Source organism: Ceratotherium simum, chromosome 34, assembly GCF_057802395.1.
Source record: "Ceratotherium simum simum isolate JZ-2026a chromosome 34, ASM5780239v1, whole genome shotgun sequence".
NCBI classification, from domain to species: domain Eukaryota; kingdom Metazoa; phylum Chordata; class Mammalia; order Perissodactyla; family Rhinocerotidae; genus Ceratotherium; species Ceratotherium simum.
The window spans coordinates 11,503,344-11,617,434 of NC_141933.1; the positions used below are offsets into that span (position 1 = coordinate 11,503,344).

A 114,091-nucleotide genomic window follows, 5' to 3' on the forward strand; every position below is an offset into this window, starting at 1 on the left:
CACCCTCACAGAAACATCCAGAATAATGTTTGACCAAATATCTAGGCACCATGGCACAGCTAAGTTGACACATAAAATTAACCATCCTGCCATCTAAGAATCCCTCAGACAACCACTCTGCGAAGCCTTCCCCCATCCCTAAGAGTATGAGTGAGGGGTTGATCTCACTCATTTCTGTGCCTCCTGAGGGCAGATGTACATGCTTAATGAATGTGTCCTCTCTCTCCTTTACTTCCTCACTCCCTGTTGTGTCTTCCTTCCCCTCTAAGAAGTCTATCCCAGGCCTGAGTGAATGACTGACTTCAGCTCTCTGTACAAGAATGGTGTGTCTTTCTCTTCCATGCTACAGGTCTTCATCCTTGCTTGATGTTTTACATTTATTAATGAAGACAAGGTTGATTATTCTAGTAACCAGTGGGCATTTCCTCTTTCCGCACAAATCCTCTCTCCTGACTGGTCCATCTATACCTGGGTGGGGCTTGTTGACTTGCATGTGTTGCTTTAGGATGAATGGGAAGGAGCTAGAGCTAGTCTTTTTTTTTTTTTTTTTGCATTTTTTTTTATTGATGTTTTAATGGTTTCTAACATTGTGAAATTTTGGGTTGTACATTTTTGTTTGTCCATCACCATATATATGACTCCCTTCACCCCTTGTGCCCACCCCCCACCCCCACTGCCCCTGGTAACCACAGTCCAGTTTTCTCTGTCCATGTGTTGGTTTATATTCCACATATGAGTGAGATCATACAGTGTTTGTCTTTCTCTTTCTGGCTTATTTCACTTAACATAATACACTCCAGGCCCATCCATGTTGTTGCAAATGGGACGATTTTGTCTTTTTTTATGGCTGAGTAGTATTCCATTGTATATATATACCACATTTTCTTAATCCAATCGTCAGTCGAGGGACACTTAGGTTGCTTCCACTTCTTGGCTATGGTGAATAATGCTGCAATGAACATATGGGTGCATAAGCCTCTTTGGATTGTTGATTTCAGGTTCGTTGGATAGATTCCCAGTAGTGGGATGGCTGGATCATAGGGCATCTCTATTTTTAATTCTTTGAGGAATTAGAGCTAGTCTTGAGTTGTGGGAAACCTTATATGGCAGAATGTACCTCTGGGGCACCAACACTCACTTTAGCTGCAGTTCATTCAGTTTCTTTGGAGAATATTCTTCCTGGATTTTTGGCTAGGGCTAAATGACTGGCTGTCTACTGGCACATGGGCGAGGGTGGAGGAAGAGGGTATGGGAGTGTGAGCAGCTGATGGGTGCAGTTGCTCAACAGATGGGCTTTCATTAATTCTTGACATGGCCTTCCTATCTCACTCCCACCCTCTGCCCAGAGGTACTCCACTCTCTGGGATTCTGCTCAGCAGGTTGGCTGTATCCTCCAGTGCTTTTGGCTGTGGTTTCATCCACTCCATTTCACTCATCAAGACATTTCTATCTATCTTATATCTTCCAGAAATTCATTGAAATCCCTTGTCTACTGATGACCCATCCTATTATCCTCAGTATTATGGGCTTAGTTTTCTGTTTCTTTTTCTAATTTTAATGGAGTATCAGGAGGCAGGGAGACAAATACATGCGCTTAGTTTGCTATACTGCAAGGCAAGTCCAGAGTAACCTTATAAAAGGCTAACTTTCTTTCTTTTACAAGCTTTTGATCCACTCCAAAGTTCAAATGTCCCAAGAGAGGTACTACTTGCTCTTATGAACATTTACCCCTTGTGTAAGTGAAGGCTGTGAGCACATCTGATTGACAGCGATGGAGGTCTGTCTAGATTATATGAGGTGTTGTACACACATAATTCGTTTACTCTGCATGGAAATCTAATGAAGGTGGTATTAAGACGGATATTAAGACAGTATAAGACGGATCTCGTCTCCGTCTTAAAGATGAGATCATTGGGACTTAGAAAGATAAATGATGTGGAAATATTCACAATTTTCATGCATTCAATAAATATTTATCAAGGGCCGTATCAATGTGCCAGTCACTGTTCTGGGTGCTGGGGATACGGCAGTAAGCAAGAGAAAGTCTCTACCACCATAGATGATAAACAAATAAACAGATAAATACATTGTATGTCAAGTGGTGATTGCACTATAGGGAAGAATAAAGCTGGAGAGGGGCAGGAGAAAGCCAGGAGTTGAAGTGGGGTACACTTTCATACCGGTTGGGAAGGCCTTCCAGAAAAGGTGACACTTGAGACCTGAAGGGGGACAATACAAGCCCCATTTTGGATAAAAGATAACTGAAAAATGAGCCTTCTTTCAAGAAGAGAATCAGCTCGAATTAAATGGAGACTCCTTGTGCCAAGGAGTCCTTTGATTATTTGGATACTGTGTGGGTACTTCTGTGAGAAGCTGACTTCCTAATCCTAGAGAACTACACTGTATACTGAGACCCTTGATTAGAAGATGAAGCAGCTCGAGCAAAAGTACCAAGTAAAACTGAAGGTAAGTCTGTTCTGTTCTCTACTGTCAAGTACAGGTCCCTCCATTCTATTTTGCTACCATTTGACATAAAGAGATATATTTTATATCTAAAATATAAACTTGTATGTTTTGATACACATCAAGGTTTGTAAAACAGGTTTTAATTATTTACAAAAAGCCATAAAATGGTATCCTACCATTCATGTAAAAACTAGGAAAAAGTATATATACACACACACGCATACATACATACACTCATATTCACAAACATATGCAGTGGCAGACTGCAAAAAATGCCACAAATTCTTCTCAAGCATGCATGTATGCCTTTTTGCAATGTAACTTTACAGCTCTTTCCTTCAAGATGTGGAGTCTACTTCTCTAGGCCCCTTGAATCCGGACTTGGCCATTTGCTTTGATTTAATTTGCTTTGGCCAAAGGTTCATCAGCAAATACGATGAAGGCAGAGGCTTGAAAAGTGCTTGTGCATTAAAGCATACCCTCTTTTCCTGCTGGGAACTCTTCTGTCATCACATAAGTAAGGCTGGGCTAGCCTGCTGCATGACGGAAGGTGTGTGGCTGTCACAGCAGTTGACATTGATCCAACTTCCAGATATAGGAGACTCCTTAGTCTAAACAGCCTGTCAATCACCAGACATGTGACTAAGGCTGTTGGAGACTATCCACCCCGCTGAGCAAACCTGGACGAGAACTGCCCAGCTGGCCCAGAGAGTCTTGAGCGAATATACTGCTCATTGTTTTAAGCCCCCAAGTGTTGGAGTGACTTGTCATGCAGCAAAAGCCAACACATACATGCAAAGAGTATCTCTGTATAGATTTCTTAACTGGTTACACGGGTTGCCTGGGGCGGGGTAGTGAGGCCTGACTGGGTCAGGGGCTGGGATGAGAGGGAGAATTTTCACTGTATTCCTTTTTGGACCTTTTGAATTTTGAACCATATGAATGTGCATAATATGTTCTAAATAATGAGTACAATTGTAAAATGTTAAAGTTACAAAGCATACTGGTGGAGAAGAGAGTTTTAGTTCATAAATGGCACTTTTTGTTGTTACTTCAAAAGTCACTTAACTGAAAATGAACATACAAGGCTTGTTGTTTTGTTTTCCTCCCTCAAACAAATCTAAGACCTTTGTCCTCAGGCATAATAACAGCTTAAATGTACCATCTGGTGTTTGAGACAAAGCCCAGTCTCTTGTCCCCTCTGCGCTGGCTCAATATAAGTGCTCTGACAGTTTCTAAAGCTCTAACACCATGAAGCATTGTTTTGTCCACATCTTGTCAAGGATCTTACTCTGAAGTCCACATTCTTTCCACTATGATGTAGTGTTGCCTCCTTCCTGGAGAAGAAGAATAGGAGCCCTGAGATCTAAGCTATACTGATTGTGTGTGACAAAACCTGAATTGGCTCAGGAAAAAGGAGGAATGTGTTGCCTCACCAAATTTAAGGAAAGGTGGAACAAGCTAACCGTAGGAAGATGGGGGTGAGGGGCCTCGGGAACAAGTGGATCTAGGGATGTAAAAGCTGCCAGCGTTCTCCCTCCTCTGTTTCTCTTTGATGTCACTTCATTCTCTCTCCTTGCAGACCAGTTCCTGGCGGATAGACTGCTGAAAACAACTGAATCTTGGATTTTATGGTTTACTGCATTGGAACATAATGCATTCTAACCTCTCGAGGTATAAGCTCAAATGCATGAGGAAGAACTCCGACTGGCATGCCTCCCTTGCAACAAGTTCCCAGGCCTGGATGAATCAGCTATGGCCTGGAGATTGACCTGGAGTAATCCACATGCTGGAGTGGGGGAAGCAGCCATTTTCAGAAGAGGAGATTATTGCTTCCAGAAGAAGAGAATGCTACATGGAAAACCAGAATCTGAGGGCAGAAACAAAACGGGCTTTGGAGTCAAGACAGGCTAGGGTCTGTGTCCTGGTGTTGCCACACTACAGGAGGACTCTGTGCAGGTTACTTACTCTCTCTTTTATTTTTTTTATAATTTTTATTTATTTTTTTTCCCCCAAAGCCCCAGTAGATAGTTGTATGTCAAAGCTGCACATCCTTCTAGTTGCTGTATGTGGGACGCGGCCTCAGCATGGCTGGAGAAGCGGTGCGTCTGTGCGCACCTGGGATCTGAACCAGGGCCGCCAGCAGCGGAGCGCGCGCACTTAACCGCTAAGCCACAGGGGCGGCCCTACTTACTCTTTCCAAGCCTCAGTTCTATCTCTAATACCTACCCCATAGGGTTAAGTATTAGCAACAATATGCCCAGCATATATAGAAGGGGCTTCAGTGCTGATAATTATTCTTCACTGTTTTGCTTAGGACCAGCACTGAGACTGTGGACCTTTCTGCAGCACAAAAAATACTTGTGCACTGGGCCGGCCTGGTGGCATAGCAGGTAAGTTCACGCGTTCTGCTTCGGTGGCCTGGGGTTCGCTGGTTCAGATCCTGGGTGCAGACCTACTCACCACTCATCAGGACATGCTGAGGTGGCGTCCCATATATAGTTGGTTGCTAGTTGCTACAACTCTGCAACTATGATACACAACTATGTACTGGGGCTTTGGGGAGAAAAAAGAAAAAAGCAAAAGATTGGCAACACACGTTAGTGCAGGACCAAACTCCCTCAAAAAAAATAAAAATACCTGTGCACAAAGTCTCAGGATATTAGGGTTGGAAGATATCATTCAGTCAGTCCAAGTGCTGATCCACAAACTGGTACCAGATATGATAGAGTTTTCAGTAGTTAATGGAAAAATTAGAAAAATAAAGGAAAATGTAGACTCTTCCATAAAACGAATGATATTCAATTTGAATAATTGCCTTTTATTAAAAAATTATGTCCTAATTTTTTTGTACCCAAATGTTTTTTATAATGAAGTGGTGACAGTAGATGGTGGACTTTTAAAAATATGTTTATTTGACAAAATGAAAAGTTGACAACCCTACACTGATTTCTATTTTTAATTTACTTCTTCAAGAAAAACTCAAAACGACTAGATCAGAACGACTGATCTAGCCCAACTTTTCATTTTCAAGTAGAAAATAAATCAAACTCTAGAGTGGTCACATGACTTGTTGAAAGTCCTGGAGTTGGAAAGTAGGTACTACAGAAATCGTCTAGCATTTTGACTCAAGACGGGATTACATCTGACAAAACAGACGGGTTTTTATTTTTAAGGTCTCTCATTATTTTTTTAATAGACTTTATTCTTTTGAGCAGTTTTAGGTTTACAGCAAAATTGAGCAGAAAGTGCAGAGGGTTCCCATATACCCCCTGCCCCTATACACACATAGCCTCCCCCACTATCAACATCTCCTACCAGAGGTACATTTGTTACAACTGATTAACCTATATTGACACATCATTACCACCCAAAGTCCATAGTTTACGTTAGGGTCCACTCTTAGTGTTGTACATTCTATGGGTTGTGACAAATGTATAATGACATGTATCTCCATTACAGTATCTTACAGAATAGTTTCACTACCCTAAAAATCCTCTATGCTCCACCTATTCATCCCTCCCTCTCCAGGAAGCCCTCTCCAGGAACCACTGATCTTTTTACTGTACCCATAATTTTGCCTTTACCAGAATGTCATATAACTGGAATCATACAGTACGCTATGGACTGAATATCTGTGTCTCTCCTGAAATTCATATGTTGAGACTTAATCCCCAATATGATGGTGTTTGGAGATGGGCCTTTGGGAGGTGATTAGGTCTTGACAGTGGAGTCCTCATGATGGGATTAGTGTCCTGATAAAAGAGACCCCACAAAGATCCCTCAACCCTTCCCACATGTGAGGTTAAAGTGAAAGCAACAGCCGTCTAGGAAGTGGACCCTCTCATCAGACACCCAATCTGCCAGTCCCTTGATCTGGATACAATACATAATATTGTATAAGAAATAAATTTCTGTTGTTTATAACAGTCTATGGTATTTCTGTTACAGCAACCCAAATGGATTAAGACACAATACTTTTCAGACTGGCTTCTTTCACTTAGCAATATGCGTTTAAGATTCCTCCATGTCTTTTAGTGGCTTGCTAGCTAATTTCTTTTTCGTGCTGAAAAATAGTCCATTGTCTGGATGTACCAGTTTGTTTGTCCACTCACTTACTGAAGGACATCTTGGTTGCTTCCAGTTTTGGGTGATTACGAATAAAGCCAAATATTGGTTTTAACACTGTAAACATTGGTTGCAGATTTTTGTGTGGACATAAGTTTTCAAGTCGATTGGGTAAATACTTAGGATTGCAATTGCTGGATCTGATGGTAAGACTGTGTTTAGCTTTGTAAGAAACTGCCAAACTGTCTTTCAAAGTGGCTGCACCATTTTGCCTTCCCGCCAGCAACAAATAAGAATTCCTGTTGCTCTGCATCCTTGTCAGCATTTGACATTATCAGTGTTTCGGATTTTTGCCATTCTAATAGGTATTGTGTGGTAGCTTGTTGTTGTTTTAATTTTCAATTTTCTAACTATACATGATGTTGAGCATCTTTTCATATGCTTACTTGCCATCTGAATATCTTCTTTGGTGAGGTGTCTGTTCGAGGTTTTTTTTTTTCCATTTTTTAACTGAGTCGTTCGTTTTCTTATTTTTTTCCAGCTTTAGTGATTTGTCACATAATATTGTATATGTTTAAGGTATACAACATGATGATTTGGTATAAGTATATATTGCAAAAAAATGATTACCACAATTAGGTTAGTTAACACATCCATCACTTCACATGGTTACCTTTATGTGTGTGTGTGTGTGTGTGTGTATGTGTGTGTGTGTGTGGTGGGAACACTTAAGATCTACTTCCTTAGCAACTTTCAAGAGTACAGTACAGTATTGTTAAGTATAGTCACCATGCTGTACATTAGATCCCAGAACTTATTCATCTTATAAGTTTGCACCCTTTGATCACCTTCACCCATTCCCCACCCATCCACCCTCCCTTAACCCCGCCTCTGGCTACCATCAATCTACTCTCTGTTTCTATGAGTTCAGTTTTTTTGAGATTCCACATATAAGTGGGATCATACAGTATTTGTCTTTCTCTGTCTTATTTCACTTAGCATAATGCCCTCAAGGTCTATCTATGTTGCAAATGGCAGGATTTCCTTCTTTTTATGGCTGAATAATATTACATTGTGTACATGTATACCACCTTTTTTTAAGCCATTCATCTGTCAACAGACACTTAGGTTGTTTCCATGTCTTAGCTATTGGGAATAATGCTGTACTGAACATGGGGGGCAGATATCTCTTCAAGATAGTGACTTCATTTCCTTCAGATATATACCCAGAAGTGGGATTGCTGGATCGTACGGTAGTTCTATTTTTAATTTTTTGAGGAACCTCCATACCATTTTCCATAGTGGCTGCACCAATTTACATTCTCTTCAACAGTGCACAAGAGTCCTCTTTTCTTCACATCCTCACCAATATTTGTTATTTCTTGTCTTTTTGATAACAGACATCCTACTAGGTGTGAGGTGATATCCCACTGTGGTTTTGATTTGCATTTTCCCTGATGATTTGTAATGTTGAGCATCTTTTCATGTTGGCCATTTGATTATTCTCTCCGGAAAAATGTCTATTCAGGTCTGTATTAGAAAAACCCAGCAGTCCTTTCTTCCTATGTGTCTCTTTTACTTTTACACAGAACACTTTACTTCTGACACTTCTGGTCACCAAATGCCAGCAGGTTTTCCCCACACCAAGCAGTTCTGGAACACCAGCAATTTAACTCACTTCTGACGCTATCTACCTGGAGATAGCATCAGATCTGACAAGAGATTTTCACGTATTGAGGTACATAGGGTAACTATTCTGGTTCAAAAGTAATTTGGCTTGAACTAAAGAAGCCTGACGTAACGGCCTATCAAACATACTTTGTACATCTGCTTTAACCATTAAAGTAAAGAATGCACTCTTTTAAGATAAGAATGCACACTTCCCCTCCTACACCAGTAGCCAGTATCCATAAAGCCCTATTATTAGTCCCTTTTCTGACATCAGATTCATGTTGACTTGCTAACTTGCAACTGAATACCTCCTTGAAACTTTGATGAATATGTATCCTGGGCATGTTTAATGTATGTTCTTTGTTCTAAAAAGGTCTAAGACTGTACTGAAAACCATGTTTCTCTGGAACGCTTTCTTTCTTTGTGGAAATTGCCTTCCCGGGTTATAATCCTCAGTTTGGCTCAAGTAAAACTCACCTTATCTCTCTTATCTATAGAATGGTTATTGGTTATTTTGCTTTGACAGATCCTACAGGTTAGGGGCTCAGTCCCACAAGACTGTCACCCCACCACCACTTCAGATGCCAATTGAAAGTCCAGGTTGTTACCTGTGCTTCTGACCATCAGCTATAAATCAGAGGTTCCCAGGGCCCCCTTCTTGGGTTCAGTTTATTTGCTAGAGAGGCTCACAGAACTCAGGAAAACAGTTTACTTACCGTTTACCAGTTTATTATAAAAGGGTGAGATAAAGGATACAGATGAACATCCAGATGGAAGGGATGTGTAGGGCAAGTTGTGTGGGAAGGGGTGCAGAGCTTCCATGTCCTCTCCTGGTGCACCACTCTCCCCACACCTCCATGTGTTCACCAACCTGGAAGCTCTCCAAAGCCTGTACTTTGGGGATTTTTACAGAGGCTTCATCACATAGGCATGATCAATCATTAACTCCATTTACAGCCCCTCTCTCCTTTCTGGAGGATGGGGGGTGGGGCTGAAACTTCCAAGCCTCTAATTATAGCTTGGTCTTTCTGGTGACCAGCTCCCATCCAGGAGCCCACCCAGAGTTGCCTCATTAGAACAAAAGACACTCTTCGGGCTGGCCCTGTGGCTTAGCGGTTAAGTGCATGCGCTCCACTGCTGGCGGCCCGGGTTCAGATCCCAGGCGCGCACCGATGCACTGCTTCTCCGGCCATGCTGAGGCCGTGTCCCACATACAGCAACTAGAAGGATGTGCAGCTATGACATACAACTATCTACTGGGGCTTTGGGGGGAAAAATAGGAAATTACAAGGATTTCAGAAACCAGGGGCAGAGACCAATATATACTTTCTATTATCTCACCAGGTCCTTTGCCCATTATTTAATTGGATTTTTTGGTTTTTTGCTATTGAGTTGTATGAGTTCCTTATATATTCTGGATGTTAACCTCTTATGGTTTCAAACATTTTCTCCCATTCATTTTCTTATTTTTGAGTTTTAAGAGTTCTCCGTATATTTTAGATAACAGTCCTATATCAGATATATCTTTTGAAAATATTTTCTCCCAGTCTGTGGCTTGTCTTCTCATTCCCTTGGGAGTGTCTTTCACAGAGCATAAGTTTTCAATTTTAATGAAGTCCAGCTTAACAATTATTTCTTTCATGCATCATGCCTTTGGTGTTGTATATAAAAAACCATCACCAAACCCAAGATCATTTAGATTTTCTCCTATGTTACCTTCTAGGAGTTTTATAGTTTTGTGTTTTACATTTAGGTCTCTAATCCATTTTGAGTTAATTTTTGTGAGGGATCTAAGGTCTGTGTCTAGATTCCTTTTCTTGTATGTGGATGTCCAGTTTTACCAACCGTATCTGTTGAAAACACTATTTCTTCTTTATTAATTGCCTTCGCTCCTCTCTCAATTGACTATATTTGGGTGGGTCTATTTCTAGAGTCTCTATTTTGTTCCATTGATCTATTCGTCTATTCTTTTGCCAATACCACACTGCTATGATTACTGTAGCTTTATAGTAATTCTTGAAATTGCATTACTATTTTTTACTATTAAGAAAACAAGAGATGTTCATTTTGAAAATCAGAAAATACGGATAAGTGTTTTAAAACAAACAAAAAATATATATATATATGCTTATCCTGTCCACCTGGAAACAAACAACTTTACTAGCACTGTGTACATTCTTCAAGATTCATGTGTGTGTGTAAATATATATATATAACTAAATGGAATAGCCCCTGGTCTCATGGAGCTCCCAGTATGGAAAGGACACAGCCAATACATAACACAAGACAATGAGCTAAGTGCTAAGGAGTTAAGGGCTAAGCGTTAAGGAGAGATACAGGTTCTAGAGTGACCTGACAGCCAAGAAGGTTGTGTGGAGTTAGACAGATGAAAAAGGACTGAGAGGTGGGGATGGCAAAAATGTTTCTGGAAGTGAGGAGAGATCCCTGAAGGCACAGAAGTCAGAGAAAATGTGGAAGTTTTGAGGATCTGAAAGTTCAGTAGGTCTGGAGCACAGAGACAGCCAAGGGGTAGAGAAGTAGAAAGGAGAATTTCAGGCAAGAAGAATGAGAGAGAGGGCAAGAGAGGCAAGCAAGCGTAGCTCACAAAGGGCCTTACAACTTATGTTAAGGAGTTAGGCTTTATCTAAGGCCAGTGAGAAGCCAGGAGATCGATTGACTACAGGTGGAAAGAGGATTAGAGAGTGGCAAGACTGGAGGTAGCAGGTAACCACTCATTCATTCAACCAATATTTATTGAATATCTATTATATGCCAAGCACTGTTCTACGTGTTGGAAGTACAGCTGTGTACAAGAAAGAAAAAGGTCTTGCTCTCACGGTCCTTATATTTTAGTGCAGAAGACAGATAACAAACAAATAAATAACTTCAGAGAGTGATAAGTGCTGTGAAGAAACAAAAATAGAGTAACAGAGAGTAACTGACAGAGGGCAGGAGGAGATGGGGTACCATGGGGAGACAGGTTATATGGAGTATTAAAGGGCTATAAGCAAAGATAGGGTTCACTCCCCTAGAGGAGGATGTAGTCTCACTGGTGCTGAGTATGGCTAAGAGCTAGCAGAGCCCAGCATGTATAAAGGTGCCCTTAAATGGAAGCACACAGATTGTGTGATGTAAGCCTGAGTTTAAAAAAGCAGTGATGTAGCAAGAATCTGGTTTCTTTCTCAATTCTGGCAGGACCCTTCTTGTGCAGAGGGATCAGGGAGCAGGGAAACGTTGAGGCAGACACACAGCTCTGCTCTGTAGCCATATCACTTCCTACAAATCCTGTGCCATTGGTTCAATAAATTAAGGACTTAGAGTAGGAGTGTATGTCTCTGTGTTTGTGTGTGTGTGTTCTCTTCCTGCCAATCTCTAATCTAATCTGGAACATTGCAGGAAGGCAAGGAAGGCCTCTCTGAGACAAGCACATTTATTCTAAGAACTGAGTAAGAAAGAGCCAGACTTAGCAAATTTTGAGGGGAAAGCATTCCAAGAAGAGAGAATAAGAGGATGGTGAACTTGGAGTGTCCGAGTTGCAAAATGAAAGACAATGTGGTTGGAGTATATAGTGACTGAGGTGGAACCAGTTGTGAATGAGATTTGAGAGGGAAGTAATAGCCAGATCACTCAAGATCTCAAAGGTCTCGTAAGGTGTTTATATTTTAAGTACATTGAGAAACCATTGGAGGGTTTTAAGCAGAGGAGATAAATGATCTGGCTTTTTAAAAAAGATTACTTTGGCTTATATGTAAAGAATAGATTGTAGGGGCCAGCCCGGTGGCGCAGGCGGTTAAGTGCACACACTCCGCTGCGGCGGCCCGGGGTTCGCCGGTTGGGATCCCGGGTGCGCACCGACGCACCGCTTGTCAAGCCATGCTGTGGTGGCGTCCCGTATAAAGTGGAGGAATATGGGCATGGATGTTAGCCCAGGGCCGGTCTTCCTCACACACACACACAAAAGAACAGATTGTAAAGGGGCAAGAATAGAGACATGGAGCCCAGTTAGGAGACTATTGTAAAGAAAGGCAAAAATAGGAGTGGCTTCAATAAAGGCAGAAGTGATGGAGATGTAGAGAAGTAGATAAATTCAGAATCTTTTGGAGGTAGAATCAAGACGTACTAATGAATCGGATGTACCTGGGCAGGGGTGGTGGTGGTGACGAAGGAATAAGAGAAATCAAAGAAGACTCCTAGCCTTTGGCTTGAGCAACTGGGTAGACAATGATACTATTTCCCAAGACGGGGGAGTGGAGTGGACGTAGGGATGAAAAATCAAAAATTTTATTTTTCACATTAGGTTTGAAATACCTATTAGACATTCACATGAAACTGTCAAAGAGTTTTCAGTATAGAGACTTTGTATATCTTTCATTAAAATATATCCCTAAAGGGCTGGCCTGGTGACATAGTGGTTAAGTTTGCACGCTCTGCGTCAGCAGCCCGGGGTTCGCAGGTTCGGATCCTGGACGCGGACCTATGCACTGCTTATTAAGCCATGCTGTGGCAGGCATCCCACATATAAAGTAGAGGAAGATGGGCATGGATGTTAAGCCAGGGCCAATCTTCCTCAGCAAAAAGAGGAGGATTGGCAACAGATGTTAGCTTGGAGCTAATCTTCCTCACAAAGAAATATAGATATATCCCTAAATATTTCATATATTTGGTGCTAGTATAAATGGTAGTTTTAAATTTCATTTTCTATTTTTTCATTGCTGGTATATAGAAATACAATTGATTTTTATATATTGACTTTGTATCCTGTGACCTTGCTAAATTAACTTGTTAATTCTAGTTGTGGCTTTTTGTTTTCATAGATTCCATAGAGTTTTCTACATACATCACATTGTCTGTGAATAATCAGTTTCATTTTTTCCTTTTCAATCTGTATGTCTTTTATTTCTTTTTCTTACTTATAGAAGTGGCTAGGCTGTCCAGTACAATGTTGAACAGAAGTAGTGAGAACAGACATTCTTGCCTTCTTCTCTATCTTAGAGGGAAACCATTTGGTTGTTCACCATTAAGTAAGATGTTAGCTGTAGGTTTTTCATAGATGCCTTTATCAGATTAAGGGAGTTCCTTTTCATTTCTAGGTTGCTGGGGGTTTTTATCACGAAGGGTGTTGAATTTTCTCATATGCTTTTACTGTATCTATTGTGAAATGATCATATGGTTTTTCTCTATTCTGTTAATATTCAGTTATATATAGGAGTTGCATTTTAAATATACTGACACAGATAAGTAAAAGTAAAAGAATGGAAAAAGATATTGCATTGATTTATTGATGAATTGCATTGATTTTCAAATTTTAAACCAGTCTTGCATTCTTGAGATAAACTCCACTTGTTCATATCCTTTTTATATATTGCTGATTTGCTTTCCTAACATTTTAATAGAAAATTTTATGCCTATGTTCATAAAGGATATTGTCTGTAATTTTTTTTCTTGTAATGCCTCTGTCAGATTTTGGTTAGGGTTATGTGGGCTTCACAAAATAACTTGGAAAGTTTTCCCTTCTCTATTTTTTGAGAGAGTTCACGTAGTATTGCTACTGCTTCTTCCTTAAACATTTGATAGAATTGAACAGTGAATAATCTGGGCTTGGAGTTTTGTGGGAAGATTATGAATTTGATTTCTTTAATAAATTTAGGGATATTTAGATTTTTAAATTTGTTCTTATGTCCATTTTATTAAGTTGTGTTTTTGAAGGAATTTATCCATTTCATCTAAGTTGTTGACTTATTGACAAAGTTTTTCATAGTATTCCCTTATTACTGTTTAAGTCTGTAAGTTCTGTAGTAATGTCTCCTTTTTCTTTTCTAATTTTGGTAATTTGTGTTTTCTTTTTCTCTTCATCATTCTTGCTCGAGATTTATCCATTTTGTTTCATTTTTTTCAAAGAACTAATTTTTTGTTGTATTGATTTTCTCTACTCATATTTTATATTTCATTGATTTTATACCTTATTTTCTAAAATAAGTTTTTAAAGCTATAAATTTCCCTTTAAGCACTGCTTTAGCTGTATCCCACAAATTTTGATATGTTGTGTTTTCATCATCATTCAGTTCAAAATATTTTCTAATCCCTTGTGATTTCTTTGACTTATGGGTTATGTGGTAATATGTTAATTTCCAAATATTTGGGGATTTTCTAGACATTTTATTGTAATCATCTCCTAATTTAACACTGTTGTGGTCAGAGAATATACTGTGTATGATTTCAATCCTTTTATAATTAGTGATATATATTTATTTTATGGCCCAGCATATAGTCTATCTTGAAGAATGTTCAAGGTAGTCTTGAAAAGAATGTGTATTCAGTAGTTGTTGGATGCAATGTTTGATAACTGTCAATAGGTCAAGGTGATTGATGGCATTGTTCAAACATTTTATATTTTTACTGATTTTTTGTGTGTTCTATAAATTACTAAGAGTAGGTATTAAAACCTCCAACTATTATTATGAGTTTGTCTATTTATCCCTTTAGTTCTGTCAATTTTTGCCTCATGTATTTTAAAACTCTGTTATTAGGTGCATATAAATTTTATATTTTTGTGTCTTCTTGATGAATTAATCATTTCCTCATTATGAAAATCCCTCTGATAATCCTTTTATCACAGTCTATTTTATCTGATATTAATTAATATAGCCATTCCAGTTTTCTCATGATTTGCATTTGCATGGTATATCTTTTTCCATTCTTTTACTTTTACTTATCTGTGGCAGTATATTTAAAGTGCAACTCATATATAACTGAGTCTTGCTCTTTTATTCAGTTTGACAATCTGGAATATATGGTCCATTTACATTTAGTGCAATTATCGATATGGTTGATTTAAGTCTATCATTTTGCTATTTGTTTTCTCATCTATATTTTGTTCCTTTATCTCGTTTTTGTTTTTTTTCCCCTCTCTTTTGTGTTTTATTTTATCCACTAGCTTTTTAGATACACATCTTTGTTTTAATGGTTACTCTAGGGAATACAATATTCCATCCATAACTTATCACAGTCTACCATGAGTTAATATACCACTTTGCATGTAATGCAAGAGCCTTACATTATATTATAAACCTCACTATATAGTATTATTATTTCTTCTTTAAACAGTTAATTATCTTTTAAAGAAATTTAATAAATGAGAAAAAAGTATTTTTTATTTACCCACATACACACCATTTCTGGTACTTTACATTCCCTTGTATAAATCCCAGTTTCTGTCTTACATAATTTTTTTTCAACCTGAAGAATTTGCTTTAATATTTCATTTCTTGTAGTGCAGGTCTACTGGTGAATTCTCTCAGCCTTTTTGTCTGAAAATATTTTTATTTTGCCTTCATTGTTTTAATAGACTGTTTTTAGAGCAGTTTTAGGTTCACAGCAAAACTGAGTGAAAAGTACAGTCTCTATACACCCCTTGAACACCCCGCACCACCACCACCATATGCCTTCAGTTTTCAAGAATATTTTCACTAGATATAGATTCCTAGGTTGACAGAATTTTGTCCATTGTCTTCTGGATAGCATTATTTCCCGTGAAAAATCAGTGATAATTCTTATTGTTCTCCCATCTGTAATATATATTTCCTCCTTTAAGTACTTTCATGATTTTCTATTTTTTATTTTTAGCAATTTGACTATGCTGTGCCTAGCTGTGATTTTCTTTGTATTTTCCCTGCTTGGGGTTCATTGAGCTTCTATGAATTAATATTTTATTAATATTTGTGAATTAATATTTTTCCTCAAATTTGGAAACATCTTCGCCATCATTTCTTTAAATACTTTTTCTACCCTAGTCTTTTTCTCCTATTATTCTAGGACTACAATTATACATATATTAGACCATTTGATATTGTCCAATGGTCACTGTTCTTTTTTTATTAGATTGGCCCTGCGCTAACATCTGCAGCCAATCTTCCTCTTTTTTTTCTAGCCAATCTTCCTCTTTTTTTTCTATTTTCTCCCCAAAGCCCCAGTACATAGTTGTATATCAGAGTTGTAGAGTTTTAGCTCTTCTGTATGAGATGCTGCCTCAGCATGGCTTGATGAGCAGTAAGTAGGTCTGTGCCCAGGATCCAAACTGGTGAACCCGGGCCACCAAAGCAGAACATGTGAACTTAACTGCTATGCCACCAGGCTGGCCCCTCACTGTTCTTTTTTCTTTTATTTTTCAGCCTTTTTCCCCCCTCTGTGAGTATCATTCTGGATAATTCCTATGTTCCTATCTTCAATTTCACTGATCTTTCCTTCTGTGGTTTCCAATCTGCCATTAATTCCACCCAGTATTAATTAATATGCTATATTTTTCAGTTCTAGAATTTCCATTTCTTTATTATTGTTTCTATTTCTTTAGTGAGCTTTTCCATCTGTTTATCCAGTAAGTTAATCTTTTCCTTTAAATTCTTATGTATATTTATAATAGCTGTTTAAAAGTTCTTGGCTACTCTTTACACATCTGTCATCTACGTGTCAATTTCTATTGTCTTTTCTTTTTAATCTGGTTATGGGTCACATTTTCCTGATTTTTTTCATGTCTATAAATTTTACATCTTATGCTAGACATTGTGAATAATAAATTTTTTGAGTGTCAGGGTTTCATTGCCTTCCTTTAAAGGATGTTGTGTCTTGTTCTGGCTGACAGTTAATTTACTGACAGATAAGCTTGATTCTTTTGAGGCTCATTTTTAAGCTTTACTGGAAAGGTCTAGAGTGGCACATAGTCTATTTCTAGAGTAGCCCTACTCCTAATGCATGACCTTTCTGGAGTCTCAATTGAATGCTCAGAGTATTTAGTGAGATCTCTTGATTCTGGCTAATATGAACTCCCACATCTCCCAGTGCTATGAGACCTGATAGCTGTTCTCTTCCAGCCTTGTGAAGTCTCACCCTGCACATACTTAAGTCTTTAGTATGTGGCTAAAACCTAAGAAGATCCATATGCAGACTTCTTGAGCTCCTTTTCTATACACCCTTCCCTCTAATACCCTGACTCACAAATCTCAGCTGCCTCAACAGCTTTAAATGCTAAATTAATCTCTGCTGTGTTCTGCCTGGATTCCATCTCAATACAGCAACAGAAAGTGCCATCAGGCAGGAATCCAGGAAGATTGTGGGGTTCACTTTGTATGCCTCCTTTCACTTGGGGATCACAATCTAGCACTGCCTATTGTACAATGTCCAAAAACAGTTGCTTCATATATTTTGTCCAGTTTTATAGTTGTTTATGGTGGGAGGATCACACAGTGTAGAATTTCAAATATCATATTTATGTAACTTATTCCCTACTTTGACAGACATTTAGGTTGTTCTAAATGATAGTGTAGCATAATGATTCAAGCGTGTAGCTCTGGTTAAATTCCTAGCTCTGCCATTTACTGGCTGTGGGTCCTTGGGGAAGTTATCAGCTAATTTCCCCACTTAGAAAATGGGATACAATAACAATCACTTCACAGAGTTGATCTTTGAAGTATATGAGATATTGTATGTGAGATGTGTTCCTGGAAAGGAGTAAGTACACAAAAATGTTAGCTATTATTATTCCATATTCTTACTATTATAAACAGTGCTAAAAGAAACATTCGGGGACCAGCCCGGTGGCTTAGCGGTTAAGTGCGCACGCTCCACTACTGGTGGCCCAGGTTCGGATCCCGGGCGCACACCGACGCACCACTTCTCCGGCCATGCTGAGGCTGTGTCCCACATACAGCAACTAGAAGGATGTGCAACTATGACATACAACTATCTACTGGGGCTTTGGGGAAAAAAAAAGGAGGGGGATTGGCAATAGATGTTAGCTCAGAGCTGGTCTTCCTCAGCAAAAAGAGGAGGATTAGCATGGATGTTAGCTCAGGGCTGATCTTCCTCACAAAAAAAAAAAAAGAAACATTCGGGATCATATTTATTTCCATTCTTGTTTGCCGTCTATCTCTGGAATTCCTGGGTCAATGGATATAAGCCTTTTGTAATTTGGTAGATATTGCCAAATGCTTTCTAAAACACTGCACTAATTTGCCATCCCACTAACTGTTTTTCCAAACTCTTGCCAAGTCTACGAGATGTGGCCAAACCTATCAATTTTGCCAATCTGATACATGAAAAGTGCCACGCCCCCCTTTTTAATTATGGGACAGAGTTTGAGCATCCTCTTATGTTTATTGGCTCTTGTTAAAATTAATAAAGGAAACCTCAATTAAAATTGGAGTCAAGAAAGCTGTAGAGGGAGCTTTCATGCCCTGCCACTTGTCAATTACCCCAAACAGGAAGACATCAATTATGGTAGCAGTTAATTTCAGCATCAGTTAAAGACTCCAACGGGAAGAGAGTACTTTGCACTCCCAAACAGGAAGTACAACTACTTACTGTTCCAGCAGGAGAAACACAGACTTCCTTCTTGCCCAGCAACAAGCCTAGCAGAGGGAAACCCCACAGTTCAGCCAACAACAAGCTATCATCACCTGAACTTTTACTTTTCTCCAATGAACTTTCATTTTTTCCTCATTGATGACTTCTTTCCTTGTCCCACCCTCCTTACTATAAAAGCCTTCCGTGTTGTGTAGCCCCTGGGAGTATCTCTCTGCCTACCAGATGAGATGCTGCTCAATTCATGAATCATTTAATAAAGCCAATTAGATCTTTGAATTTACTCAGTTGAATTTTCTTTTTTAACAGACTAGTGGCAGCAGTGGGATCCGAAGCTAACTTCCGACGACATTCGGGGACAACGAGAAACACAGGCATGGTGCCCATGAACGCTTTTGAGTTCACAGTCTTTCTCATTGTTGCCAGGGGCTGTTGGTAAGTTCCTCTCAGTTCAAGCTCTGCTCTCTCTTTGTGTTCGAGCTCCCAATCTAATTGGCTTTCCTTGACAGGGCCTTCCTTTCAGACCACAATTCCCAGGGCACAGTAACATCTCTTGGTTAATGCTGACTTTTTGAGTGGAAAACCCCAGCCCTTAATTCTGTCCCCTGATTCTGTTTGGAATCAGCCTCCAAATTTCACGCTGGGAACTGCCGGTAGCAGCTGCAGTTCTCCATTTTGTTTGGAATCAGTCCATAGTCCCCATTCTTTGGAGTTTTCTGGTTCAATCCTTTTCCCCAGTCTGAGGTTCCACAGGAATTGTTGGTGGTGCACACAGGGCCTTCTTTTGGCCAGGACATAGTAACATCTCTTGGTTACCATTGATGCATTAAGGTGCACAGGTTTGTTTGTCTTTTTTGGTGGGGATAAAAGCTAGCTAAAGAAAGGAGATCCTTTATATCCAAAGAATTAAATGTGCCACTTTCTGACACACCTGCTTATTTTATGTTTAAGAACTGACAAGAGATTTTCACATATTGAGGTATATACGGGGTATCTATTCAGGTTCAAAACTGATTCAGCTTGAACTAAAGAAGCCTGAATTATGGCCTATCAAACATACATTGTACATCTGCTTTAACCATTAAAGAATGCACTTTTTTTTTTTTTTGTGAGGAGATCAGCCCTGTGCTAACATCCGCCACTCCTCCTCTTTTTTTGCCGAGGAAGACGGCCCTGGGCTAACATCCGTGCCCATCCTCCTCCACTTTTATATGGGACGCCGCCACAGCATGGCTTGCCAAAGCAGTGCATCGGTGCGCGCCCGGGATCCGAACCAGCGAACCCCGGGCCGCCGCAGCAGAGCGCGCGCACCCAACCTCTTGCGCCACTGGGCCGGCCCCAAGAATGCACTTTCTTAAGATAAGAATGCATATGTCCCCTCGTACACCAGTAGCCAGTATCAGTCTATTATTACCCCCTTTCTTGACATCAGGGTCATGTTCACCTGCTAATTTGCAACTGAATACCTCTTTGAAACTGTGATGGACTTATATCCTGGGGGTGTTTAATGTATGTTTGTTCTAAAAAGGTATAAGACTGTACTGTACCATGCTTCTCTGGAATGCTTTCTTCCTTTGTGGAAACTGCCTTCCCAGGTTATAATCTTCGGTTTGGCTCAAGTAAAACTCACCTTATTTCTCTTATCTATAGAATGGTTATTGGTTATTTCATATCGACAGAACTATAGCCCTGGAAGTTGCAGCTATCTAGAAAGATCGCAAGATTTTACTAAAAACAACCTTGAATTACAATGGCCATTATGAGGAATGTTCCAATTAGGTAAAATTGTTCATTTAAGAAGTGCACTTGAGAGCAAGGAATCCCAAGCAGAACAGATAGCACAGGATGTTTACTTTAATTGGCATGCAGAAGCTTACGAAAGGTTTCACAATTCCAAAATTGCTTCATTAAAAGATTCCTTACAAAAAGCTACTGAAAAATCAAAGAGACAGGGGCTAGCCTGGTGGCGCAAGCGGTTAAGTGCGTGCGCTCCGCTGCGGCGGCCCAGGGTTCGCAGGTTCGGATCCCGGGCATGCACCGACACACCGCTTGTTAAGCCATGCTGTGGTGGCATTCCATATAAAGTAGAGGAAGATGGCCACGGATGTTAGCTCAGGGCCAATCTTCCTCAAGAAAAAAGGGGAGGATTGGCATCAGATGTTAGCTCAGGGCTAGTCCTCCTTACAAAAAAAAAAAAAAAAAATCGAAAAGACAAAATGTACCTAAAACAAAAGATGATAGGACTGGCCTGAGTACGGATGTGACTCCAATGGCCCCCCTTCTCCTTTTTCACCTGGGTACCCACGTTTTACTAATTCTCTGTCTGAACTGTCTTTCTCCTCCAGAGAGACTATTAAACAAGTACCAATTAAAATAAAACTACCCGAGGCTGCAGACGAGTTCCCTCAGGTGTCCTTCACCCTTTGGTCAAAGAGTGAACTAAGAGCCATAGTCAAAGAATTTCCTAAACATAGGGAGGCCACAGGCCTGGCTGAACCAGTAACTATAGCTGAGCATTTTGAAAGGACCCTAGAGCAAGATCACAAACAGAAATCCACCAAGCTAATACCTAGATACCTATAACAGCTCCAAGGCAGAAACCCAAAATAACACCAAGCCCTGTCACATTGCACTGCCTAGGAGTCCATCTTCAAAAAACACTGGTCCAAAGATTGATGTCTCAATTGTGATCAACGGGGACACTGGAAAAGAGATTGCCCTGAAAGGTCCTATGCAAATTCTTCTTGAATGCCCCCATATCTACCTCCAGAGGAGGGCCCCCATATGGGCCCCTCCCAAGGTTGACGAGACTCGAAGGAATTCCCTGGTAAACTGAAACATTACTCCTTTAAACAGCCAAGGGGAAACTAAAATTAAAATTAATGGGGTTATTTGATCTGCAAGAAATATTTGCTGTTTGTTCTGGCTGAAACTTGATAAGATATCTAAAAGGATTTAATAACTTTATGATCATAAATTTGGCCAAATAGGAAACTGATATTCAGAGCCTGATAGAAAAAAAAAAATTTTGCCTTCTTTCCTATGCTAAAATAAAACTATGTACCCAGAGGGAAAGAAGGAAATTGGAGGTAAGGTAATTGGAAGGGCAGATCAGCCTCTTTATCATTCAAGCTGCAATCCAGGTCTTCAGGGAACTGGGAAAAAGTATCTTTGTCTTGAAAATCTCTGCAGTGCCAAAGATGTGGCTCTTGAAATTCAAAGTCTACCCACCCTTTTGCCAATCCCCAAAACCTCTCCTATTCCTCTCAAAATGCTTAGAAAGATCAGGACATTGGAAACAGAATTGTCCTGCATTTAATCTGTGCTTTTATGATGTAAATTTTCTATCAGCATCTTCTCTAGGACCTAGGAGCCATTCTTTGAAATGCAAATGTTTCTCATCAGAAAGGGGGGAAATATTTGGAAATTGGGCTTTAAAAATCTTAAATGTCCTTTCCACAAATACTAGCAAAAACAAAAGCTATAAGATCTCTATTTTCATCTGTTTGTGTGTATATACATATATATATATGTTGTAAATGTGAGATATTTTTCTATCTCTGAATGATACTGCTAAAATTGATTTGTAAAAGAGCTCTATTTAGTTGGTTCGAAGGCAAGTGCTTGTAAGGACTGGGCATTCTAAATTTCTCAGAAATATAAAAAAAATAACCCAAATATTCTTTCAAGTTCACATGATCTAAGATAATCTTTAGTAAATAAAAGCTAGTTTAAGTTCATTGGTTTAATTAAAATAGACATGTCTTTAGAGTTATCAGCATTAAATATAATACTTCTATCTATATTTACAAATTTCCCAACAAGAAAAATAGCTCAGTATGATGGAATTTTCATAAGTATTCTAAATGTAATTGTTAAGAGCAAGTGAATTAAACAAATGTAAGTGAAGCTGGGAACCTGAGGGTTACTGTAAATATTCAATAAGAAGATGATTACCCTTTGACCTTGTTCCCAACACAGACACAGGTGAAAAGAAATTAATCTTGTTAATTTGGTGTTTTCTTTTTTAACCTGAGGGATGACTCAAGGGTCATAAGGATTTATGAGCTTGTTTTGCAGAAGAAAAAGAATGCCTTCAGACGTCAGCATCATGGTAGAGTGAGTTGTTCCCTCAGTCTCTCCCCTTTAAATGAGCATTCATTAACCAGCAGAGGATTCCCTGAACAGCACAAAAGTACTTCTGAGAGATCTACACAGCTATACATCTGAAGCTGGGTGGACTGGATCCCTGGGAGGCAGTGGAACTAAGTAAGGGCACCCTTGCCCCTCCCCGGCAGCAGCAAGCCAGTTCACAGATCCTCACACACCAGCTGCATTTGACTGTAATGGGAGGTGGGGAGAGCCCAGCCTGTGTGAACACTTGCAGAGGTGCAGCCCAGCCAACAGGAGCGCCCAACGTGCCATGGAGGCCCTGCACATTGGAACGCTCTACACCAGGTGGCGGCAGCTCAGCCACTGCATGGGCGCCCCTCCCCCCAGTTCACCGCAGGCGAGAAGGCACCCGCCACTGCCTGCAGAAGGTGCCCCTGCCTGCAGAGCACAGCAGCTCGTAGGATCCACCGAGTGGCAGCTCAACCCCTGCGTGGGCAACCCTTGCCCTTATTGCAGTGCAGGTGAGAAGGTGCCACAACCGTGGACACAGCAGCCCACTGGACCCACCTAGTGGCAGCTGAGTCCCTGTGTAGGCACCCCTCCCACCTGGCATGCAGCAGCTAAGCCAGTCCCCTGCCAAGCACAGATGTCCTGCCTACGGTGCATCACTCACCCACCCAGTGCAGAGGACCTGCCCATGTGAGCACAACCTGTAGAGTGGCTGCAGCCAGCCCAGTCAAATGCAGAGTAGCCATACCTGCACCACTTCCAGCAGATGAGGTGGGAGCAGAAAACACAGCTCCTGCCTGCCCCCAGCTTAGCAAGCGGAATCTGGGACCTGAACTCTACCATAAACGTGCCTGCAAAGGATCACTTCATCAAACACCATGAAGAACTACATTAAAACTTCAGAACAGAAAGAAAATGACAAGTCTCCAGAAACCAGTCCTGAACTCACAGAAAGTTATGATCAAAATGACAGGGAATTCAAAAGAGATATCATAAAGAAATTCAACAAGTTACAAGAAAACTCAGAAAGACAGTTCAATGAGCTCAGGAATAAAATTAATGAACAGAAGGAATACTTCACCAAAGAGACTGAAACTCTAAAGAAAAAAACAAACAGAAATTCTGGATATGAAGAACACAATTAATGAAATAAAAAATAATCTAGAATCCATAAAAAATGGAGCTGACAATATGGAGGACAGATTTAGTGATTTAGAGGATAGAAATATAGAAATGCTTCAGGTGAAGGAAGAGACAGAACTAAGATTTAAAAAAAAAAAAAAGAATTTCTTCAAGAAATATCTGACTCAGTTGGGAAAAGCAACATAAGGATTATAGGTATTCCAGAGGGAGAAGAGAGGGAGAAAGGAGCAGAGAGCTTGTTCAAAGAAATAACAGCTGTGAACTATCCAAACCTCGGGAAAGAACTGAACTTATAAGTAAATGAAGCCAATAGAACTCCCAATTACATCAATGCAAAAGGACCTTCTCCAAGGCATATACTATTAAAATTGGCAAAAGTCAATGACAAAGAAAAAATATTAAGGGCAGCAAGGCAGAAGAAAATAACCTACAAAGGAACCACTATCAGGATTTCAGCAGATTTCTCAGCAGAATCTTACAGGCCAAGAGAAAATGGAATGGTATATTCAAAATACTGAAAGACAAAAACTTTCAGCCAAGAATATTCTATCCAGTGAAACTATACTTCAGATACGATGGAGAAATAAAAGCTTTCCCAGATAAACAAAAGCTGAGGGAGTGCATCACCACTAGGCCTGCCCTTTAAGAAATGTTGAAAGGAGCCCTCCCATCTAAAACTAAAAAGCAAAGGTTTACAAAACGTTGAGCAAGGAGATATATAGACAGATAGAATCAGAAAAATTGCAGCTCTAGGGGTTGGCCTGGTGGCATAGTGGTTAAGTTCCCACGTTCCACTTCGGTGGCCCAGGGTTTGCAGGTTTGGATCCCAGGCGCAGACCTATGCACCACTTATCAAGCCATGCTGTGGTGGCATCCCATATAAGGAAGGAAGAGGGACACATCTTCCCATATAAGTAGAGGAAGATGGGCATGGATGGTAGCCCAGGGCCAATCTTCCTCAGCAAAAAGAGGAGGATTGGCAAGAGATGTTACCTCAGAGTGAATCTTCCTCACACACACACACACAAAAATTGCAGTCCTATATCAGAATAGGTCAGTAAATGCTTAATTATAATATAAAAGACAAAGGGAAGGAAAGCATCAAAAATAACTATAAACACTTCAATTTAGTCACAAACTCACAACACAGTAAAGAACAATTTGTGACAACAATAACTCAGAAGGGGAAGAGGAGAGAGATGGAACCTGCTTAGGCTAATGGAGATAAGAAGCTTTCAGAAAATGGACTATCTTATCTGTGGGATCTTTTACACAAACCTCATGGTAACCACTAAACAAAAAGAGGAGAGCCACAAATCATACATAAAGAGAAAACTGAGAAAATCCTCACAGAAAACCACCAACTGAAATGGGAGTCAGAAATACAAGGGAAAAGAAACAATGGAAATACAAAACAACCAGAAAACAAGAGATAAAATGGCAGTACTAAGGCCTTATATATCAATAGTCACTCTAAAAGTAAATGGATTTAATTCTCCAATCAACAGACACAGAGTTGCTGGATGGATTAAAAAACAGGATCCAAGAATACGCTGCCTTCAGGAAGCACATCTCAGCTCTAAAGACAAACAAAGGCTCAGAGTGAAGGGATGGAAGACAATACTCCAAGCAAATGGCAAGCAAAAGAAAGCAGGTGTTTCCATACTTATATCATAAAAAGCAGACTTCAAGATAAAAAAGACCATGAGAGACAACGAGCAGCAGTATATAATGTTAAAAGGGACATTCCACCAAGAGGACAATAACACTTATGAATATATATGCACCTAACACAGGAGCACCAAAGTATATAAAGCAACTATTAACAGACCTAAAGGGAGACATTAACAGCAACACAGTAATAGTAGGGGACAGCAACACCCCACTTACATCAGTGGATAGATCATTCAGACAGAAAGACAACAAGGAAATAGTGGATTTAAATGAAACACTTGAACAGATGGACTGAATACACATGTATACAAGATTCCACCCAAAACAGCAGAATACACATTCTTCTCAAGTGCACATGGAACATTCTCAAAGATAGACCATATGTTGGGAAACAAGGCAAGCCTCAATAAATTTAAGAAAGTTGAAATCATGTCATGTATCTTTTCTGACTACAATGCTAGGAAACTAGAAGTCAACTGCAAGAAAAAAGCTAGGAAACTCACAAATATGTGGAGACTAAACAAGATGCTACTGAACAACAATTGGATCAATGAAGAAGTCAAAGGAGAAATTAAAAAATACCTGGAGACAAATGAAAATGAAAACACAACATAGCAACTCTTATGGGATGCAGCAAAAGCAGTCTTAAGAGGGAAATTTATAGCAATACAGGCCTACTGCAACAAAGAAGAAAAATGTCAAATAAGTAATCCTAAACTACATCTAACAGAACTAGAAAAAGAAGAACAAAGCCCAACATCAGCAGAAGGAGGGAAATAATAAAAATTAGAGCAGAAATAAATGAAATAGAGACTGAAAAAACAATAGAAAGGATCAATGAAACTATGAGCCGGTTCTTTGAGAAGATAAACAAAATTTAAAAACTCTTAGCCAGACTCACTAAGAAAAAAAGAGAGAAGGCTCACATAAATAAAATTAGATATGAAAGACGAGAAAATACAACAGATACCACAGAAATACCAAGGATTATAAGAGAATACTATGAAAAACTATATGCCAATAAATTGGATAACCTAGAAGAAATGGATAAGTTCTTAGACTCATAGAACCTCACAAAACTGAATCAAGAAGAAACAGAGAATCTGAATAGACCAATCACAAGTAAAGAGATTGAAACGGTAATCACAAACCTCCCAAAAAGCAAAAGTCCAGGACCAGATGGCTTCTTTGGAGAATTCTACCAAACATTCAAAGAAGATTTAATGCCTATCTTTCTTAAACTATTCCAAAAAATTGGGGCCGGCCCTGTGGCTTGGTGGTTAAGTGCGCGCGCTGTGATGCTGGCGGCCCGGGTTCGGATCCCGGGTACGCATCGAGGCACCACTTCTCTGTCCATCCTGAGGCCGAGTCCCACATACAGCAACTAGAAGGGTGTGCAGCTGTGACATACAACTATCTACTGGGGCTTTGGGGGCAAAAAATAAATTAAAAAAAAAATTGAAGAAGATAACATGCTTCCTAACTCATTCTATGAGGCCAACATAACCCTGATACCAATAGCAGACAAGGATAACACAAAAAAAGAAAAATTACAGGTCCATATTGCTGATGAACATAGATGCAAAAATCTTCAACAAAATATTGGGAAATCGAATACAGCAACACATTAAAAGGATCATACACCATGATCAAGTGGGATTTATAAAAGGGATGCAGGGATGGTTCAATATCCACAAATCAATCAATGTGATACACCACGTTAACAAAATGAGGAATAAAAATCACATGATCATATCACTAGATGCAGAGAAAGCATTTAAGAAGAACCAACATCCATTTATGATAAAAACTCTCAATAAAATGGGTATAGAAGAAAAATACTTTAACATAATAAAGGCCATGTATGACAAACCCACACTCAACATCATACGTAATGGTGAAAAACTAAAAGCCACTCCTCTGAGAACAGGAATAAGACAAGGGTACCTGCTCTTGCCACTCTTACTCAACACAGTACTCTAGGGTTTGGCCAGAGCAACTAGGAAAGAAAAAGAAATAAAAGGTATCCAAATTGGAAAGGAAGAAGTGAAACTCATGCTGTTTGCAGATGATATGATTCTACATATAGAAAACCCTAAAAAATCCACCAGAAAGCTATTAGAAATAATCAAGAACTACAGCAAAGTAGCAGGGTACAAAATCAACTTACAAAAATCAGTTCCATTTCTATACACAAATAATGAACTAGCAGAAAGAGAAGTCAAGAATACAATCCCACTTACAATCGCAACAAAAGGAATAAAATATCTAGGAATAAATTTAACCAAGGAGGTGAAAGATCTATATACTAAAAACTGTAAGACATTATTGAAAGAAACTGAAGACATAAAGAAATGAAAGATATTCCATGCTCATGGATTGGAAGAATAAACATAGTTTAAAAGTCCATATTACCTAAAGCAATCTACAGATTCAATGCAATCCCAATCAGAATCCCAATGACATTTCTTCATGGAAACAGAACAAAGAATCCTAAAATTTATATGGAACAACAAAAGACCCCAAAGAGCCAAAGCAATCCTGAGGGAAAACAACAAAGCCGGAGGCATCACAATCCCTGACTTCAAAATATACTATAAAGCTATAGTAATCAAAACAGCATGGTCCTGGGCCGGCCCCATGGCTTAGCGGTTAAGTACGCGTGCTCTGCTGCTGGCGGCCCGGGTTCGGATCCCAGGCACGCACTGAAGCACCGCTTCTCCAGCCATGCTGAGGCTGCGTCCCACATACAGCAATTAGAAGGATGTGCAGCTATGACATACAACTATCTACTGGGGCTTTGGGGGAAATAAATAAATAAATAAAAATTATTAAAAAAAACAAACAAAAAAACAGCGTGGTCTTGGCACAAAAACAGACAGACAGATCAATGGAACAGAATTGAAAACCCAGAAATAAAACCACACATCTGTGGACAGCTAATCTTCAACAAAGGAGCCAAGAGCATACCATGGAGAAAGGAAATTCTCTTCAATAAATGGTGTTGGGAAAATTGGACAGCCACATGCAAAAGAATGAAAGTAGACCATTATCTTACACCATACACAAAAATTAACTCAAAATGGATTAAAGACCTGAATATAACACCTGAAACCGTAAGATCCTAGAAGAAAACATAGGCAGTACACTCTTTGACATCAGTCTTAGCAGCATCTTTTTGAGTACCATGTCTACTCAGGCATGGGAAACAAAAGGAAAAAATAAACAAATGGGACTACATCAGACTAAAAAACTTCTGTAAGGCAAAGGAAATCATGAACAAAATGAAAAGACAACCCATCAACTGGGAGAAAATATTTACAAATCATATATCCAACATGGATTTAATTTCCAAAATATATAAAGAACTCTTACAACTCAATAACGAACAAAACAACAATCCAATTAAAAAATGGGCAGAGGGGGGGCTGGTCCGGTGGCGTAGCAGTTAAGAGCTGCACTCCGCTTCGGCAGCGGAGGGTTCACAGGTTCAGATCCCGGGCACGCACCAATGCACCGCTTGTCAAGCCATGCTGTGGCGGCATCCCATATAAAGTAGAGGAAGACGGGCACGGATGTTAGCCCAGGGCCAATCTTCCCCAGCAAAAAAAAAATGAGGAGGATTGGCAACAGGTGTTAGCTCAGGGCTAATCCTCCTCACACATACACACACAAAAGACAAAATCCCCTCCCATTTGCAACAACATGGATGGAACTTGAGGATATTATGTTAAGCAAAATAAGCCTGACAGAGAAAGACAAACATGGTAAGTTCACTCATATGTGGAAGATAAACAAACACATGGATGAAGAGAACAGATTAGTGGTTACCAGAGGGGAAGGGGGTTAGGGAGTGGGTGAAAGGGGTAAAGGGGCACATATGTGTGGTTAGGCATAAAAACTAGACTATTGGTGATGAGCACAATGCAGTCTATACAGAAACTGATATACAATAATGTACACCTGAAATTACACAATGTTATAAACCAATATGACCTCAACAAAATAAAATTTTTAAAAAGAATGCCTTCAAGGAAGTTACAATCACCAGATAACCAGTGCCCCAGCTGCTGTTGATGCCCAGAAGTCTGATTGCCCAAGGGCTTAGCTAGAGTAAAAGAAACAAAGATTTCCCCTTTGTTTCTCCAAAACTCCTCCTCCCAAGCCCCTTAGCTCTATAAAGATCCCCTGCTTTCTTCTTTCGTTAAGGCAGATTTGAGAGAACCTATCTTCCTGCCTTCTTGTTTCTGCCAATTTTTTTTTTGCCGAGGGAGATTCGCCCAGAGCTGGCAACATCTGTTACGAATCTTCCTCTTTTTGCTTGAGTAAGATTTGCCCTGAGCTAACATCTGTGCCAATCTTCCTCTCTTTTATATGTGGGTCACTGCCACAGCATAGCTGCTAATGAGTGGTGTAGGTCTACATCCGGGAACTGAACCTGGGCTGCCAAAGCAGAGAGCGCCAAACTTAACTACTACGTCACAGGGCCGGCCCCATGGCCAATTCTAATATATCTTTCTAATATACCAAGCACCAGTGTCTCAGTGATTGGCTTATTGCACATCGGACACACCAACTTGAGATTAGTATCATAAGTAGAACAAAAGGTTTTGTGTGTGTGTGAGGAAGATCAGCCCTGAGCTAACGTACGTGCTAATCTTCCTCTTTTTGCTGAGGAAGACTGGCTCTGAGCTAACATCTATTGCCAATCATCCTCCTTTTTGTTTTTCCCCAAAGCCCTGGTAGACAGTTGTATGTCATAGTTGCACATCCTTCTAGTTGTTGTATGTGGGATGTGGCCTCAGCATAGCTGGAGAAGCGGTGGTCGGTGCGCACCCAGGATCCGAACCTGGGCCGCCAGGCGGAGCGCAAACACTTAACTGCTAAACCATGGGGCCGGCCCAGAACAAAAGATTTTTAGGTAAACTTTTCAAATAAGTTTACCAAGTTTTTCTGGCAACCTAAAACTTTAGAGTTTTCTAAGTTAAATTTTTTTTTTTTTTTTTTTTTTTGTGAGGAGGATCAGCCCTGAGCTAACATCTGTGCCAATCCTCCTCTTTTTGCTGAGGAAGACCGGCTCTGAGCTAACATCCATTGCCAATCCTCCTCCTTTTTTTTTTTCCCCAAAGCCCCCCAGTAGATAGTTGTACGTCATAGTTGCACAGCCTTCTAGTTGCTGTATGTGGGACGCGGCCTCAGCACGGCCGGAGAAGCGGTGCGTTGGTGTGCGCCCGGGATCCAAACCTGGGCCGCCAGTAGCAGAGCGCGTGCACTTAACCACTAAGCCACGGGGCCGGCCTTTCTAAGTTAAATTAAGTGCTATAGACTTATCTAACATCTAGATCATTCCCTAATAAGATAAAATATTGAAAATTAATTACTGAACATAGGTTTATCTAGTTATTATAGAGAAACTAAAGATAAAATTGGGTCTATTGGTAAACATGTCTTATGTCACACTGAGAATTTTTCTATGAAAAAGCACATATTTCTAGAAATTATAAAAAGTATTTATAACTCTGCCAATCCACAGAATGCTAATGTAAAAGACAGTTCATATTGCTTACTTCTTAGTTTTCACTAGAAATTAAAGGTTTCTAAGGGTTAAAAATTCTAACATATGTAACTAAAACTACTGGAAATAATATGGGAAAGGAATTTTATGTATAGTCAGGGCTGGCTAAGATTGGAATCCTCCTGCATGCTGTGTCTGTGTAGGCATATAAGTGTTCTAGAAATTGTGTGAAATTCCTAAAATCCTGATATGTCCTAGTATAATGTTATCAGTCATAATTCTAGTTATTATCTTAAAATGTTCTTTTTTTTTTTTTTTTAAAGATTTTATTTATTCAGTTTTTTCCCCCCAAAGCCCCAGTAGATAGTTGTACGTCATAGGTTCACATCCTTCTAGTTGCTGTACGTGGGACTCGGCCTCGCGTTGGACGGAGAAGTGGTGCCTCGGGGCGCTCCCGGGATCCGAACCCGGGCCGCCAGCATCAGAGCGCGCGCACTTAACCGCTAAGCCACGGGGCTGGCCCTTAAAATGTTCTGTGTCACAAAAATAACCAAATTTCTTTGTGAGTAGTATTATAAAAAATCTTTTTCTTTTCATCTTTTGTCACTTATAGTTACTCTGATGTCTTTGCAAAGATGCTTCGTCTTCAAGAAGATTCACAGAAAGAAAACTCATAAAACTGAACTAGGTCTCTGTCATCAAAATTGAGACTCACACTAAAAGGACTAAATCTGAGACCCTTTCTCAGGGAAAAGGGATTTCCCATCTGGAAAATGCCCTAGCTGACTTTCATACAAAGGCAGCAACAACAGAATCTATAAAGATCGTAGCACATGTGGATAAAGTCCATTCTGCTTCTGCAAAAAAAAAAAGACCCCTCATTGCCAGACTTTTGCTATTCTAACATCCTTGTAACATGGCAGGAGTCTGCTCCTAAGTCAGAGAAATCAGAATGGGTAAACAATGGCTGTAAATTAAATGAACAGTCGGGGCTATGGGTAACCCAAGGTCCCTGGCAAAGCCCATTTTTTGGTTTTTGTATTCTTTCACCCACCATAGTACATTTAAGATGACTCAAATTATGAATCAACATTGGTGGGGAGACTTCTACAAAATTACAAAAACAGTCTACCAGCAATGTCTGACCTGCCAGGTCCATAGTCCTGGAAAAACTATTTTTGGCCCCAGAGGGCCTCCTCCCTCTGGACCCTTTGAACGCCTGCAGCTGGACTTCATTTGACTGCCACTTAGCATGGGTTATCAATATGTTGTTGTTACCGTATGTATGTTTTCCAAATGGGTTGAAGCCCTTCCCTATCACAAGACTGATGCCCTCAGAGTTGCAAAGAAACTGTTCGAGAATGTGCTTTCCACGTGGGATATACCTTCCACAATCTCCAGTGATCAAGGCACCCACTTCATTGGGCAAATTATATGAGACTTCATGAAAGCTTTGCAAACTACTTGGAGTTATCACTGTCCCTATGAGGTACTGTTGACTAACCCTCGTGCCACCAACTACAGAGAGTGGACTCTTCGATTCACGTGCCACATCTAATGAAGGCACCAATCTCTAACTGGACCTGTATACTGTCTGGTGACCTGAAATTTAAGATTTCCAGAAAGTGAAGCAGACAGCAGCTGAAGGAGACAGCTTTCCTAAGATGACTGGACCAGGGCTGTACACTCTTTTCTCACTGTTGTTTCTTATTTCATTTTCTCCCTCTCTTTCTTGGAAGGACAATGCCCTTGTCCATGTTTCCCAATCTAGTGCAAAAAGAGAAACCTCTCTGATTGTTGGATTTGTCATCAGAAGCCAAGACAGCAATGACCTCTTAGTTCCCCCTAAGTAACCTCACTGGAATTCCAAATGCCACTATATTTAGGTAGTCTTTCAATATGTAATAATACAATATCTGAGTCTGGGTTGAATGATGCTTATGCCTCAACATTCAGGAATATATACCAATGAATAGATACCTGAATGTTGTCTCTTATGCAGAAGCCTTATGCACACCTCCTAGCTACATCTTTCTATGTGAAGGTTTGGTAACGGCCTTTCAGCCTGGGCAACTCATTGCCTTGACAGCTGGAGTATAAAAGGACAGTGTGCCCTTGCTGTATTCACTGTTCTATTCTTTCTCCACAACAAAATGGAAGCCTCTCATTCGTTCATCCCATCAAACCTCTATAACTGCCTTAAATGAGAACTTCCAGGAGGCACACAAGATTCTGGGTTTGCCTCCGCAGAAAGAGCTTTCTCTCTGAAGATCAGAGTAAGTGCCAATGAACAAATGATTGGAAATCTCTCCCTAACATTAGGAGAGTTGGCCGATCTCACAGCAATGATGGCTTGGCTTATTGGCTACAATAGTTTTGGATAATCTCATAACCCTTGATTATCTACTTGCTGAGCAAGGAGGTGTCTGTGCAATAGCAAACACCCTCTGTTGCACATGGATAAATGCCTCTGGAGAAGGAGAGACCCAATTGCATAAAATTAGGGAACAAGGACATTGGCTACACAAATTTCACCTCATGATCCTCAGTCTTTTGATCTATTTAGCTGGTTATCTTCCGGTATGGGCTCCTGGTTCAAAACCATGTTACAAACTGGGTTTGTTAGGTCATTTTTAATTCTGCTCTGTATGCTTGCTGTTAAGTTCTGTACCCGTTGCTTGTGGAGATTTTTATAAATGATGTGCCCAATATGGTGATGCTAACTCAGCACTTCAAGATGATTTCCAAAGCTATGACCTCGACTGAATATAGGACTCTGAGTAAGAAACGCCTGAGAGTTCTCCCTGCTACCTTTCCTTGTTACTCAAATATGGCCTCAAGCAGTTTCCATCCACGCACTTTCCCTCCAACGTTGGACACGACACCCAGGAACGGTCCTTCCTGGCACCAAGGGACAAAGGCTACTGAATTCAGAAAACCTGACTCTTGATCAGCGATGCTTTCAGAGAAAGATCTTGATCAAAAGGGGATCTTTTTGCCAACAGAGACAGGTCTGTAAAGACAAGCAAGTACACTAACAGAAGTTCACCATTAAGTTTCTAAAATGTAAAAAAGAAACCTACAAAGACAACAAAATTTGCATTGTTCATTGTAGCACTATTGGTAATAAGACAACAAATGTTTGTGCATTTTTATGTGAAGATCCTTCTTGTATTTCACTTAGAAAGATGAGCAAGGTCTGCTTCCTTCATTTTACTTCCCCTTCTGTTTTTGTTTTTTTTTTTTCCTTTTGTGAGGAAGATCAGCCCTGAGCTAACATCCGATGCCAATCCTCCTCTTTTTGCGGAGGAAGATTGGCCCTGGGCTAACATCCGTGCCCATCTTCCTCCACTTTATATGGAACGCTGCCACAGCATGGCTTGACAAGCGGTGCCTCGGTGCGCGCGCGCTTAACCGCTACGCCACCAGGCCAGCCCCCCTCCCCTTCTGTTTTTGAAAAGCAGTTTAGCGAAGCTTAACACAAGAATATCTGTTTAGAAAAAAGATAATCCCACAATCTCTTGATGGTTTCCAGGGTTGTGTTATTACCAAGCTTCATCTTTCCAGAATGAGCAAAACACTGTCCAGTCTTTGTTACAATTTTGTAATAAATGCGCACTTAAAAAAATTTTTTTGGACACCACATTCATAAAGGTATGTATATATGTACGAATGTGTATTTGTTACACATATGACATCTATTTGGGAAAATGCTGTACCTCATTTTTAGGAGGTGTGCATGGATGCAATATATGAAAATGGGACATTCTGAAACTGCTCATCAGGGAACTTTGTTGCTCTGTGCACTAAAGGGCAGATTTTCAGCAGCCAAGGACATCCGTACCCAAGTGAATATGATGGGACTTGAAGTGAACTGAGACAATTCACTCTGGCTGTTTGAAAAGCAATGTTTCATAGGAAGAGAAAAAAAGATCAATCTTGTATTTTCTGATCATATAAAGGCTTCTTCTCTTTGTAATAAAGTAGAAAAACTCTCCTCAAAAAAAGATCTTGATCTTCAAATTTACTCAGTTGAATTTAGTTTTTTAACATTCTCTATACATTTTTTCTTATGATCTCCTGTTGGCATCACTCATTTTGGTTTATTTTTTCTTATTGACTTTATTCATTCATCCAACTAATTGTATTGGATAAATATTAGGGATACACAGTGAACAAGACAAAGCCTCTCCTTCATTAAGCTTATCATCCAGTCAAGGAGACAGAAAATTAGCAAAGAAAGCACAGAATGAATAAAAACTTACAAATCCCATGAGAAGAAAGAAGATATTAAAATCATGAGTAAGCAGCACTAGGGAAAATGGGGGAGTATCTTCCTTAGAAAGAGTGGTAGTCATGGACAGAGCATTTGAAGAAATGAAATTTAAGTTGGGGACAGTAATTGAGAAGGAGACAATTATGTGAGGAGCAGGGGATCATGGTTCAGGCAGAAGGAACAGCCGTATGCAAAAGCTCTAATTCAGGAACGAGCTTAGCTTGTTTCCAGAACACAAAAGCCATTGTGGCTGTAGTGTACTTGGTAAGGGGAAGAGAGCCACAGACGAGATTGAGGAGGTAGGCAGGTGCCAGAGGAGTATGAATTTTATTTCAAGTGCTACGGGATACCAATGGCAGATTTTAAGCAGGAAACTGACATAATCTTAAATTCTCAAAGATCATTCTAGCTGTTCCGTGAATGCATAGGAGGGAGTCAAATGTAGATAAAGGCACGAAGGCTGGTCAGGAGACTATTGCAGGAAGTGACGATAGTTTGGGCAGAGTGGAGACACTGGAGATTGAGGAATGGGAGGAGATTTATGATATTTCTAGAGGTATGACTGGCAGGACTTGGTAATGAATCAACTGTGGGAGCTCATGCACAGTGAAGTTTCACAAAAGACTCCCAGGTCTTTAGCTTGTCCCATTGAGTAAACAGAGCATTTATAATGGTGGGGAAGACAACAGAAGAGGAGCAGGTTTAGGAAGTGAAGTTCAGGCTTAGACATGTTAACTTGGATATGATGGTAAGATAGTCCAACGGAAGTGGCAAGAAGGCTTTGGCTATGGGAGTTAGAAGTTCAAAAGAGTGGTCTGGACTAAACATATAAATTTAATGGGAAATGTTCTTCATGTTTTCACCATGAAGGCAGACAGTAATTAAATTTACTGATGTGAACATTTAGAGTTTTATAATCTAAAATTATTTTCTTGTTAACTAGATTTATTGTGGTAATCATTTTGCAATATATCCAAATATCAAATCATTATGTTGTACACCTGAAACTAATATAATGTTGTATGTCAATTATACCTCAATAAAAAAAAAAAGAGCAATGGGTTAGAAATTTTTTAAAAAATTATTTAGCAATGAAAAGTTCTTGCCCTTGTATTAGGCCTTTCTCTCAAAAACACAATGCACATGATGGAGTCAGAATGGCCAATAAGAACGAGGAAGCATTTAGAAGGAAGAGGCTGGAAGGACTAGCTCTTCCATTGTAGAAGAAGGGAATGGTGCAGTCTGGAGCCCTCCCCCCACAGTTAGGTGTCCTTCTCTACCAGGGCACAATCACTTGGCCACATTTTTACAAAAACTCTAATCTCCTCTGTTCTTAAAAAAGATAGTTTAGATGCCATGGTACCTGGGGAAGGGGTTTTTCTTCTCCAGTGTTCCATATTTAGCCTTTCTGGATTGGGACTTTACGTTTTGGTACAATAAGTAAGTGGTATCTTTAGCACACGTCTTGGCACATTGAAAGTGCTCAACAACTACTGCTATTATTAACATTAGAAGAAAGGACCCTGGCCTGAGAGTCAGAGGTTCTGGGTTCATTTCTTGGTTGCAAATAAAAAAAAAAAGAAATTCTAACTAATGTAAGCAAACAAAGAAGTTTGTTGGCTTACCTAGCCTGGAAGACTAGCCAGATAGCTCATAGAACCAACCAGCTTCAGAAACCAGGGCCTCTGAGCAGCAATTCAACATTTTCTACTTGTCTCCACTTTTCTTTTCCTGTTGGCCTGATTCTCTCTTACTGCATAAAGGTCTTCTCCACGTAACAGAAAACATGGCTGTGCCCGCTAAGCAACCCTAGCAGAAAGAATGCTGCCTACCCCCTGCTTCTATGAATTAATCTCAGGGAATGACTCTAATAGGCTTGAGGTCATATGTCTAACCCTTGGGCCAATTACTGTTGTCAGAGGAATGAGACACTCTGTTTGGCTAGGCTAGGTCACAAATCCAGCAGGGGATCTGGGCTTTGGGGAACAGCGTCTGTTCCTTCTTGTGGGAAGTCACAAATCAAAAGCAATCACTTACCACATTAGAATTCCCATTCTATCACTTAACTGTAGAATATTAGGTCTCAGAACGAGCCTCTCTGACTTTTAGTTTCCTCAGGATAGAATAGAAATTTCTGTCCTATCTCATCTAGTGTTTTTTTGTTGTTTTTTTAAATAATGAGGAATAGGGTCCAGCCTTGTGGTGCAGTCGTTAAGTGCGCGCGCTCCCCTGCTGGCAGCTCGGGTTCGGATCCTGGGCGCGCACCGATGCACCGCTTGTCAGGCCATGCTGTGGCGGCGTCCCATATAAAGTAGAGGAAGATGGGCACGGATGTTAGCCCAGGGCCAGTCTTCCTCAGCAAAAAAAAAAAAAAAATAGGAGGATTGGCATGGATGTTAGCTCAGGGCTGATCTTCCTCACAAAAAAAAATAAAATAAAATAATGAGGAATAAAAGACACAAAGTGTGTGAAAATGCCATACACATCTTACCTTAGCTAACAATATTGGTCAGGCCAAACTACTTTAACCAAGCTCACTAGATAACAATTTCTTAATTTGTTGGTGAAAGCTGACAAGAGATTTTCACATATTGAGGTATATTGGGTAACTGTTTGGATTCAAAACTGATTTGACTTGAACAAAAGAAGCCTGACGTATGGCCTATCAAACATACATTGTACATCTGCTTTAACGATTAAAGAATGCACTCTCTTAAGAATGCATACTTCCCCTCCTATGCCCTATTGGTAATGCCCATATTAGACCCTTTCCCAACATCAGGGCCCTGTTGACCTGCTAATTTGCAACTGAATACCTCTTTGAATTTTTGATGAATATGTATCCTGGGCTTTTTAATGTTATGTTTTTTGTTCTAAAAAGATATGACTGCCCTGAAAACCATGCTTCTCCCAAATGCTTTCTTCCTTTCTGGAAAAGGCCTTCCTGGGTTATAATCCTCAGTTTGGCTTAAGTAAGACTCATCTATCTCTCCTATCTATAGAATGGTTGTTGGTTATTTTGCGTCAACATTTCTTGGTGAAGGGGAAGAAGAGTATCCTCTACCCACTCTGAGTCCTTTCTGGCTGGGCTACAAATTAAATTGACATGAGACAGAATAACAGGAGAAAATCAAACAGAGCTTTTTAACATGTATACATGAGAGAGACCCGGAAAAACTGGGTAACTCAACAAAATGGCAGATGTTCTCTTCTTAAATAGATTCAGGTAAAGACAAAGGAGGATGTCAGGTGTGCGGGGAATCAGCTATAGGAGATTACAAGAAAAGCACAATGAATAAGAGTAAGGTTATTATGCAGATTTAAGACCTCGCCTTTCGCATTGACAAGTTTCTAGAGATGAGGTTATCCCTCCCTCTTCCCAGTACAGAGAGGGAGATACCTTTACAAACAGAGATTTCCCTTACAAATGTAAATGTTTGGTAAACAGAACTTTGATAAGAATGGGCTTAGCAAGGGCCTCCCAGGCTATTGATACCCAGAGTTATCTATGGTGATGGCCTTTCCTGGGGACAGGGCTCTTATCTTAACTTCTTTTAGGCGAGTTTGGGGGAAGGTCAAATGTCCTTCATGATTCTTCTGAGCCTTTATTGTCTTCAGCTCGAAATAATTTGCATACCAGAGTGGCACATCTTGGGGCGGCCTGCCCTGAACCTCATCATTGGCGTAGTGCAGCAGAATTTCAGAGAAACCCACAGGAGACCACCTGGAATCTACTTTGAACTGGTGCTTGGTACCACTCTGGCCTATTGAGCCCCTCCAGCTTCATGGCACTCTTCAGGTGCCCCCGGTGAGTTTCTCCTGACACTTGGACCTCCTTGTTTTAGTTCTAGGTCCTGACTCTTACTTGAGCTGTTTCAAGTCTTAAGACTAGGTGTCTTAAGGGGGCACTGGTACATTTCCTAGGTAAGAGAAATGTAGAGGGAATTTCCTGGGCCAGGGGAGCCTAGAGAGAACTTTGGAGTGAATGGGGCAGGCTGACCTTTTTACTTTGGCTTTAAATTGGAAAGGATTGTGTCTATAAAGTCTGAATAAATTGTTTGTCCAGTGCTCTGAGCCCCCACGGTAGTTTTAAACTGCTGGTGAGAGAAAGTCAGACATGTAAGAGAGTGTTCATGACCTTTTTTAGGGAGTGACAGTCATAAATAGCACACTTCTGACCCACTACACTGTCCTTAGATATTGTTCAGACTTTATAGTAAAATGAAACTAAAAGAAAATGGGAAATCATGCTTCTAAGGCCAACCAGCTCCCAGATGGGCACCTTCCCCCTGGAACTCTGGCTGGCTTCATATACAATATGTATGGAGTGGATACTTGCAAGTGCTTAACAAAATGGGGATGACTGTAAGTGGTTGGATCTTTGGATCAAGATAAGATGGGATAATTTAAAATTACAGCAGCCACTTTCGGGCTCCTTTGAGCCTCCAAAACTTGTACATTGGCCATTAGAAGGAATATTCCAATCAGATAAGATCTTTTAAGAATTTCACTTATTAAGTCGTGGCTACCTTCAAAGGAGGACCCAATATGAGCCCCTCCCAGACTCTGAGAGATTTTCTAGGAAAGTGCTACCCTTAAACAGTTGAGGGGAAACTAAAATTTAAAAATTAACGGAGTTGTTTAATGCTGCCAGGAATAGTTACTGTTTGTTCCAGCTAAAATCCGACAAGATATTTGAAAGGACTTAGTAATTTGTGATCAGAAATTTGGCCAAATTGGAAGCTGACATTCAAAGCCTGATCATTTTTTTTAGGCCTTCTTCCCTACTTTAAGATTAAACTATGTACCCAGAGACAAAGAAGCAAATTGAGGAAAATGCAACTGGATGGGCATGTCAGTCCTTTGATAAGAAACTATCCTCCCTCTGTTAATCTCAAAAATTTGTGATGCTCTGGAAGCTATTATCTAGACCATCCCAGATTCCTAAGACTGAAAGAAACAAAAAAAAAATGGGAAAAGAAGCTTTTGGAGATGCAGACTGCTTTGACAGAACCCTTGCCCAAAATTCTAAGGAAAATTTTAAAAACAGAGGCTATAAAATCTTTGTTGCATCTGTCTGTGTGTTTATGTGTGTGTCTACGTATATATTATTTTTGTTATATATGTGATATTTTTCTACCTCTGGATGGTATAATTTCTAAAGGATCTCTACTTAATTGGCTTAAAGTAAGCACTTACATAAATTATTTCTAAGTGTAATAGAAACTAACCTAAATGCCTTTCAAGTTAACGTGATATAGAATAATCTTTGGTAAATGAAAGCTTATTTCAGTTTGTTGGTTTCATTAAAATAAGCATGTCTTCAGAGTTATCAGCACTGGGTATGATGCAGACATGCAACCTTCATTCTACTTGGGTTTATTAGCCAAATAAGCTCATGCTATCTCTGTTACAAAATTTGTTAGCAAAATAGCTTAGAATGATAGCTGATTTTTTCTAATGTCTCATGAAGTTTGTGTAGGCAATCTAAACATAATTATTAGAAACTAAATAGATACGAAAGGATAAAAGTTTGGGGTGAACTTTTTAACAATAATTAAATGTTATGGTGTATGTACTTAAAATAACTTCAAAACCTTGTGGTAACTTGAAATCTTAGAGTTTTGTTAAATTAAGTTAAATGATAGAAATTTATTGAGTATCTAGGTCATTTCCACATTAGATAAAATATTAGACATTAATTACTAAACATAGATTTATCTACCTTTGGCTTCTTATTACAGAGAAACTAGAAAATACTTGAATATATTAATAAGCCTGTTTTGTGCCATGCTGAGAAATTTTCTGAGGAAGCACATGTTTCTAGAAAGTATTTGTGGGTCTGCCACTCCACAAGACGCTAATAAAAAAATAATAGGGAAAACATCTCTGTATACAAGAAAAGTAAGATATATGTTTAGGGATTTGTTTGTTTGTTTTGTTAAGAAAGGTAAATTTGTCCTAAAGTACAAGGAAGGAGGGAAGGCATAGGACAAAATCCGAATGTAAAAAGAAAGTTATAGAAACTTTGTGAAAAAGGAACTTTGAGAAAAGAGTTTTATGCCTGGTCAAGCTGACTAAGATTGGAATAAATTTAATTAAGTTTTAATATCAAAAGTAAGCTGTTACAGAAATTAGAATTTGGTTTTCTCTTTCTTAAAAGGATAATTTTCCTGGACTTTTAGTCTGCTCTTGATAAAGTGATTATAAAAGGTTTTCTTTAATTATGAGTGAGTCTCACTTTGGTTAAATGGATAACTAAGCATTTTTTTCACAGGAACCACTGTTTCACAGCAACACAAGATCAGTAAACACTTGATCTTGTTTGACCAAGTGTTTTAAAACCTTTTGATATTTTTGACAAGCTCCTCCAAATTCAAATCCTAAGTGAAGTCTTTCTTTTGACTTGAAAATTTCTCTGAGAATTTTCAGAGGGCCCCTGGGACTTCTCAAAGAAATCTGGTCTCTCTTCCTACAAAGAGGGAGATATTAAACTAATTACGCTTTTTTGGTATGCTAAATTGCATGGGAAGCACTGTCAAGTAAATGATGATAAACTTTCTTAGGTTATATTGCATAGGTAAATATTATTCACTACCTTAACCCTTATACCTTGCTTCCAGCACCACAGGAGGAAAATGACCACAACTGCATTCTATTATCTAATTTGGTTTACAGATGGGTTTTACTTAAAAGATAAGCAAGGATATTATCAAACTGGATACGCTGTCCAGCCTCAAGAATGCCCCCTTCTTTCTATAGACTCTGCTAAACCAGTGAAAGATTACTTTCTACAGGCTCAAGAAATTGCCACAAAAGAAGAGAAGCAAAGGTGGCAACAAAAAGGGGGAATTTTTGACACCACCATGCAGATGTGGTTCCGGCTCAATAAAAAATAAAAAAACAACACCAATAGTGCCTATTGAAGCACAATTGCCACTGCTCCAGCATATACACCAATTTGCCCATGGGGCACCTAAAAAGATGATTTTGGGGGGAAAAACAATATTTTTGGAAACTCTCCCACAGTGGCTCATAAAGCATATGCTCATTGTACTATGTCTTCTAAATATAATCTAGGGAAAACACTTCATGGGTTACAAGGTCACTTTCCCCTTCCTAAGGGACCCTCCGAGGTATGGCAGTTGAACTTTGTTCAAATGCCACCATCTCAAGGATATAAATATCTTAGTAATGATCTGTGTGTTCTCACATTGGGTTGAGGCCTTTCCTTGCAGAAAAGCAATGGCTTTAGTAGTAGGTAAATTCCTGGAAAGGATAATTCCTGTTTGGGGAATGCCTACTGAGTTATTCAGTGACTAGGGAACTCATTCCACCAGACAAATAATTAAATCTATTTGTGACATTTGGCCAATAATACAACATTTTAACTAATGGTACGATCAAAACTCAATTGGCAAAGCTTTTAGAAGCATTTAATCTCTCACGGCAGACAGTGCTTCTGCTAGTACTTCTCAAGCTTAGATCTACATCTTTTGGTAAACATCAGCTGTCTCCTTTTGAAATAATAACAGGACAGCCTATGCAATTAGATGAGAAAATGTATGAACCAACTTTGCCTAAGGGAGATATATTACACTGTTATCAGGGTGTCATTGAGGTGCTTAAAAGAAATGAAAGGTTGTTAGCTGATTCCTTTCACAGAGAGCTCCCAGGAGATGAAGACTTTAAGGATCATGGACTACAACCTGGAGATTTTATTTATGGGAAAATTTATCAAATAAAAGACTCTTTGCAGCCCAGCTGGAAAGAACCATATCAGGTACTTTTAACCAATCCCTGTGCTGCAAAATTAAAGGCCATAGACTCATGGATTCAGGTTTCTCATTAAAAAGGCTCCTCCACCTGAGTGGATTTCAACTTCTGTTTCTGACACCTGTCTTTGACTGACCAAGACAAATACCTCCAAACCAGGATGAGAAGATGGCATCTATTGTAGACACCTGTCCCAAGACTCCAGACCAGGCCTGTATTCCCAACCTTATCTCTCCTCATTTAAACCCTTGTAAAGCTTAAACCATATACCCATTTTATAATTGTTCCACTTAAGGGTTTCAGAATACTATCATACTTAAAGAAAGTGATTGGTTTGGAACAGACTGGTCTTGAAGGCCAGGCATTTATCAGGTGGTTCCTAATGGAACTCAATGGTTATGTGGAACAAACCTCTGGCCTTGGCTACCACCCGAATGGCTAATACACTGCACCATGGATTTCCCTTGGATGCAGGGAAAGATTCACCCTGAGCTAACATCTGTTGCCAATCTTCCTCTCTTTAAGGCCAGATGGGCTCATTCAGTGTTCCCCTGGTATCACCACCTAGCATCTATATTTGTTCCTTCCTTGGAGCTAAAAGATGTCATATCACATATAGAAGCTCTGACTAAATTTACTCAACAAGCCCTTAATGATAGTCAAGAAGGAATAGCCTTGTTAAATACTGAAATGTCTGTAATGAGAAAGACTGTCCTTCAAAATAGAATGGCCTTAGATATTATAACTGCATCCCAAGGTGGTATGCAGGCAATCATTCAAACTGAATGCTGTGTTTTTATACCTGATGAATCTTTCAATGTGTCATCTCTGCTAAAGTACATGAGAAAGTAGGTGAATGCCCTATGTGATAGTACACCTAGTCTTGATTTGTAGGCTCCCTTCTGGTATTGGCTCCCTTTTGCAATATGGATTGCAATTCCTATTTCTATTACTCTTTGGAATTCTTGTATTAGTCATAATACTCAAACTAATTACCATTTTTTTATTCAGTGCTGTAAGACTGGCATGCATGTTAGAGTAATGATTGCTCAGCAACTTGAGATGGCCAATCAATCTTACAACCCTGAACGAATTTCCTTTTCTGATAAAGACTATGCCTAAGAACTCATTTTGAAACTAATCATTTCAAGTATTAAATTATCTGTTCTATAATTGTTATAAACAATGTAACTATAGGAAGTCATGTAAAAGCACATGTACAATGTTTGTGCAATAATCTAAAAATAATTGACAGATTACATAACTTATGAAACGTTTCCCGTGTTAATTTATACCTTTATGCTTGTCCACTATATCCGACTATTCCCCCCAATGTGGATAACTGGGAAAATCAATGAAAGAAAAGCCTAGCACCGACAGACGTGATGGATCCAGGGCAGGGAGCAACCACCCTGGCACCAAGGGCAATATTTTGATCATCAATACTTTCTATCAAAAGTTTATTGATCAAAAGGGGGAAATGACAAGAGATTTTCACATATTGAGGTACATGGGGTAACGATTCAGGTTTAAAACTGATTTGGCTTGAACTAAAGAAGCCTGACTTATGGCCTATCAAACATACTTTGTACATCTGCTTTAACCATTAAAGTAAAGAATGCACTCTCTTAAGATAAGAATGCACACTTCCCTTCCTACACCAGTAGCCAGTATCCATAAAGCCCTATTATTAGTCCCTTTCCCGACATCAGAGTCATGTTGACCTGCTAATTTGCAACTGAATACCTCTTTGAAACTTTGATGAATATGTATCCTGGGCATGTTTAATGTATGTTCTTTGTTCTAAAAAGATCTAAGACTGTGTTGAAAACCATGCTTCTCCAGAATGCTTTCTTCCTTTGTGGAAACTGCCTTCCCGGGTTATAATCCTCAGTTTGGCTCACATAAAACTCACCTTACCTCTCTTATCTATAAAATGGTTATGGATTATTTTGCACTGACAAAGTCATAACTATGTAAAAAACATTCAATAATTTTCAACAATGAAAATGGCATAAACTTAATGAGGATGTCAGATTTAGTTGCCTTAAAGAACAGGTTGGGTAAACTTATCTGAGAAAGAGAGTTATTATCAAAAGCATTATCTCTAGGTGCTCGCTGACCAGAGGTATGGTATCTTGAGTAAAACATCAAAAAAAGACATAGGCTGCTAGAGCTGGAAGGAATCTGGCCTCTCCGCTTTAGATAAGGAATCTGAGAGCAGAGAGGTTGATAAGGCGTCCAACATGACACGTCAGTAGGTGGAGGAGAAGGAGCAGGTTCCAGGTGTCTCAAATGCCACTCCATTCTCTGTTCTACCACATTGCCTCTCTTCCTTGCTACGTCCTGTTGGAACTCGATGGATCCTTCTCTAACTCTGAAATGCATGTGGAATTGAATTTGACTGTAGTTTGTTATTACAACTATTTGGATAGAATGTGGGGGGATTGGGAGACCCCCAAGAGAGATCTAGAGTGGTTGTGCGCCATTCCTGCATGTGTAGCGCTCACAGTATGGGTGGGGAGGCAGTTGGCCAGGGAGCGGCAGGTCGGCATTCCTTTCTGTTCTGGTGACACCAGCTGCAGCGGAACTAAAGAACACATAGTGAGTGCTCAATAAATGAACGTTGCTGACGAGCAATTCAGCAACAAATAACAAGAGCTTAAAAATGTTCTTATCATTTGATCCACTAATTACACATGTGGAACTTATCCTAATAAGATGCTCATAAATATAAACTAATATCTATGTTTTTGAAAATATAAACTAATATCTACATTTTAAAATATTCATCACTGCAACATTTATACAAGCAAATACTTCTTCTTTTTTGTGTGTGAGAAAGATTAGCCCTGAGCTAACATCTGTTGCCAATCCTCCTCTTTTTGCTGAGGAAGACTGGTCCTGGGCTAACATCTGTGCCCATCTTCCTCTGCTTTATATGGGACGCTGCCACAGCGTGGCTTGACAAGTGGTGCGTCTGTCCGCACCCGGGATCTGAACATGCGAACCCCGGCCGCCGAAGCGGAGCCCGCGAACTTAACCGCTATGCCACCAGGCTGGCCCCTACAAGCAAATACTTCTGAACAAATGTCCAACAATAGGGAAAAAGTTAAATATATTAGGGTATATGTATATGATGACTCGCTACAGTCATCATATACATATACAGTTCTCATTATCAGTATTCTAAGCTTCACCTTTTTGTTTTATTTTCAATAGAGATTCTTTGTACTGTAAAGATGTACTGAAAGGTCAGCAAAAAGCTGACATTGAGGCCTGGGGCACTGCAGACCAATTTCCAGAAGAAATCTGAAGGTCTGGGGCCTATTCAGGTCTGCCTTCTCTCATTTTATGGAGGCAGATCTAAGGGCCTGGGAGGAAGGTGCCCCAGAGAAGCAAGGGCAGCGACACTGACCCTGCCATCTCTTCCTTGAACCAGGGTGGACTTAGAGCAAACACGTTTCTTAGTTAGCAAGTAGCAGAGAGAGAATCTGAATCCAGGCAGTGGCTGCTAGATTGTACAGTCTTAACCTCTATGCAAACACATTTCTTGAACCCACTGTTTAGGAACTCCTGCAGAGACGAACTAAAAGGTACAAATGAATCCTGGAAAAAATTCCAGCCTCAGATCTCCTATTTTTTATGTGTGGCTCCAGCTCTTTAGTTCTCAGTCACCTTATCTATAAAATAGTGGGTTTAATGTACCTGTTTGTAAGGCGTCTATACTCTATACAACAATAAGAAGAAGACTGCATTAAGGAAATTCCATGAGTTCATCCTCCATGAGCCCCTCATCCCCCACCTCCCATGTTCTTAGAATGGGGTAAAATGAAAGAATCCTGTTTCTAGTTCTCCCTTTGCCTCTAACAGAAGTATGATCTCGGGATCCTTTCTCACTGTAGTTTAAGCACCATATGTCATAAACTATTCTGTAATAATATATTACCTGACATTAACCTAGAGAGCTATTATAGATGATTTTTCTTAAAACAAAGACTGATTCAGTTAACTTCATTAGTGCCTACTGTGTGCCAGGCATTGTGCTCACTGCGTCCCCATAGTTACCTAATTTCACAGGAACCTAGGGACTACAAAAATGGCTTTACTCTTTAATGACCCGAAGGGTGCCGATTGAGAGAAGGCTGCAGCAGGAGCTGAGCACCCCCTGCCTCCTACACTTGTGGACTTTGTAAAGGCTCCAGTCCGTTGTCTATTGCATTTGTGATCCCTCGCCAAAACGCATCAAAATCTGAACTCACATCTCAGGTTATCCCAATAGCCATTAGCAGTTATGTTACTTAAATATGGTCTTATTAGAATTGGCATTAGGGTGTTAAGCTGATTTCTTTCTGTTCCCTTAGTAATTTTAGCCTGAAGAATCAGGAGTATTCACAAGTCCCAACCTGGAATTAAGCATGTGACTAATTTCCTGGATGAGGCAAGTTAACTTAGGATCAACAGAGCCCACAAGGCAAATCATTTGTCCAGTTGGCCTCCCACTCTGGCCTGGAAATGGATTTTTTACAATTTGCTTGGCCACGTGTGTAGGAGGATAGGGACCTAAGAGGGCAATGGGACACCTGACTAGTGACCTATACGCTTGCTAACTTGTACTTTTTTCAAGTTGAAACCATGAGTTGGTTCAACAAATTTAGGGTACTTTGGATATCAGGTTGAACTAAACAGAATCCATAGTCCCTGCCCCAGATTACAATCTAGTTCGCAAGGTAGCCAAAATACCTGACACTTGCAAAGCAAAGAAACATGAATGTAAATTCACATCACACAAACAGCTTAAATCTTGAGAATCAGAAAGAGGAGTAATTTCCACCTATCCTACTGACCTATAATCAGTGGTTTGCTGGTCTTCTCCAGTGGACTTAGCTGGGCATGATCCTTATGGTACTAGACTTTCTATTCCCAGCAGATATTGAAGTAACTGACAAAGAGCTGACACTCCGCAAACGTTGAATGAAACACTTAATGGTTTTAGGTAGGTGGGGTTAATAAAAGAATCATCCTAAAGGGGCATGTTTTTTTAAAAATAAACTTTTTTTTCTGACTGTAGAAGTAATAAGTGCTCATAATAGAAAATTCAGAAAATATTGAAGAAAATATAAATTATCTTGCTCCACCTCTCCAGAAACAATCACTGTTATCAATTTCTTCTAGTCTTTTCCTATAGAGTGATTATCTCCTCAGCCATTAAAAGTTTATCACATTGGGGCCAGCCCAGTGGCATAGCAGTTAAGTTCATGCACTCCGCTTTGGCAGTGGCCCGGGGTTCATGGGTTGGCATCCCGGGCACAAACCTACACACTGCTCATCAAGCCATGCTGTGGTGGCATCCCACATACAAAATAAAGGAAGACTGGTACAGATGTTAGCTCAGGGACAATCTTCCTCAAGCAAAAAGAGGAAGATTGGCAACAGATGTTAGCCCAGAGCCAACCTCCCTCACCAAAAAAACAAAAAAGTTCATCACACTATTATTATTATTATTATTTTTGTGTGTGTGTGAGGAAGATCAGCCCTGAGCTAACATCCATGCTAATCCTCCTCTTTTTGCTGAGGAAGACCGGCTCTGAGCTAACATCTATTGCCAATCCTCCTCCTTTTTTTTTCCCCAAAGCCCCAGGAGATAGTTGTATGTCTTAGTTGCACATCCGTCTAGTTGCTGTATGTGGGACGCAGCCTCAGCATGGCCAGAGAAGCAGTGTGTCGGTGCGCACCCGGGATCCGAACCTGGGCCACGAGTAGCGGATCGCGCGCACTTAACCGCTAAGCCACTGGGCCGGCCCTATCACATTATTTTTAATGTCTACATTATCTTCCACTGATGGGCATTTAAAGTGTTGCCATTTTTTTGCTATCATAAATATTGCTTCAATGAGTATTTTCTGTTTATAAATATTTTTCCAAAAAGATTTCCTTAGACTATATCTCTAAACATGGAATTATTGGGAACATTTTTAAGGTTTTAAATAAAGTTGCCAAACTATTTTTCCAGAAAGCTTACCCAATTCACATTCCTACTAGACGTATAAAAGAGCTTCTTATCCCACAGCACCTTCACTACAGGAATAATGGTTGAAGCAAGGTCTTTCTTCTTCTTCTTCTTTAATGAGATTAAGCAACTTTATAGAAAAATAAACAAGAATGTTAAACTATAAAATGTTCTCATCATGGCAGATTCTCCTCTGTTATTTACTATCCATGAGTTTCTAACATAATCCTAATCATACTATATTGGGTTCTACTTTTTTCACTGCAAAGTATTTTCTGCCTATCAATACAGTTCACATCCTGGTCATTTTTAATTACTCAGTATCATTGTGTTAATATACGCCAGTGAGCTTGAAGACTTTATTATCAAGACTTGCAGTGGTTTCCAATTTTTGCTATTAAATTTGCTATAAACATTTTTGCCATCTCCCGCCTCCCACTTTCCCAAGAGTAAAATTACTTAATCAAAGAGTATAAATCATTTTATTTCTCTTGTTACACACCCCCAAGTTGTTGGGCAAGGATTTTTTTTAAAGGAAAATTGGCTGTACATCATTCCTGAGCAAGGTGCATCTTAACTAGAAGCCAGAACACCTGAGCTTCCCCATGGAAACTTGGAAAGTCCCTTCCCCATTCTGAACCCCAACTTTCTTCTCTATAAAATGAGGGATTTGGATTCAATGGATTAAGGTCCTTTTCTACCAGAAACCTAGTATTCCTCCTAGTCTATTCTGTATCACTCTCTCCTGACTCCTAGAGTCTCCGACTCCAGCGCAATGCTTGGGATAAAGCCCTGCTGCCTTTCCCTTGGCTGCAGAGTCCTCTCAAAGTGCCCAAATAGCAGTGTAATCAGAGGAGAGACAGCAGACCTTAGGGGTAAGGAGCACAGGTGGGTTTAAATCTCGGCTCTGCCACATACTAGCTGTGACAAAATACTTAACCTCTCAGTGGCTCAGTTTCTCCATCTGTAACTGAAGTTAATAATAGTTCCTTCCTCATAGGGTCGTTAGGAGTATTAAAAGAGTTAATGTTTGTAAAACACTAAGAACAGTGTCTGGCACATAGTAAGTGCTTTTTAAGTGTTTATTGAATAAATAAATGAAAATTCAGCACATAAACTCTGGGTCTCTTCATACTGCAACAGCTTCTTGACCGGCTCCCCCAGCCTTCCGGTGCTTTCCCACTCCTTCCTAAAGCCCAGAGATCTGAGCCCCAAATCTCTCTACTTAAAGGCCTGCTACAGTTCCCAGGTGCCTCCAGGATGGAGAAGAGATACCTTAGCTTGAAGACCCAGGCTCTTCACCCAACGCCTCCTAGAGGTCAGGAGATGCTGGGCCATTTCCTTTTATTTAAGGATCCCAGTTAATTTAAACACAGAACAAAAATGAAAACAAACAAAAAATGCAAACAGGGCTATAAAAATTGGGGGCATTTTTAACGTCACATTGAGCAAAGTAAAGCATTAACACTCCCGGCCCCCCAACCCAATAAACCATAACTATGCTGTTCACAAGATAACTGCCACGGGTTCTCAGACTGTTACCTGAGGCAGCTCAACGGGTGAAGCGGTGTGGCAAGGAGGTGGAAGTTTTTTTCAGGCGGATCCCTGGAAGGTGAGTGTCCGGAGACTGGCTAGGATGTCCATAGCCTAAAGACGAGCCCCGTAGGAACAGCCTCCGCGCCTGGACGACATCGGCTGCCGGGGACAGCCCCTCTCTACCAGCCTTCACCCCACCCCCAACCCCGCCAGCCCGCAGGCCTCCCTCGCTGCCGCCGGGCCCTCCATCCACCCACTTACCAGTTCGGCCGCCGCCCCCCGGCCCTGGCCCAGCCAATTCCTACCCCAGAACCCTATGGCCGCCCGCGCACTCGGGGCAGCCGCCCCCACGAGCCAGGCCCCCGCGAGCCAGGCCCCCGCACCTGGGAACCTCCACAAGAACCGTTATCCGCCCGCTGCGCCCCCTGGGAGTGAAAGCCGCAGATCCGGGAAGCAGGATCCAGCGGCAACTCCTCCAAGGAGCCCGCGAGGGGGCGCGCCTCGGCGCCCACCCCAGTCCTGCCACGGCCCTGCAGCGTGGCCCACCCACCGCTGGCACCAGGCCCGGCTGGAAGGCAGGCGCTCCCACCCCCGCCGCGGGCTCGACCAATGGGAGCGCGCGCAGAGAGGCTCGGCGGGCCGTGCCGAGAGTGCTGAAAACCCCGCGCGCGGGCGGCCCGCGGCGGACGCACACCAGAGGACCGGCTCCCGGAGTAAGCGAGACCGGCGCGCCCTACCCCGCGGGTCCGGAGCACACGCGTGACAGCCCCTGCCGGGCTGGCGCTCAGTGTCGCCGGCCCGGATGGCCCCCGAGACCCCGGCCCAGGGGCCGACGCCGCGCTACTTCACCTGGGACGAGGTGGCGCAGCGCTCCGGGCGCGAGAAGGAGCGGTGGCTGGTGATCGACCGGAAGGTGTACAACATCAGCGAGTTCACCCGCCGGCACCCCGGGGGCTCCCGGGTCATAAGCCACTACGCCGGGCAGGATGCCACGGTGAGTGCTGCCAGACTGGGATGCGGGACGAGGCCGGGCCGGGCGGCTGCGGCCAGAGGCTCAGTGCGAGAGACCGGAAGTTTGGCACCCACGGCCGAACACCAACTAATTCGGAGGAAAGCCGGTGGCGCCCGAGCATACCTGTTGCCCGGTGACTGGGTGTGCTGCGGGCACGGAAGGGCAGAGAGCGGCTGTTAAAACTGGAGTCTGGGGGATTGGGATGGAGGCCTGCAATGTGCACACACAAACAAAGGGCTGCGCCGCCCATGCATGCATTCCGTCTGTGGCCCTGAGTTTGCGGTCTCCAGCGTGGCTAGCGGGGAGGAAAGCGAGGATGCAGGGCGCCGGGGATGGCGGTGCTGCCGAGGCCGAGGAAGGAGCGGTCGGTGGCAGGGAGAGGGAGTCTCGACCTGTCTCGGTGGCTGGGAGGGGAGCGCAGCCGCGTCTGTACTGAGCGTGCCGGGCTACACTCGCGAGCGGGAGCAGGAGAGGGAGCCACTCTCGGGGATAGGGCTGAGGCGGGAGCCACCTGGCACCTGCTGCCTTGGGAACCCCCGCCCAGCGTAAAGACTGGAGGGTGGGGAAGGAGCCGCACCAGCCGGAGAGGGCTAGCGGCTGCTGGTGCACAGAAGGGAATAGGGGCGGCGTGCTGAAGGTGGGCGGCCTGCATCAGCATGCACTTAGCGAGGACCCCGGGAGCGGTCCTCGAATCCTGCGGGGAAGTCACGCAGCCGCAAGCCAGCGGGGTCTCCAGCTATTCGCCGCAGCAGACCGTTGTTTGCACTCCTGGGCAGTAAGCCCGGTGCGGGGTCGCGTCCCTCCTCCCTCGGGCCTCACTGCGAGGTCAGCGCGCGCCCCAGCCCCAGTAGTGCAGCTTCCTTTTCCAGACAACTTGTTCTCAGAGCGAAGGCACCTGGCGCCTCCCTAACGGGTTGGAGAATCAGGAATCACCCTTTGGGACCCAAAGATTGGAGCGTTCCCTTCGCCGCGTCCCCTCCCCCTACATCCATCTCTCATCCCGCGCCCAGCGGCGTAACTCCTTCTTATGTTCTCATCCTCCGCCCTTGCCATCCAGGAGCGCGCCTCGGGGGTTCCCGTTATGTCGTAAAGGGGTATAGACGCTTCCGGGTGAGGACCTGCCCCTCCCCCTGACGCGGCCGGCCTGGGGCTCCAGGCCAGAGCCTGCGCTGGTCACCCCGAGTGACCAGTGGGGCGTTAAGACGGCGGCCGCAGGCGAAGGCGTGGACCGGCGCATGAGCAGACGGAGCAGGCACAGACGACGGGGCTTCCTGCAGTGTGATTTGGGGCGGGGGCCGGGGCTGGCCGCGGCGGAGACCGCTATTGGTCCGGATGTGTGGTGCCACCGGCCGCCGGCTCCGCCCTCGATCCCGCCTCGCCTGCCGGTTCCCAACAGGGCCTGGGGCCACCGGACCTACAGAGAGGACCCCACCTCGCATAATCAAAATTAGCCTCCTTGGGGGCAGGGAGTGGTCACAGTGCTAGGGGAAATATGGAACCCCACCTGAACAGCAGCAGGGAACGGGGAAGAACGCAAAAGTTCCCCAGTTCGGACATAGGGAGTCTCCCTCATCACATTTTATGGAGAACGCTGACTCAAGAGAGGGGTTTGTTAAAAGTCTCACAAAAAGACAGAGAATTCTCATAGCCCAGCCCATCCCTTCTGGTTGTTGCTCACCCATACCTAAATTCAAGTGCAAAAGCTGTGCCTAGAGACGCCCAAAGGAAGGGCCAGCCCAGGCAGGTCTTTTTGTGGTCCTCACCAACCCGTGCTTCCTATTCCTTAGTGTGGTGCCTTTGTTACTAGAATACAGATGCTGGGTCATCCTGAGCTGTGGACACCTGGGAAAGGTCTGAGCACCCGCAAAGGGCAGCTGGCTGGAAGCAGGTGGTGTCTGTCTGAACTTGGGTACAGCCTCCTTGCTGGATCAGGAGGATGGCCTTTAGTGTGAGCCCTTCAGGTGTCCAGAGGTGGGTGGGCTGGTTTCCTCACTGTTCTGCCTTCTCCCCATCCTTGCAGGATCCTTTTGTGGCGTTCCACATCAACAAGGGCCTTGTGAGGAAGTATATGAACTCTCTCCTGATTGGAGAACTGTCTCCTGAGCAGCCCAGCTTTGAGCCCACTAAGAATGTGAGACCCGGTTTGCTGTTTGGAGACCCTGTGGTTGTTGGGGGGCAAGAGGTAGAAGGAAGGCGTAGGTAGGATCACAGGTGACCACAGTCAGTAGTTCTTGGGAGTCTTGAGGTCCCTGCTTCTCCTGCATAGTTACTGGGTCACAGGCCCAAGGGGAGCAGGGCTTTGGAAGCTATGGTTCTCACAAGGCTGCCACCACCATCACTGCCATCATCAACATGAGACCTATCTATTGAGCACATACTCTGTGCCAAGCATAACCTCATATAATCCTCACACATTTACAAATGGGAAAACCAAGGCTCAGAGAGGTTAAGCAACATGGCCAAGGATCACACCATTAGTAAATGGCAGAGCAGGGACTTGAATCAAGTCTAACTCCAAAGACCACCTGCTCTTAGGTATGGTCCCATAACACCTCCTCCTGTCATCCTTCCTCAGTGTGGTGGCATCTTTACCTAGGACTGTCGGCTTCCCACGGCTACCTCAGCAGGTCTTTGAGACTAACAGGGTCCTGGTCTCCAGCGGTGCTGGGTTCAGCTGGGAAGAATAACAGCCCCACCCCTCCACTCTTCTATGCAGAAAGAGCTAACCAATGAGTTCCGGGAGCTGCGGGCCACAGTGGAGCAGATGGGGCTCATGAAGCCCAACCATGTCTTCTTCCTGCTGTACCTGCTGCACATCCTGCTGCTGGATGTTGCTGCCTGGCTCACTCTTTGGGTCTTTGGGACGTCCTTCGTACCCTTCCTCCTCTGTGCAGTGCTGCTCAGCACAGTTCAGGTGAGAGCCCTTGGCTTGTCAAGAGCACAGCCGTGCTCAGCATCCCTGGGGAAAGCTCTTTATACCCCTGAGGAAGCCAAGGAGCCCTGCTTTCTGACCAAGACAGAGCTGAGGACGTGTGGGAGAGTTAGTGCAGAAAGAGAACACACATTTCATTGTCTGTGGCTTTTATCTGCTCATTAGCCACATGCGCATCTTCATTCTCACTGCCTCTCCAGCTCTCCTCCAAGGGTTCCCTTCTTCTTGTCGAGTTTATCCTCTGAAACTGTGTTTAGGTTCTGCCACAGCCCAAATGTGCCAAGAACCAAGATTCTGGTTTCTCAGCAGAGCTTGGCTTCCTCCCCACCACAATATTGCCCAACATGCTAATATGCTTGGGCCCTAATACTTGGCTGTCAGAATCCATTTGCCCAGCCTTCTGAGTTTGTCCTTCTCTGTCCTTTTCTGTATATTCTGGATGTTCAGTTCTGTAGACATCATCAAGCACAGAGCTCCAGAACTGGGGAAATTGAAGAACAGGGAAGGGAATTCTCATGTGAGTTAAGGGAAGAGCCAGAGTTAGGACCCAGGTGTCCTGACTCCTTTCCTGATGTGCTCAGTTAGGGTGCTGCGGCCATCACAGGCCTAGGTGGCTGAAGGAAGAGGGAGAGGCTGAAGGAGCTGCTGAGGTCGGTGGGAGGGACGCTGGGGTGGTGGCTGCTCTCAGGGCTAACTGTTCTCTTGCAGGCCCAGGCTGGCTGGCTGCAGCATGACTTTGGGCACCTGTCCGTCTTCAGCACCTCTACATGGAACCATGTGCTACATCATTTTGTGATGGGCCAACTGAAGGTCAACGGGATGAGGAGGGGCTCTCTGAAACTCTGGTCAATGAAGGGCTGCCTGTGGGGAGGGGGAACACTAGGTTTTCGTACTCATGTCCCTGCTTTTCTGTAGGGGGCCCCCGCCAGTTGGTGGAACCACTTGCACTTCCAGCATCATGCCAAGCCCAACTGCTTCCGCAAAGACCCAGACATCAACATGCACCCCTTCTTCTTTGCCTTAGGGAAGATCCTCTCTGTGGAGGTGAGTGGAGGTATCAGTAAAAAGGTCTTGGAGAATGGGGACCAGCCAGCACAGAGGGCTTTGGGGGAAATACTCACAATGCTGTCAGTGTGGGTAAGACATGGGGGGGCCGGGCCGGGCTGGCTGGCTGTTTGGAAGTTGTGGGAGGCAAGAGGCAGTAAAGGGGCTGCCCAGGACAGAGTCCCCCTAGTGAACTCAAGTCAGCAAATAGTTATTTCATAAAGGTACCACGTGCTGCTAAGGATCCAAAGGGTGACCAGGAGGTTACTGTGCCAACCCTGCTTGTCCTTAAAGGTGATGGATGGCCCTCCTCGGGGGGTGCTTTTTTGTGTGTGTGTGAGGAAGATCAGCCCTGAGCTAACATCCATGCCAATCCTCCTCTTTTTGCTGAGGAAGACCAGCTCTGAGCTAACATCTATTGCCAGTCCTCCTCCTTTTTCTCCCCAAAGCCCCAGTAGATAGGTGTATGTCATAGTTGCACATCCTTCTAGTTACCGTATGTGGGATGCCACCTCAGCATGGCCGGACGAGCAGTGCGTCGGTGTGTGCCCGGGATCCGAACCCGGGCCGGTAGCCCAGTAGCGGAGCGTGCACACTTAACTGCTAAGCCACGGGGCCGGCCTCAGGGGGGGTGCTTTTTTGACACTCCCACCCCAGGGAATCAACCCCCTTGCACTTTGTATTCCTCTCTCTTACACTTTGATATCCTGCTCTGTCACAGTCTTCCCCATCAGGGGCTGGACTGTCTTACTCTTCTTCGATGCCCAGTGCCTAGAACATTCATTCACTGAGTAATTCTTCCCACCCACCTGATCCCAGTCTGACTTCCTGGGTGGTCAGCATTGGGTTTGAGTTGTCACCTGAGATTGTGAGCAAAAATTGTAATGCAGCTGCTAAAGGAAGAAGGCCTGGGAGTAGAGACCTGGTCTGCTTTTGGTGAGCATAAGGCAATAGGAGACTTTGGCCAGCAGTTCTCCAAAAAGTTAATTTAAAGCCTTTGTCCCAAGCCTCTAGGCTGCAGCCAGAGCTCTGCCAGGTTCCTCTCCCCTACTTTATTACATTTCAGCATGCCAAGAATTAAACTGTTGTTAAACACATTTCAGTTCCAGGCATGAATTCAAGGTAGCCTGGCTCTCCTGTCCCCTCTGGCTATGAGAACTCTGGAAAGGCTTTGGCAGCACTGGCTGTCCTGGCACCAGGAGCCCCTAGCTTGAGGCTTATGCCCTACTTGTGGATAATGTCCTATCCTCCCACCTCCTAGGCAGGGCTTTCTTGGTTTGCTAGACGTCCAACACTGTGTTATGGTCAACAGTGTGCGTTTGGTGAACCAGCCCTGGCCCTACCTGGCTCAGTGGGCTACTTCAAGGGCAGCGTGGGTTATCTATTGGGCAAAGCATGGGGCTCTTGGTAGCACTTCTGTTGTCATTACAGAGGGTTAAAAAAAGGTGGGAGTCTGTGGAAGAGAACCTTCTCACACCACTGCCTTTATTGCTCTTGGTACTAGGGTTTTCAGGAAACCCCTGTCTGTACACACTAAAAATAGAGAATGATCTGGGACCAAAATAGCCTTTTTTTTTTTTGCCTAGTTATGAGGCTGAGGATAGGCTGCCTGTTAGTAAATGCCTACAGGCTGCTTGGCGCTTGGTTCAGCCCCTCGGTACAGTTTAAATGGACCTTGATCCCCATGCTGACCCAGTGGCATCCACTTCAGTGTCTCTCAACTCTCCCGGAGAAAAAGGAAATGCAGGGGACACTTCACGCTCCATACAACCTTTCTGGCCTTCGAGAGTTGAAACACAGCAGGGCAATTATTGGATCATAATGGCATTTGCTTGCCATTTAAGGAGGCAGCAGTGTATGGGGCTCCCTTCCATACAGTTCCAAAATAGGAGGCCAGAGTTCTGCCCAACCACCCTGCCAAACAAGACAGATGCTCCTCTTCCAGTTTTCTCCTCTCAGTTAATGTTGCTTAGGATGGGATGAACTTCACACCCACATCCAGGTCATCAGCAAGCCTTGTTAATACCGCCTCCCAAACGTATCCCAAATCCATCAACTTCTCCATCTCCACTGTTTCCCATCCTCTGGTCTGGTCCAGGTGGGGTCTGGATTACTGTTCCAGCCTCCTCACTGGTCTCCCTGCCACTGTACCTGCCCCCTACAGTTCATTCTCTCCACCTCCAGTCAGAGTGAGCCTTGCAAAGCACAGAGCAGATTATGCTGCACCCATTGAAAGCCCTCCAGTGGCTTCCCATCCACTGGAATAAAACCCAGACGCCAATGGCCTTACCACTGGCCATTAGCGGTGGCCTTAGCAGAGCTTTCTAAGGTCAACATGATTTGGCCATCCTAGTTTTCTGGCTTTATCAACCATTCTCCCCTGTTGCTTACTATTCCCAGCCACACTGGCCTTCTTTCTGTCCCTTGAACATCCCAAGCCTTTGTACTGGTTATTCTGTCTGTTTTCAATGTTCTTCCCTGAATTTTTTGCACTGCTGGCTCCTTCTCATCATTCAGGTGTCAGTTCAGCTGTCAGCACCTCAGAGAAGCCATATCTGACCACCCTAGCCAAAACACTGCCTACCTCACTTTGTCATATTTTCCTGTTTTTAATCTCTAATTACCTTGAGCTCTGTTTGCAAGTTTATCACCAGCAACCTCTCCTCAGATTATAAGCTCCATGAGGGTAGGAACTTTATATTGTTCACCTCTGTATCCTTGGCAGCTAGAACAGTGCCTGGCACAGAGTAGGGGCTCAATACTTGTTGAATTCATCAGTTAATACAGAAAGAATGCTTCACTTAGCAGAAGTGCCTTGCACAGAATAAGCTCTCAATAAATGACGTGTCAAAACAGCAGGTGGATGCATGAAAGAAGGATAAGCCAGCATTCTGCTCTGGGGTCCAGTTCCTCCTGTGCTCTGTGGTGGTCTGGTCATCAGAACTAATTAGGGCAAGAAGAGCAGAAGGAGCCATCAAGTGAGACAGCAGAGCTTTGCTGCCATGTTTCTGTGCACCCACGCTAGGAGGTTCCAGATGACTGGTTGACCTGGTGGCCCAAGCCTGTCTCTTCAGCAGCTAGGCTTACAAATTAACCACCATCCACTGGGAAAAACTGCCAGAATCTTCCAAGTGTTAAGTTCTTGGTATCCTTTCCTCAAATACTTGCCAAACTTTGCTTAGCTTTCAAGAAATTTTATAAAGCTCATATTGAAGTCAAGAGACCAAAAGATTTTGATGGAGAGGATCAGGGGCTGGATGTACAAAGAATATTGACCTGTGTTAGGGGTAATGTTGTTTTGTTGACACAAAAATGTTGTCCATGGAGACTCTGAGGTCAGAAAAGTACCAGATAGGAGAAAGGAAGGGCAGGAGGTGGAGGAGCCTCGAAACCTTAGGATGAAGGTGTCTTTGGATGAACATGAAGAGTCCTGAGGACCTGCAGACCTGTGCACATGCCTCACCTGGGCACGGCCCACTGAGCTGCATGCCATGATGTGACACATGTAGCAGATCACAGCTCAGGGCTTTATGCACCAGGTGCTGGAGGGAAGGCTGGGCCTGCTGGAGCCTTCCAATAGCACCCACAAGCTGACAGCCCCTGGAATAGGCCTAAACTCCCGAGCAGGGAAAAGCCAAGGTCACAGGGGAAGGGAATAGAGGACTGGTCTGTGGGTGCTGATTTGTGTCTGCTTTTCTCCACAGCTTGGGAAACAGAAGAAGAAGTACATGCCATATAACCACCAGCACAAATACTTCTTCCTGAGTGAGTGTCCTCATCCAACACAGGGGGACTGCCTTGGGAGGAGGTGCTGAAGGGATGTGAGGAGGAAATGACCCCCCAAGGAATTATGGTATTTTAAGTAAGGGCTGGAGAAAGTACTCCACCCGCAACCTACCATGTCAACTGAGCCAAGTCAACAGTTGGGCTAATTTCAGTCAAAGGTCATTTGTGTTATGGCCAAACTAGTTCCTCTAGTCCCACCCTGGCTTCCACAAGAGAACTGAGTCGTCAGGTGGGGCCATCCCAATTAAACCTCAAACTTTGTAGGAAACAGAGACCTGGACCAATGTGACCCAGTGGGGCACAGTCCAACCCCCAGGGGGACAAAGGTAGACGTAGCTATGGGAGGATTGGACCCAAAGAGGGAGTGGAGGAATGGTTGGAGCTGAGAAGACATTTCTGTGGTTGTCTAAAGCTCTTTCTGAAGACTGCTATATATTCCGTTTTAAAAATCTGCTCCATAATGCCTAAAATTTGAGTTTTAAAATGCCTTTAAAAATTCAAATTTTTAAAGGAAGGGAGGAGTTAATTCCATTGATCCTGTTTTAGTTCAAAGGAGTTTATCCTAACTGCCTATTACCAACCACTCCTACTAGAGGAAGGGAGATGGGGTAGAAGGTGGAGCAGAAATGTCTGGAAGAAAGAATGTTAGAATCCATGGCACATCAGGCTAGAGGAGCCATGGGTGGGCATTGTAATGCAGGGGGTTATAAGCAGTATCAGGGCCCTGCAGAGAAGGAACATGGAAAAGGAAATGGAATGGCACAGGGGCAGGATCCACTTCTTCATCTCCCAGTTTTAAGTGAAACCCCTCTGTCCGTGCCCCCAGCTGACCTCCAGGGCTTCAGGTTGGGTGGCACAAGCTCATGTCCTTAGTCCAAGGAAGTGAGCTTTCAGCCTGTGAAGGATCAGCAGGGTCGCCCCCCACCCCAACACACGCTTTCCTGCTCCTGTCCCTTCACCTACATGGTGGAGCAGACAGGAACACGGGGCAGATGGCTGCAAGGACAGGCACAGGGCCAATAGTAAGGCCCCTGACGGGGCGGGGCTATGGCCAGGGCAGCTCCGGGAGTACTAGCAGGGCCCTTTCAAGGTGTGGGAGATGAGCAGGTTCCATGCGTGGAGCCTGAGTTTCCCCAGCTGCCCTCTTCCACTGGAAAAGAAAGCCACTCCCACCCCTTACCCCCCAGCATCCTCTTGGGAGGTTGTGCGTTCTTCACCCTTGCATTCATGCCCACCTTCAGTACCTGCCGGTTTCACCGGACTGGGGTGCCAAGGCAGCTGGAGGGGCAACAGGAGTAGATGGCAAGGGGCAGCGCCATGCCGGAGGCCATTCCTCCAGCACCGATTGGCCCTTTAGTGGCCCTCATGCTGCTCACGCCTCCTCCCTGTCTCCATTTCCTCCCCAGTTGGGCCCCCAGCCTTGCTGCCTTTCTATTTCCAGTGGTATATTTTCTATTTTGTTATCCAGCGGAAGAAGTGGGTGGTGAGTATCCATGGCCCAAGAGTCCCACATCCTTTGTCTCCAGGACCCTGAGGGAGGGGAAAGGGGGTCTCCAGGGGAAATCCCACTGAGATTCACTCCAGGCCTAATTTAGAGCAAAGTAATAGAACCAGTATAGACCCTCCTTATCTCTAGGTGGGATGATTGGGGCTTAGCAGGCAACCTGACTCCCAGTGCCCTATTTCATTCAGCCAGTATCTCCTGAGGTTCTTGGGCTGGGCATAAAGCCAGGGGCCAGGCTGGGGAGTGGGGAAGATGACTAAGACACGGCACCTACTCTTGGGAAACTGCTGATGCAGCAGGATGTGGCTGACACCAGAGAAGAGGTACAGGCAGAAGGTTCTGGGATTCCAAAAGGGGCCTGACTGCATCTGGGTAGATGAGAAGCATCAGAAAAGTTAGCTGGCCCTGGAGGACAGGTAGAGGTGGGGTAACGGGAGGATGGACTCTGAGCAGAGGAGCTGTGAAGTGAGGGGCGAGTTTGGCCCTTGGACATGTAGAGGACTCCAGTGTCAAGGGAGGAATATGGTACAGAAAAGTGATTGGAGATTTGATCAGGGCACTGGCACAGACTGAGCCATGGTCCTAGAAGATTCACTTGGCAGCAGGATGAAAGGATGAAGGATTCAGATGGGTTGGGAGGAGCTGGAGGCAGGGAGACACTGGAGGCCTTGGCACCTGTGAAAGAAACAGACAAGGAGGGCTGGCCACTAGGAATGGAAGGAAGGAGCCGTGGCACTAGATACTGCAGGATTGGTCAACAGAGAGAAGCTGATAGTGACTAAGTGTTCCAGTCTGGGGACCCAGGAGAACGGCTGCACCACGCAAATAGGTGAAGTAAGAGGAAGAGGTGCTCTGCGCCAGTCCTAATGCTCTCTGCCTCTCACGGCAGGATTTGACCTGGATGATCACCTTCTATGTCCGCATGTTCCTCACTTATGTGCCATTGTTGGGACTGAAAGGCTTCCTGGGCCTTTTCTTCATTGTCAGGTAGTATTTGATGGGGGAGGAGATTGGCAAAGAAAAGCAGATGTCTGGGAGTGCCCTGTCTGTTCTGGGGGCTGTGCTGGGGCATTCAGGTAGCAGGGAGTGTTTCAGGTTTTGGCTCGGGAAGGTGGCAGGCTGGAGCAACTCTCTGAAGGAGAGTAAGAACTCTGGGCTCCGCTTGTACTGTTTTGTCTGTGTGCCATGTCCCCCAGGTTCCTGGAAAGCAACTGGTTTGTGTGGGTGACACAGATGAACCATATCCCCATGCACATTGATCATGACCAGAACAGGGACTGGTTCTCCACCCAGGTAAGGGACGGTCACTTGGAAGACCTGGGCATAAAGTAACTAATAAAAAGAGTGGGTGGGCACAGACACAGGGTGTGGGGGGTGCGAGGTAGTAACAACAAAGTCCCAAATAGCATTGCCTCATTAGCTTGAAGCTTCTCTCCTGGCATCATGTGGAGAAGGGAGTGCCCAGGGACAGTCCCACACCCCCTCCTCTCAGCCACCTTTACCTGGAGAAGGCTGGCCTGGCCTTTCCATCTGGTACCCAGAGCCATGCTCTCCCCTGACCTTTTCCTACAGCTCCAGGCAACATGCAACGTCCACAAGTCTGCCTTCAATGACTGGTTCAGTGGACATCTCAACTTCCAGATTGAGCACCAGTAAGTGGGGAGACCTGGGAAGCAGGGTCCTGGGGAGGGTCCACGTGTGCGGGGGAGCAGAGAAGTAGAAGCCACTGACTGTGCCCTGTTCTCCCTGAAGTCTTTTCCCTACGATGCCTCGACACAATTACCACAAAGTGGCTCCCCTGGTGCAGTCCCTGTGTGCCAAGTATGGCATAAAGTACCAGTCCAAGACCCTGTTCTCAGCCTTTGCCGACATTGTCCAGTGAGTATCTGAGCCTGGGAAGATGGCTGGGAGGGCGTGAAGAGGGCGGGGCACTGGGGTTGGTGGGGAAGTGTGGGGTGGAAGCCACAGGAAGGTTTCCCCAGGCATCTGCCATAGAGGTCACCAAGGCAAAGGCAGGGCGCTCTATTGGTTCTTTGGCCAGCTCAGGCCTTTGCCCTCAGTGCCATGGCTCAAGCCTTCTCAGAAGCGAAGGGGAGGAGTGTTCACATGGAAGGGGGCCTCCATACCTCTGTTAGTCTCACTACTGCACTTCTGGTGGGCAGTTTGGCTTCTGGTGCAGCTCCGCCCTATCTCCCTCACTGTGTGCTCCCATCTTGTCCCCCGCAGCTCACTGAAGGAGTCCGGGCAGCTCTGGCTAGATGCCTATCTTCACCAATAACAGCAGCCCCCCATCTGGAAGAGGAGCCTCTGGAGCCAAAGCAGAGGGGAGCTTGAGGGTCAATGCCACTACAATTCTAATATCCAGAGGGGGTGGGTTTGAGGAGATAAAGGTTCTGACTCAAACCTCCCCCCGCTTTATCTTCTAGGCACAGATCTAAGACCCAAAAAGGGGTGGGGGAATAGGCAGGCCCCCGAGAAGGAGGGATGGAGCCATTGGGGTAGGGATGTGAGAGTTTTGTTGTTTCCTTTTTCTAGTTGGGCACATGCAGATGGTTGCTGAGCAAAGAGGGAGTCAGGAGGGTGTTAGAAGAATAGGGAGGACTGACTGAGCCCAGAAATCAGGAAGAGGTTTAGCACTAAAATTCCACCCAGGAAAGGGAAAAATGCATCTCACTGGTCCACTTCTCAGTGCCTTCTCCACCCTTCCTTGCAAATCTGAGGTTCAGAGGCTGGAGGGGAGATAGGGCAGCTGAACCTTTTGAGCAAGACTTAGAAAGAAAACATTAGTGCTTAGAATTCTGAGGCCTGGCACGACACAGTGCCTGGGAGCTCAGCTCACTCTCTAGGGCTAGATGTGCCCTATGTCTGCCTCAGGCTCCCGGAGAAGCAATTTTCCCACTTTTAGAAGCAGGCAGGGCAATGGCTAGGACTGTGGTTATTAGAGACATTTGACACTAAAGGATCCTGGCACTACTGATATTGGTCTCATGTTCCATCCAGGGTACTGAGGGAGCATTAAATCCTAGGTCTTGCCAAAACAGCTACCAGAGAGAGTTGCTGGCCATTAAAAATCCCTTCAGCTTTTGACTCACTCTAACCACCACCCAAGGAAGAGAACACTTCGTGCTCCACAAACAAGTGAGCAGATGGGACAACTTAGTCTTCTCCCTAGAAACAAATGGGGTTCCCAGGGGTTCCCTTTTGCTTCCCTGCCCGTAATTCCAAGTTTAATAAAATAGCAGTCAGTGAGCACACGTGACCAAGCTGGAGATACTAAATTACCAGTCATGAGGAAAACACAAGTTTCAGTCACAAAGAATGTAAAGGCTGTAAGAAATTTTCTATGACTTAAATTATGTTATAGCATTACTTTTGAGTAGGAGCAGTGGGTTAAATATAATCACTTCATAGTTCTAAACCAGAAATAGGAAGATAAAAACACAGAAGTTTGTGATCATCGTTGTTAGGCATCTTTCTCTGTTGGAGATTAGGTAGGAATTTAGGATAATCTCTTTAAAAGTATATCAGTCTAGGGGCCAGCCCAGTGGCACAGTGGTTAACTTCATGCCCTCCACTTCAGCAGCCCGGGGTTCACAGGTTTGGATCCTGGGTGCGGAGCTACGCACTGCTCATCAAGCCATGCTGTGGCAGTGTCCCACATAAAATAGAGGAAGATGGGCACAGGTGTTAGCTCAGGGCCAATCTTCCTCAGGAAAAAGAGGAGGATTGGCAACAGATGTTAGCTCAGGGCTAATCTTCCTCACTAAAAAAACAGTGTATCAGTCTAATACTGAAATATGATTTTTTAATTTCCGGGTTTTTAAAAGATAAAAAGTTTAACCCATCTCGAGAGAGCAAACAGAGGAATGTGCCCCAGGAGTCTCACCTTGACTCCCAGAGCTTGTCAGCTGCATTCACACCCTCTTCCCTCCCCACTCCCACAGCCTTTCGGTTCAGGTGAGGGGATTATCTGCCTGTTCAACATCATCTATTCAGCATATTGACCATTTTGGACACTGGGAGGAGAGAACCTCAAACCAGAAGGAAAAAGCAGAGCCCCAGAAGAGTTCACATTTAGTTTTAGGAGAGAATGGCAATCAGGGAGATGAAGGTCCTAAGGCATGTTGGGATGGGGTTAAGGCACCACCTATGGAAAGGCTGTGGTGATTACTTAGAAATTTGTTAAAACAAAGACAAAAAGATTAAAAAAAAAAAAAATGGGGTAAATGGGTTGCAGAAGAGTTTAAATCTTTTCCATTTGGGCAGAACCTGGTTTAAAACAGCCTGGGTAGACAAATTAGAAGAACTGAAGAGTTCTACTTTCATTGGCTTCCTCACTCCAGAATAGGTGCTGATCCTTCCCCATCCCTGTTCCCTGCTACCTAAGTTTTGGGTGTGGTGTCACTAGCCTGTCAAGTGATCTGGCTGTGGCCCCAGGCTACCCAATCTGAGCAAACCCAGTGAAATTTGAGCCAAAGTTCAGGTCCTCAAAGCACCTCAACCACTGTGGCCTTCTCTCCTTAGCCTAGACCAGTATGGTCTCACATGGCCACAAAGGGACACACCAGTGACAAAAAGCTCAGACTGTTACAATGGTAACACAAGTGATCTCAAATCCAATGACAGATAAGAAAACAGGCTTAGAAAGGACAAGTCACTTCTGGTCACAGATTGTGACAGAACTAACATTTTAACTCACTTTTTTAGAACTCCAACTTCTATATTTATCTTTGTTATTTTCATCCTCCTACCACTTCACCGGTGGCATTCTCTTTGATTAGACCGGATATCAGTATTTTTGTGTGTGCCAATTTTGTTACCACATCCCCATGAAGTAATACTGAGAAATAAAAGTTGATTTTGACCCAAATGAAGGCTATTATTTACTTGTACTCGACGATGCTCTTCTGCACATGTCGACAGAACTCCCTGTGCCTCTGCTATAAGTTACTGTCTAGCTCTATGGCTCTACCTTCTTTCTGAACACAAGTCCACGCACAGACTCCACTTTGCATATGCCCCTTGGGCAGAGGAAGGAACACCAGGACCCTCCAGAAAACACCAAGGCACAGGTGGTCCATGGCAAGGAAAAGAAAAGCTAACTCCTTCCTATGATACCCATAAGTTCAAATGCTACATTGCCTAGATTCACTAGGCAGGTTTTACATGCATCGCTTCCTATCGTGAGACAACGCCCTCACCCCTTTTAACTCATGTCTAATCTCAGTGGGTGGTCCCCATAAGTCTCCTTTTTGCCTAAATCTTTCTCTGCAGGCACAACGCCTCAGAGCCAGACTGCAAAGCAATGCCTTTTTAACCTCCATTCTACTAGAACAGCTCTCTTTGAACAAGGATATTAGAATATACTAAATTAGAATTTGCAGAATTGATTTTCCCTGCAGCATGCAGTGGTTAATAGACTTCTAGAAAAGACCAGGCAACTCAACTTCAAGATATCAGGGGAAAACAAACCACTTTGTTTTGTGGTTTGACTACATGCTTGACAACAACAGGGTACAAGCCCATAACTAGAGCTGTTGCACTGAAGCTATAAGCCCTAAGACGAAGTCTTACTGCCTCTGGGGCCCATCACCATTACTACAGGTTTAGAATTAAAAAACAGAGCTCAAAGAAATTGTGTGGCTTGGTTCAATCTGGGAAAATCGGTTTCATTCGTCATCAACTGCTGGAGACAGAGCAGTGAACAAAACTAAGATTCCTGTCCTCAGGATAGAATTTTCTGTCTATGCCAGTGGTTTTGAGTCCCCTAGTTATGAGGGTGTTGTGGGTAGACTATATTCCCATTCCTGTCTCAACCAGAGGAGCTCTTATATCCTGAGAGTCCACGTAGGATTTCACTTGAAAAATAGGTTGCTCCACTAAAAATTTTGAAAACTACTGGAAAAACTACTTTAGTCTTCTACCTGCTTAATTTGTCAAAACAGGCAACCTAAATTTCAGACTGCTTACTTAAGTGTCCTTGTTAACTTGAAATGGCAGTAAGTGATAGAAATGCTAAAAATTTAGAAACTCAAACAGGACAGCTCCCCACCAAGTTTTATGAGCACTATAAAACTTTCCAAGTACAAAAACATTCCATCTCCATGAGAAACAGCAACCTGAATTTGATGTCACAAAAGGAACAAGAAAGGGATTTTTGAATGGCAGCTTTCAGAGTTTACAAACTGATAAAGTAAATGCTTGGATGCTAGGAGTAGGTGATCTAAATTGTAAGGCTGTCTCAAAGAAGTTCCTTTATCTCACACAGCAGGTGTAAAACTAGAAATCCACTCAATTTATTAAAACTCCTTTACCAGCAACATAAACTAGGCACCCTCCTCCAAATGACTGAAGTACCACCAAAGCTACTTCAGCCATTCTATAGGGCATGGCGCCATCTTGTGGCCACTTTCAAACCAGCTGTTAATAAAGTACAACTCCAGCACGTTATCATACTCTGCCTGAAGCCTAGGGCACTCAGGATGTTTCTAAATGTTCTCAAAGAACATGACATTCTGGTTACTTTTATAATTTTATTGACTTTTTTCTCTTCACACCTTTAAAACAAAAACAGAACATGAAAACAGCATCTTATACCAAAGTCTCAAGTCAGTTGATTGCCTCAGAGAGGCCATGAGAAGAACCTGGCCACCTTACGCCTCTGAATAACCACTGTAAAGACAAGTTACACAGCAAGTTCAAGTTTCTGCCCACCCCAGGACACATACCCAGTAATCAAACCCTTGTTGCCAACTCCAGGGACTCCAGCTCTCCGCCTGTCTTATTTCTCAGTGGCTCTTCCCATCTGGTAAGACTGAGTCTTCCTGATGGCTATCCTTCAAGGTGAGCCAAAGCCGAACCAGAGAGAAGCAGTCTGGTTCCACCATCACCTCCCACCAGCCACCAGCTGGCCAGCCAGGAATCATTCTGTACAGTCTTTTATCTCTACCATTTCTCTCTGCCTCCCTTCTTCAAAACTTGTTGCTATCACTTTCTTGTAACAATGGATTCAGTGTCCATTAAATTGCCTGAGAGGTGGTTTGAGCCTGACATACTTTCCTGAGCAAAAAAAAAAGAAAAACAAAGTACCTCTGTGGCTTTCCAGCCATAAGATCAAGTAAAAAAGGGAAAAGCACTACTGAGGAGGGTAGTACTAGAGAAGCGATACAACCCCCTCCCCACCCCCATGGAAGTTTCTTTAGCGCTAGCTCTTGGGGGTACAGCAAGGCAAATATTCTGGGGTCAAGGAGGGATAAGGAGGGGAAACTCATTTATTTTCCCTTTTTGAACTTCCCTGCTGCCCCAGTCTTTGCCTTCTTCTTAGCAGATCCCTTGGGTTCTGGCTCCTTGCGCTTAGCTGAAGAGAGAGAGCCGGTCACCTTGAAGAAATCATCCAGGCGGCCCTGAGTGCTGCCCTGGCGACTCTTGCTCAGCCGCTTGACCCCACTGCGAATTCGCTCCTCAGAGAACTGCTTTTCACCACACATGAACTTGACAAGCTCTTCTTCATTTGGCTCGCTCCACTTCAGCTCCACAGACTCTGGGTCCAGCACCTCAGGCTCCAGGAAGAGCTGCTGGGCCTCCTTGTGGAGCCAATTTTCTGGCACGGGGTACTTGTTGGGGTCGAGCCGACGCACAATCTCCTCGATGCTCTTGTGCTTCTGGATGAGGTCCACAGCCCGCTTGGGCCCAATGCCCCGAATGCTCTCACAGTAGTCACTGCCCAGCAGGATGCACAGATCCACAAACTGCTCCTGGTTCAGGCCCAGCTCCTGCAGAATCCGGCTCAGGTGGAATTCCTGGATGGGCAGCTTCTTGGCCTCACTGGCAGTCAGGTGCCGCATTAGCACAGGGCTGCCAAAGGTCAGGCAATCCATGTCCTCGGTGGCTGCAGCGTAGACTTTGCCAGCCTTCACCAAGGCAGCACAGCTGGCCTCGGCCTCACTGGGCGCATCGAGGTAGGGGATGCCCATGAGGCTCAGTAGATGCTTGCACTCATCGTTGTGTTGCTTGGTGACCTTCACCAGCCGCTTGGTAAACTTTTCCACCTCCTCCTCGGCCCCAGCAGACTGAGCCTGTTGCAACTGCTTCTCTGCCTCAGCCCGCCGCTCACTGCGTTTGGCCAGCTCACCTGACTTGAGCTGTGGGGGCTTGCCATCAAAGACGTACACGGGCTTGATGCCGTTCTCCATCATGCGGATGGTGCGGTAGAACATGCCCATCAGGTGGCTGGTGGTCTCACCCTCCTCGTTCTGCAGCACATCCCCACCCTGGCGAACAGCAATCAGGAACTGATAAATGCTCATGGAGGCATCGATGGCCACCTTGCGGCCAAAGTAGCTCTTGATGTCATTCTCCCGGATGGCACCAGGGGCCACATCAGCAATCAGTTTGGCCAGGCCTTGAATTCCCATAGCAATACAGAGGAGGGACAGCTAAAAAAGAAAGGCCAGTAAGACAAGGAGGAACTTCAAGGACGCAAAAGGAGCAAGGGTTATAACTGGTGCTGTCTCACCAACTTCATTCCTTCAGCTAAACAAATTGAGGACAACAAAAAGAACACAACGTCAGCACTGCAGAAGATGAAAAGATGAACAAGACAAGGTTCCCATTATCAAGAAACTGACAGTTAGCAAGGGAGTCCACTCAATACTAACTAAGGCTTCCTGAGTATCAGGAACTGAACTGGGTGCTAAGAGGACTAAGACACTGTTGATGTCCTTGAGGGGTTTCAAGTTTTGTGGATAAGGCAGCAACAAGGCTAGTGTGCAATGAGAACCACAACAGACATCTGCATCAAGGACCAGACAAGCCCAGAGGAGAGTGCCTGGCCCAGCTTAAGGAGTCCAGGGATCATAACGGCAGAACTGAGCCTTGAAGGACAGGCAAATACTCGTGAGACAAAGGTGAGATGAGATAGATACAAAAGCAACCATAATACACGGCTGAATGTGTAAAGTGGTCAAATAAACATATGAGTATCTATCTTCCTGCCAATTCATGAGCAACACACTCTTTCCTCCTTTGTACCTTTATACTAGTCATTGAACATCGCCAACTCACTCCTCCTGCTCACCTCCTATTAGCAGCTGTGATGGTTAGTGTGTCAACTTGGCTAGGCTATAGTACCCAGATATTTTATCAAACACTAAGCCAGGTGTTGCTGTGAAGGTATTTTGTAGACGTGGTTAATATTTACAATCAGCTGACTTTATGTAAAAGAGATTACCCTCCATAATGTGGGTGGGCCTCACCCAATCAGTTGAAAGGCCTTGAGAACAAAAACTGTGGTTTCTTGAAGAAATTCTGCCTCCAGACTACAGCATCAATTCCTGTCCGAGTTTCCAGCATGCGGGACTGCCCTTCAATTTTCAAACTTGCCAACCCCTACAATCACCTGAGCCAACGCCCTAAGATAAATCTCTTTATATATATCCATAACCTATTTCCTATTTGTTCTGTTTCTCTGGAGAACCCCGACTGATAGAGCAGCCTTGAAGAAGGACTGGTAAAAATAACATAGCTGCATAGGAGTAATGTGGCTTTCTCACGCACTGCTCTAATCTCCCTTCAGAATCCCCTCAGCACTTAAGAGTTTCCACTTCTAGGATGTTGCTAGGAGTTTTAAGACTTGCCTTTTGTATTTTCTCTCTATCACTAAGTCTGAACTGTGAACTCTCTGGCTCCTCCTCTACCCCAGCCCTGATCTAGGCATGCTGTAGTCACTCAGCCCAGGATTGCCCTTCTGTGGCTCAGGCCCCTTAACAAATATTTCCTAGGGGCCAGCCCCGTGGCTTAGCGGTTAAGCGCGTGCGCTCCGCTACTGGCGGCCCGGGTTCAGATCCCGGTGCACCGACGCACTGCTTCTCCTGCCATGCTGAGGCCGCGTCCCACATACAGCAACTAGAAGGATGTGCAACTGTGACATACAACTATCTACTGGGGCTTTGGGGAAAAAAAGGAGGAGGATTGGCAACAGATGTTAGCTCAGAGCTGGTCTCCCTCAGCAAAAAGAGGAGGATTAGCATGGATGTTAGCTCAGGGCTGATCTTCCTCACAAAAAAAATTAAAACAGAAAAAAATAATAATAAAAATTTTTTAAAAATTAAAAAAAAAAACAAAAAAACAAATATTTCCTAGGGCAGTGCTTCCCAAACTTCAGGCAGGCCCAAATCACCCTCATAATTTTTGCCACTTCCAACTAAAATCTGTACTTTCATTCACTTAGTATTTTCTTTAAATGGACACCATTTTTTAAAAACTAAAAGAAGTTCGAAAAGAAAATTCATCTTAAGCAATCATATCCGTGTTATACCAGGTATATTTTAACGTTTTAAATACGTAACTATTAAAAAGGATTTTGGGGGGTGGCCCAGTGGCCTAGTGGTTAAGTTCAGCGCACTCTGCTTCAGCAGCCTGGGTTTGCGGGTTCAGATCCCAGGCACGGACCTACACCGCTCATCAAGCCATGCTGTAGCGTCGACCCACATACAAAATAGAGGAAAACTGGCATGGATGTTAGCTCAGGGCCAATCTTCCTCACCAAAGGGAAAAAAAAGGATTTTCTGAGATGCCACTTAAAGTCATGCATCCAACTTATTATACTAGGCCTTCTGATGGTTCCCACTCTTCCTTCACAGGGTTCTTTCTCAAGTATAAGTGACCCTGATACATTCCTCCTTCTAATTAAGTCCAAACAACAGCATGGCATCAAGATTGTCCAGACTCTGGTTCCCAACCTACTGTTATGGTCCCGGAACCCAAGAGAAAGGGCGGGATAAGGCCTGCCCTTTCTCCCTTTTGCTCAGCTGTGCCCTCCTCCCGCCATCTTGTACCCCCTTCATGGTCATTTTAGTTCCCCTGTGAATGGCAGGGGCCCTGAATCTAGGCGCCACCATTCCCCATCATCACTGTGTAACATCACTACGGCATTTAGTGTGGAACATGACTAAGGCAGTGAAGTTTGGTTTTCTCATATAGGAAACAGGATGATAACCACGCCTGTCTTGCAGAATTACTGCAGGGTTAACCGAGATAAGAGACGAGAAACTCCGGACATAAGCTAGGTGCTCTGTAAACGTTCCCCCCTGCTGAACCCATTCAATCCTTTGTTTCATGCCTCAAGCCAGCTGCTTTGCTGGAAAGTGTCCCGAGAGGACAATGCCTTGTTAGCCCGTTATCCTCCCGCAGCATCCCACACGGATACGAAGCAAAGGGGTCAAGTTTAAAAAGTGTTTCTCATCCAGGATCTGAGTCAAAATACACCACGACGCCATAAAGTGGAAGCTATTATCCTCTTTCCACACACGAAGAAAGAGGCTCGAGGTTACGCGATCGGCCCGAGTCCCATGGCGGGAAAGTGGCGGGACGGCGCTCTGGCCTCGGACCCCGCGCGCGGCAGACGGCCCTCCACGGGCCCCAGGCAGAGCCGACCCCGCCGCCCTCGGAGGGGCTTCCCGTGGGGTCTCACCTGGCCTCTGGAGCGCGAGGCCTCGGCAGCGAGCGGTTGGTCCGGTGTCACCCAAGACAGACCTCAGCCAGCTCCCGCGTCAGCGCGGCTGCGGGTCTCCTCTCGCTCTGCTGCCTTCCAAAGCCCGCGCTCCCGTCACGTGACCCGCCGCTGCGCACAGCCTCCTGGGAAGTGTAGTGCAGGCCCCGGCCCCTCGGCCAGCTTCTCTCACGGCCGACAGGCCTGCCAGGGTGAACGGACTCTCTCAGCGACCCTGCTCTACCCTTACTCCATTACTTGCCCCAACTCCACACCAGGCCCCCGCTAGCCCCAGCTGCAGCTAGACCCCCCCCAAAAAAAACAAAAAAAACAAAAAACAAAAAAACAAAAAAACAAAAACAAAAACAACAAAAAACAAACAAACAAAAAAAAAAAAAAACCACAGGACTACAAGTCCCACAATGCCACTGGCTCAGGTGCACTTCCTCTTCCGGCCGAACACGGTGGCTACTCCCGCTGACGTGTTTTTCCGGTGGCGGAGCGGCGGAGACCCTGAGCCCGGCAAAATGGTGAGAGGGTTGAGGGGAGTTCCTTACAGCGCTATGAGGACCCGTCGGGGCCCGTCCCACACCCCTTTTCTCTCGCAGAGACCTCAGACGCCCGAGAACCAGAGAACGGGAGGCTCCTGTATCCTCCGGCTTGGGCTGAGGGGCGGGGAAGGGTAGCCTCTTGCCGTGGACTTTTTAGGCTGAGGTTTTGATCTCCCGATTTTTAAGGGTGAGGGGCGTGAGGTGTGCACTTTTAATATTTTCAGACTTTTATCTCTGTTACCTGTGCTCAAGCTATCTCTATCTGGAAAGTTCTTCCCCTTGCCGAACTCGTATTCATCCTACAAGGCCCTGGGCAAATGTCACCTTGTTGGTGAAGCACTTCCAACTCTCTCAGGCACTTGGCCGCTCCCTCCTGGGAGCTCCCACAACCTCTGTACAGACCTCTCGGCACGTGTCATGGACTCTTTGGTATCGGCCACGCCTCCTAGTGACAACCGTCTGACGTGCAGCTAGCTCTGGGATGATGTCTATTCATCTTTGTATTCCCAGTGCCAAACACAGGGCCTGCGATGGAGGCTCAATAAATGGCAGCGATTGTCTTTATCATTTTGGGGGGCGGGGGGGGAGCATAAATGTGTACTGAACTGAATTCCAGTGTCTTAGAACAATAGGGTCAATTTACTTCTCCAGAGTTGTTATGTTCTGGATTTTAGAAGCGTTGGCTGGTGGGTGGACAATGGAAGTTAACATTTGCACAGAAGTTTACGTTTACAGCCCTCTTTCACAGGCATTATCTCATAATCCTCCCAATAACCTTGGGAAGGAAACAAACACCTATTGATTAACTACTCTATGTCAGGCAGGGAGCTGGATCCTTTGACGTTGGTCATCTTTCTTAAATCATACATCCACCCTGTGAGATAGATATTATTATAACTACTTTACTGAGACTCGTGTTATTTGGTAGAGCCCAGAATTTTAACTGATGTCTTTTGCCTGTAGATCCTGAGATACCATAATACTGTCGTGGGAAGAATATAGAATTAGAAGTTGAGATCCGGGTACCGGTCCAGGCTCTGTGAATTACAGCAGGGATTTTTAGCTTGGTGTCTACAGATACGGGTCCTAAAACTCCTAAAATTATAGGCATACTTTTTTATACGTAGTTTTTCCCCGGCTGAGAGTTCATACCTTTCATCACATTTTTTTCCTAGTGGTGGGTGGCCTCAGATAATGTTAAGGACCATTGGTCACCTTCTGTGTTTCAGCCTCTGATTCGCAGCTGCCCTTCTTATCAAAAGACAGAGTTGAAGATGTAATTGTGCTTCCCAAACTGAATCACCTGATGTTGGTTCTGAAGGATTTCCCTATTTCCCAGGCTGAAACAGGCCTTTTGCAGCCACAGCAGCACGAGGCTCCTTGATAACCCCCAGGTTGAAGTCACAGGATTCTCTGATGGCTCTGATCTCCTGTCCTCCCCCAGGAGCTCGAGGCCATGAGCAGATACACCAGCCCAGTGAACCCGGCTGTCTTCCCCCATCTGACCGTGGTGCTGTTGGCTATTGGCATGTTCTTCACGGCCTGGTTCTTCGTGTATCCTTGCACTGAGCAGCCAGTGGGCCAGAATTAGTGATGTGGGAAACCGAGGGAGAAACCATGCAGGGTACATGCACCCTGTCAAGTTTTGTTTTGGCCTGGGGAGGTCAAGGGAAGACTGTTGATGTCCAAGGTCAGGTTGTGGCCATATTTTCCAAGCTTGGGTGAGCTCACTTTGCTCTTCAGATTTCCAGGCCAGTAAGCAGAGGTCTTGGCTGCACTGGAGGTTGGGGATAGGGGACCTGAAGTTGGAAAAGTGGTGTAAGGAGGAGTGCACTCCAGTATCAGATCTGAGGCTATTCCCAGCTGTGCACTCATTAGCTATGTGACCTGGGGCAAGTGACCTAACCCCTCTGGGCCTCATTTTCTTCATGGATGGTGGAGGGGTGGTACAGAGCACCAGAGTCCAGGTCATCTCTTGGGCCCCTCTGCCTGGCTGCATCGAGCCAGACAAGCCTCCCAGAAAGCCCTTAGCCCATACCTTTCTCCCAGAGATGCACTGGCCAGGTTCCCTGCCCTGCGCAGTCCATCCCTCTGCTTCTCCTTAATCGCCCTGCCAGTTATGAGGTCACCTCCACCAAGTACACTCGGGATATCTACAAAGAGCTCCTCATCTCTCTGGTGGCCTCGCTCTTCATGGGCTTTGGAGTGCTCTTCTTGCTGCTCTGGGTCGGCATCTACGTATGAGCTCCCAAGGGTAAGAGCTGTGACGGGGTGGGACACTGGGAAGCCTCCGCACACCCACATCAGTGGGGTCCTCAGGCCTGTATGACCCTTTGGTCAATGGAGACAGACTCAGCAAAATGGATGGGGACACTTTCCCTGTCCTTAATGGGGATTTGAGCCAGGCGTGACCTGCCTTGTCAATTCTGTGTTCTCCACACTGCCCAAGGCCTCGATCTGGCTTTGGGGTGTTCTACATACGGCTGTGGGCACAGGCTTCCTGTGGTTACACAATTGCATTCTTACGAGTCACACCGATGTCTTAAAGAGACTGTTGGGGAGTGGGCTAGAAGGGGGTCAGGATCTGGGACTTAACAACTTGCAGCAAGGAATACAATTTTGGCTAGTCTCAATATTTGCAGTCATTGAAGTAAATCTTGACTAAGTGATTTTAAAAAAAACAAAAAACCTTGCTGCAGGTAATCCACCAAACTGGTCACTTAGAATTGGCTCTGGTGGCCCAGCTTCAAAGGAGTGTGCCTATCAGCCCTTGCCCCAGGAGCATAGGGGTTCGGTGAGAAAAGTTGAGGCAAACACGGGTCGCTGGTCTCATTTTGATACCCCTCTCCTCTTTCAGGTTCCAACCAGGCGGCTTCGCTGAATCCCTGCTTTTGTAAATTAATTTTTTTACTATTGCTGGAAGTGTCCCACCTGCTGCTCACAATAAAGGCAGATGTGTGACAGTCCTGTCTGGTGCCCATTCTGAAGGCTGGGGTGGTGCTGGTGCTGGGTGCCAGGCCCACCCCTTCCCGTTTCTCTTCTGCCTTTCAGATGGCTCCTGCTGCTGGGAAGCCCTGCTCTCTACCTGTGAGGGGCGAGGGGGCAGTGGAAGGGGTGTCCTGCCCTTGGAACTGAAAAGCTTGTGAATAGGAAGCGGCCAGGCCTACTACCCGTTTTTGTTTTTGGTGAGGAAGACTGGCTCTGAGCTAACATCCATTGCCAATCCTCCTCTTTTTGTTGAGGAAGATTAGCTCTGAGCTAACATCTGTGCCTGTCTTCCTCTATTTTATATGGGGGATGCCGCCACAGCATGGCTTGATGAGTGGTGCGTCGGTCCGTGCCTGGGATCTGCACCCACGAACCCTGGGCTGCTGAAGCAGAGCCCGCGAACTTAACCACGATGCCACCAGGCTGGCCCTACCCTTTTGTTTCTAGAGCAAACTTCTCTAGGAATCCACATTCATCAAGTCTGCCCTGGGCCAGTCCCCTCCCCTAAATGTAGCCGCCCTTCTCTGGGCTGGGGACCCTCGAGAGGCTCAGCTTGTCCCCTAAGAAGGCTTTTCCCTAAGGTGGCTGCTTTGAACCCAGATTGGACAGCAGTAGGTCCATGGGCTGTGGTTAGGGGAGGGGGCTGCTGAGTCCCGTTCAAGCCTAGCACGAAGCTAAGAAGGATAATGGAGGACAAAGCATCAATCTGGCTCAGGGGCCCCAGATTCCACTTGGTCCTAGCCCCACAGGTGACTCCATCTCCCACCAGAACAATCTTAAGAAGAGACAGGGAGGCAAGCTCAGATACAAAGCAGTATTTATACATTTATTTATATACGTATATTTACTTCAGAAGAAAAGGAGAGGTCAGGGGACAGGAAGCAAGCAGGCCCTGGGCTGCTTCCCTCTGCCCCCTCCAGGGTCTGAGTTGGTACAAGATAAATACGACACGAAGCTCAGGGACAGGGACTGGGAGTTAACTGGCAGGGAGGGGGCGCTCTATGCACACGCAGGCTTTTGCTGGGGAGATAACGTGGGCGGGGGACTGCATTGAGAGGCCCTATGTACAGCTTGAAGCTTGGGAGGGAATTAGCCCAGTTGCTACGGGAATAAATGCCAAATGGGAGAGAGGAAGGGAGGGATGGCTGCGGGGCCCTGGGTAGGGGATGGAGCCATAACACCTGCTCACTAGGGCCAGCTAGGCAGCTGGCAGCCTCCAGCAGGTGGCCCGCTCCTTCCCTGAAGCCCTTTTACCTCACTGGGCTTAAGGCAACTTTGGTCCAAGGTTTAGCCCCCTCGAGCAGCTTGAAGCCCCAGCTTGGCCCCAATCCTTGCACTGAGGACCCCCCTCCCCAGGCATGGAAACAGCCAGCTGCTAACCAGATTGGGGCTATACTGTGTCCAGATGGGCTCCAGGGGGCAGTAGAGGGTCACTTTCCAGTTAAAGACTGAGGGGCGGCATCCAAGAACGTGCACCCCAACTGAGGAAGCCCGAGAATCCTGTTACAAGGGGCGGGGCTCGGCAGTTTTAAGACATTATAGGGAGGGTTCCTCCAGAGGGAGGAGGGACAACGGAGGAGTCCTAAGTAGGCTCAGCCCCTGCAAGGTTTGCAGAGCCATGTAATTCCTATGTCAGAATGAGGGAGTGGGGCCATGTGGGGAGGGGGCTGGGAGGTAAGGTACCCCTGCTATCCCCGAGTTCCCCTGGTGTCTCCCTATCCTGAGGATAAGTGCTTTGAGATCTATGGCAGAGGGGGCCCACAGTTCATAGGCTTCTTCAAGATTCAGCTCCCTCACAGAAAGGCCTCCCACTCAAAGTAGAGAATGAGAAGTAGGAGAGGCCTGGTTCCCAAAGAGGTGGCAGAACATGACGGCAAGGACGGCAATTCCCGTCCCCATTTCTGAACCCATGGCAGACATGGCTAAAGGATTTCCACACTCCTTCCACGAGCCTGGATGTGGCCTCAGAATGCTCCAGGCACCCACTAAGAAAGGTTAACGTTGGCACCTGAGATAAGACTTCTTTCATAACCCAAGCCCACTGCTCTGCTCCTGGGAGGAGTGGGCAGAGATGAGGCCTACTGCCAAGCATGGGTCCCTCCAGCTTAGCTGTCCGAGCCCAGCACAGGAGCCCTTGATTTGGGGAGACAAGGCCACCAGCAGACAAGAGTGGAGGGAGAGGCCAGTCTTGGTGGTCAGGAGTGGGAAGGGTGTCTCGAGGCTCCCTGGGACGGATCAGAGCCAGGGCCCTGTCTTGGCAAGCATCCCCCAGGGCTCTGGCCCACTCTGGGCTCTCCATCTCCATCCTTCCACTCCTGCCCTTGGTTTAAGTGCATTTTAGTAATTACTTCATTAATAACAGCAAAAGCTATTCGTATCCACCCACCAGCCAAGACCAGCCTGCTGCCTTGCAGGGATTCCTGCTCCTCTGCTCAGAGAATGATGGGTCACTGACACTACTGTGAGCTCTAGAAGCTCCCAGGGGTCCAGGCCATGGGGCCACAACACCATCCGGGGGCTCACAGGGAACTTCCCAGATAGTCCAGGTTAATGAGTCCAAGGCTTACCTGGCCTGCTGGGCCTCACTGGTTCAGCCAGGCACTAAGTGTACATAAGGCACATGTCAGTCTCCAACCCATCCAGGGCTGGCTTCAGCTGTCCTGGGAGCTCCTGGAAGCCAAGTTCTCCCAGGGAGAAGAGAACTCCTGGGCCACACTTAAAGCATAGAAGTCCAAGTCCAGCGTAACAGTCAAACCCCAAAACGTCCACCACCTAGCTACCCCCCAGGGAGCAGCTTCGAGGGTAAGGGCTACCTGCCCTCCACCAACCCATGGGTCCAGCCAAGTCTCTTAGGGCTTGATCCATGTCTCAGCTGATCTCAAAGGTGGGCAGGTCCTCTCTCAAACAGGGGTGGCAGGGAGGGTGGGCTCTGGACAGTCACAGGCTTCCCCTTGCCTCCAGGGCACCTGAAGCCAGCCCTCCACCCACCCTATTTGCCCAGATGAGAACTGGTCCTGTCCTGGCCCCAGGAGGTCTCTCTCTGGCTCCCTCCGTGGTGTGTGAGGAGTGACCAGCAGGAACAGCAACTCCAGTGTGAGGACTTCCAGTGTCACCAGTCTCGGGGAGGGCCAAGCCTGGCTCAGTCTCTCCGAGGGAGTGCCAGTGAGCGGCAGAGAGCTGGCAGGAGGCAGGCTCCAGTGTAACACCATTGCATCCAGTGTGGAAGGGGCGCGCGGGGACGCCCGGGCCCTGGTGTGGCGCTGCCTTGAGGAAGGCAGCTCAGTCACACAGGCGGTAGAAGTGGAAGTAGTAGTCTGTGGCTGGCTGGACCAGGGCCTCCGCGCTGCAGTTGGCCTGACCCTGGGTGCAAGGGCAGTGGGAAGGGGTGAGGCAGCTCTGGGGGTGCCCCAAGTCCTGCCATGTGCTCTGCAAACCCTCCCATCCCTCCCCCAAGCCCCACCCTGAGATACAGGTGCCTGGACCTCTAGGGACAGGTGGGGTGTCCGAGCTCACCGGCAGTGCCACCCGGAAGTGGTAGGTGAATTCACGGAAGGACAGGATGGTTACTGGCCACTGGTGGGAAGTGCCCTGGAGAGAGAAGGGAGAGAGGGGTCAGGACAGCCCCTACCACCGTCCCAACCAGCATCCCTCTCGCCATGGCCTTGCAGCCCTGGGCTCTGTGGCAAGTTTTATGAAGGTAAAAGCAGAGAGGTCAGAGGGAGCACGTTCTGCTTTGGGGAGCAATGGCAGCCACCCTCTAGGCATACTCTGTGCCAGGTACCTACAAGTCCACAGCCATGTCCCCTGGCTCCTGCCTCCCTTCCCTTGTACCCATTATACTCCAGGCACATCCAAGTATTTCATTAACCCCATCCTCACCACAGCCCAATAAGGCGATGCTGCTTCTAGATGAGGGAACTGAGTTACTTGCCTAACATCACACGGTGGGCGTGCGACAGAGCTGGATTCACACCCAGGTCTGTCAGGCTCTCGCCCTTGCAGGGTAGTGTGGCGGCTGGCCCATCTCCTACCTGAGGCTTTGTCTTCGCCTCCGTACTGTGTGGTTCAGGCCTCAGCTCCCTGTCTACGGAGCATCCGGCCAGGCTCTCCCTCCACTCGGGTGCCCTCTCCTCTGAGGGGCTGTGGGGCCTGCTCCTTTTGAGGAGTCACTCACTCCATCCTCTACTCAGGTTACTCTCTGCCCCTCTTTTCTCCCCAGCTAGAGAGTGTTTTCTTGGAAGGGGAAGGCAAGGCCTGTGTGTACCCCACCTCTGTCTCCCCACAGCTGGTCCCAGCAGTGGGCCCGGGACAGAGGGGCCCCAATAGATATTTGTTGAATAAACACATGAATGGATGAGAAGAAATTCCCTTAACTTGTGCTGAGAGTCCCACCTTTGGGTCGCATGGCCAGTGAGGAGCTGGACAGTAACAGGGACCCAGCCGTTTGGCTCCCAGAGCAGGAGGTAGCCCTCTACATGTAGGCCAAGGGATCTTCCAAAATCGCAGCTCGAACCATGCTGCTTCCCCAGCCGGAGCCTGAGGTCCAGGGGTCTTTCCTGTCTCCCCTGACTCAGCCCTGCCAGCAGGCCATGCTCTTCCTGGCCTCCAGATCTCTGCACGTGCTATTCTCCTGGGACAGTGTCCTCTTTTCTCTCCCCAGCTGACCCCAAATCATCCTTGAAGTCTCATGTTAACTAAACATGGGTTTTTTGGGTGGCTGTCCTGACCCTGAGACCAGACCAGGTTAGCTGTCCCTGCCATGGACACCAGAGACACCCTCCCTGTCCCCACCACTGCAGTCATGCCAGGTTAGTCCTCATGGAGCTGCTTTCTTCCCTGGGGCTCTGTCAAGGCAGTGCCGGGGACAGGACAGAGCAGGGACAGGGCCAGAGATCCTCAGCAGTGAGGTACACGCATGCCTCCCTCCCCGGGGCGCAGAGGCCCAGGCCCTGAAGTGTCCCTTGTGGAGGTGCCTTCACTCTGACTCTGGGCTCCCTCCCCTCACCCGTTTGGGGGCCCAGCTGTGCCAGGGGAGAGGAAGCTCTGGGGCCTGGCTGGCCCACAGCTTCCCAGTTGCCCCCTACCTGGGTGTCCTGGTGGGTATGGAGGCTCTGCGGAGAGACCCCCTCCTCACATGGCTCCTCCTCTGACATGAGGCGGCACAGCACCACGGACACGGGAGACGAGGAGCTGGGGGAAGGCCAGTCAGCAGGGAGGTGGGGTTCCGAGGTCCTCAGCACCAGCCCCCTCCCAGCCAGCCCTCCACTCCACCTCCCCTGCCCGGCTGAAACAAGCCACCGACTCCCCACACAGCCTGAAAATGATGCGAAAGAGTCAGGGTCCCAGATGGCTACCAGCCCTTCCCCATCTACCATCCCACACAGTCTTCACACCCCTGGGAGGCTGCAGCCCATGTCACAGGAGGAGCTGAAGCCCAGAGACTGCCAGGGTCACACAGCCAGCGAAGCACGGAGCAGGCGATAAAGTTAGCATCCCTCCTTAGCCCCCGTCCCCAAGTTGCCTGGGACCACTGCATCCCTCCACTCCTCCACACCGGGGCAGCACTCACTTCATCTGCAGGGTCAGGCTGAGGTGCAGCGGGGTGCTGCTGCTGACGGGGATGTGGTAGGTGAAGTTCCCAGGCCTGAAAGGGCAATGCGGGCTCCTTAGCCCAAGGCCACCCTGCTGAAGCCCCCCACATCGACTCCTCAGCCCCCAGTCTATACTGGAGCCCTTCAAAGACCTAGAAAGGGGCTGCCCCACCTGGTGGGAGGAAGCTCCTCCCTGAGGAGGACAAGATCTGGACACCTGTACTGCCTGAGCTCATGTCACCTGAGGGAACCTGTCGTTGGGGTGAAGGGAGGGAGCCAAGCCCACCTGCAGGCATCCCCTGGAGCACAGTACTGGGAGGTGATGGGCATCGAATTTTCCAGCACCTGGATGGAGGTCAGGGAGGGCACTGGGTCTGCAAGGAGAGAGGCTGTTGGGGCAGGGAGGAGGGTAACAAGGCAGTACACAAATGAGAAGCAGCCAAGCCTTTCCTTGGCAGACTCGGATCACTCACACCTTAGTATGAAGAAGTTTCAGGTTATTCTTTCCAGACCCCCATAATGGCTGAGGTCACACCACCCTCTTCCCCAGCAGCCCTAGGACTAGCCAGTTCCCGTGCGCCTGAGGGCTGCCTCCTTGACGGAACCAGAACACCCAGGAGCAGGGATGGGTCTTCCATATCCCTCGCCAGGGCTGTAGAGGAGCCCGCTCTTCAGGCCCGTTCCTGATCGCGCACATCTCTTCCCAGCTCTGGGCTCAGTGATGTCAACTTGGTAGCTTGAAATCAGCCACGGTGGGAGTATTCACACACTCAAATCAGGGCTCCCCCCCTCGAAAGCCAACACACCACTGCTTGTGGCCTTGTCTGAACCCACCCACCACAGACTGGCTGGCTGGGTGGGACACAGGGTGGGGGAGACAAGGCTTTCTTGTTCATCTCAGTTCACCTACAGGCTTGCCGCTGCCTGACCATCCCACCCAGGAAGGGGAAGCTGGGGTCACTAGCCACTGAACACCTGCTGGACCTGGTACCTTTTCAGCTCTGTGAGGCACCCAAGGACCCCAGCAGGACCCACAGTGCCCCACGGGGCCATGGACAGGCATCAGATACAGACAAGATGGAAAGTGCCCTTCGCACTTCTAGGCAAACTCCCACTGTCCTTCAGAGACTCAACTCCAGTGTCACTTTCCTGATCCTTCCTTGATCACCTCCCCCCCCAGCTTCGACTGAGTGCCCCCCCAGGTGCCAATCTACCCCTGCGTCCCCTTGGAGCCTCACATACTGCTGTGTTTTCATGTCTGTGAGCTCTCTGGGGACAGCGCATGTGTGTCTTCATCACCCCCAGTGCCTGATACAGAGCCAGCCATGGAGCAGAGACCCAGGAAACAGCTGTCTGGTGAGCATCCACCCTGTGCGGTTCCCCCATCACTTTGAACTTCAGTCTCAGCAAGCCACAATTCCGAAGCTTTTTTTTTTTTTTTTAAGCCACAAAACCCATCAAATGAAAGTTGACGAGGAGGCCCAATGCCCAGAGCAGAACTGCCAGGTTGAAGGCAGCCCCTGGGGCACCTCGGAGGAACCCAGTTTGAAAACCTCTGCAATAAAGCGTTCTCTAGCTTTGTTAAAACCAAAGGTTTGAGGTTTGGAAAAATCGGGGGGACCCTGTACGGCACCCTCCTTGCCCTGGCATGGTGACATAGAAGGAGCCAGGCCCTGGAGTCAGGCCGACTTGGGGTCAAATCCCAGCTCTGCTGCTCACAAGTTGTACAACCCAGGGCAAGTCACTGCACCTGAGGCTCCGTCTCCTCGTCTGAACAACAGGGACAATTCCTGTCTTGCAGGAGTGTTGTGAGGATGAAACGAGGCTCCTGGCCTGATTCCTGGTACTTAGTAACACTCAGCAAACGTCTGTTGACTCACGGTTCTGCACCCTGGCCTTCATGCGACTGGGCTGAAATGGGCCCTGGCCAGTGAGCCTTGCTGGGCTGGGCTGAGAGGGGTGGGGGCAGAGCATGTACCTGACTGGCCCCGGGCCTGAGTGGGCTGAGCAGGGCTCAGGCCAGGCTGGGGGGCTCCTCGGCGGGCCCGGCCATGGAGACCGAGGCTGGGGCCGTTCTTGGCTTTGCCCTGCCCCCCAGGGAAAGGGACTGCAGGGCTGGCCACAGGCTCTGAGCTCTTTGGATGCTTGAAGTGGCCAATGCCATTGGCTGACAGGCCCCAGGACTTGGCTCTGATGTTGGTGACTGGCAGCAGGGCCATCTGACTGGGGCCTGTGGATAGAACCAGGGACAGGTTGAGAAGAGGGAACTGGCTGCCTCCTGCCCGGCTGTCTCTAGGGCCTCACTGGACTCTGGGTGACCCCCATCTGTCTCCTGGCCCCCTCAGGGGGAACCCCCCCCCCCAGTCTTTCCCAAGATCCTCATTCTAGGCTCCAGGAGACCCTCCCACCAGTGAGTTTTGGGGGCCTTTCTCTGGACTCATGCAAAACGCCCCCAACCCAAGCGTGGCCCTGAGATAGCCATACCTGAGTGGTTGGTGGAGGGGCTGGGACTGGGGCTGAGACCATGGCCGGGGTTAAAGCTGGGACCAAGACTAGGGTCACTGGTAGGGCTGGAGGTGGGTGCGGAGCAGCAGATGACTGGGCAGGGGTGGCTGGAGCACAGGTCCAAGATGCGGATGGCTGGACCTGGGGCCGAGCTGGTCAGGCCGGTGGTAACTGAGGAAGGAAGCCAGCGGCTGTATGAGCCGGAGGGGAGCGGCAGAGACCCCCACCCAGAACACAGCCACCTCTCCCCCATCCCTTATCTCCAGACCCACCCCACGTACGCACCCAGCAGCAAAGAGGGCTGGGTGCCTGGCAGCCCGGTGGTCACAGGGGACTGTCGGAGCTGAGTGGTCCCAAAGCTCTGGCTGGACCTGCTGGGGAAGGGTGGGCTGAGCTCAGAGGGGCTGGGAGAGCCTGAGCGGGGAGGCCTGGGAGTTCCAGAGAAGCAGGCAGGGCAGGAGGAAGTGAACAGGGTAGGCAGGAAGAAGGGCCGCAGGAGCCAGAGGCCAGAGGACGGGGCTTGGTCCAGACACGTACCATGGGCACATGGCCTCACTCCCCCCAGGGTGCTGGGGCCGGAGCAGGGCCAGAAGACAGGAAGTGGACACGGCAAAAGAGCTAAGGGGCAGCAGAGAGGAAAGGGGGGGAAAGGCGCAGAGGAGGAGAGAAAGAGAAGACACAGTCAGAGATGGCCCAGGAGCTGAGGGTGACAGTGGGCAGAGCCCAAGGCCCCACCCTGGCCCTCCTTCCCCCCACCCCATTCCAACCTGGGCCGCTCAGATGCCCCCTGACTCTCAGAGGCCCAGCTACCTGGAGGAGCACTGAGTAGGCCACAGAGCAACATCGGCTTCAGCAGGGACTGGGAAACAGCTGCCCCCTCTAGGGAGGCCCTCCCACCTACCCCTGCAAGCCTCCAGCAGGCTGAGACCCTGAGGTGGAACCCCTTTAGAGGACACGGCCTCCTTGGCTCCTCTGGCCCTGGGCGGCCCACCGAAGCCCCGCCTGGCCCAGACGTACCCATCAGTTTCCACCAGGTCCTCCTCGGTGCGCAGGCTCAGCACATACAGTGTGGACATGGACACCACGCTGGGAGCCACAGCAAAGGGTCATGGTTAGAGCTGGAGCCACCGTCCAGCGCCCATTCTCTAGGGCAGGGCCTGTGGTCCTTGGCCCCAGGGGCTGGGCTCCCAGGTGTAAACCGGTCTCCCCAGCCCCAGAGGGACAAGACAGAACAAGACAGCCCACTCCTTCCCCAAGACCTCAGCCACTTGGTCTCCCAGGTCACATCTTCCTCTCCCCCAGGCCTGGGCCTGTGGCAGCTCGACTGCCCCAGCCAGCCACCCCCAGAGCCTGGGGGACAAGTCACCTGAAGGCCATGACCACCACCAGGGCAATGATGGTTCCCTGCAGGAAGCGCTGGCTGATGCAGGCCTGGTCTGGGACCACAGACGATGACTGAGGACCAAGAGGAAAAGGGGAAGAAGCAGAAAAAGTCCAGACTTAGGGAGCCCATGGTCTATCCACTGCGGGCTCTGCTGGATTGGGGACGCCAAGGTCTACTCACTCCCTTGGTGGGGCAGAGGGCGAGAAGGAGAAACTGGGGGCTGGCGGGGCCAAAGGGTCATGAGGGGAGGGGAAGCGCTTGGCGTCAGTGAGCCTGGAGAGATGCAAGCGAAGGGAAGACTATGGGGGATGAGGAAGCCCCTGGTCTACCTGCCCTCCATCCCTGCCCACCCTCACCTTGCTGGCCACCTTGGGGGGCCTCTTCTTGTGAGGGACGCTGCCTGCCCGGCTGAACTGGCTCCCTGCATGGCTACAGCAAGAGAGCCAGGGTCAGAGGTGCCTCTGGGAAGGGGGTCTTGCCCTCCCCAGCCCCGCGCCCCCACCTGAAGGCGCCCGAGCTGCCAGTGGACTTGAGGCTGTCGAGTCGCCGCAGTTTGGCTAGCTTGTGGCTCCAGCGCTCCAGCTCGTCAATGCGCGTCTCCAGGTTGTCGGTCAGCTTGCACAGCTCCTTCACAGCACCCACGTTCTCCATGAAGATGCGCTCCTGCCGCGGCCCGTGGGCCAGTGTCGAGGGCACAGTCAGCCTCTGGGAGCCCCAGGCTACAGGCCCGTCGGGGAGCAGGAGAGGAGCCCCTCGAAGCTTCCCTACTCAGGCCAGCCTTTCCTGCAGTCCGGCCTCAGCTACCACGGCTCCCTGTGCCTGCCTCCAAACGGCATCCCCACCTCTGCACCTTTGCTCGGGCCATCCGGCCTGCCTGAACAGCGCCCCCCATCTCCCCCCTCTGATGAACATGGAGTCTCAGACTTCAGCACTTTACTCTTCAGCAGAGGCCAAAGCATACTAGATGCTCCTTGGTGCCCAGCCTCCTGCCAGGTAAGTTACAAACATCATCCTCACAATAAACCACACATGTGAGCTGTGCAGTAACCGCATGAAACGGTCTTGGTGGTTACTGTTATTCCCCTCCCTTTGCAGAGAAGGAAAATGACCCTCAGCGAGGCTGCTGTTGCCCTTGATCACACAGCCATAGAGTTTCAGTCCCCAGCTCGCCCCTGAATGCTCTCCCCCTTCCCTAGGGAGGCAGCATGAGAGAGGACTGGGCTGCTCCTGCTTCTGCACTTCAGTGCCCCACCCCCACGGTCTCTATGGAGGAGGTGAATGCCCTCTAGCTGGCACCCCCTGCCCCTTGGGCCCCTTCCAGTTCCTCCACCCTGCAGACCTTGTTCACCACCAGGAAGTTCTCTATGGTTTTCCCATTGGCAAAGACCACGTCTCCAGTGTCCTTCACAGCCTCAGGCAGGATCTCCTTCACCTCCTGGGCAATGACACCTGGGGAAGGACAAGCCAAGTGTGTGTGTGTGGGGGGGGTGACCACCCACAACACCCTAATGTAAGGAGGGAGCAGGGATTGGAGAGGGCGCAGTTCTGGGGGCTAGAGATTTGGGTTCCAAGGAGCCTTGAAGCAGGGGGCTTCCACGTCCCATGGAAGTGTTCACAGGGTCGCGGTTCCAGGGGTCAAGGTATGGGTTCCCCGGGCTGAGGGGAGAGGTGGATTCCTGGGCGTAAGGGATCCAGGAGGACGAAGGCAGGATTCATCTAGGGCGCCAAAGGGTGAGGATGCCAGGACCACGATTCCCGGACTTCCAGGGTCAAGGGGCAAGGTGCCCGGGACCTGGGAAGACGCGATTTCCCAGGGGCTGAGGGGCGGGACTTCTAGAGGGCGGGATTCCCGGGGACGCAGTTCCAGGAGTCAAGGGGAGGGCCTCCTGGGAGTAGGGTTTCCAGAGGACAGGGAGACAGAACTGCCAGAGGACAGGGGCGGGGTTCCTGAGGGCCGAGGTTACTGGGTTCCTGGACCCCAGAGCCATCTGCACAGGCCGGTCCCTACCCGTCTCTGGCGCCGCGGTCGCCTCGATGCCGGCGCTGGCGGCAAACTCCGGCTTGTATCTGTAGTGCACCAGTCGCATGCGCGAGATCCTCTTCAGCTGCTCGGTGGTGTCCACCTGCGCGGGAGCCAAGGCCGAGACTGAACCCCTCCCCTCCTGGGCCCGTCAAGAGCGGGCCCCGGAGCCCTGGAGGGCGGCAGCCCCGAGGCTGTAGTGTGGAGGGGAGACCCTGCGACCTGGGTCCCGTGATGCAGAGATCCAGGGCCTGCCTTCCCCTCCACCTTCCCCTGCAGCCCCGCCCCATCCACGAGCCCCGCCCACGCAAGCAACCCCGCCCCTCGCAGCCCAACCCTGCCCCCAGCCCCTCCCGCTCGTACCTCGGCTCGCCCCGCCCACATCCCCGCCCCTCGCCCACAGCCCCGCCCCCACCTCCTGCACGTGCTCCTTGGCCCGCAGGTCTGAGGGGTGCATGAGCGAGCCCATGACCTTGACGTTGCCGTGCACCACCAGCGCCTCGTCGGGCCGGTCCGTGTTGATGCCCACACGGCCATGGTGGAAGACGGTGTCGGGCACTTGCGCCCGCTGCCACAGCACGTCGCTGTCACTCTCAAACTGGCCAGGGTTGGATGCCTAGCGCGAGTTGGGCTTGGATCAGTCCTGAGGGATGGGGGCCTGCGGCGCCCTGGGAAAGGGGGAAACCCCGCAGCTACCCCTCCAGCTCCAGCCAGGGATCCTCACCCCAACATGCCCAACTTAAACTGTCCCTCCCATTGTGGCAACTGTCAGTCACTTGTGGGATCTCAGAAGGCTACCAGGTCTTGTCCACCTCCATGCTTTTCTGTGACGGAGACACTGCAGCCCAGAGAGGGTGGGAGTCTTGCCCAAGGCCACACAGCCAGCGCTTAGCAGGATCAGCACTCCAGCTCCTGACTCCCCAGTACCCCAGTATTTCTCCTGGGTGCTGTTCCTCCCAACTCTGGGGAGGCCTCTCAACCCCCTGGGAGGAGGTGGCCCTCACCCGCACGATGATGCGCTCCGAGATCTGGGCGGCCAGCGTGTAGTTCTGGTTCTGCGCATGCGCCTGGAGGGCCACCACCAGCATGAAGTACCTGGGGCACACGGGGGTCTTAGAGGCACCCAGGGTCCTGCACCACCTGCCCCTGCCCCCCGGCCACCCTTACCGGATGTACACGGCACAAAACGGCCCACTCAGTCATCTCTCCCAGTCTCCCAGCACCCCCAGGAAATGGGCATTAACAGCTCATCCTATAGAGGAGGAACCTGAGTCTCCACTAGGGGGCAGAAATTCCCCAGGGCCCACAGCTAGGAAGCCACAGAGCTGGTCCTTAATCCAGCAGCCAGGCTTCTGCTCTCCCATCCTCAAGTCAATTAAGGGCTCTGAGTCTCAGGTCCCTCATCTGCAAAATGGGTCAGTCCACGGGACTCTGTGCTACACAGGGTGGTGTCTTCCTGCTTCTCCTCCTCAGAAATGCAGGGCCTAGGGGCAGGGTCCAGCCTGCTCACCTCTGGTCAGGGTTGGGCTTGCCCTTCTTGCGCATGTTGTTGGCAGTGGTCTCGCTGAAGTGCAACCGCCCCACAGTCACCTTCGTGACCTGCTCGGGGGGCAGATTGACCCTGCAGAGGAGGGACAGGGTACTCAGGGGGCAGGGAGGGGGGCTTCGGAGAGCCAGGCCACAGGGGGGCACCAGGTTAGGAGTGTGTGGCAGGTAAGCACTGTGGGTATCTGCGTGGCTCCCCTCAGCTCCCAAGCCAGCTCCAGGGTCAGCCCTCTCAACCACTAGCGATGGGGTCAGACACTCACGTGACGGGGTTGAAGGGGCGCTTGCTCCGGTCTGACTGAGACTGCTCGATGTTGATGGACTGGTTCAGGGCCTCCAGCTGGGGAGCAGCAGAGCCCAGTGGCACCTCAGGACCCCAGCTCCCCACCTGGTTCTGCCCCCCTTTAGCCTCAGCCCAGGCCTGGCCCAGCTGGAGCTCATGAGGAAAGGGGGGCACCACCCTCCCCTCAGCCTCTTTCCTCACAAACTCAGGTGCCTTCTCATATGTAGCTGCACACCCACATCGCCCCCCCTCGCGTGCACCCACACACACATACACACACTCCACAGTCACCCTCACAGCCCCCACATCCACACCCACACTCCCCCATCTCTGAGCACACACCCCAAACCGGCCTCCATAAACACTCCCTCACACCCAAACCCACTCACTCCCCAGACCTTCTCCAACACCCACACCCCCTCAACCCCTCCACCAGCACTGGCTGAGCCGCCATGCCGAGGCGTCAGGCCCCTCACACAATTAAGAAGACACATCCGGCCATGCCCCCAGGGGAGCTCATGGTCTCAAAATCAACGGCCACTGTGGTTGTGCTGGGGGGGGGGGCACAGGGGAGTGGCCTCTAAGGTGAAGGTTAAGGAGCAGTCAGCCAGGAGAGGAGGGAGGGCATGGGTGTTCAGAGGGCATCCTGGAGAAAGGGAGCCGCCAGAGGGAAGGCAGGGGCCATATCTGGGGCCCAGCAAATGGCAGGGCTGGTGTCAAGGGCTGGATCCCGAAGGCCTTTGCGGGCTTTGCCGGGAGGGCACCGGGGGCCTTGGAAGAATGGCGAGTGTTGTGCCCACCGTGTCTCAGGTGGAGCATGAGTCGGGAGCTCGAGTGGAAGCTGCTGTAGGCATTCAGACGAGGAGGGGGGTTGGCCTGGTCCAGTCAGAGGCAGAGGGGAGGAGAGGGGTAGACCAGGTGGAGGGATGTTCCGCGGGGAATAGCAGGGCCCGGTGCACGATGAGGTGAGGGCAAGCAGGCCCCTGGATTTATGGCTTGGGTAACCAGGGCCCTGGAGCCCCATTCCCTGAGAGGGGAGCCCAGAGTGGGGGCAAGTTCACAGGGAGTTCATTCTGGGATGTGGAGCTCCCCCAAGCCTTCCTGGCCCTCCTGCCCAGCCCTCCCTGCCGAGCCCCCAAACCTGCCTTCACTCCGTGCAGCTTCAGGTAGAAGCAGTCAAGGGGCTTGAGGCCTTCGGGGGTCTTGACGTACTTGGGCTCGCCCAGCATGCCAATGTACACGGTCACCTGGAAGTGGTTCTTCTTCTGGCACACGAAGGCGTCATCGCCCACCGAAAAGTTGAAGCCCTTGTCGGCGTCCACGCGGTAGGTGAGCATGGGCCTAGGGGCAGGGGAGGGCGTTCACTCGAAGCCCCCCAAGCGGGGCCCGGAATGTCGGTCCCTCCTTTATGCCCGCATTCCAAAGCAATTTCCTATCCGGGACCCCCAGATCCTCAAACCACTCATGGGGCTGCCTCCACTTCTCAGAAATGGAAACTGAGTCCCCAGAAGGATTTGAGCTCAGGGTGGCCAACTCCTCAGTCAATATTCTTTCCTCTACATGCCTGAGACCACCCCGCCCTGGTGATGGGGGAGGCAGGGCAGAACCCTTGAGGCCCACCAGATGGGAGGGAACTCCTGAGGGGGGGGCTTGACGGCCCCTCACCACACTTGACTCCATCCCAGAACACAGCCTGAAGCCCCCTCCCTCACGGGAGATGGGGTGAGAGGGGATGCGTCTGCGGAGCCTCACTGCGCCTGACAGCTGGTTGCTATGGAAACGGTGGAACCAGGCGCCGGCTCTGCACTGGCCCAGCCCCTGCCCACCAGCTTGCTCAAGCCCCTAGACGTATTCATTCTGACTCCTCCGTCTGCCTGGGTCGGGAGAGGGGCACTCTAGGCAGCCTGGACTCGGCCTCAGTTTACCCATCTGTTGCTGGGAAAGTGTTCCAAGTCTGGACCCTTTGGGGGACCTCCAGGTGGCAGGAAAGGGGGCAACTGTTGGCCCACCCTCACCCAGGTCTCCAGGCACGAGGAGTGTCTCCGCTGGGCAGGGAGAATGTTTCCAAACTTGTGAAGAGAGGCTTTTCGGCCTGGCTAATGTCTCCAGGAAGGCCTGGGGCTCACCACTTCTCGCTCTCGGGGTTCCACCCACCTGCCTGCCCCAGGGGAACACCCAGGAAGAACCTGGGCCACACTGGGGGCCTCAGCTGCCAGCTTCCTGGCCTTGGGGCCTGGGGTGGCAGGGCTGGCCCAAGAAGTGTAGGAGTAAGAGTGGGGGTTCTCACCAGGCCACAGGGGCTGGATCCCCAAAGACCTCCCCCCAAGCCCTGGCAGGGCCTCAAGGGACCCTTCAGCTGCCACAGCAGCTAGACCCCCCAGCCCTGAGGGCTTCTGGCTAAGAATCCCACAGAGCCTGGGGTGCCCAACTCCAGGAGGCTGGTCTCAGCCATGAGAGGGCCCCAGCCCAGCCACCCTGCCCAGGCCTGGCAATGTCCAAGGTGAGTTGAGGGGAGCCACACTCTCACCCGGCAATGGCCTTCTGTGGGAGTGGGGGAGTGGTCCCAGAGTGCTCCTGGCCAGAGCGGGGAAGCTAAACCCATGTGGGTGCTGAGGGAGAGCTAGGAATGCCCTGGCAGCCTCTGACCCAGTCCTCCCCCACCCCCTCGCCCCTCCTCCACAGGGAGGGGGCTGGAAGGGCCCTGCGGACGCTCAGCTTCCTGCTACCTTCCTGGAATGCCGAAGGAGAAGTGGAGGAGGTGGAGGGGAAGGAGGAGCCAGAAAACACCCATCCACCCACTTCTCTCTGACTCGGCCCCCACCAGCCCCTCCTTGGCCGACACTACCTTCTTAAGGAGGCCTCGGGCTGGCCCGGGAGTCAGGAACCCTGAGTGCCAAGCCTGGCTCTGCCCTGAGCTTGTCTGCTCTTCTGTACAACGGGACCATCTTGTACCCAGTGTGTTCCCAGGCCCTGCTCTAGGTCCGTGACGCCAGGGCTGGTGGGCGCCGGGTGGGGTGGCCAGGAGAGGTGGGGAGTGGCAGGCCACTCACAGCTCCTTGTAGTTCGCGTCATATAGTGTGGCCCACTTGTTCTGCTGATGTGGTTGCCACTTGATGGACTGGTAGTTGGGGTCCAGGTAGGAGCCACTGAGACTGTCATTGTCCTGCAGGAGACCTGGAGGGAGGGAACGCCCATGTGGGCCCAGGCCCCACTCCCCACCTTGAAGAGTGGGCCCCCAGCAGGGTCGAGCAGGCCAGCCATGTACCTGGTGAGGGGGCACCTGGTGGGTGCCAAGGCGGCGTCTGGACCCGGGCAATGCTGAGAGGCAAGGAGCCGGGGCCGGGTGAGAGGGGGCCCTGGGAAGGCCAGGGTGGGGATGGGGCTCGAGCAGGGTGTGGGGGCAGGGCCGTCACGGTCCCGGGCTCCTGTTTGATCATTCCATTCAGCATCTGGGCATTGAGGGTGTTAGGGGGTGATTCGGAGTGCTTCCTCTTCTTGGAGGGATGTGTGGGGAGCCTGGAGGGACAGAGGTGTGAGCCATGGGGGGCTGGCTCTCCCTGAGCACCCCACACTGGGCAGTAACCACCCTCCCTTCTCCCCCCTGTTATGGCAGGATATGCCCAGCCAGTGGATACCTTCTGCGGGAAGCCTGCGGGCTTTGCCTCCTCAGGGCTCCCCCATCAATCACTCTGGTTGTCATTCTCTGTTTTTGTCACCCCGCCCTAACCCCCTGACTGTGAAATCCCCAGGAGGGCAGGAGCCACACCTGACTTGTCTGTGTCCCCATCACGCCCAGCAACGGGCCTGGTGCACAGAGTGCTCAGAATCGTTGGTGGAATGAAAGAGTCGGTCCCTTCCCTGTGGTGTCACTCTCAGTGTCACCCTTTATATGCTGAGAAGGAGAGTTTTGGGGAGGGGGCTGAATATTTGGGGGGCTGCACAGCACCCCTTCCCCTTCTGGTTTACAAAAAGTTTTGGCAGTGGAATCTTTCCTGGAACTCAATCTTTCGTGAACTCTCAATGTGTAAAACAGATAAAAAGACAATTCCGCACATTGGTGTCAGAGCCGGGAGCTTGGGTCTACACATAGAACCTCCTCAGGAACCCGAGGACTCCACGAGATGGCTGGAGTCGCCGGGGTCTGAGTAAGGGGACAGCCCTGGGTTCAAGTCCTGGCTGTGCCTCTTCCTGGTTCCACGACCTGGGCCAGCGTTTCCCCCTCTCGGAGCCTCAGTTTACCTATCTGGGCAATGGGGTGGCCGTGCCCACCAAATAAGGCAGTCGTGAGCACTTAGCCATGGCTGTAAGTCCCCGACACGTTGCTGGGCACAGATACATATGCCGACCCCCATCTCCGGGGGTCAGGGCCTTCTGTCCTTCCTGGATTCATCCCTGTCCCTACCTCCATCTCTGCCCTGCTTGCTGCTGCCCTGATCCCGCCTCTTGCCCCATCTTCCCACCCTCAGGGGTGGCTGCCCATGTCTTACTCAGCTCCATGTTGCTGGAGCAGCTGGTGTAGCATCTGGGACTGCTGGGTGTGATGGAGATCGGCGGGCACTAGCCCCTGCCCCATGGCAGCGTAGGGGGGCATCGGGGGCTCGGCCTTCATGTACAGGTCCCGCTGCAGGATGGGGTAGTGAGGTGGGGGCGGTGGGGGCGGCGGGGGTCCTGGCAGGTGGGCTGGAGGTGGGGGCGGGTGCTCCAGGCGGGAGGGCACTCCCACGTGGCATAGGGTCTCAGGGGTTATGGTGCGCAGGAGATGGGGGTCTGCGGGAGAGACGGGAGTGGGCGTCAGAGACCTACCTCACTCCGGGCCCGGAGGCACCAGCTCTCCCCAGGACAGAGCCTCCTGGTTCCCACCCCGTCCTGGGCCGAGCCTGGGGGCTGCCCTCCCACCGACCTCACGGGGGAGGAGGCTTGGGCAGCCCAGAGGCCGGCCACTAGAGGCCTGGGCAGGGAGGCAAGACCCTGTCCAGGGGATGGGCAGCCTTTTGCCCCATCCTAGCCAGTTCCTTCCTTCCAGGCCTGGCCCAGCTCCCTAGAGGGGGTCCCACATCCCAAAGTTCTCCTCCAGCTCCTCTGCGGCCTGATCCTCCTCTGGGCCTCAGGAAGGAGTCTCCTGAGACCCCCAGTACAGTCCTGCGGGGGCCCTCCTCCCTCTGGCAGCCCCTCTACTGGGCTCCCAGGGGCCAGCCCCCCAGCCTGAGGGGGGAGGCCCCGCTCCCTTTGTTGCCCAGGAGGCATTCCAGAGATGTTTTTGGTAAGATAAACAGAACTCTTGACCCCTCTCTGTGCTGTGGGGAGACAGCTGCCTGCGAGCCTTCTACTCCTGGCCACCTGGGGGCCGCTGCACCCCTGAGCACCCCCCAAGGTGAGGTGGGCACGGCCGCCGCGAGGCCTATGCTCAGGCTGCACCCCCGGCCTTCCCTAGCCGTCCACTTACCGCCGAAGGGCGCGTCCATGATGGCGCAGGCGGGCAGGCGGGTGGCATCACCGGCAGGGACACTTGCTCAGAGGCAGGCCTGGGCTCCCCACCCACCCGTGGGGAAACAATAGCCAGCGCCCGGGAGTATTTGACCAGCGATAATCTGGGCCTGTTGGGCGGCCGCTGGCCCCCTCCCTCCCTCACTCCCTCCCTTCCCGATAAGGCCGCCCCAACCACTTGCCCAAACCCCAGAGGGGGAGGGCGGTGCCCACTGGACTCACCATTCACCTGCTGGGGGGAGTAGGCCTCGGAGCCCGAGTCTGGGGGGGAGTCCGGCAGCGTGCTGCAGGAGTGAGAGGAAGGGACTGCTGGACGGGCAGCTCAGCCCCTGCCTTCAAGCCAGACAGCTCCTCTGCGGGGCAGGGTCCCAGCGACCCCAGAGGCCAGAGGCATCACGGTCTCCTCACACCTACCCTTAGGGGCAGTTCTCTGTACGAGCCGCCGTGGGGGGCCTGGCAGGGCACGAGGCTGAGTTGTGGGTGGGAGTCCGTGGGCTCCTGCCCAGCATCCCCTCAGACCTACTGGGCCCTTGGGGGCCAGTAACCAGTGTCCCTGAGAATGGCAGATTCAAGCACACCCTCCTTGGACCTAGGGGCCAGGTCGGCTCCTCCCTTCCTGCACCCACTGAAGCTCCACTTCCTGGAATCGCAGGGCCCTAGGGGCTGGACCTGGGGAGCTTTAGCGGGGCGCTGGGGGGCTGCCCTACCACGGGCAGGTGTGGGCTGGGCAAGGAGCCAGCTCCGCCGGGCCTGGGTTTATTTTTTTCTGGGTTTTGTTTTATCAGTGGTTCGGGCAAAAAAACAAACTCAACTCTCAGAGGTCATCACGTCCTGAGTGAACCCTGCGTTCGCCCAGTGAGGGGGAGGCTGCAGCCATGCCGGGGTCCAGCTCTTTGGCCATCCTGGTCCCCACATCTGGAGAGACTGCCCACCACGGTGCCCAGGCAGCTGCCCGAGGCAGCCGAGCCGTCATGGACATGGCTCTGGGCTGACTCCAGAGTCCCAGTGGGACAAGCCACCCACCCAACCCCGCAGGCCGTGTGAGGATGACAGAAGAAAGTGCTGGGGCCTCAATCCTTGCCGCAGCCCTCAAGGCCTGGCGGGCTGACCGCATGTCCCCAGCTCGGCGTCCACCACCTGCTCCCTGCACTTCCCTCACAGTGGCCTTGGCTTTCTCAAGTGTGTCAAGGTCTTCCACACCCTCCAGTCCCTGCTATCAAATGCCCCAGAATCCATAGGACCCTGGGGTCTTTCCTCATAACTCCTCACGGTGCTCATCAGTCCTCAATTTGGTGATCTATTGATTAATACCTCCCTCCCCGACTAGACCACAGGATCCACTGCAGGGGGGTGGGCACATCTCGTTTACCATCCAGAGCACGGCCTGGCAGGGGCACAGGCAGTGAGAGGCTGCAGGTCCCTCCCTGGAGCAGCCCCAGCCACAGCATCTCCATGTGGCTCTGATCAGGCCCTGTCTCTCTAAATCCTGCTGTGAGGGGTGGCCGAGCTTTCCTCGCAGGCAGGCTGGTTTTGGGGTCCCCCAGGAGCTGGTTACCGTGGCGGGTGGGTGAGCTTGCACACGCAGAGGTACGCGGTCAGCAGTGGGCACCCAGCAGGCGCTTATTACATGCTCGTTCTCGCCCCTCTGTCCCTGCCCTTCAGGGTCTGTGGCTTAGGGACAGCCTCTGGGCCTCCAGCGGACATCCGCCTCTGCAGCAAAGGCTCCCCCCCAGCACCCCAGCTCGCCTCCCCCGCCCACCCCTTGTAAGCCAGGAAACAGCTACTGTACCCCCGGCACTTCCTCTGCACTTTTTCCCTATTTCCACCATCACCTGGAGGCGGAAGCCTTTGGGGCGGAGGCCTTGACTGAGGCTTTGGGTCACCCAGCCAGAAGGCTGGGAAACGGTGGGGCCGCAGAGGTAGCCAGGCCGCCTGGACAGTGTCGTGCTCCCAGCGCTCATTAGTCTTCCACCCAGAGACAGGGTCCCCTGCCCCCTGCCCCAGGCTGGGAAACCCAGAACTTTCTCTAAGCCCCTGTGCAGAGCCCAGCAGACCCATGTTCCCTGCCTCTCCCCACGAGCATGTGTTCATGGGCAGGCCGCTGCTGTGGACTCCTCAGAGAGAGATGGAAGGACCTGGGAGGCTGGCTGGGGGAGGGGGAACTTCAGGGACCACATCTGCACCATCGGCTGACTCCCTGTGGCCACGGTACAGAGTGGCTGGATGGGCAGGGGTGGTGAGGGGGGTCTGTGTGCCCTGAGTGTGTGCACGTGTGTGTAGGTGTTCCCGTGAGTGTAAACAGTCGTGCCTCCAGCCTCACCCCCACCCATCCACTCTCCATACAGCTCTCAGAGATTTTTCTAGCACTTACGTCAGCCCTCATCACATCCCTGCTCAGAACTCTCCGTGGCTGCCCCCTGCCTCAGAACAAAGCCACGAGTCCCTCCTCAGCCTGGCCCTCGTCCTGCCCCACCTCTTAGCGACCCACAGGGCAGCCCAATCACCACTGCCAGGCCCTCGGTCACTGGCCCCGCACTGGCCCCTCAGGCCTCAGCATCCTTATCCCCCACTCCCTGCCCTCACTCACCCTGGGGCATAAGGAGCCTTGGGCTCTGCCTTGATGGGGGGCCCAGAGCCCCCCAGGAAGGGCTTGGGAGCGGCACCCATGCCGTTGTTGTTGTTGCAGTTGAGGGGGGCGCTGTAGCTCGGGGGTGGGAGGGAGCCATGGCGCCCCGGGGAGGGTCCACCCCCAGGGGGGCTCAGGTGGTGGACCCCGCTGGAGCCAGGGATCGCTGGCTGCCCGTGGGGGTAGGAGGCCGCACCGGCTGGAGCAGAGATGTCAGGGAAGCAGCTGCAGAGAAGGGAGGAAGCTCAGCGCCAGCCGGGCCCCCAGCCCCTCCCCAGGCCCCCACCCACAGGGCAGTGCAGAAACGACAGAGGGCTCAGCGCTGGGAAGGGATGAGAAGCAGCTTTCAGAGGGGGCGCCATGTCACGCCTCCCAGGTGACCGGTGGAGGCCAGAGGCGCTGGGGGTGGGGCCGAGGCTGTGGCAGGGCCACTCACAGGTCGGAGGCATCCTCCTTGCTGATGTACTCCTCCAGGATGCTGGTGTCGATGTTGGAGGGTTCCAGGGCGCCGTTGATGTCGTGGCCTGCAGGGGAGGTGCAGAGGTGAGCTAGGGGCAGGGTCCAGCTCCTCAAGACTCCTAGGCCTCTGGGCCCAGCCCTCCATCTCTCCCAGGCTGGGCCCTCCAAACCCTATGCCCCTAGGCTCCTCCCCATCTGTGCATCCATGTGCGGGGGGAGGCCCTCCTCGTCCACCCCGACACCCCTCCAGGAGGCACCGATGACACCTCCCCCAGCCCACAAGGTCACCTGGAGTCTCCAAGGAGGGGAGGGGCCCAGAGCGCAGATCTGGGACAGGCAAGCTGCTTCCTGCCCCTCCGTGCCCCTTTCAAGCTTCGTGACATGAGCAAGTCCCTTCCTCTCGTCTGTTAAATGGGATAATCGTCCCCCTGTCTTATGGGGTGCTGGGAGGAGCAAATGAGGTGCTTTATTGAGTCAAGTGCCCAGGGGATGCCTGCCACCCTCGAGGACACAGAACCAGACTCGATGACTCTGTCCTGCCCTGTCCTCCAATAGTCACTTCCAGATGGCCCAGCTGGGGGGCCCTCCTGCACCCCAGGTCCCTGCTGCAGATGGAAAGGGGTGGGCATCAGAACCAGGCGTGCCCAGCCCAGCCCCCCATAACTGCATATGCCCAGCACCCCTGTAACAGGGGCTGGGGCACTTAGCCTGGGTTTTCCAGAGGAGGAAAGAGAGGCCCAGAGAGGTGAGGGCTTGCCCTGGCCTCATGACGGGAATGATGGTGGCCTGAGCTCCGCTCCTCTGCCCGCCCTCTCCTGGGGCCTCCCTGCTGGCCACGGCCCCACGAAGGGGAGGGACTCGCAGAAAAGGCGGCCCAGCGCTCTGGGGCATAAGCAGGGGAGGAGAGGGGGAGGCGCTGGCCTTTCCCCTCCCGGGGTCACCTTGCGGGGGGAGGCGGAGGGCGGGGTGATAAGGGGGCTGACGTGGGAGATGCGTCAACCCTGATAATGGAGCATGGCCCCACCCACGCTGCTGACCTGGGCTGGCCGGCCCCACTGAGGCAGGAGGTACCCCTCCCACAGGCCCCTGGAGCCTCAAGTCTGGGGTCTGCACCTCATGCCCCCTCCCCTGGTGATCCCTGGGAACAGAGCTCAGACAGGTCCAGGAACAAATCCTGGCTCACCTTCTCCTTGCTGTGTGACCTCGGGCAGGTCACATACGCTCTCTGAGCCTCAGTCTCCTCATTAGTAAAATGGGGACATGAACAGCTAACACTTTACAGGGTTGTTTTGAGTATGAAACAAATTAAGATAGGTGAGGTGCCCAGCACTGAGCGGGTGTTCAGCAAATGGAGTGGCTGTCCTCACCTCCCAGTCCCCAGAGCCCTGGGGTCCCCAGGAGCCCCCAGCCCAGGCCCCTCCCTGGCTCCGGCCGGCATTTCAAGAATGCTGAGCCCCGCTTAGGTGATTAATGAGTGGCTAAGCCCTCCTAGGAGTCACGCGCTGCCTGGGACAGGCCCTCCTGCTGGCCCCCACCCCCAGCTCACCCAGCCGGGAACAAGGGACACCCACCAAGCACTGCCGATGGCCATTCAGGGACCTGTGTGGCCAGCACAAGAGGAGCTTCTCGAGCCAGGAATGACCAGCCTGCATGCCGGGGTGCTGGGGCTCCTGTCTACACTCTGACCCCACCCCATCCTTCCCTGTTAACCACAGGTCCCATTTATTGAGCGCCTACTGTGTGCCAGGGACTCTGGAGCCCAGTGCATTGATAATCATAGGAGTTTATCTGCAAGGCATCTTGCAGGCTCTGCAAGTACAGTGTGACACTTAAACCTCCCAACCTGTAACAGTGACTATGATGCCATGATGATGATGGTGACAGCGGCTCATGGCCACCGAGTGCCTACAGGTTTACCTCCCAATCACCCCTGCAGACTTGGTGTTATTAGCATCAGCCCCGTTGTTCAGAGAGGTCAAGTCTCTTGCCCAAGGCAACACAGCAAGGAGGATTCAAACCCAGGCACAGGGGCCTGACTCCAAGAGGGAAGGTGTGGTTGGTGGTCGGTCACTGAGTCTTCCCGGCCATCCTGGGCTGCCCCACCTGACGGGCTGGGGGGTTCTCAAGGGAGGATCAAGCACAGGGGATGGGGAGGGAGGGCAAACTGGAGCGTCACCCACCCCCCACCCCGGCCGCTGAAGCTGCAGGTTTTTGAGAGTGAACTTGGAATCCACAGTGAATGATGGGGTGATGGGGTCACGGTGTTGCTATTTATAACAGGCCAGGCCCCCTCCGCCCTACCCCCCCAGCCAGGAGCGCTCCTAATCACCCCTAATCCTCCTGCCCACCTCCCCCAGGATAGGGGGGCCTCAGGCAGAGGCATCCTGGGAGACCCTAACGAGAACCAGATGTGGTTGGGGGAGGAGAGACCCTCCCGTGCCAGGGGCCGGGCGGACCAGAGGAGGGAGGAGGCAGCCACTGGGGCAGGATGGGGGTGGGCCGATGGGTGGGGGAAAAGGAGGTTTGCGGGGTTGGTGGGCCTCCTGAGAACACTGACCCCACCTCTTCTCCTTCTCTGGGAGCCCTCGAGGCCTGCCTGGTCTTCGCCCCACACCGACCGGCCCAAAGGGTCCAGCCACCAGGCAGATGCCCCCAGCCTGCCCCACGAACCACACTGGACATTTCTAACCAAACGTTCCGGGAGGACGGGGTGGCGGTGGGGGTGGGGGCCTGCCGGAGCCCAGGGATTCCTGAAGCTGGGGGCAGAGCCCCCGTGAAGCCAGGAGGAAGGCAGGGCCCCCAGGCACATTCTTGGGGGACCAGAAAGTGGCACCACCAGCTCACACACCAGCATCCCTGACCTTCCTCTCCTCAAACCCTTCAACCCCTTCCCACTGCTCCAGATAACCAGAGCCCTCTGCAGTCCAAGGCCTGGCATGGGCAGCAGCCCCCTGCCTGCCCCACAGCCTGCCCCAGTTTCCCTCCCAGGAACTCTTCATGGTCCAGCCTCTGCCTCATTCCATCCTGGGACAAATATCCCTCTCGCACCTCAGGGCCTTTGCACATGCCATTCTCTCTGCCAGAGAAAGCCCATTCCTACTCACTCTTCAGGTTTCAGCTTAAATGTAAGTTCCTCCCAGAGGCCATCTCTGACTCTCCCTTCTCCTGAGTGGCAGCCTCCTTTCTACTTTCTCATCAGGCTCTTTACTCTCCTGCCTAGCACAGACTTCACAGGCGGGTGGAGGGTCTGTCCACTGCCTGCCCAATGCCCATAGCTCACATGCATCAAGTGGTCACTCTGTCCCCAGCCCCATGCCACACACCTCGTATGGCTCATATTTAATTCTCATAACAACCCGATGGGGTAGGGTCTCTATTTTACAGAAGAGGAAATTGAGGCTCAGAAAGGATAACTGCCTTGCCCAGTGCTTACAGGTGTGAGAGCCGGGCTAAGAGCACCGCCCTGTTCTGCCTCCCTGGGAGATAAGCATCTAAGCATACAGTAGGCTTGCCATAAATGTCCATGGAATGAATGAGCAGAGTGGGAAGCGGGGCAGTGGAGCCAGGCCTGCTGGGGTCTGGGGACCTCCGCCCGGCCGAGCTGTGGGTCAGGGTCCAGGCTAGACAGGGCCCCCCAGGCACCGCCCCTGCCCTGCTGAGCTATGCGCCCCGGCTGCTCCTCATTAATTAGGCCCTTTATTACCTGCTTCTAACAGGAGCCAGACACTGCCCCTTCCCATCCCGGCTGGGATCGGGGCTGTGGGAAGGAAGCCCCCTCCCCTCCTCTCTCCTCCTCCCTTTAAGGCCCCCTGGCTGGGCAGAAGAGAAAGAGGGGACATAAGCCAGGTGCAGGATGAGGGTGGGGGGCCCAGGTGGTCCTCCACCCTGGACGCCCCCCCTCCAGCCTCGTGCTCATGCCCCCCCCCCACCAGCTGTGGCCACTGGCTGAGTCTCGGCCATTGTCCTGAGGAACGGGGGAGGGTGGGGACCCGGCACAGTGGGAGGCTTGTGCCCTGCCCACACCCTCCCCCCTACCCGTCAATGGGGCACTTGTCAATTCATGCCCCAAACATGGCGGAAATCCCGTCAGCCACGTGGCTTGGGCAGGGCAGGCCAGGCCTAAGGATGCTGGCCAGGCCTAGCTGGTCTGAACCTGGGGCCGACAGGGCACAGGGCCCAAGCCTGTCCCCCCGCTGCCCTGAGTGTCCACCCCAGGTATCTGAATCCGAGGGGTCAAAGGGGCCTGGCTACTAATGTGGGTCCCCCGTCATGGCTGTGTGACCCTTGGCAAGTGAGCTGACCTCCCTGGGCCTTGGCTTCCCCTTCTTTATCAAGCGGAGCAGGGATCCCTGCGTTGAGAGGTGGTCGTGAGCCTTCAGTGAGACGGTGGGGAAGCTCCTCATCCACCCAGAGATGATTCCTCAGTCAACGTTAATTGCTCTATCTCCAGCTCTCTCAGGGACTCCATCTCCCTCCCTGCCCAGGCAGCCCCTCCTCAATCACCCCAGTCACAGAGGGCCCCCAGCACTGTGGCTCGTCTCCCAATATCGACTGAGCTAATCGACATGCTCCAAACTAGTTCACACTGAGACAGGGCACAATGGGCTCTCACCTCCTTTGGTCTGGACTTTCTATCTTTATGAATATGACCTATGATTAATATGATAACTGCCAGCTGTCCCTGCTTCAGGCCTCAACTTGCAACCAGAGTCTTCTCACTCAAAATGCCTTCAGGTCAGATGCTTGATTTTGCACGCTACCCTTTGCCTCTCTGCATCAAATCCCCAGTTAGCTTGGGGCTGAATGACAAGGATGTGGCTCTTGAGTCATGGCCATCAGGTCCTTAAATCTGAGCCACCGTCTTTGTTCCCTCTCAACTTCTTGCCAAAAATGCAGAAGAGCCCCTCATCCTGCCAACAGAGACCTGTCTCCTCCAGGGGACCTGGAATCTTTAGCCACTCCTGGGCTATGGCTGTGTCCTCCTCTAGTCCCCACATGCTGCCACCCTGTCCTCAGGTCGACAGAAGGCTGAACTTACAGCCCCAAGATGCTCCCAAGCCGGGTCCAACAGGACTGAGCCCGGCGGCTGCAGTCTGTTCTTAGGGAGCCCACACTGGTCCCCAGGGATCTCTGCTTTGCTCTGGGGGCCCCAGCCCTGACTCACAGGGCCGAATTGGCTCCCACCTGATGCCCCCAGTCCTTTCCCACAGGGACCAGGGCAGGCAGGCTGGGGAAGAGCCCTCCCCACACAGACAGAGTAGAGACCCTGCAGCCTGGGGTGGGGGCAGGTCTCTATTAGGGTCACCCATGCCCACCTGCGTTCACACACCAGCATGTCCCACACAAATGTGCGTACACAAGGGCACACCCCCAAGTACGTATCCACCGCCACACAGGTGATCGTGTCCATACGAACACACATATGGACAGGGGGTGCAGTGGCACCCCCTCCCACACCAACACACACATGTGCACACACCAGCATGCTCCACGTGCGCTCCTGTCTGCCTCCCTTCATTCATTCATTCAAACAGTTATCTACTGAGCATCTACTCTGTGTCAGGCACCAGGCTGGGCTCTGGAGATACAGCAGTAGACAACACAGACAAACCTCCTGCCCACGTGGAGGCGACATCCTGGAGGCAGAGTCAGATGACAAGATGGATCGGTAAAATCCACAGCATTTTAAAAGGTGACAGATGCTACGGAGAAAATAAGGCAGAGAGAGGGGCTGGGGTGCCAGGAGAGCGGGGCTGAGTTGCAATTTTAAATAGGATAGTCAGGGAGGGCCTCACTGAGCAAAGAGAGGAAGGAGGTGAGCCACGTGGGTATCTGAGAAGAGCATTCCAGGCAGTGGGGAGCCGGTGCAAAGGCCTTGAGGCATGAGCATCCTTGTGCATGTTCACATCTCCACACACCTCCCAGACTTGTACATGCGTGCACACAAATGCTCCCAATGGCAGGCTCAGCCCGACACACCTCCCCATCAGCTCTAGATGGAGCCAGATCAAACTAAGTGAACTCAGTGTCGCAGACCCCCAACAACCCCGCTAAAGGTAGCCCCTCCAAGCTAGGAGGGCAGGGGGTGGGGATTCTCTTCCCCCACCCCCAGGCCACAGACCCCAGAGGGAGGAACATGGAGGGAGGAGAGAGCACAGGGGACTGCGATGATGAAGAAGGCAGTGAGGGAACACCCTGAGGGAGGGAGGGTCCCCAAACTCCACAGAGAGATAGAGGTTGTGGTTGCACATTACGGCGGCTGGAGAGATGCAGGTCAGATGGAGGGAGAACTTTCCACTGATGGGGCCTAGAGGCAGTGGGAGGACAGGACACCCTGGTGCCCCTTGTCCACAGTCCAGGTCAGTGGGGGCTCTGGACCCAGCTGCCCCCGACCCAGCGTTTCACCCTTCCTTCCCCAACCTTCCTTCTCCTCCCACTCCAGGCCTTGGCACTCTTGGGGTCTCCCTGCTTACAACACAACCCTGACCCTCTGAGTGAGGGCTCCGAGGCCCAGGCAGGTCAAGGGGCTGGACGGAAGTCACCCAGCACAGCCATCAGTGGTGGATGGGGACCCTCAGCACCCAAGGAGGAGGCGAGGCCGCCTCCCGGCCCCACTTCAGGCTGGTACCCACTGTGACTGGCTGCAGGTCAGGAGACCCAGGATCCCATCCGGGCTCTGCTGTGGCCGCCCTGAGTGGGCCTGACCCGTCCCCTTCCTCTCCAGCCTCAGCACCTGCCTCTTGGAAAAGAGGGGACACCACCCACACTTCCACGGAACTCCAGGACTCCAGGGAGATGACATATGCAAAATCCTCTGGCCTGGGTGTGGCAGGCAGAGACAATGGACGATGGTCAAGCCCCTTCCCCCTTGCCCGTCTCTCTGAAGAGGGAGGTGGGGCAGGCCCAGCTGGAGGCGCCCGGAACCAGGAGCGGGCATCAGGACCAAGCAGGGCCAGACCTGCCACAGAGTGGGTCCCTGCATACAGAGCATGCTCAACAAAGCTGATGGTTTCCCCTCAACCCCGGAATAAGTAGCCCAGGTTGAGGGGCTTTCCCAAGACACACAGCACCCAGGCCCCAGCCCAAGCTTGGGGGCACCGACCCACCTACCCTGTAGACCAATAACCCCTCAAAGTGGGGAGCATCATACCGGCCGTGAGCCTGCCTACCTGGGCTGTGCCAGCCCCGTGGGATAATAATCGCAACCCAGTGGACATTTATGGAGCGTTTCTGCACCAGGCCCTGTACTGGGCCCCCCTCAGGCCCCCTTTACCTAATCCCCACAGGATCCCCCAGAGGCAGGCACTATGACTACAGCTGTATTCCCATTTTACAGATGAGAAAGTGGAGGCAGGGCGATACACCCGGGAGAAGGGATGCAGGGAAGCGGCAGAACTGGGAACAGACTCGGCCACCAGCCCACCCCCGTGAGTGCAGAAGACCATGACATCATCCGACCCCTGCCCCCAGCCAAGGAGCTGCCCGCGCCCATGGCAGCAGGGGCTGGAGACTTCAGGATGTGAGACGAGGCCCCCCATACACGCACCCAGGCTGTGAGGGAAACTGAGGAGGGGCTGTGAGGAGGAAGAAGGTGGAAAGGAAGGGCAGGCGGCCTGGGTGGGGCGGGGCCACCCCCAGTTAATGATTCGGTTAATGATTTCTGCTCCCCGTCCTTATCAGGAGGGCAAAGTCCAAGTGCAGCAGCCAATCAGCAGCCCCGCTGGGCTGTTACCTAGTGGCCTCTGCTGCCAGGGCCCCCCAGACCTATAAGCCCTTGGGAGTCAGGGAGTGGGGGCCAGGTCCTCAGGAGGAGGCCGATCGGCCCAGAGGGGCCTGTCTTTCCCCCAAACACCCTGAATCAGCTTCCTGGGATGCACCCCCCCACTTTGCCTCTGTTCCCATAGCCATTGTTGCCTCCATTGACCCTGAGAACATTTCCTGCCCGCCCCACCCCCCGTGTGGCCCTGCGCTGGGTGTTGGGGACATGGGGATGAGTCAGACCCCCCACTACACTTCCCCTCCAGCTGGACTCAGGAACTGGGGAGGTGGGGCTGGGATGGGAGTCCTCCAAGGGGCTCTGGGTGGACCCAAGAGGTACCCCATCTCATATCCTGGCGAGTTAGGGCTCTGGCTGCGTCCTCCATCCACCTATCCCTGGATGCACTATAGACAGACAGACAGACAGGCTGACACGGGGCCCAGTGCCGCCCCATCATAAACCCCAGCTTAGCCCCAGACTCCCATCCAGGGCGGGCATCCTCTCCCACAAGTCATCAGGCAGTCTCCCCCTGGGGCCTCCTCCTGCCCTCTGGAGGCAGAGCTCCTGGTCCCTGTAGGAAGGCCGCCCTCCCTCCCAAGGCCCTGGTGGCAGAGGAGAGAGCTGGGGGCTGGGTGTCCACTCTGGCTAACTCCCTTCTCTCAGAGCCGCTGGGAAGGGGGCCAATGTCACCCCCTCCCCTATCCCATACAGAGCTAGGGGAAGGTGGCTTTTAAACCAAGATCCTGGTGCTCTGGGGGCCCCTGTGTCCAGTGGATACGTGCTATTGGGAGGTCATGAGTTTGTCTTGGTTTGGTGACTAAAAAGAGTCACATTGGAAGCCCCTGCAGTGGTCCAACGCCCCTGCCAACCCCAGGAGGGGACATGAGGGAGGAGAAGGGAAGTCACCAGCTCCAGCCACCCATCAGGTCTGCAAGGAGTGAAAACCCGGCCTCCTACCTCCAGCCCTGGTGGGGCCTAGAGGCCCAGCAGAGGTCCCCAACCTCCCAGTGGCCTTTCCAGTACCTGCTAGAAGCCCAGTTCCCCTCAGCCTCTAAGGCTTCCTCTACACCCACCTGCTTTCTGGGGGGCACTGGCTGCTGACTCAAGCCCCACATGTCCCTGGAGCCAGGGCCCAGCACCCTCCCCCTTCCACACTCTAAAAGGTCCCTCCTTCCCGGGGCTGAACGACAAGTCTCCTCAGAGCTGAAGGCATCAAGACCTTCTCTGCCACGGCCTCCTGTCTTGCAGCTGAGGAAAAGGGGCCCAGAGAGTGTGAGAGCTCTACACAGGGTCACAGAGCTCTCAGAGGCCAAGCCGGCACCGGAACCTCCATCGAGGATCCCATCGGGGTCCTCCGATGCTGCCTTGCCCCTGTCCCTGACCTGACTCTGGGAGTCTAAGGCCCCAGCCGGTCAAGATGACAAGGAGTACTCCTGCCACCGCCACCCAGTTACCTGCTGGGAGCCAGTGCATCCTGCCCGGAGGGTCCCCTCTCTGCAGGCCCTGTGCCCGCTGAGCTGGGCGGCCGAAGCCTCCCTCCAGGGGATTAGCAGGGCGGTCACGGGGGCCCGGCTGTACCAGCCTCGAGGGGGCCGCCCTGTCCCAGCCTCCCACCTGAGGCCCAAAGCGCCTTAGCCCCCAGCCCACCACCCTGGAGCGGGGCACAGCCTGGCCCACCCGCACAGGGCAGGACCCAGGACAATGCCTGGTGCGGGCCACGTCAGACGAGGGGCCTTGTGCGCCCCTGCCCTTTCAGCAAAGCCCTTTCCCGTCTCCAAGCCCGGAGCTGAAAGCATAGACCTGCTTCCTGGACCCACTGTCCAGAGGGAGCGACTGAGGCCGAGCGGGGCCCAGGATGAGAATTCGTGTCCCCAGCCTCGAGTATGAGAGCACACATTGCTCCCACACGCTCAGGAACAACAAAACCACACGCACAAAAGCACGGCTTCCTGCCTCTTGGCACTTTCACACATCCATGAGCACACGCAGCCCTGCCGCTCCCAGGCGCGCCCTTACACCCACGCTGGGTCCCCCCACACCACTGCCCACCTGATGCCCTGCTAGGCCTTCCCCTCCCAAGTGGCCCCGGAGACTCGGACCCTCAGCGCCCTCCCCATCTTCCCCCATCACAGGCTCTGGGAACACGTCTCCAGCCCCTGGCTCCCCTTCGCCCTCCTCGCGGGCAGCCCCACACCCGCCCCAGCTCCCCACAGACATTCTTGAGTCTCCTCTTATCTCTCTGGAGGGAGCAGCGCAGCCTCCCCGCCAGGCCGGCCGCATGGCTGAGCCGTGGCGTCAGCCCCCACCCCCCACCCACGGCCAGGAGGGAAAGTTTGGCTCAGGAGACAGGGAGCCCGGGCCAGCGGGCCCACCCCTCTGCCTGGAGCTCAGGGCCCTGAGGGAGGAGACGTGGTGACATCTGCAGACGTAGGGCCAGGCCCGTGGGTCAATCCAGGGTACCTAGCAAGCTCAGGGCACCCCCAAAACAGTATCCCCCGAGCAAGGACTAATGTCCCCTTCCTTCCTCCCGAGGGGCCTCCAGTCCCCATAAGACCCTTCGTGGGCTCCTAAAGGATGAACAGTGTCTGGGGAGAACAAGAGTCCCTGGGACTGATGGGGGGCTGCCTGGGACCCTCAAATGGCCCGATGACCTCAGGATCAACTATTTAATCTAGTCCAAAGTTGATTTCTTGGGATCTGGGTCTGCTGGGGTGTCCAGAATCCTGGAGGGGTGAGGGCTGAAGCTTGTGGATGCCCTTACCTGGGCTGCTCAGTGAGCAGGAGGGGCCAAAGGCTCCCGCCTCCCAAGTCACAAAGAGGGAGAAACTGAGGCAAACAAAGGCCTTCTCTCCTTCACGGGACTCTAAGGGATCTGGGCTTGAAACTTGAGGCCCGATCTCCCAAGTCCCAGCACAGCGTGCCCCACGGGCCACCCCCAGCCCCCAGGGGCAGCTTCACACTAACGAAAGGTTCTGAGTCCCTGAGTTCTAGGTTCTGAATGCACTGAGGAGCAGGAGGTGGGCTTAGGGACTGGGGAGACGGTAGGGGCAGAGGCTGGGCTCCCCAAGTTGGTAGAAAGGGGCACAAAAGGGGCCAGAGGGTCTGAGAAGCAGCGGAGTGGGCTGGGAGATGTCAGCCTGCACCTCTGCCTCCCCCTCCCACACTCGGTCTCATCTCTCCCAAATCCAGCATCAAATCCAGGGCCGGCGGCGGGGGGCGAGGGGGGGGGGTGGTACGGATGGCCCTGGAAGGGCGGATGCTACTCAGGAAAAGGGGAGGGAAGTTGCTTACATGTTAGAGCAGACCTCCAAAACCACTGTGGGGGCAGGGAAGTGGGCAGAAGAAAATATTGTAGGGTATGTGTAGATCCCAGCCCTGGGAGGGTCCCCTCAGTGTCAAGGTGAGGGGTGGGGGGCACAGCCAGAGAGGCATAGCCCCAGGGACAGGTGTGGGCGGTGACATAGCCCGAGGAGCCTTAGAGGGCTAGAGGGATGCAGTTCACAGCTCTGGGAGGGTCCCGGAGTGCAGAGGTGGACGGTCACAGGGATGCCAACTTCAAGAAGGTTCCAGACCAAGGAGAGCAGTCCCGTCAGGGTGAGGGAGTAGGGGAATCCAGCCCACTCAGCCCAGAGAGGAATGCTGCTGAGGAGGGGTTCCCAGCCCCAGGTAGGGGAGGGGGAGCTGCTTCAAGGGGAATTTCAGCCTTGGGAGAGGGAGCAGCCTTGTGGAAGGTGGGTGACAGTCTTGAAGGGTGTCCCAGTCTCAAAGGGGGTCCTAGTCTCAGGGAAGGACAGTGGGGAGGTCCCAGCTCCTAGGGGTCAGGCTGGGGCCAAGGTGCCAACCTGAAAGGCGCACAGGGGGCTGAGTCTGTACACTGGGTCCCAGCCTCTGGGAGGCATGCTGGGGCTGGGGTGCCAGTCTAAGAGGCATGGAAGATCCTAGAAGGCGTGCTGGGGGTCCGAGCCTCAAAGGGGGTCTGGGCCTGGATGGAGTTCCAGGGAAACACAGTAGAGGGTCCCCACACTCAGGAAGTGCGCTGGAGGTGAGAGGTGTCAGAATTCAGGGGGAACCGCAGTTCTGGAAGGCACGAAGGAGGACTGAGCATGGAAGAGGACAGAGCTCCAAGGAAGTTGTGTGTTGGGGGACAGAGAGAGGGAGCCCAACTTCAGTGGAGGCGGGTAGTAACCTCCAGGAGACTCCCAGCCTAGCAGGCTGGTGCCAGCCTGGAGGAGGGCCCCAGCCCAGAGGAAGCCTTCTGGGGGTCCCAGCGTGGCGAAAGCACAGTCGGGGTCCCAGTCCCCGGGGGGATCGGCTGGGGTTCCCAGAGCGAGAGGTCGCCGCCCCGCCGGCCCGCAGTCCTCACCTTCGAAGAAGCGCTGCAGCGCCTCCGTCTCGTCCACCACCTCCATGTCCGGCCCGCCCGGCGCGCACTCCGCCCCGGCCCCGCTACAGCCCGGCGCGGGGGCGCGGCATCGCCGGCGCGGCCCGCGCGACAGTCCCGGCTCGGCTCCGGCTGCGGTCCCGCCCGGCCCGCCGCCGCGCTCGCCCCCGCGCGGCCCTGGCCCGGCCCCTGCCCGCCCCCAGCGCCCCGCCCGCCGGCACAGCGCCCCCTGCCGGCCGACCCCGTGCTGCAGCCCCGCGACGGGGAGGCGCGCGTGGCTCCTCCAGGCGGCGCTGGGCGAGGGTCCCGCCCGGGGTGGGGGGAGCGGGGAGGGAAGGGCGTGCGGGCTGGGGCTGGGGTCAGCGGCCACTCCGGGCCCCCGCAATCCTCAGCCTCACCTTGGACAGAGGAAGATTCTGAATCTTAGATTTTCAGAACCAAACCTCAAAGACATCCCCCATTTCCTCCCCTTCCCCACCTTCCATCTCAGCGATGATACGAATAACCTGCATTTCCTGAACATTCGTTAAGGGCCAGGCCCACCCTGAGCCCTTGGCAGGGGTTATCTCGTTGAGTCCCCTCAGGTACCCTACCCAGGAGATACTATTATGTGCATTTTACAGATGAGGAAACTGAGGCTTGGTGACGCTCAGTACTGTTTGAGGAAGTGCTGTCCTGTGTAACTTTCCATGAGGATGGAAAGGTTTTCTGTGTTGTCCAATGTGGGAGCCACTAGCCCCATGTGGCTATGGAGCACTTGAAAGGTGGCTAGTGTGACAGAGGAACTGACTTTTCAATTTTATTTCATTTTAATTAGTTCACATTTAAATAACCCTGTGTGGCTACGATATTGGACGGCACGGGTCTCAGGGTTTCAAGGTACTTAGGGTCGAAGCCAGCGTTCAGAGCCAGATCCTGGCGGACCTGGGAAAGCGCCCTTTTAGCCACTGCTTCCTGCTGCGGGAGCACCAGACTTGAAGGTTCTGCTGCCAAGTGTGTCCGGGTTAAACTGGCCACCCTCGTCCCTCTGCTTGCACCCTTGTGAGTGCCTCTTCATCTCCGTTCTGCCCAATTGCAAAGCCTCTCTTCTCATTGATCTCCTCCACAATCCTCCCAAATCACTCTTTTTAAAACTTAAATCAGATCATCTTATTCGTTTGCTAAAACCGGTGGTTTCCCTTTGCACTCAGTATCTAAACCTCTTACCCGGGGTTTCTGAGGCCTTGAATGATCTGCCTCTGCCTGTACCACTGATCTCAGCTCCTACTTTTCTCTCCCTTGCTCACTAAGTCACAGCCACTAAGGCCTTCTTGCCATCATTCAAAACATGCCAGGCCCACATCTGCCGCAGGACCTTGGCACATGCTGTTCCATCTGTCTACAATGCTTGTCCCCACATGGCTGGTTCTTTCTCAGTAGTCAGGTCTCAGCTCACTCAACACCTCTCTGACCACCCTATCCAAAGCAGTTCCCCCTCCCTAGGCCTTTCTTTCTCACCATGTAAAAGAGTTTTATTTTGTTTTTGCTGTTATCCTTCTCCTCGCTCTAGAATGGAAGCCCTATGAAGGTAAGAGATTCTTCTGGCTTGGTCATTTCTGTAGCTTCAACACCAAGAACACTGCCTAGCACACAGTAGGTGCTCAATAAATGTGTGTTGAATGAATGTACGGTGGCATCTTCAAACTGCTGAAACCTAGATCATGCAACCTTGGAAGCAGAGAGTTCTGGAATCCCAGACCCAGCGAATCATCTCACAACAGTGTGGCTCAACTCGCAGCCTCTCAGGATCCTCAGATACGGCAAGTCAGAGCTGGAAACCCTACTCTACCCCCCCACTGTTTGACACATGAGGAAACTGAGGCCCAGCGGGGTGATAGGACTTGCTGGCAGATGGAGATGTCAGCCTAGCCAGCCCAGAGCTCTCAGCTCTGCCTGCCAGTGGCCCCCCAGAGGAAAGTAGGGGCCGAGTTGGGCTGCCCAGAGGGGACGGGGTAAACGCCTGCAAAGCTGCACCCCCCCGGGTGGGCCACCCTCCCCCTCCTCAGCAGCCAGCCATGGGGGAGGGGAGGCCGGTGCCTGAGCCCAGATGTGGCCCAGTCAGCAGGCCGGTGGTGGCCCGCTGAGGAGGGTCAATGCCACAACAGTTCTGGGGCTGGGGGAGGGGGCGCCTGGGCCGGCGGGCGCCTCACAATGAGGTTTTGTCCCTCCGGGGGCCGCTGTCCGAGTTGTTGCTCTTAGATATATAGATGGGATTTTACTGGAGGCCCCAGCTGTGTGTGCTGACTGGCGCCCCCCCGCAGGGGCCGGGCTGACGGGAGGCAGAGGGCCACACTGAGACGCCCATTCTTTTCCAGCTGATACACCCCAGAGGTTTTTCTCCCTCCGCAGCCTCCCTTAAGACAATTGTTATTCTCTGCTCTGCCCCCTCCCCCACCGGGTCAGGCCTGCCCGAGGACAAAGCAGACACCGGCCCACGCCGTGTGATTTTTAAAAATAAATTTGTTTTAGGAGTTGTCAGGGACTGGCTGGAAAGCCAGCTTACTTTATAACCCTCCCTCACCCACAGGTCTTTCCATCATATCCCACGTGGTGCCCAAATGTCCACCTCCTGAAGGCTGTCCCGGTGGGGGGATATGTGTATCTTGTCCCCAACACCCCAACTCCTCAGGCTGGATGAAGTCTCTGGGGAGGCCTTGAAGTTGGACGTGGTGGGACGGAGGCTCCTGTTAATCCCATGGGAGCTGACCCAGCTAAGGGGGTTCTGGGCCTGCCATCTCCCCCGACTCCACTAGGCCACGGAGCAAAGGAGCAACCGTCCCTGGGGGTTTTCATCTCTTGGCTGGGGGAGAGGGGTGGCTGAAATGTCCCACACTCCAGGGCTTAGCCCAGAGTTGAGGCTGCCACCTTCCAACTCCATCAGGAAACTGGGGCCCGAGCCTGGCTGGGGCAGAGGCTGGGCCTGGGTGGTGGCTGGGGCTGGTGGTCCCCATAACCAGGACCTTGAGGGCCCCATCCATGGAGAGGAGTCGCCAACTGCACCCTCTCCCCAGCCAAGCCACAGGAGTGAGGGACCAAGACTTCAGCCCTGGCCCAGCAGATGTGGCTGTCCCCTGTGGCCGGCTAAGCCATTCTCCAAGGCCTGCCCTCTGGTCCTTGGAGGCCTCGTCTGTAAATCAGCCCGTTATTCCTGCCTCACTGTGTGGGGAAAGTGCCAGGGAAGTCATCGATAAATGGTGCTTCCTAGGATGGCAGGCACTGGCCTGCGCCCAGCGCCCAGCGCCAGCCTTTGAGTGACAGAAGGGCCAGGAGGAGGCAGCACTGGGGAAAGGGAGGCAGGGATGGGAGGGTTAATGAGTAACGGGCTGGAGGCCAGCCCAGGAGAGGGTGTGGCTCAGTCTACCAGCCGGGCTGCCAGGCCTCCCTACCGCAGGACTCCTGGCCTCCCAGGGGCCCACACGGCCCTGGCATTGGCCCATTTTGTGGAGGAAGAGAAGGCGGCCCAAGGGGTGGTGAGGGTAAACCCAGCGAGTCAGTGAGGCGCGGACACAGCTTCCCTGGACTGGGGTGAGAGAGCACACCCCTGGTCTGGGGCCTGCAGGGTAACCTCTTTCCCACCTCCCTCTCCAGCCCTTCCCAGAATTGCCCCTCGTGAGAGCCCCCCCGATTCCACTCTCCAGCTGTGTGACCTTGGGCAAGTCACAGAACCTCTCTGGCCCTCAGTTTCTTCTGCTTCTGCTCCACTAAGTGGGTAGGATAATTTGCAAACTCAATGAGACTATAGGGTGGGAAGAACTTCTGAAAACCATTAGGTGAGAGTGGAAGCCAGAGTCCTAGATCTGGTCCCCTCTGCCGGAGTGACCTTGAGTGGGTCTTCGCCCCTATCCAGCCTCAGTTTCCTCTTCTGTTCAAAGAGGCTGTGGGTGAAGACAGGTGCTATTCTATCACCCTCCCCGACCCCTCACCAGGTAGGGTCCCTCTGGAGCGGGGGTGGGAGGGTGGGAAGCACGGGGAAGCGGAAGATCAAGGTCAGGCCAAAGCTTGGCTGGGTCAGTGCCTGGGCCAGACTCTTCGGTCTCGACGGGACTGGCTGGAGGAACAGCGCCACCTGCTGTGTGGTGGGGGCATGCCCGCGCATGTGG

General features: G+C 49.6%; 4 protein-coding genes and 1 long non-coding RNA gene across 13 annotated transcripts; 2 read left to right on the plus strand and 3 right to left on the minus strand.

The window, feature by feature from the left end:
* Nucleotides 1-41,638: 41,638 nt before the first annotated feature.
* On the minus strand, nt 41,639-50,781 carry LOC147912561 (uncharacterized). The gene is made up of 3 exons (XR_015549724.1): nt 50,617-50,781; nt 49,087-49,204; nt 41,639-45,654 (listed from the first exon to the last, which is right to left on the minus strand). It is a non-coding gene; the product is annotated as an uncharacterized LOC147912561 (long non-coding RNA).
* A 482-nt stretch (nt 50,782-51,263) lies between these two features.
* Nucleotides 51,264-65,758, plus strand: FADS1 (fatty acid desaturase 1). 2 transcript variants are annotated; one of them, XM_087422810.1, is made up of 12 exons: nt 51,265-51,604; nt 53,643-53,753; nt 54,339-54,536; nt 55,263-55,364; nt 55,470-55,598; nt 59,303-59,363; nt 60,791-60,867; nt 61,778-61,875; nt 62,085-62,181; nt 62,461-62,540; nt 62,641-62,766; nt 63,115-65,758. In XM_087422810.1, the coding sequence occupies exons 1-12, from the start codon at nt 51,413-51,415 to the stop codon at nt 63,164-63,166; spliced, it is 1,323 nt and encodes a 440-aa protein (XP_087278936.1). In that variant the 5' UTR covers nt 51,265-51,412; the 3' UTR covers nt 63,167-65,758. The 2 variants fall into 2 exon arrangements, with proteins under 2 accessions (XP_087278937.1, XP_087278936.1); XM_087422811.1 differs by lacking the exon at nt 54,339-54,536 and having other exon boundaries at nt 51,264-51,604.
* A 1,649-nt stretch (nt 65,759-67,407) lies between these two features.
* Nucleotides 67,408-72,473, minus strand: FEN1 (flap structure-specific endonuclease 1). 2 transcript variants are annotated; one of them, XM_004437462.3, is made up of 2 exons: nt 72,359-72,473; nt 67,408-69,323 (listed from the first exon to the last, which is right to left on the minus strand). In XM_004437462.3, exon 2 carries the CDS (start codon nt 69,300-69,302, stop codon nt 68,160-68,162), a length of 1,143 nt encoding a protein of 380 aa, XP_004437519.1. In that variant the 5' UTR covers nt 69,303-69,323; nt 72,359-72,473; the 3' UTR covers nt 67,408-68,159. The 2 variants fall into 2 exon arrangements, with proteins under 2 accessions (XP_004437519.1, XP_087278939.1); XM_087422813.1 differs by having other exon boundaries at nt 67,408-69,420; nt 72,359-72,466.
* Nucleotides 72,474-72,797: 324 nt separating this feature from the next.
* On the plus strand, nt 72,798-75,890 carry TMEM258 (transmembrane protein 258). Its single transcript, XM_004437461.3, has 4 exons — nt 72,798-72,906; nt 74,372-74,481; nt 75,045-75,181; nt 75,785-75,890. Exons 1-3 carry the CDS (start codon nt 72,799-72,801, stop codon nt 75,169-75,171), a joined length of 345 nt encoding a protein of 114 aa, XP_004437518.2. The 5' UTR covers nt 72,798; the 3' UTR covers nt 75,172-75,181; nt 75,785-75,890.
* Nucleotides 75,891-79,031: 3,141 nt separating this feature from the next.
* On the minus strand, nt 79,032-110,068 carry MYRF (myelin regulatory factor). 7 transcript variants are annotated; one of them, XM_014792885.2, is made up of 27 exons: nt 109,935-110,068; nt 97,790-97,877; nt 97,315-97,578; nt 94,950-95,011; nt 93,731-94,010; nt 92,509-92,759; nt 92,294-92,417; nt 90,389-90,584; nt 89,224-89,300; nt 88,926-89,036; nt 88,420-88,510; nt 87,831-88,031; nt 87,404-87,518; nt 86,735-86,844; nt 85,898-86,058; nt 85,752-85,824; nt 85,378-85,466; nt 85,029-85,097; nt 84,549-84,629; nt 84,297-84,382; nt 83,991-84,182; nt 83,485-83,736; nt 81,793-81,880; nt 81,485-81,559; nt 81,000-81,105; nt 79,429-79,503; nt 79,032-79,275 (listed from the first exon to the last, which is right to left on the minus strand). In XM_014792885.2, exons 1-27 carry the CDS (start codon nt 109,978-109,980, stop codon nt 79,195-79,197), a joined length of 3,444 nt encoding a protein of 1,147 aa, XP_014648371.2. In that variant the 5' UTR covers nt 109,981-110,068; the 3' UTR covers nt 79,032-79,194. The 7 variants fall into 7 exon arrangements, with proteins under 7 accessions (XP_014648371.2, XP_087278932.1, XP_014648372.2 ...); XM_087422806.1 differs by having other exon boundaries at nt 81,793-81,895; XM_014792886.2 differs by lacking the exon at nt 84,549-84,629 and having other exon boundaries at nt 84,297-84,385.
* Between the last annotated feature and the right edge of the window lie 4,023 nt (nt 110,069-114,091).

What these genes read in the sequence shown, in the direction of transcription:
- MYRF (XM_087422802.1), bottom strand. Translation starts at nt 109,980, where the DNA reads ATGGAGGTGGTGGACGAGACGGAGGCGCTGCAGCGCTTCTTCGAAG. An exon ending in AAGGAGGATGCCTCCGACCT is followed by an intron (nt 97,579 to 97,789) that starts GTGAGTGGCCCT and finishes CCTTCTCTGCAG; the next exon opens with CTGCTTCCCTGACATCTCTG. An exon ending in AAGGCTCCTTATGCCCCAGG is followed by an intron (nt 95,012 to 97,314) that starts GTGAGTGAGGGC and finishes TCACTCCTGCAG; the next exon opens with CACGCTGCCGGACTCCCCCC.
- FADS1 (XM_087422810.1), top strand. Translation starts at nt 51,413, where the DNA reads ATGGCCCCCGAGACCCCGGCCCAGGGGCCGACGCCGCGCTACTTCACC. An exon ending in TGCTGCTCAGCACAGTTCAG is followed by an intron (nt 54,537 to 55,262) that starts GTGAGAGCCCTT and finishes GTTCTCTTGCAG; the next exon opens with GCCCAGGCTGGCTGGCTGCA. An exon ending in GGGACTGGTTCTCCACCCAG is followed by an intron (nt 62,182 to 62,460) that starts GTAAGGGACGGT and finishes CTTTTCCTACAG; the next exon opens with CTCCAGGCAACATGCAACGT.
- TMEM258 (XM_004437461.3), top strand. Translation starts at nt 72,799, where the DNA reads ATGCCACTGGCTCAGGTGCACTTCCTCTTCCGGCCGAACACGGTGGCT. An exon ending in ACCCTGAGCCCGGCAAAATG is followed by an intron (nt 72,907 to 74,371) that starts GTGAGAGGGTTG and finishes GTCCTCCCCCAG; the next exon opens with GAGCTCGAGGCCATGAGCAG. An exon ending in TTCACGGCCTGGTTCTTCGT is followed by an intron (nt 74,482 to 75,044) that starts GTATCCTTGCAC and finishes TCGCCCTGCCAG; the next exon opens with TTATGAGGTCACCTCCACCA.
- FEN1 (XM_004437462.3), bottom strand. Translation starts at nt 69,302, where the DNA reads ATGGGAATTCAAGGCCTGGCCAAACTGATTGCTGATGTGGCCCCTGGT.